Consider the following 143,572-nt stretch of genomic DNA (forward strand, 5'->3'; position numbering starts at 1 on the left):
TGCCAGAAATGTTTCATATTGACCCCAAATGAGTAACAGCCTCAAATGAAGTGGTTAAGGCTTGTTGCATATGGTAAAAATACAGGCTAAGCCAAGCAAATGGTCTCAGGCTAATAGCACAGAAGAAATTATCTCCCTAGAGCAAAAAAGGCATCTGTTTGTTTATTTCAGTTATGAAAATGTCCTTGTCAGATGTTAGCAGCGCTGAGCTCTCTCTGGGCAGGTCACTTACCTCCTCCCCGCTCCAGAGGAGACCTGTAAACCACTGCACCCCAATACACGATGCATCTACCCATCTTGAGCGGCCATCCCTGCTCTGCCCAGGAGTGCTGAGCTCCCCGAGCGGGCTTAGTAGGCACAACCCTCCCTATGCCTGGAAAATCCTGCTACAGAAAAACATGGCTGCTAGTAGTAGCGACACTGGAAGAGATCCCTGTGCTCCCCTGAAGCCTCACCTGCACAGAATCACTCTGCAGGGACAGGGTTACATAAAAAGTGCCTTTAATGGCAATACCAGCTAAAATAATTCCTTCCTGCTGACCCCATTGCTCACTCACCCCAGAGCACGGCTCCTGCAGACGCAGCCCTTCCTGGCACCAGGAGGGGAGTGCTGAGGACCTGGGCCCAGAACTGACTAGTCTTAAATAAAAACCAGCAAAAACTTGTTGCTGCTTAGAAAAACCACCAAACAAAGAAAAAAACCTAACTCGTGGAGTTCCCTGCTCTGCACACTGATGAAGAGGTGATGCACTGCAACTCAGAGGTAGGAGTGAGCACCTACAGCAAGGACGGGCATTGCTGGCAAAGGTTAGCCTCAAACTATGGCCAGTCTTTCCACGTTTCCAAAAGGAGGGAGAGAAGGGTGACAGTGTCTCAGACGGACAATAGCTGGAGCGAGGTGGGAGAGCTGAGCCCTGCACCAAGGCTTAAGCGAACCACTGACTGACAGCACTGGCATCTCCAGGAAGGCCTGAGGACCCACACCTGAACTGCACGTTTCGGAGACCAACAAAAGCAGTGATTCATCAGATCAGTCATAGAAATATGGAATTCTCTCTTGCTAACGTTGACAATTAACTCTTGTATTTGCCTGGGAAAACGGGTCCTGGTGCCTTTCCTCCAGGAGGCTTGCATACACAGCAGTGGGAGCCCACTGCTGCCTTCTGTAGGACCAGGATGATGCTGTGCTGGCCAGGCAAGAAAATGAAGTTGCTCCCCTGGTCCGAAGTGAGCGCCGAACAGACTACAGGATTCAAGAACACTGGAAATGACCACAGCTATATAAACCTGGCATTTCAGTGTGCCCCTGAAGCAGCCCAGCCTCCTAATGCTGCTGGTCTGAATGGACTGCTTTAGCTAGTTTGGGTTTCTCAGTGTCCTGGAGGAGATACTAGACAGTTTTGAGATTCAGTCTCTAATTATGTCCCTGTAGTGGTAAGATTGTTTCCTTTATAATCACCCAGTGGGAGCTGGTACTTTATCCTCTGTAGTCAAATTTTTATTTCTTTCACTCTCGTCTTCTCTCCAAAGCCTGGAGTCTCCCAGTCCACTGGATGACAGCTGCAAAAGCCTTTGACATTCACTTTAAGGACATTTCTTTTCAGCTGCTTCACATTTCCTTTTGACAAGCTCTTCTAGCGATATTTACCGCAGCTAACAAATTAACTCACGGCTGGACCACTTGCTAGTCTTTTCAATCCAGCGCTGGTTTAAATCTTGATTAGCTGGTTTGATTTTTAAATCTCGTAGAACTGCTAAGTCCAAGCTGTCCTGTCGCACACCGTGATTAGGAGATGGTTCCTGGTTACACAGAGCAGCAGCCATGGGCAGTACACAGGCATTAGGCATCCAGGGGGACTCCACCTCTCCCGCAGCTAGCAAAACAGCGTAGTATCCAGAGGAAATAGTTCATTTCACAGGGAAAGTTATTTGGACAGCTGGAAAACAAGGAGTCTTACTAATTTAAGCGTATATGAAAAATGATGCAATGCAACATGCACCACAATTCACAAGCATCTTGCACAAGTGACATTACACAAATGTACCTTTCTCCACATTATTCCAGATTCTCTTTTCTGTTTCTAGCTACTGAGCTCATCCTTAGCAATGAACAGAAGTCCAGAATTTCAAATTAGGATCCTTATTTGAGTTCCTACATAAAATTAGTCTGATTTGTATAGATTCTGCCCTCTCAAGTCCCATGATACATAAGGGTATGCAGCTGTTCAACCATTGCGACAGTCAGGTCATTTTTATTTTGGCAGCTAACTGTGGTTTTAGGCACCTGATTTTTAGCGATTTGACTTCCAATTCTAAAATTTTGGCCTGAAGGTAAGGAAAAAACTGGAATTTGTAGCTCAGAGCCCAGGAACACGCTAGTCGTGTAGCTGCCCAAGTTCAGGCTGAAATGCCAACGCACATGGAGGCTCTTCACTTGTCAGAAGACTTGCAACAAAACAGGAAGTTATTAATATCGGGGCCTGAACTGACTTGAGAGTCGAACAATATCAAACAGAAGGTGTCTCCCCTTTTTCCTGTTTATCTCTTGCTATTTTAGAAGCCAGGGGAGACGAAGAGTCAAAGTGTTTCTCAGTTTGGTGAGATTGAACTGGCAGGCTGTACATCATCACGGCAAAGATACGGCATCTCTCTCCTCAAGGCTTTAAAGCTTTTGCTGTACTTTTAAATAAATAGACAACCTATTTGGAAAGGACGGGGTGGAACATGACAAAATAATGCAGTGCAACGGCATGCAGGAGTTTAGACATAGTGAACAATAAATGAAACTACAGGGGAGGGTAATAGGCTACCTTGGTATAATTATCTTAGGAAAACACTGGAACTAAAGAACTTTCTCCTGAGAAAGTGTCATTTGATTTTTAATTAACACAGGTCATTAGGACTACAGTTCCATGTCATGTCTGCGTGATGGTTTATCAAAGCAGGATCAAATTACTGTCAGGGTCCTGGGAGGAAGCTCTAGGGTAAAGGAAAAATACTGTGCATGCCAGCTTACCACTACATGGTATAGAAATGAGCAAAACTTGCTGGACTCATGGCCCAGCCTCATCACATCGGTGCAGCACACGCCAGAGAGCACTTAGCCCTCTGTTTTCACTGCTGTTGAACACAGTATTTCCTTTCAAACAAGGACAATTTGAAAAATTGCCTTTTCTAAAAGGGAACTGGACATAGTCCCTCCTCGAAAGGCGAGACTGAGCAGGAAACCCTGCGCTGAGAGCAGCTGGCGAGGGCAGAAAAGGAGAGCCAACCTGTCGGGATGTGAGCTCGTTGGCTGCTGGAGCTCTTCTGTGTTTCATCAGCTGTCGTGGAGGCGATGAGGCCAGGGAGCTGCCTTCCCAGCCCCGAAATTCCCAGAGTATTTCACAAAAGACTCATGTTACGCCCAGAAAAACTGGCACCAAACAGGAAATTAGAGGCAAAACCCAAGACTAGTTATTTGTTTTGACTTAAAATTCGGCAGGTGATACTTCCTAGTGTAACTTGGCTTTTCTTTAAAAAACAAAACACAAAACGCTTAACACTGGTAGTAGATATATCAGCTCCCTTGGAAAGGTTTCCATTCTCTTGGGGAAGCAGGAGATGTGAGGACTCATTCGCTGGGCTCTTTCAGTCTTTCAGAGTTATTCGAAGGTTTGGGCCTTTCTTTTTTCCCATCCTATCTTGCTGAGCCACTCACAGCCATGTGAAATAAATTCCTAGAAGTGGATCACTCCCACAGAGCCTCTCAATTTACACCAGAAAAACACTGTTCGTACCTGCAGAAGAAAAAAAAAAATAGAGGTGTATCTTCTTTTCTGTCCTTGATAAGGCTTCAGCTGCAAACGCAAGGCAAGAGTGACACTGTTTTCTTTCCACTGGGGTTGCAGATGTCAAACAAAAACACCACAGATTTCATCGCTACCTCAAGGAAATCTGCTGTAAATGACTTGCAAGCTCTAGCACCTCTGCCAAGATTTGCTACCTAAAGCATTGATGTAAGCGGCGTGTTCCCCACGGGAAGGCACAGCAGTCAGCTGTCCCCCAAAATGGGATCTTTTCTCCCACTCAGGCCACTTGGGGGGGGGGGGGCAGTAAAGGGGAGTACAGAAAGCAGCTGCAAGGCTCCTAGCCACTTTTGTAATCATTGCTACAGCCCTTACTAGACTCCTTCATCGTCCCAAATTTCATCCCTACAAGGGAAGAAAATACTGTTCTCTTAAAAAGAAGGAACAGGAGCACAGGATGACAAAACGGCTGGCCCCACTGCCTGGAAGATGCAGTTTCGTGTTACAGCTGAGTCAGTCTAACAGCTTCATGCTGTAGACAAAGATGGGCTCCTCTCCGGCTCTGGTCCAGTGCTCCCATTCCTGCCTTTGCACTTTGCTGACTCGTACCCTGAGGACACCGTTTCAAGGATCTAAACCAAAGAAAACTAACTCTGTAAACCAAGTAAGTCTCCTGAGTCCCATGCTAATATCTTAGCTGCTACACCTCCTTTCTTGCAAGTAGGGAAAAGAAAAAAGGTAAGGAGAGGGCAGAGACAGCATCTTTAAAGGCTTGAATCCACAGCGACCCCATACTCTTTTTTTTTCCCCCCTTTCTCTCTCCAGCTATCACTCCAGCAAGCTCCTGTTTTGCACCGCAGCACTTCTCGGAGGCCTAGCCTGTCGAGGAGCCAAGCTGCTCCACGGCTCCTTGCTCAGCGCACACCAGTCTCTCCTGCACACGGCGAGTGTGGTGCAGAAGGAAGGAATAACCACTCACCTCAGCCTCACCTGGGCACCAAGCGGGATGCAGGAGCCGGGAACCACTCCCCGCTCTTGCAATATACCCTGCAACCAGCCCCAGCCAGCCACTCCTCGCTGCAAAGGGTCTGTAAATCCTGGGATTTACCTGCCTGCACAGACCTAACAGGTATCCCAGCGATGGGTGGCTCCTGCTGGAGCTCATGGATGAGAAGGAGTAGGAAGGGAGCAAGAACAGTTTCAGATGAAGTGGAATTAGGCAACACAAAAGAGTGGTTACTAGGAAAAGAAAATTAATGATATAAAAATAGATATGTTTTAAGCAAGAAATGCGAGAGAAAGGTGAAATGAGACAGAGTGGAGAGAAAGCATTCTGCAGAGTGTGCTAGAGATTTACAGCAGAACATCAGCTCCCTGTGTAGCTCAGGTCAAACATTGCTTTGCATTTGAAAGTCAGCTACACTGAGTGCTCTGAAGGATTCCCTTTGCTGTCCAAGGTGTACAGTCAAAGGGTGAATCTCTTCAGGGCCTAATACGGCTCTCTCTCATACCATACCTGAATGCCTCACAGACTTTGAAGTATTAATCTCATACGCCTCAGGGGTATGGAAGTGCTGTTCTTCCTTGGAGAATGAGGGGCAAAAGGCAGAGGGAATGGGAGCAGCTTACCCAAGGGAGTCACTGGCAAGGCAGAAACCTGGACATAGATCATCTAAGTCCCAAGCTAGCACCTGAGCTTCCAGACACACCCTCTTCTGCCCCAAAACGTGAGAAAGAAGAAACAAAACCAAAGCCATACCACAGTGGTTTAAGTCATTTGAGAGTCCTGGCTGCAACCTCCCACACAGCAATCACCGCACAATCCTGGCTGGTTTCACCACTACCATCTTACCTTTCCCCTCTCAGGTTTTCTGTTGCATCTTGACATAAATTGGGAGCTGCCTGAGGCAGAGGCTGTTTAACCTTCCCCATTACTTTGCATGTGGCACACAGTATAGTGGGGTGTCTCACAGTTTTTGACTCTGAATTGAGTTTTTGACTCTGAGAGTCAAATTATTTAATGCCACTTCTGTCTGCCTTGTGAAGCCTTTCCATCCCTGTGAGCAGCTGATAGAAGCAGTACGTGTGAGCAAGAGCCATCCGTGCACATCACTCAGATTTTACCATCTCTGCTCATTCTGAGATTTTTTTATATTAGGGAGATTATTTAGATTGCAGGCAATAGCTCTTGAAGGTGACAAGAATCTGGCTAGTGAGTCAAAACAAGCCTAAAAGACCTGCACGCAACAGAGATTACTTTATAGGAATGAGGCCCTGCAAATGAATTGTTTATGAAAACTCTGATACCCAAACTGCTGCTGTGAAGGATTTATGCAACAGAGATGTGAGTATGTGTTCCTGCTGCACTACTGACTATTCCCTTGTAACTCCTCTCTCCCTGCCCTTCAAGGCTTTGCTCTGAATATAGTGATGTATACTGTTCCTGAGGAGTCTTGGGAGAGAATCTAAAGGGTAAAGATTTGCTTCAAAGCAGATCTTCAAACATCTGTTTGTACTTATGGCACAAATATTTAGCACACTACAGCACATAGCTGCCCATAGCTTCAAGGCAAACGCAAATGCTGAGAGATATTAAACACTCATAAACATAAACAAGATAGCCTGGAGTAGCTTATCGGTTAGGTGGTAATGGATGGGGAAAGGCTCATTATCTATTTAAGGCCCAGTCTTTTTCCCACTGATTTTTTCCGTGTTAGTAACGAGCCAGGGAGAGGAAAACTCTCGTGCATTTTAGCCTGGCAATATTGCTCAGATCAGAGTCAGTCCTGACTCACTCCTGCAGTGGCTCCTGCTTGCTGCGGCATCACGGTGCAAGGGCAGTCTCTGGCTAGCCACCCTCCTAGTCGAGAGAGGAAGGAGACAACCACTAACGGCAGCTCCATTTCTGACAGCAGTGCCACCTACTACAGCAGGTTACTCCTACAGCAGGACGGGGATTACAGTTGAAGGGTAAGGGATAACTTCCCCAGCAGCAGAGGCCTTGCTAGCTGGCCATACAGGAGCATCGGGGGAGCCTCTGGCCTCAGACTACCGTTGGGTTGGAAAACAGATGAGCAGATGAAGACATTATCACCTGCTGTTGCTTGATACCACTGTACCACCAAAGGCTAGAGTCAAGCTGAGACACCAGAAGGACACGTGTACCATTGCCCGAGAGACAGGTATCATGATTAAGCTGATAGAAGTTGGTGGTGTTTTAGTCCCCCACACTCATTCTAGGTGAATGAGGAGTTCATTTGGCTGGTTGAAGTCCCTGAATCATCTCCTATTAGGATCAGACGACTGCCAGTTCTGGTGCAAAGAGGGGACAGAAACAAGGGGCAGAAGCCATAAGGACATGAGGCATGGCAGCAGTGCTGGTCTTGATGTGCATAAACCATTATGGACAACATCTCCGTATCTCTAGTTCAGTCTTCTGTCTAGTCTAATCCCACCTCCTTGGAGATTTCAACTAAAATGCCATTCGGAGCAGCTCTGCCCTGGACATATGTTGTCTTCTGCCAGCTCTGCTGCAGGGACAGTAATCTTTGCCAGTGGAGCAGTAATAAACAGCTGGGTGGGACACCTCTTCAGTCACCTCCCCACCATTTGCTAGAGCTCATTTGTCAGAGCCCTAAATCACAACACAAACACTAAAAATCAGCCCGAAATGGATATGCCTAGACCACAAAACCTGCAAATTCTCTGAAAACATGCAGTCTAGCCCAATGAATAGTGCCTTCCCCAGGAGAGCTAATTTTGGTTCTCCAAGCAAAACAGTGTCAACAAGAAAAGCACTTTTACGCCGATATTTTTGGCGGTATGGAAACATCCCTGTATATTACAAGGTACTTACAACACGGGCAGAAGTTTCTAATGTAGATCCACATTCAGTTCTGCGTTTCTGGAGGTGAAGAGGGCTTTCACTCATGTTGAGCTAATGTGACTGAGCCAACAGGAATTAAAGCTATGCCCTTTTCTGCCTGTTGAGACATGGTGAAAGAAAGCAGCCACCTTAAATCAAAGGGTCCAGATTCAGGGAGGTGCTCCAGCTAGAAATCAGAAGGCAGTTTACAGATACTTTGATAACTTGAGCTTTTATCATTCCACAGGCCCCTGAGATCAGTTGGTGAGGGCTGAGTGAGTTTCCTCATATGGTATTTGAAGGCAAAGTCAATCTACATTTGCTTCCCAACAGGCAAGCCCAGGCAGCTACAGCGTGTTATAAAAAGAGATTAAATGCAAGTTTTGCAGTGCTACCGTCTGAAAAGATACAATCAGTTCTATCGTTAGGAGCTTAGGAGTTAGGATTTTAAATCTGATGTAGGCAGCTTTGAAGCACCAGTTTTGTCAAGAATATCCCATGCTTTGTCCTATCTTGAAAACTGAATTGTTTAGCTATTAAAAGAGATTAATGTAATCTCTGTGTCTATGAAATTGGATTTTGAAACTGCTTGCTCACTGTACTATCTCCAGTGCAGTGAATGAAACCTCCACTCCTATTCACGTTGCTACAAATCACGGGTCACACCTTGTTTGAGCCTAGGGTGTGCTGGCATCGCCAACGGGACAAAGTGCCTGGTGGGCTGCAAGAGGAGGTGCGTAACCGGCAGGGCGAGGGAAGCTGATCTTCCCTGAAGGCCGCCGGTGACATACCGGGTCGCTTTGGACCCCTCAGTGCGAGCGGGCCCAGCAAGAGGGATACCGAGATGGTCGGGGCAGAGCACACAAGCTGTAAGCAGAGGTTGAGGGAGCTGGGTGAGTTTAGTCCAGAGATGGGGAGGTGGAGGGGTGATCTAACAGGAGCCTATTGCAAATCACACCTCCCTTGATTGGAGTTACAGGACTGACAGAGCCCAACGCCTCCTGCGAGCAGCAGATGGAAAAATGAGGGGCAACAAGGCCAGGCTGGAGCTTGGGAGATGAGAATGGACATTAGGGAAAACATCTCCCAGAGAGGGGGACTCTCCATCCTTGGAGGCTTTCAAGACTTGGCTAGACAATGCCAAAGCTGACTTGAGCTAGTGCGATAGTCCTGTGTTAAGCAGGAGCCTGGGATGAGCTTGGGCCTTCAGAGGACCCTTCCAACCAACTTTTCTGTGTTTCTATGCTTTTCTGAGTGAAGGAGATGAATGCTTTCAGCTCTGTGGATCCATGTCCTTTTATGCTAGCTAAGGATCTGGTCCTGCAGTCTGAAAATCCTGAACAGCGTTTAGAAAACATTTCAGAAAATTAGTTTGGAAACCTTCTTTCTTTAGCTTGCACATTCAGCCGTGGTCTGCTACAGAAAGCTCTGGAAACAAATTGTCTCAAACATCTAGCTTCACAAAAAATTAAAAGCAAGTGCAGGATTTTTCTCAGCTGTGAACCACCATCTCCTTGGCAGATGCAAGCTCTCAGTCACCCGGGGTCAGAAAGTAAGACTGGACAGTGACTCCCATTTGGGGCAGTACCAGTTTTCAGGGCAATCCCACATCTTGTGTGGGGCCACAGTGGCCACAATTTTGAACTCCACCAGGTCAGTTTGGGCTCCAGAAAGACAAACATAGTTACACAGGAGATGTGCACATGCACAAGCTGAAGTCCCATGCTTCTACCTAGAGCAAGAGGATCGCTTAACCTCAAGGGGAGAATTGACTGCAAGGACCAGATTGTAACAAAGGCTGAAGTGGATAAGCTGGGCAAAAAGCAATAGAGAGTCAAGCAAAGGACCTCTGACAGTTGTATCACTACATTGTCCCATGGCACAAATATTCTCCATCATCTTCTGTTCCTCTTGTAGGACGGAATGTGCTATCAGAGATGGGGACAACCACCCACCCCATCCTAATTATGGACTCCTTGCAAGGTATGTCATGGGATCCCCAAAACAGTGCCTCTGAGCTCCACGCTGAGGAGGACGCTGGGACACAAGTGAGAAGTACGAAGACTCTGCTGGCCCTACACCTGCCTTGGGAAACCAGGGAGCTCAAAAAAGCTCCCTTTGCAATCTGGGAAACCAAAGCTGAGGCTGGTTCTAGTGAGGCTGGTTCTAGGAGGGTAATTTAAAATGGGTGTCATTATCCATGCATAGAGGAGAAAAAAAAGCAAGCAAGGTTTCTTCTGGTTTAATAAGCTGGCAGCTTCCAAGAAACTAACAGTAAAGGTTAAGAAATCTGAGCCCCTCCTCCATGTTGCCTCCTGCTCCCACAGCCAGCAGCAGCATGTTGTGCTCTTCTTCAACCCCTGCTTCACCTCGGAAACATGGCTTGTGGTCCAGTGAACATGGTCTAGCCATGAGTGTTGACAGTCCAGTTGCTTCACTCAGAAGTAAATGGTAGAAGAAGAGATATCCCAGGGCAGGATGCAATTGCTGCAGTGATTTATGCTTGTTGTCAACTAACCCAGACCATGCCTCCTTGCAGGAGCTTCTGTTCACTTGAGGTTCCTGGCTATAGTGACTTTATTACTGCTTCCACCCATGCACACCACTCCGCAGGCACTTCAGCAGGCTCCTTTTCTGCTAACAGAAGGACCATGAAGCATCCTCTGGCTGTCTGAAGCAATTGCTCTCTCTAGCCAGAGATTAGCAACTCCACGCCCCAAACTTTGTAATGTTTGCTAGCCCCTTGCATCCTCTGGATGTCCCCCATCAGGTTCCCCTCTCTTGGGAAAAGGGGACCTATTTGCAGAGTAAACTCATCATGACAGCAGTGGCCAGAGCTTATGACAAGCCATCCCTCTGCCATGTTGCGGCCCTATAGTGCTGCCCTGTGTAGGTAGTGGGTAAAAATAAAAACATAGGGTTTTTAAATGGTTATTCATCCCTTTTTGCAGCAGCTGAAAACTGAATTTGTTTTCTGTCTCTCCCATAAGTATCCTTGACTGCAATGGCTTGAGAAGCACCCTGGCAGTAGCAAGGTTGTTGTTAATGACTGATTGCTCCAGGGCAGTGGAGGATTTAGTGCTCCTGATACAGGGAAAAGAACAGAAGAGAAAGAAGTCAAATGAGTGGGTGCCTGTGTTTGGTTATGCTTCTCCTGATGCATCTGGCAGAGACTGCAGAAATGGCTAGATGACTAATGGAAGTGTTTGTAGAATATGGGGAACCCCACACCCGAAAACACCACAGGCACAGACCATGTCACCACCAGCCGCAAACTGCCCAACACTGGGCAGACTAGCGTCTGTATCCTCTGCTTTCAGGCAGAAAAAAAAAAAATCTTTTGTATTTTCTCTTTCTTTTGGACTTCGTAAACAGTTTTAGAGACTGTTTATACACAACTTGTTTTGTCCGGTTGGATGCATCTGGGTTACTTGTTCTATCTGTCTGTTCTCTCCAGTTTTAATCACTTCCCCACTAATTGCTGTTTCCTTGACCAAAAGCTTTACTTTTGCCTTCTGAATTCCATATTGCATTGACAGCACATGCATACGCAGCCCCAATACCGCCCTCAATGCCTCCCAGGGCTCTGAGATGCCCTCAAGGCCAGATCCAAACCTCAAAGTGAAGACATGGCACAAAAGTGCTGCCTCAGGGCTTCTCTCCACCCAAAAACATGCCAGCAGTGCGGGTGCCTATGCTAGCTTTCTCACCCCAAACTATATTCAGCCCACAATGACTTGCTCCGTTTGTTCTCCTCACCTGGCAGACAGCAGCTCCACAACCTCCCTTGCTCACTGTCCCAGGTACACCGACAGGGCCAGTTGTTCTGAGGAGCTCTTTGCAGCAGTGGCATTGTGGTAGCTATGATGGTCCTAATTAAAACAGACTGAATGAAGACAAAAGGGATGGCAAAGATGGCATTACGTAAGGATGACACGGAGCAGCAACAGTTCCGTCAGGGCTGCACTAGCACCAAGTACCGCACCTCGCTGGAATGTGCTGCAATTAGAAAGCCCACCTGCATGTACCACATTTTCAGCTGGTAGGGAGACTGGCATGAGGGCTGGGGAGAGCTGCTATGTGTACTGGGTTGTATGAATGTTTTGGAGCCGGAGGAGTACCCAGTCAGTGCTGGGAACTGACAACATTTTATGTGTACACACAGCTTTACGTGGTCTTACTGGTATCTGAACATCTGCTACTGCTTAAAAGACAACTCAGTCCTGACCTACCTACAGAGAAGATCTTGGGTATTGTTTTTTAAAGCAGTGGATAGGTCAGAATGCAGTGCTACTAGGAAAAAGCCCAAGTGAGCACCATATATTACATTGGGTTCTACCTGCTCCTGGTGCCACTATCCTGCCCATACGTATCCATTATTTCTTGCCATTGACTCCTCTGGAGCATGTGTGTTTTGTTCTTTGTTCAGAGTCCAATGCAGCATGATCCTGGTTATGAGTATTGGCTCCTGGGGACTGCAGGAGTGACATTAACAAAGTTAGTAGAATCCCTCTGACAAAATATCTGCTTATATTATTAACAAAAGCCATCCACATATCTCTAGAATTATTAGTTAATGCTGCTCTCTTTTTTGCTAGTGTAGCATAACTAGGATGTAATGATAAATTTGTATTGATAAGGCTTCTAGAGTGAAGAGTTAAATCATATTCGCTGTCAGCAATGTGATGTTAAACGTATGAACTGAAAACTCACTAGCCACCAACCAACAACATTGTCTAACCACCAGAAAACATGGAAAAGAAAAGTTCTTGACTCTGGCCCAGTAGGGCTGCCATTTAGATATTTTTGAAATTTAATTAAGCAAATGTCATCATTCCTAACACAAACCATCTTGCGGTGAGCATGTTTTTGAATGCTTAGAGCAAAGCAAAAAGGACAATTTATTGCATATTATGAACTAGGGATGTGTGTTTAGATTAAAACCTCATTTTTATAGGTGCTACATGAACAAGACATGAGACAGTCCCTGCTCTGGCAGACTCCAATGTAGTGTCACAGTGACCTGGAAGCAGAGGATAAAGGATATGTACAATGGGGAGAAGGTGCAAATTGATGTGTCCACATTCTTTACAGTAGGCAAAATTTTGCTTTTCAGGAGAAAAATTGTACAGCATGAAAGTGCACATGGGCTATGCAGACATCTCATACTTAAAGGTGGATGTAGTGCTTATGAAATAAGACAGATAAATAGCCTAAGAAATTTCAGTCCTCTCCATCTAGAGAACAAATGTGTCAGGTGGCCATGTTCCTCCATAGTGACCTGCGAAGCCTAAATTTAAAAGGATCTGGGAAGGAGAGGACAGTTCAGGTTCTGCACCCATTGCAGCTTGAGCTTTCTGTTCCCACTGACATCAACAGCAGCGTCTTCACCACTGCGATCTCCCCATCCTCTGAAAAAGGGGCTAAAAGAACTAACACTTGCAGACCTCAGGTGTGACAATAAACCCCCCACTGCCTCCGGCAATTTATAACAGTAACTTGCATTTTCCAAAGAGATTTTGGCATGGAGGAGCCTGAATGTCACTGTAAGTGTATAGAAGTCTCAAGTAAACGAGTCTGTTTTGAAAACGGGGCCCAACCATGTAGCTAGAAAGCCATGAAGGACTTCAGGATGTACCTACACTGCACCAAGTGAAGGTGGTCTGCAGAGCCCCAGCTGCCCCTGGGGCTAGGATCAGTGTAGCCAGGTTGGTCAAAGCCTGGCTGAACAAGCTGTGCTCTTTTGCTGCCATGTAACCCAGTGTTAATGCAAATATACTCCCTTTCCTACCCTCATTAGCACCTCTGCATAGCACTGCACAGCAGCACGTGGCGATACCAGCTGGAAACAGCTGCTGCGGGGTGCAGTGTGGACACATCTGCAAGCGCTAACACCAATGCATCTATGCTGGGGCCTTGGTCGCTCCTTACTTCACAGAGATGGCCTGAGGATCCATTTTAAAGGAGCTGGTAGGGCCCAGGGGAGCAGGTGGGAAAACTAAAACAGCTCTAAATCCAGTGAGGAGGGGAAGGCAGCTGAGATAGCAAGCAGAGGTGAGACCAGACACTGGAATCTGAAGGTGTAAGGCAACAAATTATTAATGAAGGGACTTGTTTAAGTGTCTTGGTAATGTGGCAATGAGAAACCTCATATTACTGCTTCAGCAAACAGTGCATATATAACATGGCATTGTGAAATCTTGAAATCTTTGTACACAAATACGGTTAGGAGAAGAAAGTGATAAAAGGAAAACTTGGCCATATTTCTGAATATACTCTCTTCTTTGGGAAATAATGTTGACACATCCAGAACAGGCCTGCTATATCCAACTCTCATGCACATGTCCTCATTCCTATGGCTTAATAATCATAATGAACTATGAGGGGAAGGTAAATAGTCTTCATTCCACATCTCTGAGGATAAGAAGAAGAAGAAAGAGATTTCAAACATTGGTAATGACTTGTAGAGCTGCACATCACTTAAAACATTGACCACAAGCCAAGAAATACCCCTCAAGGCTGCAACCAAAAACTGTTTTTGGCTCTGCACTGTGAACAGAAATTTTATTTGATCAACAAAGTTATTGCAACAGACTTGCTGTTTAGAGTCTGGAAGCTTGTCTCTAAAGCGGCACCCCTCACTGCAGCTAAAGCCTCCTGTAGGGCAAAGCTTTGGGCTCATGAAATGCAGCTCTGGCTAACAGCTTCAGGTTAATCGCGACGACTGAGGAGCATCTTTGATGCTTCTCCCTTCGCTAGCTTAAAGTCTGTGCAATCCCTGGCCCACAGGCCTTGCAGGTTAAAAAGAAAACAGACGTCTTTGTGTCCCCCACCAGAAAAAAACCCCACCTGCCAGAGAATACTGGCATGGAGAAAAGGGAGGAACTCAAAATTATTTTTTAACAGAGTTCCCAAGAAAATGACAGACCTTCTCACAATATTTTAGATATCTTTTTGTTGAAATGTAAAAAGTAGACAACATTTAAGTTGAAATTTGGAAAACTGAAGGTCTATTATTCATATTCATATCTGCCATCATAAATGTGTTTCCTGCTGGTAAGGAAACTACGGAAAAAGAACAGTTTTGAGAAGAGAGATGGTTGTTAAGAGCAGAAAATCATTTTCAACAAGCAGCAACAAGCTACACCGATCTTACAAAACCAAGGAATTATACTGACTACTCTTGAATACCACACACTGAACCCTATCCAGCTAATTACTTAGGGACATATGGATAATTGTCATCTCCATGCTGAGGGTTTGGTGATCTGGCAAAACAGAACCTTCTCCAACCATGGGAATAAAATTTTAAAAAAATCGCAGGCTCCTGCTCAGCAAAAAGAAACCAATGGGGCATGGAGAGCCTTACCTATATCAGAGACACAAGAGCTCAGATGCAAACCAGACATGAACTGCCTGAGATCCTCAGGAGAGAAGAAGGAACTTCAGACAAATGTGCCATAGGAGAGAGCTTGAGAACCCAGAGAAGCAACTGGGTCCTCACACAAGCCATGAGCAAAACGGCCAGAATACAGCAAAACTAAACAAGCTAGAAATAGACATATTTTGGATATGTGATATATGCTGACTGGCACCCCAACACTGGAACAGGTTGCCCAGAGAAGTTGTGGATGCCCCATCATTGGAAATGTTCAAAGTCGGGTTGGATGATCCAGTGAAAGATGTCCCTGCCCACAGCACGGGGGTGGACTAGATAATCTTCGAAGGTCTCTTCCAAAACAATTCTATGATTCTCTGATTTCCTACTTAAGCACTGAAATAAAAAGCCTGCAATTTGCTGCTTCTGGCAGTTTGAACTATCATTAAAAGCAATGTGGCTTTTCCAAATATCATCTCTGATTTTATAAATTTTTTTTTTAAACAGAAAAGCACTCACACCACTTTTTTTTTTTTTTTTACAAAGAATGGTGCAACTCAAGGAGTTTGCAATGAGTTTTAGAGTCTGTGACTTTCTTATTAAAATCCAGGCAGTATGAAAAGAGGCAATGATAAATTGTTATGATCAAATATATATCTTTCTAAGAAGAGAGAAGACAGAGTGGCAGAGTACAGAAGAAGGGAAACACAGGGGAAGAGGAAAAGCAAGCATTTTGTCCACTGTTGCCTCCAGGCTTTATGTCTGACAGAAACAAAACAAACCACCTTTAGGAAAATAGTACGTTTATTTCCAGTGAGAAGTACACAGCTTAACATCCTAGCTAAAGCCACACGGCAGTGGGAGAGTGCAACACCAGTTTGTATCCTTGTCATATGGCCAAGGTGAGCATTTGCTTTCTGCAGAGTGGCCTTGGATGGCCAGAGATACATTTTCTGTACAGGGGAGATAGAGATCACAATTATTGTACGACTGTTACACCCGATCCCTCCTTCAGAAACACTGTAGTGTCTCCATAGTGTGGTGGTGTCTACAGGTACAAGCACCATCAGCAAGCTAACAGCAGTGAGCCCTGGAGAAAGAGTGGAGGAGCCACCCCAGGCTGCTAGGAACAACTGCATGAGCAGTTAAAGCCCGTAAGAAAGGTTGGCACCTACTACTGTGAACAAAAAGTTCCTTTGTAATTAGAGTCAAATCCCAGGAAGGGTGTGTGTTGCATCACTTGGAAGCACATGTAGATTTGGGGCAAACTAGGGAGATCAGTAGTGCTGACACTGTATCTTTTGTCTTCTGCCTCAATAAGCCACAGAGGTAATCGATAATTACCACCGAGGTAAACACGGGCATTTCACACCTCCTGTGCTTCCTTGCTGGGGTGCTGAGGACAAACAGCGCAGCACTGGTTCCCATTCATGCCTCTGTGTAACCATCAACCTGTGGCTGGGCTCCAGGATTGTAAATACTTTATCTGAGATCAGGTGCTGGCCTGGGACCAGGCCAGCTCTAGCAGCAGAGGATTGTGAAGGTATCTTAAAGGCTTGCCCCTTCTATGCTAGCAAAGGCAGTCACTGAAGCAGTTCCATTATTCACAGGAACTACTGAGACCTGAGAAGCAGACTGGGACTTGGCCCTTGGCGCACTGCAGTGCACACTGGTCACACAAAGCCACCACAAGTAAGGCCATGGTTATTTCTACTCCTTCAGTAAAAGGGTGTCCTCTTGGTAAGACCTGCTTTCCTACAAAGGCTCTGCATGGCCCCCTTCATCCCCTGGAGCTCCTGTCTGCCAAGGAGGGAAGGGGCCCGATTACAACGTGGTGGCTCCCCAGCACAGCTAACATTTGATCATTCAGGAGAGCTGGGAACAAACACCAGTCCTGAAGCAAACAGCCCCATCCAGTCCAGCCATGCAACTTGACTAAACAGATCTGCACAGGCAGAGCTGTGCAGGCTGCGAGTGGAAATTGAACACAGAGCACGCTGCAGGTTGGCAAGCCCAGTCTTTTTTTTTTTTTTTTTTTTTTTGAGTGGAGGCTCATCCTTCCCTTTTATTTAAGCAACATTTCCAATGGGAAGAAAGGTTGGAAGAAACTAGTGCCTCATCACGGGGGCCTCTCACCAAGCTCCACAGTGCAGCTAAGAGGAATTCTGCCTATTTTCCTAAAAATGAGTACAGCTGATGCCTTTGCAAAAGGACGGAGAGGAGGAGCCATGTGTGAAGGGAGAAGGCAGAGATAGGTAGGATACCCTGGGGCAGGGAGAAGCTCCCCAGCTTGTGTAACTTGCCAGGCTAGAGAATTGCTCTGACAAGTTGCGCAGGCTTCTACAACAGCTATGAATTTGATCCTATAAAAAACAAGTATCAACAACTTAATCACATGCCTGGGTTAGATGGCAGCAAGGGCAACACACAGTAGCAAATGTTGATTTTTTTTTTTTGTTTTGTTTGTTTTTTAATATAAAGTGGGAGTGAGGAGTGAAACTTGGGTGGGGCTTTCTAAAAGTACTCACTGGGAGGAAAAATAATGTCTTTGCAACAGCTCCTGCCTTGTTTTTGCTCTCCCTCAAGAGCACGGGCTCTCCGGGCTCTGCCAGGGCTGGTAATTTTGCAGTTTTTCCAGGACTGACAGACCCCGGGTTGTTCTGCAGCCCAGACTAGCTTTGATACTGTCTTACCGGGTCGCACTGACTGAGCTGAGTTGGAGTGGGCTGAGGGCAGGAGGTTTGGCTCAGTGCCTGATACAACCGTGAACGCAAGGCAGCGGTACCTGGCTGGGCTGTCTTTGGGAAAAAGATGAAGGTATCAGGAGTGGGAGGTGTCAAGATCGTAGCCCGGGGAGGGATGCTGGGAGGAAGGCTATGCAGGGCGGCTGCGTGACCAGGAACCTGAGTCATGCCAACGCACCGCGCCTGTGCAATGGCGCAGCCCCTTTAACCTTACTGTAGCTGGGAGCACCGACTTGCTGAAGTGGCACGCAGCTGAGAGGGCTCCCGTCAACACCTACCTCTTCCCAGCAGTGGTACGAAAGAAATCCTGGCTGGTGCGTGCATCCTGCAGCCAGTGGTGAAGCAGGCCTCCCTGGGGAGGGAGGTCTCACCGGCAGGTCTGCGTCAAAACCAGATCACTCACTGCCTGGTCAGATTTTGCTGGTCACGGTTATTTTTTTCCAAAGACACATGTCAAAATCATCTTGTCTGAAAGTGTCTCATAATGAAACAGTTTGTTTCAACTCATGGAAACCTCTGGGTTTTGTACTGTTCTGTCTCCACCTCTCTTCATTTTCTGTGGTGGCAGAGACCCCAAAGACTCAAATCAACAAACAAACCACTTTGTTGTTTTGACAATTTTCAAATGAAAACCCTATCTTTTCTTTACCCACTTCTCTTGTGCAATATCTAATTATAGATCTGCAGGTCTTACACTTGGGGTCCATTTTCAATAATCCTGTTCACATTAGATTATCGCAGTGGGCAAAAATAACAGTAGGTCAGCCAACCTGCCTCTTTCATCGCAGGGAGAACAACCTTCTCAGACAGAAAGCAATCAAAGCTTTGCTGTCTGACACCATGAGGTCCTCATGGAGATGCAGCTTTTCCTGGCAAAGCTAAGCTTTACTGATGAATCTTGTGTGCACACATGTAAAACAGTGTGAGTGCACGTACCCGAAGTTGGAAGAGCTGCATGGGGCCGGGCTCCTGCCTCCTCACATCCTGACCTACACGGCTCGGCCAGCAGCTGGCTGTGGAACACGCTTGCCTCAGCTCTTTCCCTTTAACTTCTCTGGTACAATTAAAGCAGCACAGCCTCAAATGTGGCTGCAGTGATGCTGTTATAAAAATACAGGAAGGGAAAATAGTTTTAACAGAGTATGGCATATAACTGTTCACACTGGTAGTCATACCAGCATCGATCTCCTTGTGAAAATACAAATCATCTCCCCAACTGAAAGTCTTGTACAGGCATGGGCATTGTGGAGAGATAAGACCCCTGCATTACTCGGCAGAAACAGTTTGTGTCTTGCAAAGTATCCTTCTGGTTTAGAGGAACCGGAAATGTAAAGGAGAATATTTGTTTTCCTTTTAAAAATAGTTTCTTATAAGGAATGCCTTTTTCAACCACAAGAAGATAGAAAATGGAAGGGATACAGGACCTAATAACCCACCTGGAAATACTTTGTATGGAAAAGCAGTTCAGCAAGTTTGGGGATTGTGCCAAAGAATTATCAGACAGGCCTTGCTTGATATGATTTGGGTTTGTGGGCAGCTTTTACAGCCCAGCAGGATTTCCCAAAGCTGAGGTGCTTTTGAGCTGCCCGTGTATGTGCTTGGCCCTTATTGCAGGCCTGGCTGCTGGCCAAAGCCTATTCTGTTTGTGAGAGAGTGAACAAGTGAGGATCATTACGACTTGGAAGAAGCTCTGTTCTTGCTCACTGAGGACTCTGGAGACACAGAATGGGACAAAAAAAGTAGAGAAATGTATCAGAACGTGGAAGCCGTTAAGGAGGTGGCATGCTCCTGCAAATTTCAGCTATTTAGGACATGCTCTGCAGGCTGTGGGACAACTCGTATGCAGAAGTAGGTGAACCTGGATGCAGGAGAATAAGAGGCTTCCTGCAAGATCTGCGTGTACCTCCTGCTCTGAGGTGATTGCACATCAGCAGATCTTTATTCTGACCATGGAGTGGTGGATTCCAGTGGCTTCTCCACAGCTGTGACTCTGCTCCTCATCCTTCATGGTCACGAGTAACTATATGGCCTCAGGAGCAGCAGCATAGTGTTAAAAAATGTGAGAGTTTTCAGAAGTCTACGGCCGAGCCTCCGCTGCACTCTCTTCAAGATGAAGGAAAAACAGTTCAATGAAAACGTAAAGATGGGGACACCCCCCTCAGTATATTTTCAAGGTACAAAAGGACTACTAAAGAAACCATCCAACCTCCTGCAGAACAAGACAATTGAACTCTAACATCCATGGGGCCCCTGGGTAGCATTTCCAAATGAAAATTTATGGATTTTTTAGCAATTATCTTATTTTGCGGAGGGGGGGCTGGGAAAGAAAGGAGGAAAGAAGGAAAGAAAAGTAAGTTCCATGGAAAGCTGCCATTCTTCATTGAATCAAAAATAGAACTTCTTGGAAGTTTACCAACCAGGCATTTTTGTGTGGAAAACACTAACTCTGCAGATTGGGCACTGTCCAAGGAAAAATACACACCAGTTTTGGACACGAATAAAGTTAGGGGTCTAGATGTGTTCACTCTAAAATACCTGCCAAACAGTCCCTGCTATGGCAGCACGTGAGACACTCACAATGCCTGTTATTTTTCTGTAGCACGTTACAGGTCTGGCTTTTGGTCTCTGACTGTGCATCCATAGGGTTTTTGGTGTCGGTGAGTCCTGGAGTACAGCTTGCCCATTACAGTCAGTGGAGATCCAGTCAGTACACTTACTGGAGTCCCGGGAGCTTTTTATCCGAGTTTGACACCGGCACTTGGTCAGATGACTTATGCCCTGCACTGCACTGCAGTGAGGGGACTGAAGGGAAGGGATGTCGGAGTGTGGTTTTTCAGGGGTGGTAACAGGACTGTTTTGTTTAGTCCAAGTGTCTTTTTCTGAAGAATAAATCCATGTTTAGCATGAGGCAAGGCACAGGAGCAGGAAACAAGCTGGGAAACTGGCCATCCCCTGGTCTGTGATGGGATTTGGCGTTTGCTTGAATTTGGGGATTGCTAAATTGATATCCACTAAGGTTGGTGTTTCACACTTGATATTGCTGCTTGCCATGAGTCTTTGGGTAGTGGACGAGGATGGGAAATGAGAGCACAGTTTTTAGCTTGAGGGGCTTCCTCCTCCCACTGAAAAGTCCTGGACCTACCCTTGCTCTATATCTGATCTCATGCATGGTAAGGAGAATTTTGAGTTTTTTTCTAGCCCTCTTCAAACTCTCCCTCTTTCTTCAATGCTTGCTGTTAACAGTATTGGAGCACCCACCTTTTCCATCTGCTTGTCTGCATACACCTGCCCGTGCAGTTCCTCTCCCGTGTTTCACTTTGTGCTGAATGCGATGCTGTTCTCCGTGAGTCAAATCCAATGAGGCATCGAGACGACCTAACTTTCACCTAGGGAGGGCACAGTGCTGAAACTCTTTGGTTCTGCACCATGAGCAAACCCTTTATCTGGATGGGTTTATGTTCCCTTGCTCCACCTGTCCCCAGTCTCACATAATCGCCCTTGGAGCCACACACTGTATGTACCCCCAGCAAGCAGGGCCTTCCACCTGGGGCTGCACTGAGAATACCCGATTGTTTCACTTTTGTTTAGAGGGAGAAGCCTGTGTTCGTATTCTCGCCTGGGGCGCAGCACAGCTCTTGAGCAGGACTAGTATTTCTGGTTTCTTCACAATACCGACTTTATCAGCCAGAAAGCTGAACTCTTGAGTTTTTCCAAAGAGGGTCACAACAGGCTTGGCTAGAGCCTTGCACCAGTTGGCTGTGTCCTCTGAGTGCCCGGGGCTGGGACTGCACGGAAGAACACGAACACGACCACTGGTGCAAGCCGTCTCTCACTCATAAACACATAGAGCAGCTCAGTATCTTCTTCCTTCTGTACTTTCATGCTCCCGTTGCTCAGAAGGATGCCAGAAATTGGACAGGATTCAGTAAAGCCAATTTATGTATGTCTGTGTATGTATGTATGTGTATGTATGTGTATGTATGTAGGTATGTGTATGTATGTATGTATGTATGTAGGTACACAGATACGTATGTATCTGTGTATGAAAGGTGGGCTAAACGCAGTTGTTGCTTTTGGATAGTATAAAGCTAGCATTTTGCTGGTGGTAACTACCACAGTGTAAAGAGAAGGCATAGCAGAGCTGACCCCACATGGTGTCATCACTGACGGGGCAGGAGAACTGGCCTCAGTTATACCCTTATCAGCTCAAAAGCTGCATTCCCTGGTAGAAGTCAAGCAAAAGGTTATGTGCCTGTTTGGCAGCCTGTCACGTAGATAGGGGTAAGCTCAAGGAAGACTAACCCAGAAGCTAATGAGAAGGAGGAGACTGGGAATGTACTGAAAAATGCCCTGAGAAGGGAGGAAGAGGACATAGAGGAGCCAAGCCTGTACCTCTGTCCAAGCATTGAAGTATTCAAGCTTGCAGGGATGGGGAGTGAAGTGATCTGTGCAGGAGCGCAGGCACCTCTCCTGCAGAGAGGGCAGATGCTGCACTAGGTCAGGATGTCGCATGGCGAGAGGCTGAGTGCAGGGAGAAGGATGGGAGGTTTCCAAGGAGCAGTACAACCCGTAGCTGAGAGGCTGGGTCTGGCATGAAGGTGTGAGCAGACTGAGATTTTAGTTGCTCTGGAATAGGTAGAACATAAATGACTGAGCAGAGAAGTTAAACTAAGTGTTTTTTATCAACTGAGAAAGCACTGGAAGGTGGTGGCTGACCCTTAGGAATAGGGTAAGTGAGCCAGAAAGCAGCTGTGATAAGGGGGTGGAGGTGCTATTAATGTGTTCTGTCAAGGCCTGGCACGTGCTCCCTCATGTCTGGGTGTCTAAAGCTTAGGGAGCTGATTCTCTGTTCTTTTTTTAGGCTGGCAACTTACGCTGGTGTAGGCAAGCCTGTCTCAATGTTGTGGTAATGGCAGAGGAGTTTTGGGAGAAATGGGGGGTAGGAAGAAGGTTTGTGAAGTGGCCCATGCATTTCTGAGGTGTGAGGGTAAGCGAGGGTCAGCTGGGAACAGGCGATACGGTTTTGGGGACCCTGGGTGGGTAAAGGGTCTGGAGGACATCAGTGGGGTTTTGAATGATTCTAGGCAGGTAAAAGCATACCCAGATGTACAGTGATTTTGATAACCTTGGCATTTGGCTTGAAATAGAGACTCTCTGTCTGTTTCTCTCCTTCCCTGCCTCTCCCACTCCTTGGTTGATGCCAATTCCCTTAACACAAGATTTCCGTTCCAACCTATACATCCTTCCCATCCCTCTTCCCCAGCAAGATCACTCCTTTTCCCTTTCCTCCTCCCCATGTAGTGGCTCTTTCTGCCCTCCATGGGCTGTTGGGAATAAGCAAGGGGCCGGGCGTCTTCCCTTCAGCTGAGGGCAGTAGGCACAGATGAACTGTTTACATCAGAAACATCCGTTTTTGTCTCTCCTGGCATAAGCAAAATAGGAAGTCTGCCATCTCAGGAGGTGACTTTGTCTATGCCTTCAGCCAGCTCTGGGCAAAGGAAAGGGAGACCTGCTTTTGGGAATTCCTGCTGGGGCTCCTCCTGTGGCCACAAAGGCACAGTCATGCTTGTGGAAGCCACTGTAGCTACTGAATGCTCATGACAGCCATGTGCAGAGGACCTTGAGGGTCAGGAGGCCGTGACAGGAGCTGTACAAAAGCTCTAGATAAGACCAGCTTTCCTCCAAAATGCCTGACATCCAGGAACACAGTAACCGAGTTTGTTCATTTGAAGTGCAACAGTATGGGACAGTACGGGATTGCTCCAAGGAGAGATGTCAAGCCTGGGACCTTGGCTGGGATCCACCGGACACGAGGGGGGCATGCCTGCAGCAGGGCTAGAAGTGCCTGTGCTGTTAATCTGCTGGTGGAAAGGGGTCTTGCTGCCTGCCTGCCAGCCTCTCACCAGCATGGGGATGTCTATGCAAGGTGATTTTGCAAAACTGCAGGGGCAGAGATGACCAAGCAACCTGAGCTAGGTGTGAAGTAAGGCATCACAGGATAGTGGTGAGATGGTCTGGCACATGCCTACACAACCCCCCCAAAACCAGCAAACTCTATATCCAATGGATTTACTGTAGCTCAAAGGAGAAGTATTTACTAAGACCACCTTTTTTTTTCCTTTTTAAAGGAAAAAGTGGTACCTCATCAAAAGATAGTGTAAGGGAAACAAACCCAATACAGTAAAGCCGCGGTGTCAGGAAGTACACAACAAACCCACATCCCATCAGAACTAACCCGCTTTTAGCTTTGCATCCAAAAATATTAGTCCATTTATTGCCCATTAAAAATTCCCTTTGTTTCTTCTCAGTTGTGGTGCATGCTTGAGATGTTAAAGCTGGCATTGTCAGTCTTTAAAGTAATGTTTGAGATCTATTTACTCATTAACTTTCAAATGCAGGACACTTTCAAAACCTTTTCCTAAGGGCATCCCTGTGTTCTGTTTGAGAGTTACTGTTGTTTTCCCACCTACCTTGAAGGGCTGTTTACAATACCATCTCTCCCTTTTAAGCCCCTTTTCCTTTCATGTCTAACAAACGGTGTTAAACAGAACACAGGGGGAAAAGGCAGATCTCACATATTATAATCATCTACAGTTAACTGAAGAAATGCTTTGCAATTAGAGGTCTCATTTTGTAAATTAATGCTCAAGAAGCTTTTTCCTATGTATTTTTCCAGATAAAACCTCTGTCCTTCCAAGCCCCAGGTTTGTATGGATAGTAACTCAGATAAAGGGTTTCTAGAATTGATCCTGTGAGTCAATGTGCACTATGTACAGTGACTGGGCTGCCACAAAAATGATTTTTCTTAAGAGACCCTACACAGAGGGATGTCTGTAGATGTACCCACAGGAATGTGGGCAGTATTGAGATGTTGAACTATGACAGAAAACGTTACATTTCAAAACTGGCCACTGTTCGGTGTTTTTTTTACAGGATGCCTTGATGCTCTTTGTGCCCTATACCTGAGCACTTTAAGACTGTGAATATATTTATCTTCACAACTTTTCTGTGGGGTGGGGTGGGACTCCACGTTATACAGATCTGAGAGGCTATCGTTTGATGAGCACTTCTTTCAGCAGCAGCGCCAACATAAGCATCGCCTGATTTCCCCTTCCCCTCTCCCACCACTCACTCACCTCTCAGCTGTGCCAGTTTCAATGCTGTGTGGGAAACAAATCACAGAACACATCCAGGTTAAAAATAGCTGAAAAAAAGAGAGAGAGAGAAATGAATTCCAGAACCTGGACTGACGTCCTACATGTACATCCAAAGCCAATACAACAGAACCTTTTTAGCTCAGGTTCAATCTGTCTGTCCGGCTCCATCAATAATTTTTACCTGATTTCACATAGGACAGAAAGGTAGAAGTTTCAAAAGCTATCGATTTCCTTTCTAAATTTTGTGCAAATTGATGGCCGGGTGAGAGAGAGACCTTAATTAGAGAAATGCAGCCAGCAGCCAACTGGCTAGTGAGTGTGTGCACGCTGGCTGACCATGTATGCATTAGCTGGTCAGCCAATATATACATACCTCACTGCTACCCAGTGAGGAGTCTTAGAGCATATAGGGAGGGGAGAGTTGGACTTGTTGCAGCTATTTTATTTTAGGAGGAGGAGGGAGAAAGACCGTGACTATGAAGCAAGGGTCACAGACCCACAGGAAACCAAGAGCCATTAGTTCCACTGCTCACAAAGCAATTTGTTTCAAAAAAACACAAAATTCTATAAAATAAGACCTCTTCTGCCAGTGAGCCTGTAAATCAAGTGAATAGTTTCTCACCCAATTTGGGAGGAAGCTGAGAGCTCAGCCTCAGATTCCTGTTCAGACTCCAGCAACCACTTCTGCTTTTAGCACTCCGAACACCAATGGAAACCACGGATACTGATTCCTTTCCCATACTCAAATGTCACTTAAAGCCCTTGTTTCTCCTGAATAACTCTTTTAAGCACTTGCTTCATCTCTGTTCCTAACTGCCTCCTTTCTAATCTACAACAGTTTGACAAGAGCTCTGCTCCATTCTCTTCTTTCGTATCCTTTGTGCCTCCCCTCTGGCTGATGAACGGCCTCAAACTTTGCTACAGGGCGATACACAAAATATCCAGCACATTGTATCTGAAACAGATGAGCATTTTAGTGCGAACAAAAGTTGGCTCTTCCTGTCCACCTCTTCTCAGGGGAAAGGGACCTTGGGTCTCCTTGCCACTTTTGCTGACCTGCAGAGGGGACCGGGTGGGATGGGAGCCACAGGGTGGAACAGGAGCCATGGGACACCCTATGAGCCATGGCTGTAGCCCATGGACAGAAGTGGAAGGGTCTTTATGTTCCTGTGCTCATGTCTTCTTTTCAGCAGCCCTCCCAAATGAGAATCTTGCCATCAGCTCTCCAGCATTTCAGGGTGTGCCCTCTGCTGTGCCCAGGGGACCAAGTGCCAAGCACGCAGCGTCTGGTTGTACATAAGGGATGCAAGCTGAGCTGTGTGGCTGCTTGCCTCTCTTCTTGGGAAGTCTCCGTGTCAGAAACAGACACTGTCTTTGGTAGGGAAAGCTTTAATCAGAACAAGTGTCTGATAGAAACTGGGTCTATTCCTACCATTTGTGGGTTTCTGTAGCCTTTGCTTTCCCCAGTAGCAGAAATTATCGTCACCATAGGCTTTGGGTTTCTACAGGTGGGAAACCAGAGGTTTTGGGCAGCTGGGGATTTCCCTGGTGCGGGAAATCCCTGGGTAGCAATAATCCAGTATAATGGGCTCTGTGCCATTCCCCCTGCTGACACCCAGGAACATTACTGGGAGTTGCACCCAGTGTGATCTGTTTGCAGATACTCCAGTCTCACCACAGGTATGGAGCAAGGTGTGATGGGAAAGACCTGAGACAGCTCCCAGGGGATCTGCCTGCATTAATTCCCTTGTCATTGCATACCTCTGGGTCTGCTCCAGTCCGCGCACGGGGGTAGCTGCTAGAGGTCAGCTCAGCTCCTGCAAGAGAAGCGTCTTCATAGACCCTCCTAGCACTGATTTCACTTCCAGAACTAGTTTCTGTAGGGATTTTTTTTTTTTTTTCCCAAATGGAAGAATATAGCCATTATGCAAAGGTGCCACTGGGGACCTGTAAAGGAGATCTAAAGCAGAAGCTAGAGCTGCCTTGCTGGAAAGGAGTGCTAGAAGGTCCCATCCCCTCTCCTCACCAGACACAGGAGCATAGGAGGTACTGGTGAATCCTTACCAATGTGGAGCAGCCTCATGCAGAGCGGACCAGCCCTTACACTGCTGTAAGTGATGTTAGGATCTGGCTTTATCTTTGGGCAACTACAGAACTTCGGGAAGTGGTGGCAGGGGGGAATGATCAGAAAGCTGGCAGAAATTGTGTAATTGGTGTATCAAAGGCCCTTCTCCTCTCCTCCAGTCACATTTTAACAGTACCCTATTTTATTCTACGTGTCAGTAAACAACAAAATCATTACTGATAAAACTTGCCTTAAGCAACAAGACACATGTGAACAATAAAGCTCTAAGAGCCACATTTTCAAAAGTGTGTGTGCAGAAATGTCTATTGTACAATGTATAAGCAGCATGTGGTCTGGATGTGGCAAGCAGCAACGGGAGAGGAAAAGGGGAACAGATGGAACCTGTACATGAGTGACAAGAGCGGACGTAGTCTCAGATCGACTTTTGTAGTGTGCAGAGGCTGAGCTTTTGAAAAGCCTTAAATAATAACCACATTTTAAGGAGGACTGCACTAATGGGGCATGCAGATAAGCGCACCGAATGGTGAAACTGCAGAGGACACAGCAGTGGAGACAGTGATATATACAGAGCATATGAAAAGTTCAGTCTGACACGCCAGCCATGCATACAATCAAAGGTGTGCACATTTTAGAAACATCAGCCTCCCTGAAACCTCCATGACTTAGCAATAAAACATCAGGAAATGATAAGTCGGGGTCAGAAAGGTCTGAGAATTCCACACAGCTGAAATAAAGATTGAGCAAGAGGAATTAGCATCAAGAAATGAGATTCAGATGTTTAAAGCTGATTGTCTGAACCAAGTTAATATAATGCACCATGTTTCACTTCAGAACATTTGGATCATGCAGCTGGGAAGCCCTTCCCATGATTGTGAAATGCAGCAGCTTGCTGTATCTGAGGAGGCTGGGATAGATGTGTCTGCCTGGACACGAGCAGGCTATAAATGATGAATTGGGATTACCGCCTTTACTGTCCCACTCCAGTTTTACCAGTTCCCTGGGCTAGTAGCACAGAAAACAAGCCCGGCAGCAAGGCTATATGAAGCTCCTACCTTCACATATGCTGGACTTGCCCTCTTTCTCCATCCATCTCCCCATGGACTGAAAATGCTCACTCTCTTTTTTCTGACTGGGAAGCACTCTGATAATCAGCATCCCTTGCTCTCTTACTTTCAGCATATTCAAGAGAACACCTATTCAGCTATCCAACTTTTCCATGGGAAATTGTCCTCTCTCCATCCCTTCCGCCAAGTCTAGTGTTGGAGTTCATGGTTCTAGAAGACTATATTTACAAACCTGCAACGGTATGAGACAATCACATTTTCACTCCTCTTCTCACATACACAAAAGGAAGCCTTTACCCATATTAATGCAGTCCAGCACAATGACCACTGTGTGGGATACTGCAAGTCTGCAAAACTTGCATACTTTCAGTGCTAAACTTTTTATTCAGGTGAATCTCAGACAGGTTTATATCAACTTACAGATACACATGTATTGCATAAGCTCCTTCAGCCTAGCAAAGTAATCCAAGAGTCTGAAAGTGCCCACCTGAAAACCACACCTTGTGGGGAATGAGAATCCCATTGGTAAGAGGGTTTTGCAGGCTGGCAACTCATTTGGTTCGTAGCTTTGTTAAATTATACTGCTGGTGGGAGTGGCTCTTTCCTGGGATGAGATAACACACTCAGCAGTCCTTGGGTGAGAAACTAATTAACTGGAGACGAGCGTAGATTCTGTAACAAGACTCCTTCGTGCATTATCTGCTCATGGTGACCATTTCTCGATTGGGGTGATGGGTGTACAGAAAACTTAGACAATAAAGATATTAAGCTCTCATATTGCAGATCTTTTCCCCTGCTCTATTCACAGGTGTTTTCATGGCAACTGGACATGCGTACAGCCATTACGGGCCAAAACTCACTCTGGTACATCTCTAGTGAAGCTAAAGACAAATTTGACACTGTGATTTCTGTTGTGAACAAAACAGACCAGAGCGTGTTGTCTCCCCGTCAGCAAGTGGCACAGCAGAGCTCTTATATATGGCAAGCTCCCCTCCCACAGCCACCCCCCAGACAAAAAAGGGTGGCCGGCCCAGAGGAACAGCATCTCAGAGAGGGCTCAAAGCCAAAGGGCAGAGCTGTGCCAGGGGATGCTCGAACCTGGGCCTGAGCCTGTGCCCTCTCCTGGGGCAGATACAACCAGGACAAAGTCACTTGTTTCACAGTATCTCCAGCACTTGCTGATTTCAGAAGACTATGTGTAACGTTCAGCGTCTCCTATCACTTGAAGCTGAAGCGCACTGCCCGAGTTTTCCACCCATGCTATGGGAAGTTGGTTGGGGTTTGCTCTGTTGCTGATGGCTTGAAATTTCCATTTGCAGCTCCTTCCCATTTCCTTTTCAGACATGCATCATACAGACCCAGAGAGGCTGCACAAATTTACCAAAATGGTGAGAAGAGAGGACATTCCTTACCACAATGAAGCTTTTAATGTGCCTAGTCAACAATGAAGCAGCAGAGGCAGACCTGGGCCAAGCACTCCCTGATGTCCTGTCAGGTGCCTGCACCCACACCATGCAGATATGAAACCTGGCGCCGATGGCTACGTGAACTTCGCGTCCCATCCCTCCTGAGATGCCACCCGGCATACTCAGACATCAGCACTTAGGGGCTGGGAAGCATGCTGGGGCATTTTTTGGTTTAAAATTTGCAGCACTGCTGCTGCCTCATAGAGAGTTGGGTCATTTGGCTTGGGGAAGAGTGGCTGGAAAGCTGCCTGGCAGAAAAGGACCTGGGGGTGTTGGTCGACAGCCGGCTGAACATGAGCCGGCAGTGTGCCCAGGCGGCCAAGAAGGCCAATGGCATCCTGGCCTGTATCAGAAATAGTGTGGCCAGCAGGAGTAGGGAAGTGATCGTGCCCCTGTACTCGGCACTGGTGAGGCCGCACCTCGAATACTGTGTTCAGTTTTGGGTCCCTCACTACAAGAAGGACGTTCAGGTGCTGGAGCGTGTCCAGAGAAGGGCAACGAGGCTGGTGAGGGGTCTGGAGAACAAGTCTTATGAGGAGCGGCTGAGGGAACTGGGGTTGTTTAGCCTGCAGAAAAGGAGGCTGAGGGGAGACCTCATCGCTCTCTACAACTACCTGAAAGGAGGTTGTAGCGAGGTGGGTGTTGGTCTCTTCTCCCAAGTAACAAGCGATAGGACGAGAGGAAACAGCCTTAAGTTGCGTCAGGGGAGGTTTAGATTGGACATGAGGAAAAATTTCTTTACTGCAAGAGTGGTGAAACATTGGAACAGGCTGCCCAGGGAAGTGGTTGAGTCCCCATCCCTGGAGGTATTTAAAAGACGTGTAGATGAGGTGCTTAGGGACATGGTTTAGTGGGTGGTGGTGTTGGGTCGACAGTTGGACTCGATGATCTTAGAGGTCTTTTCCAACCTTAATGATTCTATGATTCTATGATTTACTGCTAATGGCGAAAGAGACTGCATGCGTGCTGGGGTGGCATATATCCCTGTGTGTCCCCGGCACAGGATGAGACCTCTAGGAGAGATCATGTGGATATATATGAAACACATCCCTGATATAAGCAGGTGTACTCCCACTTCATATGTGGACCACTTGGGAAGGCAGGACTTGCTGCCTGGAGCCCATACCTGCCCACAAGCCTCACGGTCCTGAGACCTCCTAGCCATATGGCATCTACCTGTGTCTGGGGACCTCCTAGCCATATGTCACCCAACTGTACCTGGCAGAGAGCTGGTGGAGCCCACGGCACCATCCTACCTTGCTGCAGCTGTGCACAAGAGCTTTAGTTGTCTCCAGCAGCTCCTTTCACCCCACCCCATCAGCACAGAGAGTGAGTGGTGCCAGCCACATCGCAGAGGAGCAGGACATGAGGTATCTAAAACAAGAGAGGGATTTTACCCCCCCTTTGCTTTCCCCTTGCGCCCCCATATTGCACCTGCCATTAGAATGACCAAAATTATTCAGTGATGTCATTCATCAGCCATAGAAAAGCTCAAACCAGGCAAGTTCCCTGTGGAAATCACCTGAAGAAACAGGCTTGCCTCAATGCTTAGAAGAACATCCCTGACCTGTTACTTCTCTCCCAGGCCTGTGATTCACTGCCCACTCAGCACTGGCTGACGGCATTTCGGGTGCCTTGGGATAAGAATCATGTTATTCTTTGCTTGGGTCCAGGAAGGCTCTGATGTGCATTGGAATGTCTCCGGCTTGTTACAACTGAAGTTATTGCTAATTTTGGGGGGGGGGTCGTGGGGCATTTTCATGCATTGCTTTTTTATAGAGGGCCACAAAGAAATCAGTGAACACCTTGGCATGGTGCTTTCCTTGCCTAAATTTGCATCAAGCTTGTTTACAGCCAGCAGGCCAGGAGAAAAGGGTCATTTATAATATGCACTGTAGCATTGCTCGCCTGAATTTTAGGAGTCAGCAACTTTGATAAATTCTTGACGCAGCTTGCAGACACAGTTAAGAATGTCTCTTCCGCCTACTGCAGGAAGCTGGTCACTGTATCAAAGATCAAAGTTGCTCACACCAACGCAGGAAGGTTATATACAAGCAAAAAGGAACTACAAATGCTTGTATTTGGATGCAGGGTTTTGCCACTGTGCACGTATTGGTCTCTAAATTTGACCATAAACCGCTTGAATCAATTTAGAAAAAACCCCCACTTGCTGCAGCACCACCCAGATTACTCACAGACTAATCCTCCTGTTGCAGAGACAAGATACTCCGTTATCAAGATGTTTGATATGACTTCGGAAAGATGGGTTTATCAAAAATCGTATTAGCGACTTATTTAGAGAGTGCAATGACTTTAAGTGGCTGTGCTTTAAAAAGGCTAACAAAAGAGTACGAAATCTGAAATGGGCATATATCGCAGGGAAGTGATTTCCCTCTGTTATACATACAGTATCTGCAGAACAGGCAAATGTTTATCAGAAACTGAAGCTCATCGAATCAGTTAATTATTTCACAGAAATAAACTAAGAGAAGGCTTTTTATACATCTACAAAAATCACAAAGGTAGACAGGACGTTTTCAGAAGTTGTTCCTGAAACCAAGCGTCCCTGGGATAAACCATAGCTAGGAATTACTGTTAAGAAACTTTTGGTCGGCTCTGGCAGTTTTGATGCAAACCTAACTGCTGCCGGAGTCACATGCGCAACTGCTGGACTGCCACGGGAGAAAAGACCGGCAGGGGAAGGCAACCGAGTGTGTCTCCCCTCTCTTCTCCTCTCTCCTCCCCTCTACTACAGGATAGGAAATCTGAGAAAAGACAAATAAACCAGATTTTTAAATTGTTTCAGTGGCTCTAGCGGGCTCTTGCACACAAACAGGATTCACGAGCATTTTGGGTTGATTTCCTTTCATTTCTGGGCTTTCTGCATCCCTGCTCTGTTCTGCTTTACTATTCTCCAGCTCCCTGTACAAACAGGATCTTTCCTCAACAATGTTCTGCCACATCATCTTCCTTCCTTTGTATACAGGCTGATACTGCGTGTTACACACCACGCAGCTTCCTAAGGCACCTCGTTTCTCAACGCTAGCAAAAACAGGAACCAAAAGCAAAGCAGCAATAAAACACTAAATTCTCGCCGTAGTTTAAAATTGAACCCTTGAGAGTTTCCGATTCAAGATGACTTTTCAGTTAACGGATTTTTTCTAGTTTAATGCTTGGGGGGCCACACTGCAGTATACGTGCAAATGAGGCACTCGTACTTTTTATCAGATTCAAATGCCTCTCCGGCGAGGTCTGCAACACTGACCCACGCTTTTCCTCCTTTTTTTTTGGTGTTGAAAAGTGAAGCCAGCTGAGCAAAGTGCACATTGCTTCACTGTTCACCTCTTTTCTCCCATCGTGTAAGGCTTGCTGTCTGATTTTTTGCTCCAGGGAGATTAGATAGCATGTCTTCAGGGAGAAGAGAAAACCACAGGGTGCACTGCACATTGCACAAATGCTCTTGTTATTCTGAGGCCTGAAGAAATGAGGAAGGAAGCTTGAGGCTGGTGGTTTGGCAGGTGTGGGGCCTTTTTACACAGACATCTGTTTTAAGTGGTAGCTCTGGGCTCGGGGATGAGCAGGGAATGCCTGTCACCCCCACCCCTTCTCTGTGTCATGACACAAGGGGGTTTGGGCTCCCAAAGAAGCAATGTCACCCACTTGCTTAAGCTGTGCTTTGGGACTCTACTGTCTCCTGTTTGTGGCGCAGGGCTGCAAAGTGAGACAATTCCTCCCTGCAAACTGGCAACTGGGTAATGCGGCTGCTCCTCTGCTGCCTGAGACCAAGGTGCTGCTGCTGCCGCACCAGCATGCACAAAATGGATGGGGTTAGAGTACAAAATGGGTGAACGACAACATGTACGCTAAGCTCGACGCAAAGACCTGATGGAAATGGTTTGGATGCTACCACGTACACCACATCAAAATAAACTTTTCTAATCCCACTAGATTATTTCTAGCAGTTTAGGTAACACGGCTAGTGATCCCATTACAGTTTTGAATGAACTGCTTCGTTTGGCAGGATGTTACGGCACACTCTCCGCTAAGCCTTGCACCATGTTTGAAGGAATTCATTAGTGCTTGGTGGTTAATTATCTATGGAATAACATATCTAGGATCCCCACCTTTCTAGAAACAATCTAGAAAGAAACTGCAGTTTTTAGGGCTGGATCCTACTTTGCTAAAACACACGTGGGGAGGAAAAAAGGGTTTGCATAATATCCTCCCCGGTGAGGATTCTCCAGGGCAACTAAGTGTTGAGCCACATTGTTATTTTAAATGACAGTAAGTTCTTTCTCCTGTAGTTCACTGCCGACTTTAATGACCATTTAGCAACTTAATTGTCTTTAGGACTGCTATTCCTCTGTAACAGATTGCTAAAATTGGTCAGTGAATTCAGAAGTTACTAGGAGAAGGGCAGATATGCAGAAAAGCACAGACCGAGACATACGTATATAGCTGCCCACGCGATCACAGGCCCTCATTTCCATAAGAAATCAAGCTGAAGCCATTTTAAGGTGAGGGACTGTGGTTAATCCCTCCCAACACACTCATTAATACATCCCAAAACACGTCTCCTTGTCCACCAACAAGGAGAGTCAGTCAAGTACCTCTTTAGTCTGGGTAGGAGAGGAGCTACAGTTTCTGAGATGGGCTTCATGGGGACGGACTGCTGGGCTTTATGGCTTCTTCGGAGGTTTTAAGCTGTGCTGTGCTGATGTGCCTTCATTCAGAGCTGAGCAAGGGGTAGGCGACATGGTGGGAGAACTCAGCTCCTGTCTTTGCTTCATGTTGCAAAGGACAGAATAAAATCTGCTGATGTCCACACCAGAATGGGCAAAATCCTGGCAAAATGAAGGGCTACACAGCATTTTGACATTCTTGGAAAGGAAGACAGAATTTCTGACATGAAGCATCCTGCTCCTATGCTTAACGTGGTCTCTGGAGCCACCACACCATTTGTGTTGGTCACCTGTGAGGAGCACCACTGCAGCGCTCACAGAAATCTAATAAACTTCAGAGTTGGACTCCAAAATAAAATTGTTTTGTTCTGAGGATTAAAAGAAAAAATAAGAAAAGCAAGTCACACAAGGAAGCCTGCTGTTCCAGCTTTGGTATCTTAATTTTCTTTTTTTTTCTTTTTCCTATCTGACAAATATCAGCATGACAGCAAACAGAACCTTCCCAATTCACATGGCAGCACAGCTTAACTGTGCCGGTTAAGTGGTGAATCGACACTTTGCTCTAGCATGGCCCTAAATTGTACCATTAACATGTGGTTATAGTCAGAGAACACATTCGGTAGGAAATGGCACCTTGTTACTTCCCAGATTATCTGCTCCCTATGGGGTAAATATTTTAAACATCATGCAGGCTTTTAGCAGCAACATCCCTATTAAAGTAAATGGGATTTGAGTGAGGGTAAATCCAAGCGCGCAGTGCTGGGACGTTATACCTATAAATCTTCTGTGTCTTACCCTCTCTGCTTTATTCGCTGACAAAAGACAAGTGTTTGCTGCCTTTGTAAGGTTCATAAAGCACAAAGGGAGGGTGTGTGCTCAGCATTGCTTCCTGTAGCGCTGGCTGCAGCTACAGTGCAACAGCCCGAAGCAGGAAGGACTCGGAGGGATTCCTCAGCTCCTCGGCACAGGCTGCAGCCTTACCAGTGGGATGAATCTGGCTTTTGGGTGCAAGGAGTCCAGTTCACTTCTGTGCCGCAGTTACACAGTGACAAGGTTACTTTTATAACAGCAACTGCCTTTAGCCAGGAAGTATTTTAGGCAACAACTACCTTACAGGCCCCTTCAAGGTTATTGAACATGTGTTAAGCAATTTTTGTGTAAATTTTGTCTTTTGCTTGTATCTATCCCATCACAGTAGTGGTCGGTAAGTGCCCCAGTTTACATAACAACAAAGGCTGGGAAAGGCCCTTTCCTTAGGACAGCTACCTTAAAACAAGTAACTTGAGTTTGAAAAAAATAGCCTGCTCTCTGGTAGGCATCGTTTCACGGCTTAATACGATAAATGTAACCTACGTGTGCACGGTATGTCAGGCAGTGTTCTTTGTTACTGCACTAGATGGCGCGTGGCCGTGCCTGGTAGGGGGGAGAGAAGGGAAAAGATTTAATTCAGTGTGTAACTGGCAGCGCTGCACTCCTGCCTCTGATGTGCCTTTAACAATCAGAGTGGATCTACGAGTTAATGTTTCAAGGGCGAGAACCGAATTTCCAGAATCAGGAATGCCCAGCTGAAAACAGCTTCATTTTCAAAAAGCTGAAACTTTTGCCTGAAGAGTACCCTTAAATCAGCAGTGGGGCAAGATTGGTAGAAAAGAGCTTTATTAGACCAACCTATTTCCTAGGCAAAACAATGCTGTCAGAGACACAAGTTCTTCAAATCTGAAACAGGCCTGAAGAAGGGCTTATGTCTCTGCAAGGGTGTCTGCTTTCTACAACGTGGTCAGCTGGTCTAGTAAAAGACCTTATCTCTTCCTATAAATTCTGCCTTGCTTATAGCCTGACACTATCACTGCTGCAACACTACTGAAACAATGTCCAAAACTTTGTGTCGCTCTTCAAAAGGCAAGCCATAAGGTTAATTTGTGTTCTCACTTTCCCTGGTGTAAACCGTGGCATAGCTGTCCTCTTTTGTTCTTCTGTTAACTATTTATGCTTTGGACGAGAACAAGACCCAGCTCTGCCCCGAGGCACTTACTCTCATGGGATAACATTAAATCACCCTCGCGGGGTGTTCGCAGTGCACGTGCAGTAAGAATCTGCTCCTTTCTTGCTTGGGAGAATGGGCATTAACTCTGCAAGGTCTCAGACATGAATTGCAGAAGTACCTGGATCCATTAAAGATGTTACCGGTTTCCTACCACACACACCAACAGCAAAGCTTGCCAGGGCAAGGTTTGGAGGAGTTGGGTGGCCAGCTGGTGGTAAGCACGCGGCTCCCTCAGCAGCTCGGGGGCTGAGCGAATGTGCAGTTTCACAACTGGCCTAAGCTGACCTACAGCTGGGCTCCTGCCAAAAGGCAGCTCTCTCCCCTCTGCTGACACTTGTGCTCCTTTGGCTGTAGGGTCTGCAGCGCCGGGGGCTGATTGGTCTCGCGACAATCCTCCCCTCCTTTTTTTTTCTTCCCTTTTGGTAGGGTTAATTTTCAGTCGGCTCAGTTTGCTGAATTGGCTGGCCGAGTGGCTGGGTGGATGCTGGGGCTGGCACAAGGAGATGGTGGTGGGTGCCGAGATGGAAAGTGCAAGACTGGCCTTTCTGACAGCAGTGTGGACTCCAGCTGGCAGGAGTCAATGAGGGCTGTGCACCTGCAGTGGGCTTCTGCAGTACCCTGCAAACCTCCCCAAATGCTGCGGGGGGTCGGGGCAGGCAGCTGCCTTGGGATGGGATGCAAACATTCCTCTGCTCCTTTGAACACAGAGAAAAGGGATTTAACAACCATCTGTTAAAGAATGGTGCCACGAGAAAAAAGCATCTGATATACATGTAAGTGAGGGGTTTTCCTGTGGTATTTAGGCCTAAGGTGTTTGCTATTTTACCATCCAGCTAAGCACCCAACCTTCAAATACGTTCAGTGCAACACATGCACTAGATTTAACACCTGCTGCACTATGGTTATAGCTACAATAGCAGCTTATACCCCGGCTGTATCAGCCACCAGTGCCACAACACAGGCAACACTCTCTCCAAGGAACAAAATGATGCCCAAAATCAAGTGGCTTTCCTTGTTGTTTAAAGCTGATGGCTGTTCCTGATGGGAGAGTGTATTTGTGGTAGGTGCCTGGCTTGGGGGAGGGAGCCTGGTGAAGTGCCAGTGCTGCAGCTGCATGGGGAGCTGTGGAGAAAAGGACCTAGTGCTCACACTGATAAAGGAAAACGAGGGCAAACACTGGCAACCGGCTGAACAAGAGGCCCCCCAGCATTCCCTGAAGCGAGAGCTCATTCCTCCCTTATGTGTCAGGTTTGTGTGGCCACTGTAAGATGAAGCTACATGGTAAGACAAGTTCTGCCAGGGTTAAGCCACAGCAGCCTCTCCAGTAACCTTCCCCTGAAGCAAAGGAGGATTAGAGACAAGATGTTAATGGGAGAGGAAAATCAGGGTCATAGGGTGGATTATAATCAGTTCTGTAGGAGAGGCAGGTCGCTACTTAACTTTCTTATTATGTATTTCCATGAAATGCACCTCCATGCCTTTGATCAGCTCACTCAGCTACCTCGGCTTCCAAGTGCAGTTGTCTCAGCTAACTCATTTGGTTCCCATTTCCCCATGCTATCACTCAAATTTAGTAAGTTGAAACATCTGGATGAACCCAGAAAAAGCTGCAAGTGATATCCTTACTGTATCTATTCCAAATAGCCTATGCTTTGAAAATCACCGTACATACAACACTTCTCTGCACCTAGCCACCAGTATCTCCTCAGCTCAGGCTCCTGATTCTGGGTCCCGCTCTGCTGTTCTTTCACTCGGTCGCTGTTGGGCTCCCAGGGTTTAAACCTATCTTACTGTCAGCATATATTGTTTGAATTCCAAAATTGTTCCTATACTTCTCCCCCTCTAATAAACTTACGTCCCATTAAGAAAGAACTGTTTGGGCTATAGAGAAATGCTGCCAACTACTGTAACAGGAAAACATTACAGCTCCCTTTTGCCCAAAAATATAGTTTTCTTGCTGTGGGTAAATAGCTATTCCAGTTCTTCTGGGAGCAATAATCATGGCCCTCTCTTTCTCCAAAGGGAGCGTGCAGTCCTCCGTCCCAGAGAGAAGCTCATTTCCACAATGCATGTCCAGACGGCATCAGCCTCTGCCCAGGAGCGGGGGGAGCAGAGGACGAGGAGACTGGCAGAGAGGAAGCCAAGAGGGACGCTCCAAGGAAGTCGCTCCTGCAACAGCATCACATGACAGAAGCTAAAAAAGCAGTTCTCCACCAGAATGGCACTCAAAGGACTTCGTCTGGGTTCCTCTCCTCCCAGGAAGGGATCTTACTTGGTTTCTTCTCCCTCTACTCTGTGCCCTGGAACCTGTAATTCTGAAAGCGAGTCTGTCCATGTAGATGTCTGCAGAGGCAGATGGTGTCTGGGGATCCAGAGACCTGAGCTGTGTTTCATGCGGTGCCATCTCATTTCTGCGTCTTGAGGCAAGTCCCCTTGCCTCTGCCATCTCCTTGCCTAGGTTTATTGCATCTGCTGCTCAGGAATGTCACGGGGCCCTGAGACATTCACTGTTCACCTAGTGAACAACAGGTTCGTTTTAGCTGGGGTTTCCAGGTACAAAATAAAATAACTGTAAAACAAGGAAAGTAATGCCATTTATCAAACTCAGTTATACCATGAAGAGCAGATAAATATATACCATAACCAGAAGTTAGTCCTCCAGCTACAGTCTGGTTTTTGTTTATGTGAGTTTTGCCCATAGGACCTCCTTCCTCCCCAAAATACACAGGTCTTGATCTTCCTGACTTTATTAAGGTGTCAACCTGTAGTAATTTCAAGGCAGCTACTCGAGTTCCATTAGTATCAATCTACTTTGAGAGCAACATTGGCCTCATTAGGCTTTACTTCGCTTCCTGCCCCACTGCTCATCAGCTAAGGGTTGGCTGAGATAACACCTAAGAAACAACGCTGGTGCTTAGAGCAAAAAATCAGGACAAGTGAATCCAATCCCAGCTCTGCCACTGACAAGAGACAAATCCCTGCCCCTTTTGTTTTTCATTTTCCTATCTGTAATGAGAGTAATACTGATATCTCTTACGGCAGAGGCACAACTGCTACTTCAGTTTGTAGAACACTTTGAGATGGTCAAAGCACATCTCAACAAAAGTACAAAGTGCTACTGGTGTTTCTAAAGTGTGTGATGCGTGCCCTAAACCAACCCTTTCTGACCTAACACTTTGCACGTCCAGTCCCCTATCACGTCTCTACTATAAAATAAGCTGTGTTTTGGGTGAACTATTTATTAAATATACAACTTTAAAATAAAAAAAAAGACTTTTGAAAGAGTCTGCTTGTTTTTAAATTGCTGCATATCGCAGATTTGGGCTAATCTGAGAACACCAAATGTATGGCCACAAGCACAGTTCATGGAAGACTCTCCAACCTTTCTATAGGTACGCATCATGTTTAGTGCAATACAGCCCAGATCCTTAGTGCTTCCACAGGCCAAGGAGCTCTGTAAGGTCTGTTGTCATAAAAACTACTTGCAGATCATGACAAAGCATGAACGAGCGGGTTATATAACTGACGAGCTAGTCACATCTTGGTAGGCATAAAAACATTTATTTTCTAGTCACCTAGCAATGTGACAACGGATTATACCTGCTTCTTTCAAGCCTTGCTGCAAAATGTGCTTTGTCTGTGGATGCTCTTCCAGCAACAAAGGGTGTACTGGAGAGGGGCACGTGGCTCTGGATTCCTACTGTGAGGCCCTGACTCTGAGGCTGCAGATTGCTGCTATCAGCAACACAATTTGTTTAAGGTATACCCACCTCCCTTCACAGCCCAGGCTGTGCATTCCCACATACTGCTGAACCCGACCTCCACCATGCTTTCTCTTTCACATCATTTTAGCAAAGCAACAGGATCTCCGGCACAAAGCAGGTTAACTGGTCAAGTCTGGGATGGGTGTATTTGAGCAGGTCCCTCAGCACTGTCCCCTCTTCAGCACCACGGGGTGCATGCAGTGTGCAGTGCTCCTCATCACTGACACGCCAGTGGCTGGGGAGCGTTTCCATGCTGGTCCTGGGCATAGGGTCTGATTCCCCCTCTCCCGCAGATGTGACTGCATTTACACGAGGTCTTTTGGACGTATAGAAAATGTGTATCATATTCCTACCAGACACTGCTGAAGCAGGAAATGCCTTAAATATATATCTGGCCTTGCACCACGCAATACCAGAGCTATGGTTGTCTGCAGCACGCCGAGATACGCATGTCCTGTGCTTATCCAGAACTGCTCCACATTGTCTGTGCACATTACAGCTCAGCCTCTCTGGGGAACGTTGTGTTTGCTGTTACATTTGCACACCAGCCAGCGCTTTGCTTTCTGGTCTATGAATGGTGTATCCAGAAATTGGCTGCTATGCTGGTATGATTCAGAGAGGATAATGCCGTCCTTTTCCCTGCTGTTTATTGTTTAGCAGGGGTGCCTAATTTCTGACTGTGCTGGCTTTGGCTGGGATAGAGTTAATTTTCTTCATAGTAGCTAGTAGGGGGCTATGTTTTGGATTTGTGCTGGAAACAGTGCTGGTAACACAGGGATGTTTTCGTTACTGCTGAGCAGTGCTTACACAGAGTCAAGGCCTTCTCTGCTTCTCACACCACACCACCAGCGAGTAGGCTGGGGGTGCACAAGAAGCTGGGAGGAGGGGACACAGCTGGGACAGCTGGCCCCAACTGACCAAAGGGATATCCCACACCATATGATGTCATGTTCAGCATATAAAGCTGGGGGAAGAAGAAGGAAGGGGGAGACGTTCGGAGTGATGGCGTTTGTCTTCCCAAGTATCCATTACACGTGACGAAGCCCTGCTTTCCTGGAGATGGCTGAACACCTGCCTGCCGATGGGAAGTAGTGAATTAATTCCTTTTTTGCTTTGCTTGCGTGTGCAGCTTTTGCTTTACCTACTGAACTGTCTTTATCTCAACCCACGAGTTTTCTCACTTTTACCCTTCTGATTCTCTCCCCCATCCCACCGAGGGGGGGGAGTGAGCGAGTGGCTGTGTGGTGCTTAGTTGCCAGCTGGGGTTAAACCACGACACTGACAAACAAAAGAGATGAATTCTGGGCAATTTAGCAATAATCAAGAGCAGGATGAGCAGGAAGGCTTTACAATATGTACAGTGCCGTGTGTAGGGCTCAACAAAGGCCTGCAATACTGGGCAGCTTTCTGACGCTGGGCCTTTACACTGCCACATTAAAGACAACAGCAACAAACCTCGTCTGCCCTGCAAATCGCACTCAGAGAGCGTAGAAACCTCCAAACTAGCAACAGAAAAACTGAATGGGAAGCCTATGACATTAAATACATGAAAGGGAAGCCTTGGGACTATGAGAAGGAATTGAGTACATTTAGCACAGAATGGGTACTCCTCAGGGGACTATTTAAAAATCATTGATTAATTTTGCCTACTAGCGTAGCTCTGTCAAAGTCAACAGAGACATCAGAAGTTTGTGTAGATGACGTTTATTCAGGTACAGAAGAGCAGAGCAAGACTCCACTTTGATCAGTCATCTGGCTCTGCCCCTTGGTGCAGAAATCCTTCAGAGATCTTTTGGGGTTTCTTTTGTCATTTGATGGACTTGACTCTGACATATGATATCATGCGAGTGGAGCTGTATAACTGAGGCAGGGCGGTAATACTAGGCGCAGTTAGGATGTGTGTGGCAGGGTTTATTTCATGCCAGAGCCATAACACATGGCATGCTCCCTACCTGCAGCGCAGCCCCAGGTAATCGTGCTCCAGGACCCAGGTGGAGAACCCGGGTCTGCATTACACACACAGAGCTCAGGACTGCGAACTGCACTGCCCTGCAGACGCCTGAGATGCAGACTGGGCTGCTATTACTTACCACAGCACATAAAGCATCCTGGCCCTCCCTCCCTCTGCATGCTTCCTTCCCTCCACCAGCCTCCCTCCTTACAGAGAGACGCCCCTCAGCCCCCAAACCTGGCTGGAGCAGTGATGTGGACAGGGCTGTCAGCATAATGCAGAGGAACGGTGGCAAGAAAGGGATGAGGCTACAATAAGGTAAATACTCTGCACCCTCTAGCCCTCTTGTTACTGTTGGGCCATAAGCTAAACTGTTTCAGCTAATTCATCTTAGTCCTAGATACAGGGTACGTGAAGGCATAGCCTGAACACAGCAGAGAAACCTCTAATATATAGTCTGCACTGGTGTAATGCTAGTTGTGTGCATAGAGTTCACTGAGCAAATGTAGATGTTTAAACTGTAGGTGTCCATTTGTGAGTTACTCACATTAGGACACCATTTTAAGTCAGAGAGAAATAGGCACTTTTGGCATACGATAGAAATTTACACTCAGTTGGGCTAAATTGTGCCTTGTAAACTCCTGCTGCTCCCCACTGACACTACAGGGAGTCAGGCATGGCTAGCTCACAGGTAAACGTCTGTACAACACACATCAAATGACGGGGCAAGATAAACCACATTTCGTACGGCTTTGTTTTGACACAGGGATGCTACACACTACAGGGCTGCTAGGAGCAGGGCTTCGCAGGGTGCCTCGTGGGGCACGCTCTGGCATGTAACCACAGAGGCCAGGGAGCCAGATTCAGAGGAGGAACAGGGAGACACGGTGACAGACACAGCAAAACCCTTTGGGAACATGGCCACTGAAGCAACCGTGACTTCATTAGACTTGCTCAAGATGCCCTCTAGCCTGCACCTTTCACCTCATTTAATGGTTTCTTAGCCTCAATCCCTTATAATTCTGAAATGAAAAAAAAAAAATCTCTTTTGACTCCTGTTTTCAAGCCAGGGCTGTTTGATTTGGAACACTGCATTGAAGTCTGTGCTACTGATTGATTTCAGGTTTATTATATTTTCCCCTTTGAAACATGCTACAGTAAAAAAAAAAAAATCTGTACATTTTGTCGTTTTTCATGTAACCCCCTCCCCCCCTTTTTTTTTTCAATCTTAGCAAATGCTCAGTCTTTTCCACTTCAATAGCTTGAAATTCTCCCTTGGGAGCCCTAAGCTCTTTAAATATTTTTAGGTTGCCAGATTTCTTATGTTCTCTCTCCAGGAAGCCAATTTTGTTTCTAAGCTCTTGAGAGTAGTCCAGCTTCATCTTTTGCGCACTCACTGCATCACAATAAAATGCTGCCTAATTGCTGCCTCAGCTGAGTCCCAAAGGTGCTGAAGTTTGTCTCTAGGCTACAGTTGTGGACAATAAACTCTTCTCAGACTGGAGTTAAGCCTTTTTATTATTTAAATCTGAGTCATGTAAAATTAGTTTACTAGCAAGTAACCCACAAAGATCTAGTATGGAGAGAAACTCCCACATATTGTTTTCCAACACGATGAGAGAATGATCAGATATAAAGATTTGCAAGCAGCTCGTAATACAAGATGTAATAGAAAGACCAACATTTAATTCAGCCAAAAAGACATGAGAATGTTTCTGTGAGCCTAGGAGTTACTCTCAGACCTTGGCTGTTTGGTGTTCTTTAGCTTCAAATTGAAACTGGCTGTATGAAAAACTCTCTTTTTTCCTGTAGCTTATCCATAACCTGAAATACCTATGAAAGAGGAAAGGCAGCTGTAGATAACAAATGCCAGATGAGCAAGAGCTTTCTGTTCTCAGTCTAGCACAACAGTCAGAGGATTCAGTGAGCATTTTGCTAGAAACCCATCAAGAATATACTAAGACTGGGTGGCCGCACCCCCGTCAAGCTTGAGAAGACCCCTGCAGCGAGGGACAAATGGACAAGACAGGGACTGAGAATGAACAAATCCTCTTTTTCTCACCAGGACCATATTCAGCCATCCTTAATAGCAGAAGACATCCGTACACTGCATACACAGGCATTTTCTCCCTTCATGTTCCTTTTTTCAATCTGTATTTTAAAGTGCTTATATTTCTGTTGTAAAATATGGCTTCTGATGATAGTGCGTACTCCATGGACATTAAGGTAGAAAGACTTATCAATCATTTTTTGAGACTCTAATTCCTTAAGACAACACTTGCTTTGGTGCTGTGTGCCCAAATCCACAGTCCTAATTAGGCAAAAATGAAGCTGGAAGAGATCTCTAGATTTTCTCAAAACGGTTAGACTGTCCTTTAATTAGAAAAGGTCAGGCATGATAGCAGAGACCTGACACAGTCTTTGCGGTGGTGTTGGCAGCACACCTGCAACCTGGGACACTCGCGAGTGAGGACAGCATACGTCCATGTCAGGGCAAGCCGATTCAAACAGCTCGTCGTACGGCTCCTTTTGTCAGCACAGAGTGCGTGCGTAACAGGCAGATGGATCCATCTGCAGTAACTGCAAGGAGACTGTTAAGCACACACCATACACTCACTGTGCAGAGACCCTCCTGTTGCTGAGGTCTCTCATTCCTCATTTACATTTGCCTTGATCACTTCTTGAGAACGTAATGGCAGACACGGCGTGGACCGCGGAACCTTCATTACTAATGGTGACGCATAAGACAGGAAGGATGCGCAGGTCTGAAGTCGATTTTGGCAGGCAGCAGTTAGAAAAGCTAGGACGCAATTTCAGCTTTATTCAGATCAATGGGAATTTTGCCACTGATGTCACTGGGATGAAGACTTCGCGCCACATGTCTGCCTGTAATCTGAGAACATGTATTCTGCAAGTCCTGGAGACTCAGTGAAAACGGGACCCCACAGAGTTCATCTTAGATTCATTGTTTGAAATAAAACTACGTGGATTCTTTGTGCCCTTTTTAGTTATCTGTAAAACAAGTATGATAATGCTTTGAGTGCTAAACAATACAAGGTGTGTAGGAAGACATAATATCTTTTATTAGGCCAACTGAAATAGTTGGGGAAAAACAGACAAGCTTTCAGGCTTGTCTGAAATGCTTTGAGATGCTCTGATGAAAGGTGTTCGAGCTGTGCAAGGGATCATTAAATTACATTCTTCCTCTCTCTGGAAATCATTTAGTGATATTTCAAAGGAAAGACGCTGTACAGAAATAACTGATTTCTATTGCAAGTGCTGTCTGGAGCTAAATATCTTCCTTCCTCTCTCTTTATGAACTAATCTAAAGAAAAATATGTTTTAAGTTAACATGTTAAGAGTAATTTTGTGGTATAATGTATAGTCCTGTGAAATGTTCTCTGTTAAGGGTAACTCACAAGATCCTTAAGCATATTTCAGTACACACAAACAAAATGGCTGGATTTCTGTTTAATGTTTTGCGGAAATTATGAAGGTATCACTGCAAAGAAATTAGAAAGCATGGAAGCTCTGTGAAAATGGCAAGTGGAAAAAAAAAAGGCAGATGTGAGTCAAAAACAACATTACGCTTGTAAACACTGCCTAACAAGCCCCCAGATTTACACTATTGAGTGTGGGCATCATGCCTTTGAAACCTGTGAACCAGTTAGTGTCCATAAAAGAGTGACAGAAACAACCAAACACTTAACTCCCTCCTCTCCCTGATTTACCAGGAAGGACAGAATGGACTGGGAGTGCTCACTTGAAGTTAGCCAGGGGTGACAGACTTAACAGCATTATGGTATTGCTACTGTGAGTGCAGCAAGAAATATCAGTGCCATCATGGAGTCAGTGGACCACTGAGGTTACTGGGGGCCACGAAGGGGTAGGTGAGGGAATGTTTAACTGTACATAAATCCTACCAGTATCACTTTACTAGTACTTTAGTTCAGTGTCAAGACACAAATGATGTCAAGAACAGAGAAAACTGGGGGGAATCTTTAAATATGTAAAAAGTAGTTGCAAAGAAGGATGAAATAAACTGTTGTTTGTGTCTATTAGAACAACAAGCAATGGGGATAAATTGCAGCAAAGGCAATTTACATTAAACCACTAGACAACTGTCCAGGATTAAGGAAAATTAAGCATTGCTGTAGACCGCCTAGAGAAAGGGTGAAACTTTCATCACTGGAATGTGTCAAAAAAGGCTTAAATAAACATCATCAAAAGTTTCACTACTGATGATCGTCCACTGAAGCGGAGAACAGACTTGGAGATTCATCTGAGAAAGGTTACAATGTGTGACCAGATTTTCCTGGATGTATTCTCTTTTTTATCCCTGGAAAATGTTGTTGAAGATTTTCTGTTTGTGTGAGATTTTGAGATGCGTTCCTCTGAAAATATTTGTCTAAGACCAGAGGGGCCATTTATCTTATGAAGTGCCTGTTCCTCTCCGCTGATCACAGATGACTGGCTTGGTGTGGACACCTACTTATTGAATCCGTAAAGTGAGATGAGACAATTCCCACCCTTAATGACAAATTGTGTCCTTTCTAATATATTCCTAGATATAACACTCAAATCTCCATTATTCATGCCGACTATAATTACTTGTGCATGTATGAGGTGGCACCCATAACGCATAATCATAATGTTATTTATTGTCCTGTATTAGTAATTTTATCACATTATACTTAGATGCCATATGGTGCAATGAAGAATGTAATGAAGGTTTCCTATGCAATGGATGGAAAGCTTCTACGCAATTAATATAATCTATTCCACTTTTGCATGCCATTCCTATTGAGAGTATCACTGAAGTGTATGGTATCTCAGGAAGGAGAATTTTATTTTTAGATCTAAGAGCCAGCCAAAGCTCTGCTGAGTTGCAGGTAGAGCTACTAACTAGGAATGTAAGTGGCTTTATTTCAGCAGTACGTATGAAACACTGAGGTGCTTCTGATATATGGTATTAACCTCTTCTGTTTTCAAAGTCTGTATACAATTAACGTAAGTACGCAAATAATCTGTACGAACTTATATGTTTATATTGTACTCATTCCACCACAAGACTAAAACTGGGCACTTAAGACATGTCTACACTGTGTCCTACACTGAGGTCAAGGGAACAAACCTGAGCACCCAGTTGTCCCCTTTGCTTGTTAGCTCTCTCTTGGGGACCTGTTTAGGTACATCCCATGCATTCAAGATAAGGCACGGATCTTGGGTAGTTCACTGTCAGGATTCCCCCCAAACAGCAGTAAGGCCAAGAACATTATATTTGGCTCCCTCAGACCCATGTTAGTCTTTCAACACTATTCCCACAGTCTCTGCACTCTTGCAAGTGCAGAGGGGGGACACCACAAGGTGCACATATGAGAGCCAGGGTATGGGGCTACATGGCGTGGACAGAGCAGTCTGTAGTAGCCCTAAGCAGCTTGGGTGTGCACCAGCATGCACCACGGAGCCTTGGGATGGAAAATTGCTCCCTCTCTCGTGTGGATACACTCTTTGGAGCCACTTGCAAATAATGGCACAGGGAGTCCACCCATATCAGGCAGGACTGCACTGAACAGTAGTGCTGGAGGCTGCTTTTGTAATGTAGAAAGGTCCCAAGGACTGCCTTAGTAGGAGGGGGATTTTTTTAGTATCTCAGCAAAACAGAAACCCAGAATATAAACGGCAAAGGTGACCAGGAGAAACAGCACAGGATCACCTTCCCCATCTTGAGAAAACTGTAGACTATTATTCTACTGTGCTTTTGGAACGATTTTTTTTTTAATGACCTTTGTTCTTCTTTTGTAACCTGTAATTATGGAAACCCCAATCTTATATCTTCTTATGCACAAGTACCCTCATCATACATGTATTTCTCCACTGTAGAAGGATGTGAAGAGTTAAGGCTCTGTACTGATTCTGGCTGGGATAGACTTAAACTTCTTCATAGGATCTAGTATGGGGCCATGTTTTGGATTTGTGCTGGAAACAGTGTTGATAACACAGGGATGTTTTCGTTACCGCTGAGCAGTGCTTACACAGTCAAGGCCTTCTCTGCTTCTCACACCACCCCACCAGCGAGTAGGCTGAGGGTGCACAAGAAGTTGAGAGGGGACACAGCTGGGACAGCTGGCCCCAACTGACCAAAGGGATATCCCACACCATATGACGTCATGTTCAGCATATAAAGCTGGGGGAAGAAGAAGGAAGGGGGGGACGTTCGGAGTGATGGCGTTTGTCTTCCCAAGTATCCATTACACGTGACGGAGCCCTGCTTTCCTGGAGATGGCTGAACACCTGCCTGCCGATGGGAAGTAGTGAATTAATTCCTTGTTTTGCTTCACTTGCATGCGTGGCTTTTGCTTTACTTATTAAACTGCGTTTATCTCAACCCACGAGTTTTCGCACTTTTACCCTTCTGATTCTCTCCCCCATCCATCTCGGGGGGAGTGAGCGAGCGGCTGTGGGGGGCTGAGCTGCCTACTGGGGTTAAATCACGACAGGCTCATTTTGTAACTTCATTACATTTAAAAATGCACCAAACATGAAAATTAAACACACTTCCCCTCTCCCCTTTTTTTTCTTTTAAGGTGATAAGAAAAATGATTTGAATGAGGAAATGCACACAAGAAGACAACAGCATATATAGGTTTAGCTCCAGCTTAGCATCTAGAAGTTTAGCTTCAGTTATGCTTCCTTGTGGATTTTAGCTTCTTCCCTACTTGATTCTTTAGGAATGTTTTCATTCTTACTTTCATGGAGAAGGACCAGAAAGAGGTGAGCACTTCATCTAAAAGAAGCAATTAGCCAGGTCAAGCTATGGAAGGTCACAGATAAATGCAATTAAACAAGCTCTTCACAGGTTATTAAGAAGCCTACCTGATGACTACTGAACTTTAAAAAGCAGCACAAGATGCCGTGTAAAAATTAATAACTATTAAAAACTATTAACAGTTCTCTCACCTCACTGGGTTTGTGGCTAGCATTCCTAATACATGCTTGTTTTAAAAGAATACTGTTTTAAAACAGGATAGTTAATTCTGTAACAACATGAAGTATCTTAACTGCCAGAGACTGGAAAAGCGTCCTAGTGGTGGTCACTAGTGGCACCAAATCTCTCTGAACTAGAATGGCTTTTAAGGATCAGAAAATGAAGCTGTAGTCCATCACGTGTGCAGCTAAGCGTGAGTGGTTTTAGAGGTTAGTACCCAAGGCAACTGAACCTAGCTTGTTGTAGTCCGCATTTCTCCATGTACAAGGAGCAGCCACATAGCCTGTGGGTGGGATTCAGCTGGCCAAATGCAGATACTTCATATCTAATATGAATATCTCATATAGTTCATATGAAGCACCATCTAAAAGGCCAGATTTTCCAATGATTTTGAAAAGAATCTAAGGCAACTAGCTCACGTGCAGATGTCTGCACTGTAAACCATTCAAGTTAGGTAAATTGCATCCAGTGTGTCTGTTGAAACATTAGCTCTTGGTGGGGAACTTCTTAAGCTACTCAAAGTTGATTGCAATTGCTCTATGTTAGTGGCAACACCATGCTTTTAGGCTTATTTATAAAGTTTAGCATACCTTTTCATGGTACATTTCTAAATCCTGTAAGTTATTTTGTTTAAATTATGACCATTTTTACATGGATAACAGAGATATAAGGCTAGATTATCTCTTTCTTACAGTGATGCAAACCATAATAAACTTCCATGATATCTGTGAAACTGTAATGGTATAAATACCATGTACTTGAACAGAATGATGCTTAGATATAAGACTCAATCTCTTTAACTTACATCCTGAAGTTGAATGTATTTTTTTCTTGGTGGCACACTTGGCGAACAGGTCCCTGAGTTCAACAACTCACTTCTGTCTCTTGCTAAAGCTCATCACTTCCCCAGGTATGCAGGTTTAACTGTTTACAAGGTCATGCGATAAACCAGATCAGAGACGTGATCTAGGTTAAAAGTAACACCTTCTTTCTCAGGGTTCCTTTTAACCCAGATTATTTCACCAACCTAGTTGACAGTGCCACCACATCAACAGCTGTACTAGCACAGAATGATTCTCAAAAGCAGAGGGCAAGAACAAGTGTTGAGGGGTGGAGACCAGTTAAGTCAGTTTTGTTGCCAAGGAAAAGATGCAAAGAATAGCACAGAACAGCACTCAAAGTTGAAGAGGCTCCTCCAGATGATAATTCAGAGCAGAAGCCTAACTAAGATAGTCTGAATTGCTCTCTGGAGGAGCCTCTCTCACTCCTTCAACTATGCAAGGCATCTAGGGAGACAAGCCTCCTAATTTAGGCATCTAAGTTAGATGTTCAAACGTAGGCAGTGAATATTCCCCCCAAGAATGTGAATGGGATGTTATAATAATTTAAAATATGTTTAACCAAAGCTGTGATACCAATGTTTGTTCTTTTATGAGATACTGTTCTTTGTGCCACTGACCCTCTACTGACACAATCATGTTTCTCATTTATTAGATAAATTAACAAGATTAACAAAACGCACATTGTCCAAATACAGTCCAAATTTTGAAGCTAAAAAAAGATTCCCAATTTTACTCTCAAAATATGAACCAGATTAAGTTGTTCACATGGAAACCACTGCATGTTCCCTACAGTAATTGCATTAGGGGACCAGAAAGGGAAAAGAGATTCTTCACAATGTTCACCAGCTTATCTTATTTAACTTTCTTGCTCTCCTTAAACATTTTTTTAAAGTTTTCAATTAGGAACTTTGGCTAAACTTTTATCTGTAATTACATCTTGCCATTTACTACATTGCTCCTACCCACTCAGAACTTTTTACACATTCAGTGATGGGGGTTTAAGAAGTTATCGATAAACGGCAGTTGTTCTTCCAGTGCAGATGTATGGCCTCTGGTGGGCTTACCTCCTGCCCTGCAGAATCTCGATACTTAGGCACACACCAGAACACAAATTTTCAGTGCATCTTTCTCCAACATAACCACCTTCATTGCCATTGATCACATCACTATTCAAAGGACTGTTCGAGACAGTCCTGGAAAGGATTACCGATATGTTAAAGAATGCTCTTTAAATGTAGCTATCTTCTGTTCTGGATGAATGTGTTTACAGGAGTGGACTGTTAAAGCCAATTCATCTTCTAATATCTCATACTACAGAACTGGAACTAACATGCCTAAGAAATCAAAAATGCTGGGCGAGCCATTAATATGTATCAGACTGTGCTTTGTTTATTCTAGTGGTTTGGGCATCTAAACAGCATGTGCAAAAAGCTGCCCAACAGCTCCCTTATTTCAAACTGCCACTTTTAAGTCAGAGAAATAGCTACAGGGGAAGGAGAATAATGTATACCAGCATGACTTAAAATTAATGGCTGTGCCTGAGTTAACAGGCTCAACTGATGTAACTGTTTGGTTCAAACTATCAAAGCCTAGTATCCTATGGTTTTGTATCTATTTCCACTTAGCCCTCATCACTTCAATAAAACAGCTGCCTATGGGTCATACATGGTATTGCAACTCTGCACCGAAATAGGTGCTGCAAGCAGCACTAAGTGTGGAGCTGTCGGTCATTTTATGCATGCAGACTGGGCAGCTTGTCGCCAGATGAAATCTTTAACAGCTAAGTTCTGCCCACCTTGTGCTCGGCAGGGCCACCAGCTGAGCCCATCTTTCCTACCATGCTACTTCCTACGAAACTAAAGGAACTCAGTTACCATTAAGACCTCCACCCTTTTGCAAATGTAGTTGAAGCTGGCCAATAAGGTTCAAAATTACTGCAGTGGGGTAGACAGTGTGCAACTCCAGAAGTGTCACATCTTTAGCAAACCAGCCTAAAATTCACACCCTACCATGGAAGAGTTATACCACCAATTTTTTTTTTTTTGCTTAATTGTGCATCACAGGAGATTTCCTCTCAGTTGTCAACCCTAGCAGACAGATTAAGGGAACTTTGCCACTTGATACTATCTAGTGGTCTGCCACAGGACTGAGATGATGTGAATAAACTTTTCTTTCCCCGTCCCGTTTTTCACTTAATAGTTGCTGACACACATCTCCCTGGGCCTCACTCTACTTTCTCTGAGGTTTCTGTCCAAGTCTTCCTCTCTCTTTGTTTTGACTACTCTAAGCTACTTTCTTATTCCTTCTCCAAAGAGTAATGCTCCAACATATGCAAAATGCTTCTGCATGTTAAGTATACACAGAAAAGAAACACAATATCCTAGTTCCTGTTAATTCTTCTAATTTCTGTGCACAGACTCAAAGCAGAACAACTGTTTTTTTCAACCTACTGTGGGCTTGCTTCAGCCCATCTCAAAGATCTGTCTTCTCTTCTACTTTTATTTCTATTAATCTGACATTGGCTTGTTCTTCATAATTTTAATCAACCTAGTCATAACTGCCATGACAGCTTTCTCTCTCTATGGCTCTAACAATGCAACAAACACATTAGGTAGGACTCCTCTCACCTATCTTTAGGCATCTGCAATGCAAACACTTATATTTATGCTTATCAGCTAAGTCTGCTATAAGCCCTGGAAAAAATTAAACACATTCAGGGAACAGTCTACCTTGGTCAAAGCGGGAGTTGTATCCCCAAAGTACTTATCTCTCTCTCTACCATGAAAAAACTTAGAGGAAAGCTAACTCGGAGGCAAAGGTCTACAAGACAGATGTCTACATTTGACCAGATAAATACAAACACCCGTGTCCATTCCTACTCTCACTTTCTGGCTTAACTGAAATCTCATTTGAAAACCAACTGCTTTCCCTTGAACTGTTCTCTATTAGCAATTCACAGCATTTTGAGATGTACCTTGTGTGAAAGATGTTGACTAAATCCTTCTGTGTTGCCATTCCATCACAGTTTCTCGAGGTTCAGACTCTGAGGTTCTTTCCTAGGAGAGAAATTGGTGGATGTGTCATACTGATAAATATCATACCATAAAAATATCTATGCAGAAGAACAATTACTATGTGTGTATGAAAATTAACAGTGTGTGTCTACCGATGCCTTTACTGGGTTGTGCATAACTTCCCTTGGAAGGTTAATGCCCACGAATATGTAACAGGTACTTTCTTTTCCCTATTGCTTTTCAACTTCATTACTACAGCATTTCTGAACGTAGCCTGTAAGACCTTTGGTAAAGAGTTATGTTTGCATGTGAGCATTAATGATTATTATGAAGGCACAGTAAGTCCTGTAGTCTAGTTAAATAAATTGCAAGGGGAAGGGAAGACAAAAGCAAAGGGCAGTTCATAATTCATAGACATCTTGTATGTTTTCAACCTCCTCCTGCAGAACTTTGTGTGTGGGAGGAGGTTACAAACGAAGCTCTCTGCTACTTTGTGCTAAAAGCCTGTGCCAGCCATCTGAGTTAGACACAGTCTGTGAAATTTATATAATGATAACCAAATCAATTCAGAAGCCAGTTTTGTTAATCTGACACAGACCCTAAGAGTGGATAGCTTTAAACTTATCTGACAGTGTCTGCAATTACTCTAGCTGAAGAGACACTTTTGAACCAAATCAAATGTTCACGGCAAAAGAGTTACATTAATTTATATCAGCTTCTGATTGAACTGACTAGAATAAATTAGAGAGAGAGGGCACACAATCAGCTCTGTTGGCAGATTTGCAGATCGCTGGAAAGGGGCATGATAAGTCTCTGGGGTTTGGCTGTGAGTAATGCTCTCCTCCACCAGCACAGCTGGAGCCCGCCAAATCACAGCTGCCGACACCCACCAACATCATGTCTTATCCAGAACTGCTAGGTTTATAGCTTCTGTCAAAAAATAAAAAGATGTAAGCCGTGAGAATATACTCATAGTACAACAAGTTTCAGTGGCTTAGTGTCACACCCCCTCCCAGCAATTTCTTACCTTCTCTTTGCCTGAGATTACTGCCTCACAGCAGAGTCAGTGGAATGAGACACATGCACTAGTCCCAGCTGCTTCAATACAAGGTCCAGCAAATTAGCTTAAACTGCTGATAAAGATGACTTTAATGTCATATTTTGTATTAAAATGGATTAGAAACATTAGTGTTTTCCAATCCAGGGACTGTTGTGGAGGCAGGAACCTTCAGTAAGGAGGCAGAATAGAGGGTCAGGGAAGCAGTACTTTTTGCATCACTCCAGCCAGATTTGCTGGAGTTTGACTGCGGCAATAGGAAAGGCTATGAAATTTCACACTCACAGCTGCTATTCTTTTGCCTTATTAACAAGTTTATGAACTTCTGATTGTCTGGCTGGACTAGATGACCTCCTGAGGTCCCTTCCAACCTGAATTATCCTATGATCCTTAAATATACCTAGCGTGCAGGGCTAGGAACCTGGAGATGTGGTTCTCTTCCTGCCGACTCAGTCACTTAGCAGATCCTGGCAAACTGTGTAGACCAATGCTTACCAAACTTTTCCTCTGAGGGGTACAACTAGGGTGACACTGCTATTGCTCTGGTGTTGAGCAACTACTTTTCAAAGGGAGGTCAGCAGTAGTATGGGTACCCTCTGCCACTAGGAAGCAGCCCCACTTGACTCAAGCATTACTAAAAAATGGGATGAGGAAAAAAATAATCCCAAACCAAACAGAGATTGACTAAATAACCAACCTTCTCTGTGTCACAATTTCCTGGCTGGGGGATACGATCCTCAGACAAAGCAGTTAATGTGTTGCCTAATGTGATAAGTATATAGTCTTGTGGGAAGGGATATTATGGTGGTGCTGGGAGCAGGCTGCTTATGATCTGCTCTCCCCAACAAGTCTTGGGCTCTGTAAGATCTGCACAGCATCTATGCTTCTGGGTATGTGAAAAACCAGCAGGAATTGAAGTCACAGGCAGGCAAGTTCGAAGAAATCTGGAAAAAGGGGAAGCCAGAGTTGCAGCTGGTATGAATTCATCACGATTTTGGCTCCAGTTCTAAAATACTCACAAAGGCCTAAGAATCTCCACATGATTTTGAGGGAAGCAAGATCTGTAGATATACGAGTGACACATTCACACATGCTGTATTGTTTAAGAGGCATACTGAGCTTTTAGTTTCAATCCCTGCTCTTTCACTTGTGCCAGTTAACATTTCTGAGAACCTTATTGCGAGATACAACCTCATGCTGCTACCTTAAGGTAACTACAATTGACATTTTCTGGAGAAATCACGTGTCATTATCGGGAGCGATCACAAGATCATCATCAGTGGGACACTCTCAGAGCTGTCACAAGGCAGTTCCAGCAGTAAGGACTCACTGCAGTGGTGCAGCTGCACGCAGAAACACAGCTCAGATCCACTGGGATCTCAATGGGCTGCTCCTGTCTCCGCATTTCCTCTGCCTTCTTGCGCCTGCAGCAGCTCTGCAGGGTCAGCTAGTTCAGGAACTTGGTCCAGCTGAATACTGGCAATTTTTTGGAAGGGCATAATTGGCTTTCCACCAGATCAGATCCCAGGCTTGCCTTGCCAGATGGCAAAATAAGCATTATTGCCATGTAAATAACAAACAGGAAAGCATAGCCATGATCAGAGAGGAAGGCAGGACCGTCCCTTTTGGTGGCAATACAGACATTGGCTGGCTTGCATTAACTGTGAAACGACATCCTTAGAAAGGTTTATAACCGCACTGCTCCCCTTGCAGGGACCAGGCTGTTCATATTAACTGTGAGATGCACGGTTCAGAAATGGTAAGTAACATTCACCCTCAGCAGACAATACAAACTGGGTGGTGCCGTCCTGTGAGGCTGCCCTTGACCACCAGGTATCACTTCGGTCCAAGGAACAGGCAAATCCCCAAATCTGTTCCTTTACTATTATATAAAAGCAATGAAACTCGCCATTAAATTAACTCTATCCCAACCATAACCAGGACACAAAGATGGTGTCAAGTTCCCTTCTGCATGCCCATACAGGACAACTGCACATTTTCCCTTTCCTAGCCACTCCTTTAGCTGAAGTGGAAAGAGATGAGGTTTGTATTCTGAGTGTGTTCATCCACTAAACCCTAAATACAGGTGAAACGCAGCACACAGAGGACCAGAGGAAGCTGCACAGCCGGCACTCGGCAGCCAGCCGGGACGTCGTGGCGTTTTGCTCTTGCACTTACACCCTCCTTCCTCGCCAGGGACTGCGCCACTTCAGCTCCTGCTCCTGCCGTAGCGGGCTGAAAGGGAGAGGCTCTCTGCCTGCCTCCAGCCGGGATGTTTGAGACAGACATCTTCCAAAGACTGCCCAAACGCAGGCTTGGCGGGGGCAGGCGGCACCCGCAGCCATCCCCGGCGATGCAGCGGGATTTTCCTTTGTTTTAAGCTCGCCGGGAAAACCCCACCCTTTCCCCCTGCCAGGGCGAGGCCGAGGACGCTCCAGAGAGGCCGCAGCCTGACCGCCCGCCCGTTCCGCAGCGGGCCCGGCACCGCCCGGCGCCCCGGCGGCCTCTCGGCGGGGGCGGGGTAGCGGGATGCCGCGCCGTCCCCTCCCCGCGCCCCGCCGCCGCCATGGCAACCACCCGTCGCCGCGCGCGCGCACCCCCTCCCCCGCCCGTTCCCCCCCCTCAGTGCCTCTCCCCCCCTCCCGGTCTGACAGAGCAGAAGCACTGCGCCCCCCTCCCCGCGCCGCTCCCGTCCGCGGACACGCACCCCGGCTCTCCCAGGTAACGGCAGGGCCCGGCTACAGGGCGGCCCCTCACGGCGCTGCCCGGGGCGCGCAGCGGCTCCGACCTCGGCCCAACGGCCGCCCTCCCGCCGCGGCGCCGGTGCCCGTCCCGCTGCGCTGAGGGAGGCGGCGGCGGAGGGGGGGGGGGGTGTGTGTGTGTAAGCGGCGGGAGAGGCTGGCGGAGGGCAGCGGCCCCCCCCCCCCGCGGAGCCTGCTGGGAAGTGTAGTCCCGCGCCCCCCGCCGGGCGCTGGGCGCTGAGGGGAGAGGCGGCGGGTGGGAACTACAAACCCCAGCGCGCTCGGCTGGGGGGGGGGGGGGGCAGATGGGTGCTACGGGTTTGCCCCCGCAGAGGAGACCGTTGTGAGGACGGGGAGGCTCGTCTCTCCGGAGCCGCCTCTGAGGGGATGATGGGGCCGGAGCGCTGTGGACGGGGGTCAAGGGTGCCCCTTTACCGCAGGAGGGGGCTGGAGGGAGCGGCAGCGTGGAAGGGGAGCGCGGTGTCTGAGGGGGGGTGGGCGCAGGGGCGGGTGCGGGGCGCACTAAAGGGTGGGTGGGTGGGTGCAAGAGGAGGAGTATGCTGGAGGAGGGGCGGGATGCGATGCGATGCGATGCGATGCGATGCGATGCGATGCGATGCGATGCGATGCGATGCGATGCGATGCGATGCGAGGGGAGGGCTGTGCCACCAAGGGAGGGGTATGCGGCAGGCCGGGCTCGGGGACGGGTGTACAGGAGGGGTGTGCAGGTGGATAGGTGGCTGCAGAAGGGGAGGCGTGTTGCAGGATGAGTGAATGCAGGGGTGGGGGTGTATGGGAGAAACCCGGGTGGGTGGATGTAGTTGGGAGGTGCGTTGGGGGGAGGATGTATTGGATGGCGTGTGGATGCGAGCGGAGGACTCTACTGGAGGCTGAGGAAAGAATGACTGCAAGGAAAGGGGCACATGGGAACGTAGGTAGATGGATGAAAGGCGAGAGATCTGCTGGAGGAGGAACGGCTGAACAGATGCAAGGGGAGGGCTATGCAGAAGGCAGAGTAGATTGGAGGGTGGGTAAATGGATACGGAGGAGGCAACGGTCAAAGAGAGCCAGGAGCTAGGGGCCCTGGAAAGTCCCTCCAGCCAGTTTACTTCATGGTTTGCAGTTTCATGTGTCCTACCACGCTTAGGCTCTGTTGAGCTTGTCGCACTAGGTGATCTTTATATGAGCAGACACAGTGTTACTTTTTAAAATAATTTTGCTTCATTTCTGTGGTGCCCACATTTCTGTCATGACATCAGTATTGGCATTTGTCTCTTTTCCCTCTCCATTTCCTGTGATGGCAATTCTAGTGTTACCCTTTATCTTGTATTCTCCAACAGGAATGGGGGGGAATAAAATTACAGTTCCTCTTCCATATCATATTTAAAATATACATATTTATGATTGGTATATTAGAGTGAGTTATTTTTTCTTATTGAAAATCTGTATCTTAAAAGCATTAGTGCATTAGTACTCCCTTGTATATGAATATTGAACATCTATTCCTAATACAGTTTCAAATGTCACAGAGATGGGTTTCTTTCCAATGGATGTTTGATTTCTATTGCAGTTGAAGGTTTTTGGGCGGTTTCTTTGTTTTTCTTTCCCCCCACCCCCATGTCAAATACATCCTAGGCAGGCTTAGGCTTCTTGCAGCTCCTGGTACTTACCAGACTGCAGAAGTGAACATTGCTGCTGCAGCGTGCTTCCAGGGTGCTTTGCTCTCGGAGACTTGGGCTTTTGAGCAGGTAGTGGAGAGGAATGGATCCTGCCCTGAGCTAATCACAATCTCAAGATAGTTAGAAAAGTAAATGGAAGACAAGGAAACAACAGTAGGCCTTTATCTGGTTTGCTGTGTAAATAATTGGGAAAAAAAAAGCTGATTCTTCTGGGGATGAATTGAGAAATCTGAAGACTTGATGTCTGTAGCACTAACAGCAATATGGATACAAATGTATATTTTAAAGAATATATACTATTCTTTAGAACAATTTAAAAAAGCAAAATTCTAATAAAAAATACACATTCATAGTCCTAAAGAGCCAATTCTTTGAAATTCAGAGGGGAATTCAAAAGGTGGAAAAGTATCCAGGCCTAAATTCTGACCTTATGAGTCAGGGTTATAAACACGTGTGAGTCCATTAAACCTGCAATTATTCATGGAAAGTTTATCTGGGTTGCAGATTGGCTGCGCTAGGAATGTAGCAGCACCAGAACTGAATCTCTGTGGAGCTGAGTATGGTCTGGCAGGGCTGGTGAGCTGCAGCGCTGTGGGAATATGGATATGCTGTATCCAGGGCCAGGTGCAGAAGCAGTTTAACTGCCTTTCTTGGCACAGAGCCCGACCTAATAAACACTTTGAACCCAAGCTGGCTCTGCACAGACCCATCTTGGGAGTCTTTGGTGGCACATTTGCTCTACCAGAAGTGCCTACACACATGATGTGCAGAGAAGGAAGTGGCTCCACAAAGGGCCAGAGGGATTATTGATTTGGGCCGAGTTCCACTTTGTTGAGCTCCAGACAGGCCCTGCAGAATCCTTCAGGTATCCGAGCCCTGCATCCTGTCAGAGGAGGGACTGGTCACCTCAGGGCTGGTGCCACCTGAACACTGTCTTGGGTTTGGTGTGGTACTTAATGCCAGAAGCCCTGGAGCCCATGCTGGAGAGAAGACACATGTGTGGAGCCGCCCTGGGACCAGCAGGGCTAAGATGGGGAAGCAGCTAGCAAGCCTCTCGCTGCCTAAACTGCATCTGTATGGAGCTACACTCCCTAGAGTGCCCCATAGTGTTTGTGTTAGCTGTTTTCATTTCTTACCCAGCCTAGCTGATGAACACCTTGTTACCCTAAATAATAAAGATGTGATTGTATGGACATCCCTGAAGCTGGTACATGAGGTGCTCTGGAGAAGAATGCGTTTTTGTAGTCAGTCTTAGGAATAGCACAGCAATCTCTGATTCTCCTCTTTCTAGTTCTTCAGAAAATTGTAGTTCAAAGGCTTTGCAAATGGCCATTTCATTCTCCAGAGTGCTTTCTGTTTGGTGCAATAGTATATTATCTCTACTTAAAACACTAACCAACTGTTTAGCGGTTTCTTATGTATTTGTATTTACTGTTAACTGGTGGTGAATGTCTTTACTTCATTTGAAGATTTTTTTTTCACTTGCATTTAAAGTAACATTCAACTCTCTGTTTCAAGTTAGCTCTCAGAAGATTCCACACAAAAATAGTTTGAGGCCTGTGTGCATGCTTCTTCTCCTTCCCACTTCCATACACATTTCCCCATTAACTCCACGTCTGCTATATCAAAAGAGAGTTTCACTGCAAAGAAGCCAAAAACCAGTTAACAGAAAGCAGTTAACTGAATTGAAAGATCCCTCGGTGCTGGGTTTCCTGGACCATGGGGTGTGTGTATGTTTTATCTGGTGTGTGTGCTGCTTTGAAGTGACATGTCGAGCGGGGAGTGAACGCTGCAATGACATTACCTGCTGCAACCCCCAGTGCCGCTGCTGCGGTTGTAGCCATTCTTGTCATTGCTGATGCACACAGCAAAAGGAAAAAAAGAGAAGAGCACTGGCGTAGCACACTTCTCGTCTTTGATTCAAGAAGCCATTTAAATGTAGTTTAAATCCAAATCTGCTGGAACTGAGCCACATTCTTATTTATATATATTTTTTTAACAGGAGTTGTGATCCTGTGAGGTAATGATTGTTAGCTTCCACTCCAGTCCATGGGACCACAGCTGCAAGTTTAAACAAAGCCAAGTTAACAGGGAAAGAGAGATTTGGCTGTGGAACTTGGCAAGCCTTTTGTTTGTTTGTATTTTATCTGACAATGATCAGTTAAAATGTTGTTTTTGTCATGCAAACGTAATGCCTGATGATTGTATGCAACATCAGTGATTGCTTCTGAACAAGGACAGTTAATTATTAGAAATGAAGACCAGTTGTTCTGCACCCAAGTCCAAAATAAAAGGGATAATCTTTCTAATAAAGCAGGCAAGACTTAATTTTTTTTAATTGCATTTTTGAATAACTTCTTCTTAAAAATCAAATAAAATACATCAACCACATGAAAAAGAAATACAGTGTGTATTTCAGTCAGAAATAGACTTCTGTAGGCTTCTAGTAGGAATCACATGTCACACAGGGAAAAAATGCTTTTTTCTTCCTCTGATAATGTTCCAGTTAGTGTTGCAGTTTATGCTTTTCCAGGTAAGGTATTGTCATATTGTCATATGTCTCCATTTGACAAGTTTTAACTTTGAAGAGAAAATGGAAAATAGGATCGTTGTACTATTTTAAGTGAAAACATGATTGAAGGAGAGGAAGCTGTTCAAAACTGGTCAAAGCTGTCTTACAAAAACAATATGGCCTTAAACTAAGAAGGGCAGCTTTAGATTAATTGTCAGGAAAGGCTTCCAAGCAGTAAGAAGAATTATGAGAAAGGAACAAATTCAGCTCATTGCTTAGACTCTGTTACTAGAAATGGGTGCACACGAAAAGTGGATAAATCCAAAAATCAAAACCTCTTAACACTGGAATTCGCTTCCTTGCTTTGCCCTGTGTGGCAATTGACCTGTTCTGGCGTTGTGCAGTGGCAGAGGGCCATCCTGGCTCTATTTTGTAGAAGTGGAAAATGTATAGTCATACCTCAGAACTGGATTTCAGAAGGTGGTGCCTAACAGCGTGGCGCTCTGTCTTGTGACATTAGTTGGGTCTCTTACATTGCATTTCAGGATGCCCGACATGCTGCACGGCTGATTTACAGAAAATGAGAAACAGAATTAGTAACCAGTCTTCATCTGTGTATGTCCAGGCCTTTCCAGATGTTCAGCGGTCCAGTCAGCAATACTACACAGCTCTATGACGTGAGACCGTAAGTCCAGCAATCTCAGGGAGCTGTGGAAAATTTTTGGTCTGCCTGGGTAAAATTTTGGTCAGAGAAAGACACATGTCCGGAAAAAAACAGGTATGTTATAGCCCTATCAGTGAGGAATTAACAACTGATTTGGAGAAAAGTCTGATTAGTAGGCAGTAAATAAGGCTTGATGTGACTATTGAAACAAAGAGTAAAGCAAAAATGAGTAACTGCTCATTTAATGAGTGTCATCCATCCTGTGCAAGCATTGAGTGCCTGTGGAGAAAATGGGACGCAGTTGTGTGACTGATTGTGTCAAAACACATAGGCATAAAAGAGACATGTAAAGATAGCAGAGATGCCTTTCGTTTTGGTACTTGCAGAGTTTAATGTTCAATATCAAGCAATAGGAAAACCCCTGCTACAGACCCCATCTATAGGGGAGGGCATTTATTGCCTCTGGTAGCACTGTAGTGAGGTTAAGTGGGAGATGGGCTGAAGGGGGGCAGTTGTCCTGCATTCCCACTGGCGTTGCACACAAGTTTGGAATAGTGCTAAACAAGCTGTCCCCCTTTGCCCACCATTCATGCAATCACTGTATCTGCCTGGGGATATGTTTGTGTGTGTATAATGCTCTAATATTAAAATAGAGACTGTCTTTTGGATCTTGCTCAATTGTGCGTTGCTTTAGTTCTGGGAGAAAAGTTCTTTTCTGACCCCAGATAGGGATCAGCTCAGCTTATGCTCCAAAGAATAGAGATTAATATCCCCTGTGACCTTTTAGCCTAGCTGCTGCAGGGTTTTTAACAAGTGGGCTTAAGACCCCATGTGTGGCAGCTATGCCGACATGAATGTCTGTAACGTCTCTTCTTGTCAATGATCCGTGAACTAAGGAATCTCCAAGGATATCTTGACGTGCCGTGGAGCTGTTATGGTCTAGTGCAGGAAAGAACCACGCAATGATAGAATGAAAAGCTGGTGTCACAAGTAATGTGCAAGTTGTTCTAAATGTACCTGACAACAGTTGTCCCTGGCTGTGTATTTACTTATAGGATGTGGCTGTGGTAGGAAAAAACAATATTTAAACAAAACCCCAAACAACAAAAGCACTATTTATGACTTCTGTACTTCTGGTTCCTTGGATGTTTGCGATGTTGTATGAACTCTATAATATAATGTAGAACAGATAATAAAAAATAAGTACATAACATGAAAAAGCTCCCACCTAGTTCTAGCTACCTCTTCCTCCCCACCCCTGGCATTGAAGAGTGGGGTTGTCCAGAAAACAATCCAGGAAGGAATTCCTTCCTAAAAATATTTTTTCCTTAATTTTGGACATACTTGTTTTGACTTGCTTTGGCTATTCTCAACTAACGTTGCCATTGCTGGTGCGTGTAAAAGGTTTGTAGTTTGTTGAAACCATTTTTAGCCATTAGTTTAAAATAGCCAGTCTTTTTGCACTAGGACCTCAAAGAACTGCCTGGGGGTCAGGGGGAGCACTGATTTAGGACTGAGGTCTACAGTTGCTGTCTCAAACATGTCTCAGGCATATGGGTGATGTTATATTCACCTTCTCAAGCTATATTACCTGCTTTGGTGTCTAGGGTAGGTGATAAGTAAAAATTGAAGTGTCTGAATCCAAGAGAAAGATCCAGAGGCTTTTGTCAGCCTAGTTCTGGAGGCATCAACCACTCGGTAGGCACATATGTGTACATCCACCAACCTCCCTGTATGCTCCAAGTTTCAGTGCTCATCGATGTTTAGAAGCTCTCCAGCATGACGCACTGGGCATCAAGCTCTTGCTTAAGCTTCAGTGTCACCAGCATGAGGCCAGAAGCCCCCAAACTCTTGGCTGCTGGAGGAAATGGGAGACTCATTTGGTTTCCCCCTGCAGTTTTAAGCCCATGTAAATTTTTCTGCCTTCCGCTTCCCAGCTCCCTGCACTAACCACTCTTCTGAAGTGAGCATGTGTTTGTGTGGCTGCTGTGCCTTGCCTCCTGCCCATGGGTTGGCCCAGTTTCCACTGGAGATGAGGAGGTTGTCTCCTCCGTTGAGCGGGGTACTCTTCTGGGATTAAGGGGAGCTGGATGTGAGTGTCAGCCCTCTTAAGGCAAAAGGGAGTTAAACACGCCTGCAGGGTGGGAACTAGCTGTAATAAACAGATACAAGTGGTTGCTAAAGTAAGTACGTGTTCTGTTTAATGGATTTCTAGGAATTGAATGCAGTAGTTCCTTAGAAATGTTTTATTTACTCTTTTTTGCTGCATGTGGGGAAAACCTCCAGAGATTTGAGGACCGTTTTCCTTATGGGGACAAGCTGGTTGTGTAGCAGATCCTAACCTGGAAGCGTTTGGGTACAGGGCAATGGATTCTGCCCCAGGTGGTGTTTTGTTCATTTATAAGTTGACTCGTCAGATCTGAATGGGTTGTAACCTATATTCAGTTCCTATCTTTTTATCCATTTCCAGTGCAATGCAAGTGACGTCACTTTTTCCTATCAGTGATCATCTTCTGTATTTTAATGTTAAATGATCTTAATTGCCACAGAGCTAGAGCTCTCCAGTGATGTATCCTGCCCTTCCTCACCACCGAGAGAAAACAAAATTAGGGTTGTCGCCCTTTCCACCTTAGTTCTGCTCCTGCCCAGAAGTTTATAACAACCCATGGGAATGATCTGCAAGCTGAAATGTGCGGCACAGCACAAGGACAAGTAACCCTCAATGCGTCTTGCTGCACTCGGTGGAGTGTCAGCCATGGGGTAGCAGTGTGTTCTTGCCATCAAAGTCTTCAGCCATGTGGAAGCTGTCTGGCCTGTGGGTTTAAGTGAGGGTAGCAGGTTTCCGTGGCTTAGTTGCAGGGAGCAGGAGTGAAAAGGTGGTAGAGCAGACCTGGTATGCAGCTGCAGGCAGCAGTAAGGACCATCAGTTTGGCACCATTGAGAGGCAGAGCGTGTGTTTGCTATAGGCAGCGTTCAGGGAGGGCAAAACGAAGGTCATGTGGGTATATGTTTAACTTATTGTCAGAGGTTTGAATTTTGCTAAGCAGGAGGGAATACAAAGGCATAAGATACATCCTCCTTAATACCATCTTGATCTTGTCTTGTCTGTTCTATAAAAACTGCTAACATTTTTATAACCCACTAGGATGTAAAAGGTTGTTTCTCCCTGTTCTGGCTTCCCTCTACTACCACCTGCTTCTACTGCATGCACCCCCGTATCACGGGCTGTCTTCAGCTGTGCAGCCTGAACTGTGTGCTGCGCCAGTGCTCTCTGCCCATCTGGCTGTATCCCTCCTGCCCTGTTTCTTCTCCACCACCTTGGTCTTGCCAAACCCTCGATGCAGCTAGTGGACGACCGTCCCAAGCCGGCTTCCTCCCCCTTGGTCAATGCAACTCTCTGCATTGCGTAGCTATAAATCGTAATTTTTTATTTTTGATTTCCAGAAGTTTATATCTGGGTGACTGTCAGGGACCCCACCTGTCCTGAGTCCCCTAATTGAGGACAAGGGAAAGGAACTGATGCTCTTTTTGTGTGGTAAGGACCTAGTCATGTGGGATTCAGATAAAGGGGTAGGCACTGCTTCGATCTTGAACCTTAAATACAAACCTAGCTGTATAACTTGGCGTACTTTTGAATGTGTGGTTTGATATTGCTTTCTTGAATGGTTACTGGGAAAAGTTGGACTATGGGTTTGCCTTAAAGTCATGCTGTGATTTACTACTTTTATAAAAAAGTTAGTATAATCTGTAAATCTTAAATTGTTTTGGGGACTAGGGGAAGGTTGTGCTTTGGGAATCACTGTTTTAAGAAATCTTAAATTTGGATTGCTAACTCTGCCATAAATCCCAAAGTGACATGTTAAATTTAATGAAAAAATCCAAGTCAGCATGTGGATGTTGGAGTACTTTGAAAGAATATTTAAATAGAATGAGGTTCTCAGCTTCATCTATAGTAGAGCTGTCATTCAACCATATCGTAATCTCATTAGGGTGAGGGCTCTTGAAAGTACTAAGTGCAGACTTCCCTGATGCTGGTTAGCATGTTTAGGTACGTGTGTAATACAACAGTATAAAAAGCAATTTATATTGTGTGTTTTGTGATTCACGGGCTGATGGCTGCTAATATATTGTGGTGATCTACAAATTAAAGTTTGGCTTGTTAGGTTCAGTGTGGGCAGGGCATTTAATTTTCTTGCATTAATTTAACAGGATTGAGGCCAAAGGCAGCAAAGAAGTTGTGTTTTTTATCACTATAAAAGAGTTACGATTCATGATCTCAAACCTTAGGCTAGTAAAGAGATACTCCAGAGCTAAATGGTTGAAAAAGACAGGGACTGGATGGGAACGGGGGGCGGAAAGACACAATTCAGCTATGAGAGAAAAAATAAAACTAAAGTGTCACAGTCTGAATTATTCTACAACATGTAAAATTCATTTTTCTGATTATTATGTTCTCTTTTAGATTTCTGAGTGAAGATGAATTTAGCAGAGATTTGCGATAATGCCAAAAAGGGAAGAGAATATGCACTCCTTGGGAATTATGACTCTTCTATGGTATATTACCAGGGTGTCATCCAGCAAATCCAGAGACATTGCCAGTCGGTCAGAGATCCAGCAATTAAGGGCAAATGGCAACAGGTAGGGTGAAATAAGGTTGCCTTTATACTATTACTTGATATTTGAAAAACACACTATACTTCCCAAACCTTTTAAGATGTAGAGGACGTATATTTCAGTTAAGTTTACAACATTTCTTTTACAATATTTTGTTGATATTTATGGGGAAATAATTTTTGTGGCATGTTCAGAAGGAATTCTTCTGTTCTAATTGAATAAATTTTTTTGTTGTTTTCACTTAGGATGTCTGGCTAATCACTGGTCTATTTGTGTGTGATTGCATACTTTGGAAAAACTGTTTTGCTGAGGACTTCCTTCTGCTGTTTTATCTTTTGACCATCTAATGTCCAGTAAACTAAGATGTGAATGGATGGGTTAGCATCACTAGAATGGTTGTCTGAGTAGCAGTTAACTATAACTCTACAATGTGCAAATTTGGATCAGGTTTCTAAAACTCCAAGTAATGCTTTTAGCCTGAGTCTTGCACACATGCATCTCCCTGCTAAGCACAGTACTGCTGAAGCCAAGGAAGTAATCCGCAGGTGGAATGTAAGTACCCTCATTTAGCACTTTCAGTATTTAAGTTTTCCTTACATTTTAGAATCATAGAATAGTTTGGGTTGGAAGGGACCTCTAAAGGTCATCTAGTCCAACCCCCCTGCCGTGGGCAGGGACATCTTCAACTAGATCAGGTTGCTCAGAGCCCCGTCCAACCTGACCTTGAATGTTTCCAGGGATGGGGCATCCACCACCTCTCTGGGCAACCTGTGCCAGTGTTTTACCACCCTCAGCGTAAAAAATGTCTTCCTTGTATCTAGTCTAAATCTACCCCCCTTTAGTTTAAAGCCATTCCCCCTTGTCCTGTCACAACAGGCCCTGCTAAAAAGTTTGCCGCCATCTTTTTTATAAGCCCCCTTTAAGTACTGATAGGCTGCAAGAAGGTCTCCCCGAAGCCTTCTCTTCTCCAGGCTGAACAACCCCAACTCTCTCAGCCTTTCTTCATAGGAGATGTGTTCCATTCCCCTGATCATTTTCATGGCCCTCTTCTGGACCCGCTCCAACAGGTCCGTGTCTTTCTTATGCTGAGGGCTCCAGAGCTGGATGCAGTACTCCAGGTGGGGTCTCACCAGAGCAGAGGAGAGGGGCGGAATCACCTCCCTCGACCTGCTGGCCACGCTGCTTTTGATGCAGCCCAGGATACGATTGGCCTTCTGGGCTGCGAGCGCACATTGCTGGCTCATGTCCAGCTTTTCATCCACCAGTACCCCCAAGTCCTTCTCGGCAGGGCTGCTCTCAATCCCTTCATCCCCCAGCCTGTATTGATACTGGGGATTGACCTGACCCAGGTGCAGGACCTTGCCCTTGGCCTTGTTGAACCTCATGAGGTTCACACAGGCCCACTTCTCAAGCTTGTCCAGGTCCCTCTGGATAGCATCCTGTCCCTCTGGCGTGTTGACCGCACCACTCAGCTTGGTGTCATCTGCAAACTTGCTGAGGGTGCACTCGATCCCACTGTCTATGTCATTGATGAAGATATTAAACAGTATTGGTCCCAATACGGACCCCTGCGGGACGCCAGTCGTCACCAGTCTGCATCTGGACATTGAGCCATTGACCACTACCCTCTGGATGCGACCATCTAACCAATTCCTCACCCACCGGACAGTCCACCCGTCAAATCCATACCTCTCCAGTTCAGAGAGAAGGATGTTGTGGGGGACCGTGTCAAAGGCCTTACAGAGGTCCAGATAGATGACATCTGTAGCTCTTCCCTTGTCCACTGATGTAGTCACTCCATCATAGAAGGCCACTAGGTTAGTCAGGTCCCATTCTTCATTGTACAAAATGTGTTCCGTCAAAAAAAAAAAAGGGAGGATAAACATATAAAGGTGTATTCCAGAATAAAGAATTCATGTTGCATAAATATTATGTTTTGAAAGAAGAACATAGCTCCTAGAAAAGATATAATTTTGCAGTAAGTAGCTGAAGAGATGATTTCAAGAAGAGTTTTTCTAAATATCCTATGTTTAAATGATGTCACTTAAAAACAAGCAAATTTTTCCTTTTTATTGCAGCAGGTGCTTTGGTTATGGTTTTGTGCTTGAAACATCTGACACTAACATAGAGTATTTTGTGTACTGATAGCTACAACACTGTTAGCAATCATTTTGTAATGACAGTACTATTCATAGGTGTTTATCATAGAACTGTAGAAGTCTGTCTGCTTATTAAGAGCTTGTCTGCAAAGCATGTGCATGTACAAGCAGCAGTGATAGTGCGTAGCTTTCCTGGTGATGTAATAAGCTGAATGTTGTATAGGAGATATTTACATTCAAGTATTTGAATTCAAGCTCTTCCTCACCCCAGGGCATGCTGATACAAGGTGTTCATGCCCCATGTGCGTCCTTAGTTCCTGCTGAACTTGTAGCTCATGTGAAGGTAGAGCATGAGGCTTTCCTTGTTCTGCAGCTGCATCACTGCATTGCCTTCACTTCTAGTATTTAGTGTTTCCTCTGATGACATTGATTCTTCCATTAAACTTTTAACAGCTCTTATCTTGTGAAGATTACTTCAAGTCTCGTGATGTTGTGTGTTGTTTGAACTGCTTCAGAGAAGCCTGTGCACCATGGAATGCATGCTGTACATTGGACACAAGCCTCAAGTAAAAAAGGACCATTACCATGGTTTCCAGGATTATTCCCTGGGGAAGGCAGCTGGCTCCTTAGCAGAGGATCTGAAGTTGGCACCTTCTCAGAAATTATCCCTCTTAGGTAAAAACAGAATAGCCCCTGACAGTGTCCCATAAATGCTTTAGAGAACTGTCCCCAGAAAGATCAGCAGCAGGTGGGGTAGCATCTGTCACACTGTGTGATTATGTTAATTCTGAGACTTCCCAACACAGCGGTAGCAGGTAAGCTTTGTCAGAATATTGCTTTGCCATTACTGGTGCCAGGCTCAGCTCAGGGACAAACACCAAAATACAAGAAGCATAATTAAAAAAAAAGTGCTTCATCCCCAGGCTGTTTGCCCTCTCATTCATTTATGGGACTACCCATAGCACTGGGAACAAAATTATATAGCCCTGAGAGAAAAAAGATGCAGCCCTGGAACCACTAGCTTTTCCATACCTACACCTGAATGGTTTTGTGAGACCTATAGAGGTAGACCTGCTTTCTTACCCACTCTTGATAAATAATTGTTGTGCTTTCTCACTCCTTGAGACAGGCTAAGAGGGAGTCTGATGATCTGGATGTTAGCACGGCTTTCCAGCTCCAACAGCAGCTACATCCAAACTGTCAGTCGCATTCAGTAGCTGTCTGACAGACAGCCTGTTCCGAAAAAAGTTAAACCAAAAGTTGGATCACAAGAAACACTCATTCACAATATTAAAATAATATTTAGATATTCTTTTTAGATCATTCTCATGAAGGAGTTATGCCATACACATTATGTAAGTTTAGCAAAATTCAGATCTAACCCACTTGGTACCAGTAATGTGCAGAAGCAAAAGATGCCCATACCTGTATGCTTTTTGCAAGTGGTATGAGAAGCAAAGCAACCCTTAGGTCATGGTTAAGGGATGAATGCAGTTGATTTTTACCTGAAATTCTCTCCTCTGGTGTGTGGAACTAGCCTGTTGTTTAGGTTCTTCAGTTTCTCCATCCTCTGAGGAGTCTGAGGAGGATAATACCACTGGTATCTTTTGGAGGTGGAGTTCAGCAATCTCTAGCAGACACTGGGTAGGTAGAGCTTTTACTGTTGGGAGTGGTCTACAGCGTGAATGTCCATGTGGGTAAGTGCTTGAAGGAGAAGATTGTTACTTAAACCAGTTCTTCTTTGACATGTACTGTCTGCATGCACATTCACAGTCTTGAACCTCCTGAAGGATTCCTGGGACACTGATGCTGAGGGGATCTGGCAGTATGAAGCATGCCCTTCCTTTCTGTACCTTTGTGCGCAGTGCACGAACAGGGTGTTTGTCCTACTGGTACTTCTGAGGCAATAAACTCTGTTTCAGGTGTTTGTGTACATGTTCCCTCATAAAATAGGAATGTTCATATGAGTAACATCTCAAAGAATAGTTACAGCCATGGCTCTGCAGCTGACCAACTCATACCTGTTACAAGAACCATTGTTCTCCCAATCTGGTCACTTCTCTACAGTGGGTGTTCTGTCCTGAATAGGTACCTCATGCTGGATGGATCTGTTTTGTTGCCTTGTGTACCAAATGGGATTTTTCCAGCAGTTTATTGAGCAGTGTAGAGCAGAGGTGAACCAGAAGTCGTCGTGATTTTGGGTCAGACTCCCAAACACTCTTGATCCTACCTCCCTTTGCTTAGGTGTCATTGTTTTCAAATTTCTACAGGTTGGTCTGGACAGAATGATATTCTGTGAAAGTATCTGGTGGCTTGTGTTTCACGTCGCACAGTCAGACAGCTTCAGCTTTGCAACTGGGCACCCTGATTTCAAGGGTTCCTTGTGCTTGGTGCTGATAGTTAGGAGGAGGAGGAATGTGAACATGTATCATCTGCTCCCCTGGGAACAACTGACTGGCTCAGTTCCACTTGATGCAATACTGCTTCTGGGACTTCAAAATCAGCGCTGACTGGAGGAGACGGATTGTGTTATTAGTGTGGTACAACCTGCAGAACTTCAAAAGGGCAAAAGATGCATCCTGGAGGGTCCACCCAAGCAGCGGTGTGGCAACATAAGAATTCGCTGATCCTTTGGAAAATTCATTGTCATTGATCATCTGATAAGTAGCTTGGCTTGGGGATATCAAGGGTGATCTGCTCTTGAGACCCTTACTTGTTTTGCATCCAGGGAGTTCCCAGCTTGCTCTTGGGTGGCTGAGTGTAGCTCCATTCTTATCCTCACTCGTAGGCCTCCGAGCTCATTTGAAAAAGAAAGTTACTTCTTTGTTGTGCTTTGAGGTTTGGCTGACGTGTAGGCATATTCATCCATGTAAATGCAGGCTGGGACTGGAAATACTCAAAATTGGAAGCAACTCATCTCTTTTTTCACTTAACAACAATAAAAGGTAGGTTTACTCTCATGACTGCTACTGTGAACTTTACTTGTGTTGACATTCCCCCTGTTTATTCTGAGAGAGTTTCTTGGCTGTTGCAGTCTTTTTACTAGACAGCTGGCTTGTAGGAAAGAGCTGCCTCAGTGACAGTTCAGCAGCTGCAGAATGACAGCAGAGCGTGCCCCCGGGAGATAGTACTGGCTTACAACAAGGCCAGCGGCTGTCGAGCAAAACCTGCTGCATGTTATAACCGTGTGCCCTGTGTTGCACAGTATCTGAGAGCACAGGAGCCTCAGCCGGAGCTGAGGGAGGAGTTCAACGATTCTCAGAGCATTTGGAGCAGCCAGCAAGGCACCCTTACTGACCATGGTCACTGGAGCAGGTGATTAGGTGCACTGTATTCTTGCTTAAAGAATAAAGGATGATTTTTACTTTTTTTTTAGATTTTAAACACATTTCAGTCAATCTGTGCTTATGTTGGTTTTGCTTCATGCCTGTTTTGTTAATACTTCGTAGGTTACTTCATGAGTAATTAAGGAATATTCTGCAGGTAACTCATGAAGAACTGTGATTACAGGAGCTATACTTTGACTCCATGAGATCAGACTGGGTTACAGGGCATCCGTTTTGGGTATGGTTTAGGGAATTATTATTTTCACTTTTTTAAAATGGAGCTTGTTGAATAACTAACACTAATTGCAGGCAGTAATTTCAGGTTTGGAAAACACTTTTATAGAAACTTGATTGGTTTTGTTCCAGCATGATATAATTAAAAAAAAAAAACCACCACACGTTTCTTTGCATTTACCAAGGTACGAATACCCGTGCTTATTGCTATGGGAAGTTGTCTAGAATTACAAGCTCTAGCATAGCAAATAAAAGCTGGTGATGCCAAAGGTACAACAGTTGCCAGATTGTGAAATACAGAGGAACTCCCTGAAATGGTTTGTGGAACTACCACTAAGAAAGAGTGAACTCAACTCTTGGTCACTGTGTTTTATACCCATGTTAGGATGTGTTTTCTGCTTGGTTACTGTAAATCCTTAGGGCTGGAACATCAAAACAAAGCTGTGAGGCCACCCCCTGAGCTGAAAGGCTTTTTATCAGGCTTTCCAACATCACCCAATGCCCACGATGCTGCTTCTGTGGAGGAGGTGATGTGGCTGGCAGGGGCGGCTGGTGTACCAGAGCATGGCTCTGGGGAGCAGGCAGTTTCACACAGTAGCTGAACCCAGTTAACATCCTGCCGTGCCCAGAGAGGCCAGGGTCTTCCCCACCTAGTCTTCCCTCCAGCTGTACCAGCTTCTCTCCCTCCTCTGCACCCTGCCATTCTTTGTCCTGGGATTCACCTGATCACAGGATAGCAAGCCAGTGGAGCTTGCTAACCCAGCAAAAGTGTCCTTTATTTTCTTTTTACCCTCCTAGGCTAATTTTCTGCCATTTTACCAAGCTGGGTTACTGTATTGAGATGCCAGAATTGAATCCAGAAGAGCAGCAGCAGAGTGTGGTTGGGGAGAAAAAGTGAGGAGAAGCAAGATCCTCCTGTTTGTTTGGGAGTGGTGAGCTGTTAACTCGGCCCACACTATCTCCTGAAACTGCTTAAACATGAATAACCTAAAAGCTTTCTTCAGGTCCTCTAGAACCTGAGCTGGAGCCCTCTGAGTGCTCTGGCACCCCAGGGAGGGGTGTGATTTGGCAGCAGAGACTGGGTGAGTCCAGATCAGTGATTTTCCTGTTTGCAGCTTTCCGAGGTTGCTTCAGAGTAGCACTGATCACTCAAAGGTGGTGCTCAGTCACCTCTGTAATTACGACACAGCCCTTCTTGGCTCATGTCTGGGTTATTTGTTTCTCAGCTGCAAGAAACTCTTTCTGCACCTGTTTCATCTGACTTGGTTTCTTTAAGGCCTCTAGGAATTTATCAGGTGGTTTTCCTTTGTGGTCCTGTTGTTTGAGTACATTGAGGGTTTTTTGTTGGTTGGTTTGCCAGTTACTGAGTAAGCGGTAAGGGTGTCTATTTCAGGGGTTGGTCTGCTCAGGTCTGGGTAAGAGATGGCCAGCAGTTGTTAGTCTGTTTTCAGCTTCCAAGGCATCAAAGGTTCGCTTTCTCTCAATTTTCAGATACCATCCTCCTTGCTGGTCCAAGAGAGCTGAATGACAGCACTACAGCCCTCAGTGCTGGCAAGTTGTTTTCCACCAACTTTTCCACATGTGTTGGAAGGGTGATAGGAGGAATCCTGTCTGTATTCCTGGAGCACTGGAGTAGGAAGCGGCTGTCTTTCATGGAGCCGTGCCCTGGAGGATTTATGCTGTATCATTCCTTTGTACCTCACAGCAGCTGTTTGGCTGGATTTATTTTTGGACAGGAGGGATGCGTGTTAGACAGTTTGGAGGAACCAAGTTAGTAATCAATCACATTTGTAACTCAGCTGGAAGTTCTTGCACTGGGGGATATGTCTGCTGATTGTGTGATGAGAAAGCAAAGAGAGCAAAGCAGGGCGGGGGGGCCATGTCAAGCATTGACTGTCTTTACTAGAGCAATCCTGCCTGAGCTGGATGTCCTGTGTCTTTGGAAAGATACAGCTACCCCATCTGGAACAAGCAAGAAGGCTGCTTTGCCCTGTGAAATGATCAAGCTCTTCCCATACCTAAGGCTCCTTTTGTATAGATGCATGTAGAGCTCCTGGTGAAGTAAATGCAGTGTAGCAAGAACTGTGCAGGGCCTTGCGGATTTACCCTTCACTTTGCTTCTGTCCTTACTGATATCTTGCTGACAGCAGTCACATATATTCTTCTTAAACAGGGTTTTAAACCAGAGAAGAATTTCTTTGTGCTGCTGAAATCTCCTAATTTGTCCTTGTAGTGGGAAAATTCCTGGAAAATATTACAGAGCAGAATGATACGTTGCTGTGGGATGTACCTGGTAGTATTTTAGGAGAACTGTAGCTTCCAGAAAGAGGTGATGTGTGTTTGTTACTGAGTGCTGTTGTTAATCATTTGTTCTTTTCTACACCTTACCCACCAAACAGTTATGTCAGCGCTTTCTGTCTTGAAGTTGCCCCCCACACACCTAAAGTGGAGGGCTGCTGCTGCTGTTTTGAATATGTAGAGTGGGGCAGGTGAAGAAAGGCACCATTCTGAGAGGGGAAGTGAGAGTGTGAGAGAGAAGTGGGACGAGCAGGTGAAAATCAGGCTGGAAGAGGCGTGCTTCTAAAAGTGTGTTGACAAGACACGGCACCCTGCATGTGCCCAACGTGGTTCCTTTCCAAGCACACAGGGAGACGGTAAGATCTCAGGCTATGGGCCACATCTTTTCACCAGTAAGCACCATTAGGAAGAACAGTCCTAAGATGTGATGCTGTTTAGTACTAGTTCCCTGATTTGCTGCTGTTGTAATCTCGGCAGACAGGCTGGATTTGCAGACCTCTATTCTCCTAATCCTCTCGATTACCCAGAATCTGCACAGCAAAAAGAGTCTGGATTTCAGGCAACATCATTGACATCTTTTGATACTGTCCTCAGTTGCCTTCCTCTGTTTGCCACAAAGTGAAGCCTTGTTGCAGCATTCCCAGGCAATATTTTTCCCAGCTCTTCTTCATGTGGATACATGACGTGAGCACAGCTGGGTGCCTGGTGTCTTTCCTTGGCTTTCTTGTAAGCTGACTTCAGATCCTGGGTTTTGATTCAGCCTTGTGGTGTACGCTAGTTGTAGCCTCACTCAGTAGCGTGCCTGGCGGCAGCCTGCAAATATCCTCACCATAGTGTTTCTTCATGAGAGCTTTTAGAGCCTATGTGCCTTTCCAGTGGATGGAAAGGTTCAGGATGTCTCTGTAGCTCCAGCTGCGAGCCTGTAACAAGCAAGATTCAGATTGGCCTAAGGTAATCCTAGCTGCAGAGTGCCAATACTGATTTCCAGGCATGCACAGCAATGCATGAATTAGTTTTAGCTGGGCACCAACACTTCAGTGAAGAGGTGACATCTGGGTGTTATGACCATCAAGCAGGTGAAAACCAAAGTAAGCGTGGAGGTTGATCCCACAGGGTGGAAAGCATCATTGAGTGATAGGTGGAAGACTGGTAAGGTGCAGTACAAGTGCAGTCAGGTGAGTCCTAGCACATCTTAAGCTAATGCACTGAAAGCTTATGCTTGTGAGCAAGAACGTACAATGCAGTTTTTTGCTGCTGGTGTGTACTAAGAACCGGTGACGTTAGCATACAAAACTTGAGCTTGTAACAAGCCATATCACTGAAACTTAGCAAATTTCTACACAGATTTTATTTTTCCTAGGCTTCATGGAAGAAAATTGAAATGAACAAATATCAAGTATTTGTTGATTGAATAATAATCTTGAAATTATTGCAGTAGTTCTAATTCCCTGACTAGTGGCAATAGAAACTTCAAGTACAAAAATCAGCTGCATAATTCTGCAACCTAATTTCTTTCTGAGACATAATTTCCTCTCATTTTTATTTCACTTACTTTACTTATCATTTGAACTTATGCTATAGGGTGTTAAAGTTCCCATTTTCTGTTCTAATCTTTGCAATCTGCCAAAGAATTGGCTTGTGCTTTGACTGTATGGTGATGTTGTGCCCCTCACAAAGTTTATTTTGTAATATTATATTTTAATGATTTAGCCAGTTTTATAACTAGGACCTTGGAGACTGTAATCAGAGAAGTTCTTCTATGCCCGAATAGTAGCAAATATGTTAAAGATCTGCCAACAGCACCCTTACTGGTATAAAAGTGTGTGTTTGTGTGCATACATGTCAACATGCACACGTAAATCTAAGCATCAGCACATTATGGAAGAGTGATTCCTGTGTTAGCAATCGTGTCTGGTCATGACATTGGCAAGCAGAAAGATGAACTCAACAGAGATTCAATTGTTTATGCTGTTGTTTAAGATCTATTGTCAGCCTGATAGGTGTGGGGTTTGTGAATGGAAGGGCTTGGGAGTCCCTGCTTTTGAGGGTAGCATATGTTTTGAGGTACGGTTTAAAAAAAAAGTTTGAATTGTAACAATTTTTAAATAATGTATGTATTTCTCAAGGTCCGACAAGAATTAGTTGAAGAATATGAACAAGTTAAGAGCATTGTCAACACTTTAGAGAGTTTTAAAATGGACAGGCCTGCAGATATCCCTGTATCCTGTCAAGATGAGCCTTTTAGAGACCCCGCTGTTTGGCCCCCTCCTGTTCCAGCTGAACACAGGTAATGAGAGGCTCAAGCAGAGTGGGTGGAATAAAGTTGGGTCGCCATAATGTTATGTTCTTTTTTGAATGCATTTGTAACATGAAAATCACATTTCATTTACCCCTTAGTCATTTGTAATAAAGAATAAATATAATTCATTGAGGAAAAAAGTAATTAAACTACAGTCGGATTTATTGCTGAAGTTCTAAAGCAAGTCACTCCTTTATTCTGGTAAGAGTGACTAGCTAAGTGCCTGGAACTAGAGCCTGCTGCAGAGGTAAGTGGGCTTTTGGTGACAGTTGCCTTTCTCATGTGCAGGGAGAAAACTTCCATTTCAGTTTATTTAAGCAGTTGAATTCATTGATGGCTGAGGAGTCAGTAAGGAGCTGGAACTGAAGGATCTTGAAGGACATGGTGGTTAGAAATCACTCCGTAGCTACAGATAATATGACCTGTGTTTAATCCATTGGTTAGTTTTATTGCTAAACATGTTCTGTTATACATGGTGTTTCTCTTCTGTAGCCATTTTTAAGGTAACTTTAGTTAGCTAATAGTTTTCTCAAAATAGATGCTTGTGCATTTTCTGAAATCCCTATTTTCACCGTCATAGAGCTTGACACAGGTTGCTGGAAACAACAAATCCAATTTAAAAACAAGAATAAGATTTATCATGCCAATGTTTTTCTAAGTTTATAATAGCAAAGGATTTTAATGTGTGTATACTCACATAAGCAAAGGAACAAAGTAAAATGAGAGATCTTGGTTAACAGAAAGAAATGCCAAGTTTATTTGTAAATTTATATGCTTTATGATTATCAAACAAACGGATCTTCGCTTTTCAAAAAACCCTAAGAATGTAAGTGTAAAATAACATTAACGCTGATTACTTTTGTGAGTGGTAGAAATGATTATCAGAATTTTTGTGGTAATGTTACATGAAGTGCAAGATATATTTATTCTTGTATCTTTCTTAGAGGTAAAGGCCCAATAGTTCATCCGCTTTTTTAAGCTGGAATTTAAATCTTGTGCAAATGAGTAAGGAAAATTAGCCATTCTTCTATGCTGTTAAGTTTGATGAAAATGTGTACAAAGCAAAATGTAGCAGTTGTATCTAGCAGTGTATTTAAGTAGGTACTCTTTTTAAGCCATATTCCAGGAAACTGTTTTTAGAGTTAGCAAATTTTGAGTTACTGAAAACAAGAATCAGTAGAAGATTTAATAGGGGACACTAATTAAAGTTGGGTGATATTCCTGGTCATTTATTTTAGTTCTATATTTCAAGTCCAATCCCTAGAGCAAAATGACTGACACCTTGTCTTTCTCCTCGTGCCACTGCTGAGTTCTCTTTGACATTGTGGGTGACGCACACAAGTATAGGTGGTTGCAGTTCGGCTCTGTTTGCTTTTGCTTTCTAGGCAATTTTTACATTTTGACATTTTCACACAGGGGAATGAAGTCAGAGGTAGGAGGATTGTTTTAAAATTCTCCCTCCTTTGTTTTGGGCCCTGTCAAAGCTATTAGCCAGCGGGGTTTTTTTTTGTTTGGTTGGGTTTTTTTTACCAGGAATGTCATCTGGTTGTGTAGAACGTGGGCATATGAATGTAGCCTAATACAATCTCCTGGTTTGGAGTCAGAGGAAACTACAGTTTGAAGACTTTTACTAAATTGTTTCCTCTTTTGTTACATGTGTATTGGTTTGTTGTAAGATTGGTTAGGAGTACTGACCTAATAGTATTGTTAATTTTCTTTTTTTCCACTGTTGAAACTTTTTTTCCTTTTGTATTTTTTTATTACTTTGGGTGTCAGACAGAAGCAGAAATATGTTGCTGGATTTGCAGATATAGGGAGATAAGACTTAGGGGCTTGTCAGCTTTAGTAATAATGCACTAAGGGAATTAATGAAATATTAGAATCCTTCCTTCTTAATGTTGCTCTTTTTTCACTGTTTTAGCATGTTTTTGTTGTGGTTGCTTGTTGTTAGGGCTCCACCTCAGATAAAACGTCCCAACCGAGAAGTAAAACCTTTGAGGAAAGAATCACCAGGATTGCAGCCCCGTGGGCCTGCGGGCAGAGCACACGCGGTATCCAAGGGTGAGAAGTCTGCAGGCAGCCGCGAAAGGGAATCTAGAGCTAGAGGAAGAGATGACAAGGTAAGAAGTGGGAAAGAATGTGCGGGGGGAGGAGTTATGGTGCAGCATGTGGCAAAGGGAAGCATTCTTAGTTTTAGTTATTTAATACAGATAATAATAAAAAGCCACAATAATCCCGTGCAAGAAAACTTGGTGCTTTCCTCTTGCCTCATGGACAAAGCATGTATCATGGGGATATTTAGTAATAATGACACCAAATTAAGGAAAGTTCTGTCATGTTTGCTCTGTCTTGATTTGAGATTTTTTGATATGGAGGAAGCATGGTGGCCTGTTGCTGGGGGTTTCTTACAATCTCAGTTAGACCATGGGCTTGACTCTAATCTGTTAGTGTCAATCAGGCATAAAGTCCCTTCTCCTCCTTCTCCCCCACCCTTTTTTTTTTTTTTAAAAGGAATCCAATTCAGGTCTTTCGTAAAGATTTCCATGTAAAAAGTGCAAAAGTGAGACCAGTGCCCTTCTCTAGAATTTAAGCATTATGAATGGAGTTGCACAGTACCATTGCCTCTGCCATACCATAGTAAAATTTAGGTGTGCCTAGAAGTCCAGGCTAGTTCTGTAAATGCATTGATGCTAGGTAAATCTGTGCCAAATTACTTGAAGGTATGTATTTGAAAATGATGTGAGGAAGACGTAGTAAAAGCAAACTCTTAGCAGCTTTCATTTTCTTTAGTTTATGAAAAGGGGTTTGTATTTATTATAGCATTTAGGAAGATGCTTCTTGGAAAGGATTTGTTTTGAAAATAAAAACAATGACATGAATTAGAATAAGTTGGAGATTCTTTCCTCTGAAGACCTATGAAAAAGAAGCAGTAGTGAAGTGAAAGAAAAGGAGAAACAGTGATTCTCTATCAAGTAGTGATGTCAAAGGCAGGACTGTTTTGTGGCTGAAAAAAATGTCTGTGTGCAAATTGCTGTTTCTGAGACACTTGCATTTTTAAATTTAACTGTGGAGTCAGTGCCAGGAACCCAAGGAATCTGTGGTATAAATGATACAAGTCGAGAGTGTACTGAAGCGGCTTTACATTCCTGACAGATATAAGAAATCCCTTCCTATGGGGGGCACACAGTATTGTACAGATCTTGACAGATGAATAAGAAAGTATTTAGGCCAGTTTTCTTCCAGATGAATTTGGTTAGTCCCTTCATGGCCTTTCTACTACAGGTTGCTTCTTCACAGCGCAGAAGGAACTCAAAGATACGCTTTTTCCATCATGAATTGCTTTTCTGATACACATGAAAAATATTAAGTAATCCCAGCCCTTATTACCATCAGTAGGTAGGGCCAGGCACATTTTCAGCAGTGCCACTGAGTGACTGCACAGATCAAGCATTTTAGAAATCTCTCTACCCTGGATCCATAAGATTTAAAATAACAACTGTGCATTCTGCAAGCTATAAAAAGCTTGTGAAGATCTGTGAAATTATTTACAGTTCTGCCAGCTATACGGGGAATTGGAGTCATGGTGTGTGACAGGTTCACCAGATGTGCTTGTGTAAGGCAGCCTTCAAAGTCTTAGCTCTAATGAGGGTGAACTCTGCTCTCGAAGCTTTCCAGTGATGAGCATTATAGGGCTTTACTGTAAGAAGCCCACAACAACATGACTTGTACAATACTTGTCTCTGGGAATAATGTGATTAGCAACACTACTGCTGTGAGGTGGAGGAAGGGTCATGAAGGTGTTCCATTTAATATGGTACATTTTAAACGCTGCTTTTATCTGAATAAATTGGTCACTAGGTGGCAGAAGGAAAATATGTCTACTCTTCAAACAATACCAATACATGTTCTCTTATTTTCCCCTTTGTCTAGCTACTCGGTGGTTATTTTACTTTCTTTGTCTGGGGTATGTACCCAAAAATCACCCCAGGTTACAAATTCTCACGTGTTACATGATGATTTTTGTAAGGGATCCATGATTTTCCTTTGAAGAAAATTCTGAATGAAAGAGGAAGTAGCCAGGCATGGGAAGTGAAAGAAGTTAGTGCAACTTTCCATATTTTACACACAGGCATGAAAATAGGTTTAACTTCCCTTTCAGTTTTATCCTTCCTTAGTTTGCAAGTGTTTAAGTTCTTCAGTTTGTGAACTTAAAGCTACAAGAAGCGTACCTCTCTAGCCTAGTATGTTGAATCAAAGAGGTTCGGTAACTCTTCATGTTCAGTTAAAAATAATAGGGCAAAACTGAAGCTTCAAACTAAGTAACCAGCTATTTCTTTTCTCATAGTAAATGTTTCAGCTCTGTAGTTCTTGAGTTTGAGTGCTTGGCTGGGACTACTTAGAACATGTAATGAACTTAGATGCCATATCCATTTCCTAAGATGTTGGTTGCAGTGTAATAGCTTGTATGCTGTCCTGGCTGTAATATCACAACGTAATATGCATATTTATTTGTGATATTTTTCAAGATAAATACAGGCATAGTATGTATGTTTAAGAAGTGTTTTGCCTCACTTGAGGCAAATGCCTTCTTTCACCGTTTCTCCTCCCCAGACTGTATCATCTTTTCATTCTGGGATATGAATTATTTTCATATTGGGATAAGGAGTTTTAACCTGACTATGCCTGTAAAATGACCTTTTGTAGTGCTATATAAAATAATTTTGAACTGCAACCCACCGGATGGTGTTTATCCACTAAACCCTTATATTTATGTGTTCCTTTTTCTAAAATACTGCTTTCAAGTGCTTCTTCCTTCTTAGTTCCACTGGAAATTATTAGGCTTGTTCTCAGGGTACCTTCTGCTGAATCATTGCCATGAATTTTAGCTTCGGTTCAATAGTTCAGCTTAAAGAGGCAGCATGAATGCTACCTGTATGTCTTTTAGAAATTGCATAATACCATATCTAAGCACTAGAACACTTTTTTAGGAGTGCTCTTTAGATTATTTTAGATTGTCAGTGGATGAGGATGGTAGATATTGCGAAGGATATGAAATAAGCCAAGGGCTGTGCTGCCATATCAGTGAAGTGAATATTAAAATCGATGAAGATATGACTTAAAAAATTTAATTTTTTTTTTTGCTTGATTATTCTGATGTGCGTCATCAGATGTGAGATGAGGTAGTTGCATTTAAGTGGAAGCATAGGCCTCCATGCACTGGGACTGGAAGGCTGCATAATCTCCATCCGAGAATGCTGAAAGAACTGGTAGGTGAAATTGCAGGGTTGGGAGCAGAGATTTCCAGTAAAATTTATTGGGTCTGCTGTTGTCTCATGTGAATGGCGAGTTGTGTTGACCGTGCCTGTATTTAGAAGGGGAAAGGCAACTGGAGTTGTTAATTTTATCTAAACAGTGTGCAAAGTTTTACAACAAATTTAGAATGGACGAAAAGTTAAAGACTTGGGACTAACTGGAAAGTGGAATAAAGTGAAATATGGTTTCTTAAGCAAAGGTGTTGCCTTTGCCAGCACTTTCTTTATAGAGTTCTAGTTAATGTCTTAGAGAAAGAAATTCATCTACCTGGATGCCACATTGGAAGCAATTAGTTTATCTAATTGCTAGTTATCTGAGTTATATAACTAGTTTATCTGAGTGCACCCTCAGTAAGTTTGCAGACGACACCAAGTTGGGCGGGAGCGTTGATCTGCTCGAGGGTAGGAAGGCTCTGCAGAGGGACCTGGACAGGCTGGATCGATGGGCCCAGACCAATTGTATGAGGTTCAACGAGGCCAAGTGCCGGGTCCTGCACTTTGGCCACAACAACCCCATGCAGCGCTACAGGCTTGGGGAAGAGTGGCTGGAAAGCTGCCTGTTGGAAAAGGACCTGGGGGTGTTGGTCGACAGCCGGCTGAACATGAGCCGGCAGTGTGCCCAGGTGGCCAAGAAGGCCAATGGCATCCTGGCCTGTATCAGCAATAGTGTGGCCAGCAGGAGTAGGGAAGTGATCGTGCCCCTGTACTCGGCACTGGTGAGGCCGCACCTCGAATACTGTGTTCAGTTTTGGGCCCCTCACTACAAGAAGGACGTTGAGGTGCTGGAGCGTGTCCAGAGAAGGGCAACGAGGCTGGTGAGGGGTCTGGAGAACAAGTCTGATGAGGAGCGGCTGAGGGAACTGGGGTTAGCCTGGAGAAAAGGAGGCTGAGGGGAGACCTCATCGCTCACTACAACTACCTGAAAGGAGGTTGTAGCGAGGTGGGTGTTGGTCTCTTCTCCCAAGTAACAAGCGATAGGACGAGAAGAAATGGCCTCAAGTTGCGCCAGGGGAGGTTTCGATTGGATGTGAGGAAAAATTTCTTTACTGAAAGAGTGGTGAAACATTGGAACAGACTGCCCAGGGAAGTGGTGGAGTCCCCATCCCTGGAGGTATTTAAAAGAGTAGATGAGGCACTTAGGGACATGGTTTAGTGGGTGGTGGTGTTGGGTCGACAGTTGGACTCGATGATCTTAGAGGTCTTTTCCAACCTCAATGATTCTATGATTCTATGATCTAGTGAGTGTGTGGTGTAGAAGAATTGTGAGGTGGGGAGGAATTAGGCAGCAAGGGGAATGTAAACAAGTGGTACTGAAAGAAGAAGTATCAGTCAACTGGCAAATCATTTATGGATTCCCTCAAGACTAGAGATTGACTCTTGTTTTATATTTAAATAGAATCATAGAATCATGGAATTGTTTAGGTTGGAAAAGACCCTTAAGGTGATCAAGTCCAACCGTTAACCTAGCACTGCCAAGTCCACCACTAAACCATGTCCCTAAGCACCTCATCTACACGTCTTTTAAATACCTCCAGGGATGGGGACTCAACCACTTCCCTGGGCAGCCTGTTCCAATGCTTGACAACACTTTCAGTGAAGAAATGTTTCCTAATATCCAATCTAAACCTCCCCTGGCACAACTTGAGGCCATTTCCTCTCGTCCTATTGCTTGTTACTTGGGAGAAGAGACCGACATCCCCCTTGCTACAGCCTCCTTTCAGGTAGTTGTAGTGAGCGATGAGGTCTCCCCTCAGCCTCCTTTTCTCCAGGCTAACCCCAGTTCCCTCAGCCACTCCTCATCAGACTTGTGCTCTAGACCCTTCACCAGCTTCGTTGCCCTTCTCTGGACACGCTCCAGCACCTCAACGTCCTTCTTGTAGTGAGGGGCCCAAAACTGAACACAGGATTCGAGGTGCGGCCTCACCAGTGCCGAGTACAGGGGCACGATCACTTCACTACTCCTGCTGGCCCCACTATTTCTGATACAGGCCAGGATGCCATTGGCCTTCTTGGCTGCCTGGGCACACTGCCGGCTCATGTTCAGCTGGCTGTTGACCAACACCCCCAGGTCCTTTTCCAACAGGCAGCTTTCCAGCCACTCTTCCCCAAGCCTGTAGCGCTGCATGGGGTTGTTGTGACCCAAGTGCAGGACCCAGAACTTAGCCTCGTTGAACCTCATACAATTGGCCTCGGCCCATCGATCCAGCCTGTTCAGATCCCTCTGTAGAGCCTTCCTACCCTCAAGCAGATCACTCCCGCCCATTATAAATTAATGGCCTTGGCACAAAAAAGAGGCATGTGCTAATTAAATTTGCTGATGACACCGAGTTGGGAAGCACCATCACCGGAAGATCTGAATGAGGCTGTTGTGCAGGAAGAATTGGATGAGTCTGTGGTGGAGTCATGGAAATGGGATAATGTTCAGCGGTGCAGAGCACCAGGCTGTGTACTTGGAGACTACAACAAGAATTTCTGCTAGAAGCTTGGAGCTCAGCAGTGGAGGAGAAGAAAGATTTGGACATGTCAGCAGAAATCAGATCAGGCTGAACTTTCATTTGGCACATCACCTTTTCCTGGTGGTGATGGGAAGGGCTGGCTGCTGGAGTGAGGCACAGCCAGGTGCCACCTTTGGCTTTGGCAGCAAGGGGCGAAGAGCGCATCTGGCAGTTGTTTGTTTTTTGTGTGTAGTGGGAAGAGCCTGAAGGAAGCAAGATGTCTTCAGGACCCAGTTCTGGTCATTGCAGCCACCAAGGTTATCCTATGTGATTGATCTGTCTGTGTGATATAGCCATGGAAACGAATGTAAATGAAATCCTAAGGCCAGGTTGTAGAGGTGTTACCAGCAGAGAGGAGGCCCTGGTGAGAAAGCAGCTGGAGTATTTTGCGTGCATTTCTACAACCGTGCTCAAGAAAGATGTTTTAATATTAGAAGAAGGGAGAAAAAAAAAGGGTTGCCAAAGTGAACAGGTAATTGTGTTCAGCTTGTGTTTCAAGAGGAGACTTACTTGGTTTGGTAAATGAAGGCAGAGCACATGCATGCTGCAAGTACATCAGAGTGGTAGACACATCAACGAGACATCTGCTGAAACTAATGCACGAACTTCGTACAAGAGTAGAAATGCATTCATTTTGGAAATAAGGTTTTTGTTCCAGTGGGTTAGCACAGATCTGATAGCTCTTCCTGATGGAAAGCCCAGAAAATTTCTAAACATGTGTAAGTCAGAACTTGGTTGGCCAAGGAGATGGTTACATGATGGGATTGCCAAGGGGACTGGGTGGGAGCAGTCTTTTGCAGTCCTGTATACCTCTGTCTGTTGGCATACCTTCTTAGAGAGAAGCCATCACAGCACCTTTATTTAAAGCTGTTTTGAGAGAGTAATACCACAAGAAGAGGTGAGGCTATGACTGGAAAAATTATGCTTACTCCAGCTGCCTGGATTCAGGTGACTTTTTTTTTTTTTAATTATTTTTTCTAGTCTCTGCTCACTTACCTGCTGACTGAGGATTGCATGTTGGACCAATTTGGGACCAACATTAATAATCTTATTACATGTGAAAACTGCAAATACTTTAAATCTTGGTTTAATTCCGGAACTGAAAAAAAATCAAAACATTCAGTGTCACTGAAATGATAGCCAAGGTGATGCTGAAAGCACATCTCCCAGTTGGCCGCCCTTCTCCCTCTGTCGGCGAGCCACGCATGCCACAGCGAGCAGGAAAAATAACCGTCCCAGGAAAAGCAAGTGCGGCAGGACCAGATAGCTGGGGTTCCGGGGCGCGGGCCCGGAGGAGGCGGCCGGGCGCAGGGACGCGCCGCCACCCCGCGGCGGAGGAGCCGCTGCCGGCCCGGGCCGTGCTGCCGCCCCGTGGCTGCGCCGGAGCTGCCGGCGCCCTCCTTGCCGCGGGGCCTTTCTTTCCCCTTTTATTGCTGTTTGATTCCGCTTCTTTGAGCTGCGTCACACCCGGGCCCGGCGTCGCCTGCATTGCTCGATTTGCGTGTTCGCCGCCTTCCTGGCACAGCAAACAGGCTGCGTGCAGATCTGCCAGCCGGGCTCGGGTACGGGGGCTTTAGCTGCTGCTTCAGCCTCCTCCACAGTGCGCTGTGGCTAGCTGCCCTGCCTTCTCCTGCTTTTTAAAGCCTGACTTAACTGTTTCACGCAGAGAAAACAAAACATCCGATTTGTTTTGAGATGTGCAGAAAAATTCTCCCACTAGGAAAACCAGTTCATTGCAGAGGGATAGGAGAGAAATGTGTAACAAAGACAGCAAATACCTTTCATGTCATTGTCTTTTTTTTTCCTTCTTTCTTTTTTTATGGTTACATTTGGATTGCATTTTCTCTCTCCTGAAATCTTCCAAACTCTGCAGGGCTTTTTTTCTCTGTTTCCTTTTTACACCAGACCATAACATTTTTGACACCAGCTTTTTGTCTAAACACAACTTTCAGCTTCATTTCCATAAAAAAAACTGATCTGGGAGTACTAAACAACACAGAGTTCACTTGGAAGCAAGAAATAAAAATAGTGGGAAGATAAACTGCTCCCTCATAGGCAAATGGCAACTGGGAGGGGTGTAATCGCTACCTTTTTCTTTTTCCACTGCGGGGTTATTTGTGTGTCTCCAGCTGCCTCTCAGCCCGCCTTTGCCTAAGCTGCTTTGTTCCAGCCAGCTGGGATTCTTTAACTTGCTGCTGATAGTGTTTAGAAGCTGAGTTAAGAGTCCTAAAGTAGCTCCCTACTCAGCCTCCTTCGTTAAAACAGCACAGCTGCTTTTCAGGCACCATCGAAAGCTGCTGTTGAACTGGGAGGGGAAGCGGTTTTCTTCTGAAGTGGGAGAGGAGGACCGTGAGCCCTGATGCTTCAAAGGGAAAATGTTACTTCACCCCCATAAGCTTAACAGCACTGTGGAAGTATTAACCAGAAACTCTGGGCCGTTTGGGGCAGAGGCAGTGTGTGGCTTGGTTGCTGAATGAGCATTGGCATGTTGCAGAAATTATTGTAGTTCAAAGAAACCTGGGTGACTTGGGAGCTTCTTTAGGGCTTTTGGTGCAGCCCTTAAATAAATATGACCTTTTAAAAGCATTTTAACTGTTTATGGAGCTGGCCTGTGAATGAGAGGAGGGAAATAGTTTGCAGTTGAGGAAAGAAGAAATTGCTGGGCAGGAAGGCTTTGATTAAACAAGGGGAAAGGATCTACTTGGTTTTCCTCCATCAAAGACAATGGATGTAACAGCTCTTGTGTTCCTTTTCAGTGATGATGGAGTGCCAGTCGTTTAGCTCTGGCAGGTAGTGTGGCAGGTGTAGCACCTTCAAAATATGTTTTGGATGCTCTGGTCTTCAGCCAGGAGTTAATGTAGCATTAAGTCATGACACAGCCTGCTTTGTGAGGCTGTTTCTGCATTCGTGCCTTCGGCTGGCCAGGAAGTGTGTCAGTTGTCTAAAGAGTGGTTTAGCATTGTTAAGAGAGTCTGTTTTGCTGCTTTAAGACCAACCAACCAACCCACCCACCGTGATACATAATGAGCTCTGATGGGGTTTTATCACTGTGAGCTGCATCTATGAAGGAACCATGGTGCTGTTGTGGTGGAAGCAATCACAGGTGTTTGGGCACTCTTTGTGGAGTGTAGGGTGTGAACACATTGGTTTTGCTAGCCATTGTATAGCTGTGTTAAAGCTTGGTACCTTCTTGTGGCTTCTACAGAGGTGAACCAGACAATATTGCTATATATTGCTAGTAAAGGATATGTTCAAAGAATAATGTCCTTATGAACGTGTATGGCTTTCACTTCTAGGGAAAGAAAATACCCCAGGAAGTTGGTGATGGTGAAATTCCCAAATTTGATGGAGCAGGTTACGACAAAGACTTGGTCGAAGCTCTTGAAAGGGACATTGTATCAAGGAATCCAAGCATTCATTGGTATGAGGATTTTCTCAATTCAAGTGTTTTTGCTAGTGTGGAGAAGGAGAGAAATTATCCTTCTTCTAACTCTTAAAACAGGGAGCCATCATAATCTTCTACAGATAAGCAAAACAAGGTCTTTTGGTTTTAACAGTTTATTAATTTGATTACAGTTAAGCTTTTGTTGCTGACTGATATTATGTGCAGTACATCCATTACAGGTACTGCTGAAATGAAAGTACACTCCAGAGAACTTTAAAGATACTGCTTTGGTGGTCACATTGTCCAAAACAATTTTTAATTAAGCAGCTCTGGGTAACTTGAGTTGAAAATAATTTTTTCTCTACCTTCCAAAAGTGGATTCAATTTTAGGTCACAGGATTGTAGGAGTGCTCTCATGAGGCATATACTGGCATGCTAAAAGAGATGGTACTAAGTGAAAAGCTTTTCTATTTTTCTTGTATAAAAATAGAAGGAATATTGTTGTACGGGAATCTTATACAAGTTTCTTCATCTTGCACAGGGATGACATAGCAGATTTGGAAGAAGCCAAGAAATTACTAAGAGAAGCCGTTGTTCTTCCAATGTGGATGCCTGATTTTTTCAAAGGGATCAGAAGACCTTGGAAGGTGGGAGGTTTTTTGGTGTTTTAGTAAATGGAAAGCTGTAGTTATGTATGTCTGCTGCTGTAATGTGTGTGGATGCCTGTAGCAGAAGGCTAAAAAGGCAAATAGGAAAGATCAGGAATTTGTTCATGAAATTCTCTCATAATGATTCACGTAGAATGCACTGAAAGAAAGAGCTGGATGTGTATGCGGGCTTTACAGTAAATAATAATTCTTTTGTATTTACTCAGTCATAGCTTGTTGACATTATAATACTTTCTATATGTCAGCCTGTACATGTGAGCAAGCATATAGGGTATATTGACAGAAGCAGAAATGCTTAATAGACAGCTCTGCTTAGGATTACGGTGGCCACCCTTCAAGACTTCACGGAGGAAAGCAGGCCTTGGACTGTTGGACCCGATCTTTCACTCAGACTGCGAACTGGATGGTGCAAGGAAGCAAGGAGAGAGGGGCTAATCAGAGTGATGATTTAGCTTTGCAGTTACACTTGCAGCTGGGCATAGTTACTGCTGGAGTGGGAGAAATTCCAAGTGGGAGAATGAGGTGCAAGTGGGGCAACAGGAGAGATACGGGACTGAGCTGGTCTGGCTGATGGACCAGAGGTGACCCCAATCTGGGCCTTGCTTAGAGCTAAAGAGGAGGGAGGAAGTTGCTGAGCATTTCTGTAAACAGAAAATAAAATTATATTGCTTTTGTTGTGGGATGGATTGACACTTGTTTTGGGAATAACTAGTCACAACACAAGGGCTTTCTGGTTACTGAGAAGGATTACTGGGGAAAAGAGACTGCTGCAAATTGTCTGTTATTCTGAGTCTGCAAGGCAATGGCATGTGTAGGGAATGCTGTGTACGTGAGTGGTTTCTATGGTTTAGTACGCTGGTTCAGCAGCACGTCTCAGATCTTGTGTTACTAACACTTGCCCTGTGTTTTCCTGCTTGGTCCTTGTACTTCTCTGGCTTATACTTAGGTCTGACTCTCAAAGCTGTCCTCTTCCAGCCTGAGCCAGTCCTAGATCCCTGTTATTCTGCTTATTTACAAAACAAAAGCCTGCGGGAAGTGATGAGTGGAAGACTTGTCATTCTTGGGGCTTATGTCTACAGACATAAGGGAAAGTCAGAAAGAGTGGGAGCTGATGGCAGGAGCTCAAAGATTGCTGCTTGAGGGCTGCTCATGGAGATTTTAGTGAGTTGCAGGGGGACAGCCCAAACTTAGCCCCAGGCTGTATGGCCTTTGGGGTTTAGAGTGCTTGTGGTCAGTACCAGTGGGCTTGAGGTTAACCTTAAGGTTAACCGAGCTATCAGCTTGGACAGAGCCTCGATACTGCGGGTTACAAGTGTAGGGTGAGATTTTAGTGTCTTGAACAGCTGAATCTCTCTGTTTTCCTCTTGGCATAGAGGAAGCTGATCCATACCCTTATTATAGACTATAGGGGCCCCGTCTGTCCAGTCTCAAAAACTTTTAAGGGAGAGAAGAGCTGCTATACTTTTTTTTCACCTATTAACATGCCTAGAGGATGTAGTGGCCATCTATCTTTAAGGCAGGTATCTCAGCAGACCGCAGGGAATGTGAAGAGCGCCACTGGCCCTGCCTCCAAGTATTGTGGCAGTGGATAAAGGAACAACAGCCTGGTCTTTTAAAGAAAGAGTTGCACTCTCCATCTCTTTGTGTGAGATTATCTTTTCCTACTGAGCAGTGTCGCCTCTGAAAACTAGGTGGTTGTAGACGTGGAAAAAAATTCTAAGATTATTTCCTCTCCTCAGTCTGAAATGCAAATTGATTTCTGACGAGTCCATGAAGAGTCTTCATTGTTAGCCTTTTCCCTGGTGACTTGTGAAGCTGTAACTCTTCTGAATTTATTTTTCACACAGAACAGCATGTATTTTCCCTACTGTTGACCTTTGTGCTACAAGGATGAGAAGTTTTGAAGGAAAGCCTGTTTCTTGCAGTAATCAGTGTAGCAGCAGGCATTTGTTGAGCCTAGGCATTCAGGACAATAATTCAGGGAAAAGGCAGCCAAATCTGTTTTTGGATGTTCAGACTCTCCTGAAAACAATTCCCAAGATAGCCCTCAGAGTTTGTGCCTGCAGAGGATGGTGCCTTGTGTGAAGGAGCCAGCTGTCTTCCCTGATTCAACACAGGTGCTGTGTATTTGCAGCCACGGGTTTCTGAGTGTCCACAGGCTTGCTCTTTCTTTTTCTCCAAACTGTTTTGTGCCAAGAAGGCCCAGTTGCTCGCTGTGCTTCCCACTGCTCTGCTAGTGATTGTTACAACAACAAGAAGTAACCCTGCAGTGATTTCATCAAAACACTTACTCCCTGTGGTGCATTTCAGCTTCTTATTGGAATACTTTGGATTTACAGAGCCTTAGAGGAAGAATAAAGAAGTCTTTGTGTTTGTCAAGGATTTTAACTAGTGAGTAAGTGGCAGCCTCCTAGTTTGCAGAGAGAAAGAGCAATTTGATCCTATGTGTTTCTGTTTGAAACCATGCACATCTTGTTTTGCTGAGAACTCAAGTTCTTTTTTATTGTCTTTTTTTTAACTGATATTTCTATTGTCTTTATCCCCGGAGAGCTTGGTTTTCCCCTGGCTTTATACCTGGTGTGGCTGCTTTGCACCTATGTTATACACATACAGAATGCCACCAGTATCATGTGCTAAGTAATGCTCACTGTAATAGTTACACAGGAGGTGCAAAGTGATGGGCTTCAGTTCGGCAGCGAGCAGCATGTGTAGCTGAAGCCAGAATTTGACCTTCCATAATAATGGAGGACCAAAGCAATATCCAAAAAATGACGTTGGTCCCTTGTATCACCAGGTCCTGCAGTAAACAGAGTTTGTCAAACACAGGAGTCAAGTGTGATTTGAATTGAGGTGAAGGTTGTTTTAAAATATTAAATAAACACATTTGAAACTCGGAGAGAACAGTAAGTCATCTCTGACTTGCGTATCACAGGCTGAGTAATTTTCACCCAGTTACTCCAGGGTTGTACGTGCAATATTATTATAATATCAGTATGACTATGCAGCAACTCAAATCACAGTATATGTCTGAATGTTCATGGGGAGAAAAAGAGTCCATTTACTTTTTATGCTTGCTGCTCTGGAGCTTAGGAAACCTTGGGCAGCCTGAGGAGTGACATTGGACTGTTAGCTGTATGGATGGAGTGTGAACATTTCTAACTGAATTTACCAATGAATGTATGTTGAGCTTGCGTTAGCTGGGTGTTAAATGGCAATAAAGGTATTAAGAGTTAATGGAAAATGGAGTACAGAGAGGCTACTGCTTTTGAATAGTACATTTTTGAATAATTGCCTTCCCAGTTGATATGTTATTGTAGATCTCTTCCGTGTCATTCTTTGTGCTTTTTGAAGTAAATTTTTGTGAGGAACAGATGAAATCTAATTTGCTATGTGGCTTGCGTTTAACAGATATTTTTATTGCTGTGGCATTTTATGTAAGTTATTAATTGCAAAGCACATTATGATGTGCAATTCTAATTCTAGCTAATTTGATTATCCTTGCAACACAGTACAACTTTACTTTAGGAAACTCTTGTTAGCATGTAATAAGATCTTGCAGTTGAGAGGGGAAAAAAACCCCAAGCTCCTTGAGCAGTACATTTTTATAGTGTTGTGCTCAAAATCACAGTGCCTTATTCTAGTGCTGTACAGGGATGGAACAGTGTGTTGTCCCTCTCCAGCACTGCTGCTGAAAGGGTTGGAAAGACTATCCATAAAGATAAGTGTATTTAGAAATATTATCAAGAGCAATTAACCAGTCTCAGTGCTACAATCTTAACATGGGTCCTGAGAGCACTGTGTGTCTAGCTAAAAACCTGCTTGCATAATGATGGGTAAATGTGCTGAGCTGCAGAGATGTGTGCTCCTTACTCTCTCTTTCAGACAGACCACAGATAGAAAGACAGTCTGATGTTGTGGATGCCAACCTGGGACTCAACAATTTTAGTTCAGTTTTCTAGTTTAAAGCTTTTTGAATAATCGCTGAGGTTCATATTGGGCTTTTTGTGGGACTGAGCGGTAGTCCACATGAGCCACAGTTGCTTATCTGTGAAATAGAAATAGCAGCGCTCTTCTGCCATCCAACAGTGTGGTGAGGATGGTGCTTCATCCAGGAATTGCTAAGATGCAGTAGTATGGCTATAGAAGTACTGAGATGGAGAGATTAAACAGTGTGACAAACCCTTGTTTTCAGCGAATGCTCTCGTTCATACCTATATGTAAAAGTCAACCAGATTCGTATATACACATCATCAGGATTTTTTTGCAAAATGTTTTTCTACAGAAGAATGCTCTACTGAGGGAACACAACTTTCTGCAAAAGTATTTTGGTTTCTGTGAAGCTTTCTTCATGAAGGGGCTTTTGTTCCAAAATGAAGAATTCACTCTCTTCATCTGCATGTGCAGCCCCTCGTGAGTTGGGAAGGGCCTAAGTTCAAGTCCAGGCTCTGTCTGATTCAAAGCAAGGCTGTATCTGTTGTCTGCTTCCCAGGTGATAGGTGCAGCAACAGTTACTGGCTTTTGTGATTCATACTCCAATGGAGTGGTAATAAGAATAAATCCCAGAGCACTTCCCACTGTTCTCAAAAGCAGGATTCTTGTCTTTTGTTTTCCACTGATGGCAATTATGTTATTAAACAATTACAATACAGATCTTGGATCATATTGAGATGTAGTGTAGAGTACCAATTGCAAAGTTTCTTTATTTGTTCATTACCTTTGTTTTCACCTTTCAGGGCGTGCTGATGGTTGGTCCTCCTGGCACTGGCAAAACAATGCTAGCGAAAGCTGTTGCTACAGAATGTGGAACAACATTCTTCAATGTGTCTTCCTCTACCCTGACGTCTAAATACAGGGGCGAGTCTGAGAAGCTGGTCCGCCTCTTGTTTGAAATGGTATGTCCTCAATGATGTGATCTGGGGATCACTAAGGTGAGAAGGGACATCTCCTTTGGTTTCCTGCCCCTCTAGTAGCATGTTGGAAGCATGGAGTTCATTGCATTGGCACCCCCTCAACCAGATAGAAAAGCACAGTCTCTGTGTTTCCGTCCTTTTCTGATATGTCGTTGAGGATTAAGAAGGAAATGGTTCATCGCCCATGTTTAGGATAGCGTTTTCCAGACTAGATGTAGAGTCGTGACCTTGACAGAAATTCAGTTCTTACTTGATTATGGGATAAGCCCATAGGAAGTAGATTTGAAATTGGAAGGAATTTGGAACTGTTATTCTAGAAGCAATACATGTTTTAGTTCTGTTTCTGTTCTGAATGCTGGACACAAGCCTCTCAGTGAAGTTTTGGGTGTGGTCCATCATGCGGGGTATGTGAAGGACATGCCCATGTGGACCTATGCTGAAGGGTCATTCACCTCTTTGGGATCCTTGCTGCACTTCTACTATACTCTCAGTTAAAACCTGTCTCTGTTGAGACAGGCTGAGCTCCCTTCTGTCCCCTGGGCTTTCCCCTCACTGCAGAAAAACCTGGGCATGAAAAACTGCCTGTATTTTGATTGTATTCCTTTTTGCCCTTTGCAAGACTAGTTGCTGAGGAAAACCAACCAACACTGAACGACCCCTGACTTGAGGAGTACGATTTAAACTTAACCATATGCCAGACAGTTTGTAAATCAAGATCTTGAATTATTTTCTTGTGACAGGCAGGGAAGATATGTATGTAGTATGTCTAGTGGGACTGGTTCGTGGTCTGATGAGGGCCTGTGCTTGCTGCTGCAGCCTTAATAGTGGTGTTTTCATTTGAATAAAGGCGAGGTTTTATGCTCCAACAACAATCTTCATTGATGAGATAGATTCCATCTGCAGCCGCAGAGGCACGTCCGACGAACATGAGGCGAGTCGCAGAGTCAAGTCAGAGCTGCTTGTGCAAATGGACGGTAACAAGTGTTTAGATCCGAGTTTGGGGCTGGGGTGCTGTTTCTTTACAGGTGGGAATGTCAGAACTTGAGCAATCTGGAAAACCTGGCTTTATGGATGGGGGAAAAATAAGGCAGAATTTGAGAGTAGTGTATTTTTGGAGTGTTCAAAGGCAGATGACTGAAAAGGCTTTATTTTTTCTAAAATGGCCATTTTGATGGTAAATTGAAAACTCGTATTTAAGTGACACAGACACTAGGAGAAGCAGATAATGGAGATTTGTGCAGTTTAATACAGGTCTTTAATTTTGGTGCAATTTAAACAAATTTCTCCCCTTTGCTAGAGTCTCCAGCGCAGGAACCCCATTGTGAGATCTGATTTTGCTGTATTCTGTGGCGGCAGCTAATATTACCCTTTTAGTCAGATTTAGTACCTGTTCTGTGCAGGTGCACATAACGAGGATGACTATCTGAGGAATATTGTATGACGTAGTGGTTTGATAACCACCGCTGTATTGCAGTTGTTGTTACTATTTATAATGTCCTCAAATGCGCAGGTCCATTGTCGTAAACTCAGGGTAGGCAACTTTTTGCCCCAAAGTGATAATTTCTTTGCAGTCTTCATTTGGGAGGCCAAGGAGTGATTCCTGTTTCTTCTATGCCCAGATCTGACAGAGATAGCACTTTCGGTGGGACTAGTAGGGCTACACTCACATATGACTGTGTTATTATTAGCACTGTCAAAAAAAGCCCTCCCCTGACTCAGCAAAAGAATGAACTGTCCCCTTCTCTGCGACAATGATGGTCTTGTCACACCTAAGCTATGCGAAGTTTGGAAAGCAGCACTAGGACTACATAGAGCTGTTGCTTAGCTTTGTCCAGGCTTTTGCAATGTGTGTGTGTGCAGTGTTTCTTAGCAAGCATCTCAATCAATAAGAGCTGTGGATTGAAACTGCTCTAAACTGTTGTGCTTGAAGGGGTAGGTGGTGCTCTGGAAAATGATGACCCTTCCAAGATGGTTATGGTATTAGCAGCTACAAATTTTCCCTGGGATATCGATGAAGCTCTCCGACGGAGACTGGAGAAGAGGATTTATATACCTTTGCCCACAGGTATGTTTGCTACGAGCATTTTCCTTGAAAATGGCCTTTGCAAGACGAGCTTAGGACTACTGCAGGACTGTTGGGTTTGGGACGAATCTTGATGTTTTTGTGATGAGCAGTGAAATTCAGGGGTTAATCATTTGGCTGGGTCGCTTTATTTTTAAAGAGAGTGAGGGGGAAAAAAAATACTACTTGCTTGGGGGCTTAAAAACAGAGCTGCAGCATTTCATTGCAAGCCCATTGATGGGTTCGTACATTTTGAAAGAGAGTTTTAATGAGCCTGGAATTATTTTAAATGTTTGTCAATCCTTGAGTGATCATCAAAGGCAGCCTTCGGACATGTTCAGAAATATTGCAAATGCACTCTGTGCCCTTGCAGATAAATGCAAAGAAGTGGATCCACAAATTTTCACTTACAGGCTTAGTTCATTGTATATCACTGCTTGCTCACCTTTATGACTGTGCTTTGAGTCACTCAGAATGCAGCAGGCTGATTGCTTTCCTGCCCTAAGACATCTCGGCTTGTATTGTCTTTCCTAGCTGTCATTCACCTGTCCTATTAATTTTGAGATTCCTATCACTTGAAGTTTGCATAGCTTCGTTTCTTCTTGGTACGGTGGATGCCTCATCTCCCTGCATGAGCACTCAAGATAACAAGATGCGTGTTCATGGTGACAGCAGTTGTGATTGAGTTTAGCAGGTATAAGGACACTTAATAGTTCTACAGCTTGTCTTTGCAGCTCACAGGCAGTAACAGCTCCTAACAGGATGCCTGTCTTTATGACCAATTAGTTTAAAATCCTATCAGCTCTTGTTCTTGTTTCTAATTAAACCAGATTGTTTTTTGACACAGTGTATTAGACCCTGGACAACATACGAGATGTGCTCCGGTTTTATTTCCAATCTTATGTTCTGTTGCATCTATTCTGTAAATAAGAACGTTGAGCTGTTCTGGGCAAGTCTGCTTGATGCATTTATAACTGTGCTGTGTGATTTGATGTGGTCAGGCATTTTAATTGAAAAAGTGATACGATATGTCATATATACACCTGTATATTGTGGAATTTGATGCAAGTATATATTCTACCGTGTTTCATTTTCAAAATACTGCAAGGACTTGCTTAGCCCCATAGCAAAGATTAGAAGAATGTTCTCTGATACAGGACGCTCTCTGCAGGTATGCTGTATGTACATTGTGCTCTGTAAATAATAAATCCCCATTTTATAGCTAGTGCCAGTTGTGTGTGATTGATAACTCTATATTCTTGACAGTTCTGCAAAGCACACAAAAATAGCAGCTTTAGACAAGCTTTCTAATTTCTTTTATATTCCCCTCCCCCCTTTTTTAATTAGGGACATCAATGAATAAAACATAAGTGTGGACATTTCCTTAAGACTTTTAGCCTTTCCTACTGCTATTTCTTCTGTTGTGGTTGTCCTCTTTTCTAGGTCATAAAAATTGGTCACTGTGGAAATAATGATGCTGAGCTGGTATATTTTTCTGTACAGTAAAAGCCAGTAAAGCATTCGTCCACTTCTTTACCACCCTTGTGCAGAGTAACACTGAGGCCTAAGCTGTCAAATGTGAATTGCCTCTTATAAGCCTAGGCTGCTTAACATACGTACCCAAATGCACATATGCACATGCCCTCTACAAGAAAAATGGTTAATTGGCTGCATAAGTGCTCATTTATGCAGCTGGTTATCACTGTGTGCACACTGCATCTAGGTCTGAAAGTGGGATACCAGGACATTTGTATTGTAAATATATTAATATGTTTACTGTATTAATGTATTAATGTATCTGTTTTCTATCAGGCTTCAGCAGCTTTCTTGGGTCCCAACTGAGTAAAGTGCTTAAACATATGCTTAAAGTTCAGCCTGTTGTTAAGGGGTTTGTGCTGTCTGAAGCTCTGTTAATAGAATCCTCATTGTGGTTCTAATGAAACTTTGTGAATAATATGCAATCAAACACTTGAACAGCGAGTGAATCCAAAGGGGTGTGAGAAGAAGCAGACATTTGTAGGATTGTGCTTTTGTGCCCTTGGGTAGTATGTGACCAAATGCTTTGTCACCTGAGACATAACAGACATTTTTTTAATGACGTTTGACTTTGGAAAATGTCTCAAGAGTATGCTGGTTTAATATAATACTTTTAACCGTATACTTTACTGTATTTGATTGCACGCTTTACAAAGTTTTGTTCTGTCTCTTTTCTTATGTTAAACCCTTTTGTTTGTACTTTTCACTGAAAAATCTAAGTTGTGTTTATTTCTTCTTTTAATGTTACTCTTGCAAGTCTTCAAACAAGTATTTTTATGTTGTAGCAAAAGGCAGAGCGGAACTACTTAAGATTAATCTTCGGGAAGTAGAACTGGATCCTGATATCAGCCTTGAAGAAATTGCTGAGAAGATTGAAGGCTATTCTGGTGCTGACATCACTAATGTTTGCAGGTACCTCACCCCCCTTAATTTGCAAATAAAACTGCATGGAAAGTCATCATTTACATTATGGGATAAAAGGCAATACCGACTACAGCTGAAGCCGTGCTAACAGTGACTATGTTTGAGGCCCAAATCTCTTTACTGGAACCATGTGTTACTGTCATGTGGAGCAGTCTAAAGACCACGAAGGCTTTGTATGTATATGGTTAAGTTTTCTTGGCTCTGAAGAGAAAAAAAAATGTCTGAGCAAATCTCATGTTGCCATTGTCTGCATTTACTGAATATTTGTTAACATAGTGGAAAACAGGTTTGGATTTTTTTTTTTTTTTTTTTAAATCCCATGGGTTTAAGAGCTAGAATTTTGCGATGCAAAGGAACTTTTCACAGAATATGTCTTTGGGGCTTCTATATGCTGTATGTTTGGACAGCCCCCAGTGCAGCACGGTCTTGGTTTCTGCCTGAATCTTTTAGGTGCAAGCGTGATACAGATAGTTTATAGCATTAGTATTTAATTTATTTCCATCCTGTTCCCACAATTTGTTTCATTTTTTGACAAATGAAGCTTTTCTGGTGGAGGATAGGTATTTGGAAAAACTTCTTGGTAGGAAGTCTACATCCCTTACAACGTTAGGATCCCTGCCAAGAGAAACTGATTCTTTAAGAACATGGCTTGGGATTTTTTTTTTTCTTCCCCTGCTGCTTTGCTGAAATTGTGAAATGACTCCATGGTTTTGAAAACTTGGTGTGTGTCACGCAGTGCAATAGTTAAATTACCTGTTCTCCCTGAGGCCTGTGTTATTCCTTGTTGGGAAAAACCTGGGGAAAGATAAAATGTAATTTCAGACTGCATGTGGGCTGTGGTGTGAGAAATGAGCAGTGTTCTCTGTGCCAGTGGACCACACTGGCAGCATCCGAGCTGGGGAGGAGTTGTGGAGCAGGTAGAGCGTGAGGAGCCATGGGCACTGATGGCCTCAGCCCTGCAGGGCCACGTGAAGCTAGTGTCTGATGCCTCCTGCTGTGCCCTTTACAGGTTCATGTGCTATGTGCGAGCAGGCAATAGAGCTGGGCTGCACTCCGAACACTTGCTGACTGCCCTTTTGGGCTACACGGTGTAGAGCACGTTGAAATCTAAGGGGATGGGGGTGCAAAATCCAGACTACTTTAAAAAAAAAAAAAAAGTCCGTGAGTGCAATTCCTCTCCCACCCTGCCCTTTCCTGCACTGAAGTTGTAAAATTTCATCTCTATGAATCATTGTAAAAGGTTTTCAGTTTTATAGTTTTAATTATCTCTGCACATTTACCATATGCTTAAATGAGTTTTGGTGCCAGTGCATTCTTTATGTTGAATTAATGTAGTGATCTGGGTACATGGAAGCTAAGAAAGATGTGAACCGCATCTTCTATGGTAAATAAATGCTCTCTTAAGTGTTCCTGCCAGTGGTTTCTAGCAAGAGAATACAATCAAAATTCATAGGCTTACAGCACATGCTCCTAGCAATTAGCTCCCATACATTGTCCTGTATTTCCAGGGATGCCTCTTTAATGGCAATGAGACGACGTATTAACGGCTTAACTCCGGAAGAGATTCGTGCACTTTCTAAAGAGGAGCTTCAGATGCCGGTTACCAAGGGAGACTTTGAGCTGGCTCTGAAGAAAATCTCCAAATCTGTTTCTGCTGCAGACCTGGAGAAGTATGAAAAATGGATGGTGGAGTTTGGATCTGCTTAATCTCAGTGACAGCTCTCCTTTGCTAGAGTTTTATGGCTTTTGTTGTTTTCACTTGCAAAATGAGTTAGAAATCTTTTAAAAGGTTTACTAAAAGGTCTGCCTCTGCCCCCATCCCACCCCCTTCTGGTGACAAGATCTTTTAAACTCCATTTGCCTTTAAAGGGAATGAACACAATAATGAGCTGATACTGTAAAAGATATTTTATCTCTGAAATAGTAAAATAAGACAAACAGGAAGGGAAAAATTATACTTGTGAGGATAATCTTTTTATTTTTCCAATGAAAGAGCAGTGTTACTTAACCTCCTCATAGTCATCTTTCATGGGTCAAGTCAATAAATCAGCTGGGGGATGTGACTCTAGAGGAGCTAACGAGAGCTCGCTGTACCCCCTGCACTTAAGTGCTACATTTCTGTTGAGCTGCTGACTCTGCCTCCCTTGAATGTGGCATCGAAGTTACTGTTCTCTCTCTCTCTGCTCGGATATTCAGAGCAAAGCCTGTGGATTAATTGGCATTACACAGAGGAAATGAGGATCAGTTTTCCATCAAGGCATGGACTTGGCTCTCCTCCAATGTACACCCATTTGGAATCGATGTCACTTCGGACTGGATTGATGTTACCTGTGATGACTTCTGATGGAGATGGGAGGAAAAGAAAAGGGCCTTGATTGCTCTCAGTCCGGTTTATGCTTGATCACTGAACACAGTTTGTACCAATTTGACCAGTAGACACTTTGACTGAAGTTACATCTTGCACTTTTATGCTTATGTATCATCCTATACTTTGTCTGTGCTGTCTAGATATTATTATTATTATTACTATTATTATTTAAGTACCAAGAGTTTAATACAGTAAAGACACTAATATCAAGGCTGTCTTTAAAATGGAAGGCTGTCCTTAAAACACGTGGCTGTGGACTTCCACTACTTCTGATTAGAGATGAACTCTTTCCTAGGCAATGGAATTTGCACCTGTTTATGTTGTAGAACTGTTCATGCTTAATTTTCTTTTTAATGAAGATTTCTTAAAAATGTATAAATGTTACTGATTTAGGGGAAAATAATTTGTACTATCTCATTTATGTTCTTCTCTGTTTCTTCCCTTCCCACGTACAAGTGCAGGGATGAGAAGGGTTGGGTTATAAACTCTAGCATGAGAAATCCTCTCTCTAGAGTATAACTGTCATGCTGACTATATGAGCTTTTCACAGACTCGGGCTGCGAGCCTGACATATGAAGGTTTCCTGCGCTAGGAATGAGAAGGAGAGGTTAAATTTACAGAGGAATATGCAAGCTCTCAAATTTTTGGTGATTTTGTGAGCTAGGCGGATGCAAGTTGCTGTGCGGTTCGGTAGGTATTCTGCCCTTCAGCTCTCTGCTGAGACTCCTAGTGGCACAGCCAGATGTGGCAAACTGGAGTAAGAAACAGATAACATCTCCTCTTGAATGGGAATATATCCTTATTTGCTCCTTTTTGCTAGTTCTTGGAAGTTCCCAATAATGTCAGTAATTCAGCACACTGGTCTCTTGGGCCATGACATGTGAACCACTAAGGCAAATGCTGCTCAAGCATGTCTACTGTTCAATAGCAAGGGCTGTCAGGATACGTGCATGACAGCTCTGCAGCTTCTATCTGATTATGTGGGTGACTTTTAAAGCTGTTTTACCATTGCTGTTTTGTCCGTCTGTATTCCTTTTTCTTTCTTTGTATGTGAAGACCACGTCTTGGATTGATCCTGTCATTTTAAAGGGCTGTCCCAATTTGCATGGAGGAACACCATGGAGGTTCTGTCAGTCTTGCATTTGACACGAAATTCAGTCAGGGCTTTAGAAGTGTGTTTCCATGTGGCACTCCAGAAGAATACCTTCTAGGGCTCCCAGACTGGTTGAGATACAGCTGCTGTTGATATCTTTTGAAGGACAGAGTATCTCCACTGGCTAGCTTTAGGCCTTGTTATACTCCTGGACAGGGAGGTTAGTGCAGGAAAAACATCAGCTTTTACCCTCTTCACCTACAGGGAGAATAAAAGCTCCAGTTGCTTCTTTCCTGGCTGGTTTGCACTAAGTGCACAGTAGAGCTCTTGGGATTCACCATACCTGCAGCTGTCAGACTAAAAGGAACAGTTCTGTCTGCATTGGAAGATGAGCAAGTGGAAGCCGTGTTGACTCTTTATAACTTTTGGATAAATTCCTACCAAGGCTAGTCTGTTCCTCCCAGGGAATAACTGGACTTCATAGAGAGAAAGCTTTGAAAACATTGCTACAGTCTGTCATTTCTTCCTTATGAAAGCTGTAGGCTGCTGCCTTTACTCTTTTTTTTTGTTTATTTGTTTTACTGTAGTAGAAATTAGTAAAGCCATGCAAATCTTTTGTGGCCAATGCCAGATTAGCACTTCAGGGTCTCTCACTAGAGAGGCCATTGCTGCCCGAGGAGCTTGGGCAAGATCTAGAAGGGAATAGACATGAATGCCAGTAACTTACCCTGTTCAGCTGCCCAAGAGCAGTGCTGGGATTCAGCAGTTGCTGCTTAGAAAAGTCTAAGTACCAGTTTTCTCAGTTTCGTATTGCAAGCAGCAGTGCCATTCCTGCTGATGAAAGCACAGCATTTAGCAAAAATGTTGTTCTTTAGCTCTTTGATGAACCTTCTACCTTAAGGCGTTAAACTTCCCTCTTCGATGTTAATCAAAATTCACTGTATTGGGCATTCTCTCTAGTAGGAATTATTCAGGTGCTGTGGTCTTTTTCTCCAAAGGTCGTGATTTCTACCCCAAATATGTTTTTCCTGTACAGGTCCATTAATCCTTTGCTGCTGCAGAACAGAAAAGTGAAAGTTTCCAGGCTGTAGATGTTTATATGTACGATGGTTGTACCCAAGCATTACACCCGTGACTTGGGCCCCGCTAGATCAGGCACTTTGCAAGACAGAGACCATCCCTTCCCTGCTGAGACTTTTCAGGATAGGGATCTGACCCTGTATGCTGACCCTTACATCTTTACCAAGTCACTCTGGTGCACTTACCTAGGTGGGCTTGGAGATTGGGTTATTGACTCAAGAGGGGAGCCAGGAGCGGGGTGCAGCAAGGAGCAACCAGGGAAGGAAGGCCGGGCCAACGGCAGCAGCAACTCGAGGCCCTAAGGATGAGCTTACAGTTCAGCGTAAGTCCAGCTCGTGTCCCACTGGGCGAAAACCCTTGTATAGGGATGTGGATTCCTCAGAGAGCAATGTATGAGCATATCGCAGCCTGCTGTGACAATTTGTTCTGTCTGTATGGAGCTACACGCACACACGTGTGTATGTGTATATATACGCACACAATGTGTGGTGTTTCAATAGTTTGTACCTAAATTACATAAAAAACATGTTTTAAAGCTGTGTTTACGTGTCTCTTTCTAAACATCTGTGAAGGCCCTCTTGGATGGCACTGTTAATTTTTGTACAATAAGCAATCTGGTTGTATGAAGTAATGAATGTACGTGTAGAGTCTGTTTGTCTCACTCGGGTTGGGCTGTGAGTGCTTTGCTGGTAACTGTTTCCAAAGGCTGCCACACAATGCAGATTTTTTTCAGCATTTCACGGTGGTGTTGGATTCACCAAAGTCCTGGATGAAGAGCAGTTAAAGCCGAGTCTGGTTTTTTTGGATAATGCTGTCAGCAATGCTTTCCCTCTTAAATTGGCCTTTCATTGCCACAAGCTATAAAGTGGGGAATGCTCCAATGCCCAGCACATGGAAGGAGGGTGGGGGAGAGGAAAGCAGAGGCCCCAGCAGATGTTCAGTGTTAGCACCTGATTCAGACCTCACAGAGCTGGGCAGGCTTTTTTATTGCCTGCCCCTGGGCTGGAAGTATAATCAGGCTCCAGAGAAGCTATATCATCAGCTGCCTGCTAACCAGAAGACTTTCAAGAGCAAAACTTATGTTAGGAAAGAGCTTTCAAACTTGGAAAAAGACCCCAAGTCTCTTGGGACTGAGTTGATTATTTGAATTTTCTCACTAACTTCCTTATGAAAGTATGTGTAGTTTCCAGTGTTTCATAATGCCTCAAGCATGAAAGAGCGAGCAAGGGAAATTGCTGATCAAGGGATTTCAGGAGAGGTCAAATCTTTGCATAGAAAGTTCAGCTCACCCCAGTTTAAAAGAGACTGTGAAGTAGCAAAGGTGCACTGACTTGTTCTGATCATGGTAAAGATGAAAGATTGTGTGCTGTAAAGAAGTCCTCCATCAAGCGGGCAAAGACATAGCTGTACAGTCCAGGCACAAGGAGGTGGAAGCAGCAGAGGAAATAATTAAATTTTTTTTGTCTGTTTTTGGAATAAACTACCCTGAATCAGTTCGTGGACTGAGAATTTGTTCTGATCTGTAGTGACAGATAAGAACATGATGAACATGCAGGTGAAAGTACTACCGGGGAGCGAGCAGGGAGCCTGGGAGTGCAGAGCAACACACTGGTGTAAAGTGGGTGTCAGCACCGTGGCTGCAGTTGGGGTCCACTCTGTGAGCCGCCCACTGAAGAACACTCTTGATGCAGGCTGCAGCCAAGCTGGGCAGGCATAGTCTCGGTAGCCCTCTAATGGAATAACGCAGACTGCATAAAACCACCCATGTTGGTGATAGCAAAGGCAGAGAGATGCTTCAGTTCAGAGAATGTGGCACACGGTCTTTTTCCCTGCTCACGTTAAGTGTTTCATGAGAGCGCTGTGCAAAAGCTTGGCTGTGGCTGCGGATGCCTCAATCACCTGTGTTTCAGAGCCTGACTTCCACACGAACCTTAGCTAACAGAGCTGCAGCAGCAAGTGATGTTCCCACCTCCCACAGCATGGGGGCATTTGACCCTCTCTGCTTTCTAAGCCAGCCTGTTTTTGTACGCTGGTTGTGACCTGTTCTTCTGACCCACTTACCGCATATACGGTTGTTCAGTACTTATAATAGAGGAGCTCCTTTTGTGCAATACAGAGCTGTCTTTTGATCAGCTAATGTCTAGCATAACTAGCATTAAAAGTGTATGGGATGAGATGTCTTGGCTAGCCTGGTTGCCCAGTGCAAGAACACTTAACCTCAACAGCTAAGGAAGTGCCACAAGGAAAGTTCTGGCTTTGTTATGAAGAGGCAAAGTGTGGGGATGTTCCCATTCCCACTGCACGGGCAGAGTTAGGGTCGTATCATGTCCAAGCTCGATTTTCTGGCTTTTGTGTATTTGTGACTTCTTTGTTGTAGTAGGAACGTTTTTCTCCGAGTTAAGCGGCAGCCATGGGTTTTTTGTTCAGTGTCTGGGTTAGGGTTTTGGGGATCCCGTGATCTGGTTGGTACATGAAGCTACTGAGCCCATTCCCAGCATGCTTACTTTTGGAGGAAGGTATCATGCATCCTGTTTGGCTGTCTGGCTGTACAGTAAGTCTTGTAGCTTTGTGCAAAGTTGCTTAAATATAATATTTAGAATATTAGTTTGGCAAAGAGAGAAATTCTTAGTACCAGATTACAACTGTGTTGCTGCCATTCGTGAGCAGTCCCTTGCATAAGTTGTTTAACTGATGTAAAAGAAACTGTCTTGAAAGTAAGAGTTTTTTTAACTTGACTTTGGAGAGCCAGAAAGGTAGAAAAATACTTGCCTAGAGGAAGATGCCAGGGTACCCAAGACGTTGGGAGCTGAAATGTCTTCTTTTTGTGGCTTTCCTTTTTGTCTAGCAGTTACACTGCTGGGTTGTGCTTTCTGGTTCCAATTTGTTTTGAAATAATTACCATTGTTTATCTGTCTCTCAGGCAGCCTTTGCAGATGAATTGGTTCCACAGAGCCCTCTTTTGCTTAGTGGTTGGTGTTCTTGCACAGCGTGTTGTGTGACATCTAATTGAACAGGCTGATGGCATGAGATCTTCCTTGTGAAGTAAAGGTCACCCGAATGGTGAAGGTGAGAGGAACTGTACTGAATACCAATTGGACTGGTGGTAACAGAAACCATAGCAACCCTGCACAGGATTTATAAATATGACGGAGAAGAAAAAGGGAATAACCTTAAGGAGCTGCTGGCAACACTGCAATATGCATGTTGATAAAAACGGTGCTCTTCGCATCTTTGCCAGTGAGGAGAACGTATGTAAGAGGGTGGAAGTGGATCGGTGAACAAAGGAAGGCAGCTGCAGGCACTGCCGACAGGTTTTGCCGCCCAGCCTTGCAGCTTAAAAACATGCCAATCTCCAGGGCCGCTTTGTTACGGTCACTACAAAACCTGCCTTTTATGTAATCAAATTTGTCTTCCTAATAGCTTGCTTCCCATCTTGAAATGTCTTCAAACGTTGGGATATGCTGGGGCCAGACTGTTTTTGGAGGGCTAGAAGAATAAGGGGATGTTAATAGTGATGTGTTTCTGTAGGGTCCTGGGGCTCTGTAGTGCTGGGTACCGTTCAGGTGCACAAGAGATGCTGCAAATGCTTATGGGGAGTTGAGGTGGTAGAAGGATGAGGAGAGAGGTGGAGGTGGAGTCACTCACCCAAGGTCCTGGGGTCAGTGGAGGAGAGAAAACTGTCTCTCTGACTCTCAGTTCCTGATCCTAAAGCATACAGTAGTGTTTTTCAGTTGCTTTTGATTTGCAGCCCCCTAGCATTTTTTCTACTGAGGCCAAAGATGCCTGTATTGTGAATTAAACACAGCAAGTTTGTTTTTCTTAAATACCTTCTGCAGGCCCTTAACAAATAGCCTGTGGTGCTCCGTGGGGCTGCAGATGGTAGTTAGAAAAGCACTGGCCCATGTCATCCTAAGCTTGCCTGAATTTCTTATGGAAGGGAGTCTATAATGGTTGCTGTTGATTTTATTTTCTTCTTGTTAGTTTGCTCAGAAAGATGAAGCTTAGTGAATGTGAGGTGCTTCTGGGGAGTTTATTTACAGTGTGTTTTTTTCTGTGCAGATTAGCATTTCATCAGCATATGGCACAGCCATTTAAAATAAATATTTGGCTTTCCTTAATTTATGCTTATGTAGAAAGGTTCCTGAGTATGCATATCTGTCCCTCTGTTGTGTCTAATTAGACATTTCTACCATGGTGCTGGGGGACCGGGCTCCTTCCCCCTCGCGGAGGAGCTGAGAGCTGTGATTCATGCGCTCCTCCCCTGCGTGATGGATCTGCATATCTCAGCTTGAGGGGAGTGGGGCAGGCAGCCGGCCGGCCCCTCCGCTGGCAGCACTGCCGGGTCAGCCTCCCTCTCTAGATCCTGGGAATTTAGATTTATTTAAACTGGGAACCTGCCCAGTTTAAGCAAATGCTTGGCGCCCCATCCGCGCTCACCTCCTTCACCCGCCAAGGCAGCTGTGCTTTTGCAAGGCACAACCCCAAGCAAAGCGTGTGAGAGCAAACAGCTTCGGCTGGGGAGGTGCTTGAGGAGGAGGTCAAGCAGTGGCAGGGTAGGATGGCATGCTGGGCTACATCGCTGTGTGCCCACCCGGCCTGGGCAAGGGAAATCAATGGCGAGGAGAGGGAAAAGCACTCCCCCAGGTATGCAATACGGACGTGGATGTGAGAAGAGCAGGAAACTTATTTTAAAACAAAGGAACAAGTGAAAAACTAATGAGTTTTAAGATGGAGTGGAGCCTGCTGCAGACAGTGACCCAGGAGGCCTTTTCCAGCTCTGTGGCATATCCAGATGTTTTGTGTTCTCACAGATGATTTGGAAACTTTCTACTAGTTTCCAATCTAAGTAAGTTCACGCTTGATTTGTATCCATCTGATCTTGTGCTAATGTCATCTTCTAACAAATAGTTCTTATTCCCTGATATTTATCCTACATCCCTGAATGTATTTATAGAATCATCTTGTGCTATAGCAGCACCTTGTGCTTTGTTAGACTATACAAGCTCCTTTGGTCTCTTTTATAAGACAGATCCTCTTCAGCAACATTTCTTTCCACCTGAGCCCGTTTGTTTTTTTAACACAGATCACCAGAAGTGTACACGATGGGTCCCTAAGCCGCACACAGCAAGTTACCCACTAAGGCAAGGAAAAAAAGAAATTGCCATCATGGTATGTTGCTGTAATCAAGCAAATAAACCGAGTATTTGGTTGTATAACCTACAGGAGGGCAGAAGGCTTAGGTATATTGTTGTTGCACAGCAACTAGGGCTCATTAGATAACTGAGACGATGGTAGGCAGTGGGATACACAGGGAAAGGGGGGAAGACACAGGAGCTCTCCAGGCAGTGGCAAGAGAAAAGATGTGGGTATTCTGTACACAGGGGATGCAGCTAGGTGTACCCACACGGTTTGAGACCACAGCATTTCTGGGGATGTTTGGATGCTGCCCAGACAAAGGGGAAGGAGAGATTTGGGACCAGCTAACAAGCTCCAGGGGTAGCACGGCCACCAGTAACCAGGGATGAGTGTTAGTGTGGAGTGGCAGGATGGGTCACATCTGCCTTGTGCCAGTCTCCCTGTCTCTGCCTTTCTCCTGTGTATGCACAGAGCCCAGCCAGGCCTGGGTTATCCTGGTGCTCACACTCAGGTCCCCACTGCCACAAGTACCCAGTTGCTCTGTGCAGGACCCTGCTGGTACATGGTTCTCCAGGGCATGCTCCTTCCTCTCAAGCTGTCCAGAAGCAAAACCAAACTGCAGCCTCCCAAAGGGAGTTGTTAAGGGTTTGGTACCAGAAACCCTATTATGCGAAAAATGAACCCACTTAAATTGAGTCTGTTCAGCAGATTCCCTTCATATCTGGTGGTGGTTCTTACAGCCAAGGTGGGAATAAAGCTATTGCTCTTCTGCTCCTCGGTGATGGGGACTGTTTTGTGGCTTTTTGGTTGTGTTGCTCTGTGGGGACTGTGTGTGGGTGTGCCGGCAGCCCGCAGCGGCTGCGTGTACATATCCATAGCTTTGCTACAGAGGGTTTAGGGACCCCGGGGATGTGAAGGCTTTGTCTCCCATTAAAGACGCAGCAACTCTGCTTCTCTAAGACTTCTTCCAGAAAGCATTTTATACCTTGTTCCAGCTCTCAGACCTTCTGCTAGGAGTTACCTGCAGGCTGCCTGGCCAGTATTTTCCTCTAATGGTGCAGAGCAGTTTTAAGAAGACAAAAACACTTTGTCACACTTAAGAAAAAAATGCCTGGCCAGATTTGGTAAAGGACAGGAGCAAGCTTGTGTCTGAATGCACCTGACAGAGCCCACCGCACAGCTTCCCAAAAGGGAGTCACACATGCTTGAGATGGTGTTAAATACGATCAGGGAAGGACTGTAGGACATGGTAGGAGTTCCTGCTGCTGGAGCTAGTCCTGGAAGGATGATGCAGCTGCCCAAGTTGGGACCCATGGCTGCTTTAGGGGGCCGAGTTTGGAGCTCCTCTCTCCCAACTGCAGATATTTGTGTTTGAGCTGGTCACCCAGACTCCCTGTAGAGTGGGTGGAGAGAAATGGGCAAGCTTAGGATGAGAGTTCTCTGACACATCTGAGATGCCTTCTCCAGGCATCCAGATGATCAGCAGATCCAGAGTGCCATTTATTATACAGGGAGTCAGGGAGAAGCAGTTTAGATGATGAATTTTGGGTGGGGAGAACCTCTCTGTGTTGGTCTGTATCTCCTCAGTGCCCCTTGCTCTCACTGTCCCACCAGCATTGCAGCCTGGTGGTTACCTGCCTTCAGATGTCCCATGGTCCCTCAGTGTCTTGGGTGCAGACACAGAGCACACGCACCCTTGATCACCCTGGTACCTAAGTCAATTCCAAGCTCTGTCTCAATGCAGTTCACCTTTGCAGACAGTTAAACCCCCTCCTCGCTCTCTGGAAGGCTACTGGTTTTAGTTTTTCCCAGACCAAGGTCAGCCCAGCCTGGCCAAGCGGGACCAGCGCACTTGAAGTAGTGAGACTGAGTTGGTAGCATGGAAACGTCAAGGCTGTGCACCTTCATCCTGGCCCCTCCTAGCAAACACCACGAGCAGGGGGAGGTGGGACAGGACAGAGATATTTTTCCAGGGGAGCTGTAGATACTGGTACTAATTAGGCAGGATCTGCCAGGAGACAGCAGAGGGGATTCTTCCTTTAGCAGGAGAGAGGAAGGCATGAGAAATTTGGGAGTTATCAGGGGCCTAAAGAAGGCTGACTATCCAGAGCTCAGACTGTTGTACAGATGCTTCCTCTCACAATTTCTGCAGCGTCTTTCCCTCAGACTACAGCATCCCTCGGATGCCGAAACAGAGTCATCTTTCCCTCAGACCACTCCTGCCCAACAGTTGCCAGTGGATCTGCTGTGCAGATACTCTGGGCAGTGGGAAGGGTGGGGGACAGCCTGTCTTCCACTGTGCTTCTGAGTGATTCCTAAACATGCAGCATGGTCCGGCCAGGGTCAGCAAGCGGCTTTCTGACAATACCCTGCAGTGCAACGAGCAGGTTAGGAGAGGTGGTAAGAGATGGACACTGCCCATGTCTGCTGCCTCCTTAACAAAACTTAGTAACAAATCTGAGCCTCAGGAGGGGAGGACAAGGGAGAAGGCAGTGTTGGAAAGAGGTGATTCTTTGCACCGTGCTCTATTTTGTAAAAGTACCTTGCATGGGTTCTTTTTGTTGCCTGTAGGGCTGGGAAACCTTTTTTCCCTCTTTGATATATAACTTTTGGCTTCTTCCTCTCAAGCCGTGGAGTTTTGGCAGGTTATAGGCAGGCTGCACTTGTGCTCCAACCAGCATAAAAATCACTTGGGTTCTCATGTCTTCTCATTCACCCTGGCAAAGGGGATGAAGATTCAGGAGAGGTGGTGCTGAGTGGTGCGCTTGAGGTGATGCATGAAAACGGCCAGGTGTCCCCATCCTTCAGGGTGGGGTCAAGCTCATTTCCAGCTAGATCTACCCTGCACAGGGCTGAGGGTGCTCCTGGAGAAGGTGATTGGAAATACTGTTACTTACACCAAATGCACTATAAGGGAGATGATGAGTGTGCTCTGACTGTGGTCTGTGCTCTGAGACAACGGTTTATGTGGCTTTGGTGGTTAAATCAAGGTTTCTCATAGCTGGTGAGTTTTGGTAACACGTAGTAAAATCGATCTCTAGATTTGGGTTGCAAAAGGACTCGGATGCCCTCACCTTCTGCTCGGATAGATGGTTGTGCTTTGTAGCTGGGGTAAGGTAATTCACCCCAGAAATACCTCTGCTGCTGCAGAGAATTGGTTGCCCCCTTGTCTCTCCTTGCAGCACACTAGATTTTGGTCTCTTACAAGAGGTTTGAAGCTGATTCAGAAGAGTGCTCAAAACATGTTTATTGCCAGGCTGCCTACTCCCACCCATCTTCTCCTGGCAATGCAAACCCATCTCCGAAGGAGATGTGGTATCTTCCCTTCCCTTTCCCATGCCAGTGATCCTCTGGTCCTGCCCAGTGAATACCTGTAAAGCATGTGTACAGCCCCCGCCAAAGTCCACTGGCTCAGCCGGCTGCGCGAGTGCCCTTGTACTGTGCTAGAGCAAGGTGTCTGTGGGGTAAGAAGCTGTGATCTCTTCTGAGCTAACACTGAAGAAGTGTCCTGCAGCAAACCCACTGGGATCCTCCCATGCACGAAGACTTTCAGGCTTTTGGCTTTCCCCCAACCCTGTTCAGCAAGTCCAAGGTGGAAATTAAAGCCAGCCACCAGCAGGGACATCAGAGCCGCCAAGTGAGCTGCTGGGAATGAAATAATGCCGCATGGTCTACGGACTGATTCTTTTCTTAAGGCTCATTATTTGTATTTTCCCAGGCCCTCTCTTCTAGCTCACCATGAAACCTTGAACACCAGGACTGTCGCCCACAAGATCAAACCCTGCACTAAATGCACAGCGTAAAAGGAAAGGCTGAAGCCAGGGGAGGAATTAGCTGCACATGGTGGGAGCCCACGGCGAGGAGTGCCTTTGCTGTGTTGCTCAAGCCCCTGCCATGGATGAGGAGGCCAAGGGTCCATCAGCTGCTCTGTGGCATGGGGGCTTTGCCTGCTCCTTGTGAGGAGAAAGGGGAACACAAAGGAAACACTGCCACTGCCAGGTAACGGGCAGTTGGAGGCATGATGTGGATGAAAAAATGTCACTTGGTGGGGATCAGAAATCTTTCAGACTCTCCTCCTGAACTACACACTTCTTGCCAGGCTGCCTGCTCCCACCCGTCTGCCCTGCAGTGGGAGAAGGCACAAACCCACCAACCTCACTCTTCTCAAGGGAGGGGGACAGAGACTCCCATTACAGGGGTGTTGCTAAGAAAATTGATCTCCCTGTGGGCACAGCATCTCCTCAGAGACCTGTGGCAGATGAGTGGCCTGGTTGCGTGAGGTGCTGGACAGGCACGCAGGGAATGACCACCCCAGCCTGAATGAGAAACCTGGGACACCAGTGAGATAAGCCAAGATGGGCAAAGGAAGAGGCGAGGGCAGCGATGGGAGATCTGTCATTGACGTGGCCATGGTGTACTGATGGTTTGTTGCTGTCCCTGATGCTTGTTAGCAGACCTATGGATGGTGTCCTCCAAGAGGCTGAGATCAAACACAGCCTTTGCTGAAGGAAGCTGTCCAGACCACTGCCATGGGACGGCTTGCTGCTTGGCCAGGCAGCTCCCAGAGCCATCTGGGGCACTGTGGGACGCGGGCAGCTGGGCAGGGCTTTGCCTGCTCTTTGTGAAGACGAGGCTGGGACCATTTCCATTTGCTCCCAAAGAGAGACGGCAACATACCTCCTGGCTCGGCTTCCTGAAGGGTTTCTGCTCCCACCAGTATTTTCCAGCTGCTGTTGCTACATGCCACAAAGCTGGACCGCTTGCGTCTCCAGGAAGCTCCGCTCTTCATGTTCAGTTTTACCTTCAGACAAATTCATTGTTTCCGTGAGAATGAGTTTAGCATGCTATGAAACAAATGTTTCAATATCTCCTCCAGTCTCTCAGGACTCATTATGAATTTACATTTAAGCCTTGTTTTTTATTTAAGCCTCAGAGTTTTCTGTGTAATTTTCCTGTACGGAGAGGAATATGCAGCTATTGAGTGTGCAGAACCCGCTTGCTCAGCCAGCCCAAATCCCTCGAAGGGGGTTTTCTACACCGTGTACATGGAGCTTATAACCTCTTTGATTTAGGGCTCCTTGGGATGTGGTGCTTGCACCAGATTGGTAAATATTGAAATTTCTTAAGCCGCACAGAGGCTGCAGAGCGCAAGAGCTCAGCTGGAAGGGATTGAAAGTCCTGCTGAGCTCTGAATTCTTGAAGACCACTTGACTCCTAGAGTCAACAGAAACCTCCCGAATGCAGCCATCTGCAGAAATATGTCCTTAAGAGAGCAAGAAATCATCGGGGAAAGAAAGGGTTTGACCTGCTTTCGATATTCATAAGCACTTGAGGAAGTTTTAAGAGCTAGAAGTAGCTTAATAGTTGCTTTACATGCCCAGCAGCCTTTCAGTTTGTGCATCTAGCAGCTATAGCTGGGGGCTGGATGCAGTTCCTGGCCTCGGGGCTGGGTTCAGGGCATGCGGATCCCGCTCTGAGCAGCTTAAGCTTTAAAGCAGCTGCAGAAGTTTGTGCGCAAAGTGCTGACTGCAAACATCCACCAGGAGAAAAACCAAGAGGAATGTGTATACGCCAGGCTTGTTTAGAAACCGCAGATGATTTACAAAGTGAGCTTAATTGGAAGTTTCTCTTTGCGGCTTTCTGACGTGTTATTTTTCTGATGCAGACGTGTAGGAGCCGTTTAAAAGGTCCATGTTTACTAATGAGGAGTTGCGTAATTGGGGATATATTTATTAACTGTACATGTGCAAGATGGGGAAATGACTTGAGCAGCAGCAGCAGTGCAGGAAAGGGTCTGGATGTCTCAGGGCATCACCAGCCGGGCGTGAGGGATCGGCGTCCTGCTCTCCTGATGAAAGAAAGGGCCTCTTGTCCTCATCCCCTGGGCGTTTGTCCCCAGCCCTGGCCCTGCAGTTAAGAGAACGGGGGGGGGGGATCTGAGGGCCTCCGCAGAAAGGCAGTAAGAAGCTGAAGAGGTGCAGAGAAACATGGTCTGTGGAGAAAGGTGCTCAGGATGAGGGACGCTGCATTTTAAAGAAGAAAACTTTAAGGGGGTTTAACTTGATCGTTTTTAAAAAAAACTTTAAAAAATATTTTTAAAAATCTTTAAAAATCTAAAAAGGAAAATATACTAAAAATTTGTAAAGAGGGAGGGGGTATACCATTCTTGGTGTCCACTGTGGGTAAGGCAAAGGGAAACAGGCTTAAGTTAACAGATGGAGTATTTGTGTTAAACATCAAGGGAAAGAATACAAACATCCCCACAGGAAAAATTGGAAGTGTTGTGGAGACCCCGTCCCAGTGAGGTGTGTCTGAACTACAAACTGTCCCCCAAGAACAGCACAGGAGGAACCATTCTGCCTATGAGCAGGGGAGTGGACTAAGTGATCCTCCAGACCTACTCCTGATGAGTTCTGCCATGATTTGGGCTTTACAACCTTTATCCCCTTCTCCTGTACACTGAAGACATGAGTTTATAAGCTGCTTCATGGAGCTACTGCTGGCACCCACCGACAGAGGCAGTGGGAAATGTTCAGTTTCAGGAGCCTGACAACACTTTTCTCACCAGGCAGGATGAGCATCTCTGGGTACGACCATGCCAGCCAGAGCATTGCTGTGTGGAGATACTGGGGCCAGCTGGGGTGCTGGCATTCGCCCCACAGCTCCATGGTCCTGAAGGTGTTCACATGGGAGCAGCCTCACAGCATCCATCCTCACACCCCTGTGTGTCTGAGAGCCCCAGTTTTCCCTCCCCATATCCCTCCCCAACCTTAAAAGTGAGCACTTAGCTTACTAACAGTTTATTAATACATTAGGGGACTGAGTTGCTTCCCCAAGGATTTTGTCCAAGAACGTGATGGGCAACCGGAAAAAAGTGCATATGAAATGAAATGTGGAATTTTGTTTCTGTGAAGCTGGATTCTGTCACCTCTCAGGTTGTATTCAGGCAAACTCCCCTTGATTTCCATCCCCCAGGAATCCTGCCTCTATCCTGACATTCAGAATTAGCACACAAACATGTCTCAAACACTTCAAGGAATGCCGTACCCATCACTCACTCAGCAATTTTCTTCTGAGGGTTAAAATCCTTATGGTTAAAAAGTACGCCTGATTTCTAATTCAGCTCAGCATGTTATCTGGTGCCCATCGCTGCCTATCTGTGTGCCTTTCTCGAACTAAATTTTTAGTACCCCCTTAGCATCCCATATTTTCTCTCCACACATGTACTTATACACATCATCAAATCACTTCTCGGTTTTCTTTCTGACAAGTTACAGAGGCTGACCTCTAGAAGTCTCTCCCTGTAAGTGGTTTTCTTCAGCTCTCAAACCATTTTTTATGGCTCTTTTCTTCACCCGCTCCAATTTTTTGATGTCCTCTTTAAAATATGGCACCTCAGCAGGATGCAGTATTCTAGTGTCGATCTGACCAAGGATGTACACAAAGATAAAATCGCCTTCTATTCCACTTCACAGTCCTGTTGCTTATACACAGAAGGACCAAATTAGCTCTTTCTGCTACAGCAGGCAGAAAAATAGGTCCCACATTTAAGAACCAGAAGGCTAGATAGTGGTATTAAAAAGAGAAAAATGGAGCCAATGTAAAGGCAGAACTACAAACCAGGGCAGCATTAATAGCACAGTGTGATACTATCCTGAACACATTAGTTGAAATAAAATGCTGAGAAAACAGTTTCTTCCACTTCAGAGGCTATTGCAAGCCTACGCTGCTGTGATGGCTCCTCTGTGGTGGGCAGGCTGTGCACTGGGGTGCCTGTCGATGTGCTGGGGTGGCCAGGGGGAGCACGGTGGGGAGGGTGAGTAACTCCTGTATTGCACGGCTGAGCTTGGGAGACCCTTGCTAAATCATGCCACCAGGCTCTGTGGAGGCGTGAGGAAACCTCTGATCTTTCCCAGGGTCATCCCACAGCTGGGTGCTGTTAGATCAGCCCTGTGAACTGCATGGTGCCATCAGAGCTCCACGTGCATGAAGGCACACCCAGCCCTTTATGCTCTCTGTCTTCTGCATGCAAAATCTTTCACAGGCAGAAGGGTTTTTCCTAAATTCCCTAATTCCCATGCCTGGTGACACTTGCTGAACGCAGAGTCACTGTATCATTTGCAGATACATTTTCAGTACACATCCTCAGCATAAGCCTCATCTTCCTATATTAGAGACAGTGACCTGACCCCAATTGCTCTAAAATCTCCCAAGGGATTCCCCAAGGCAGCTCAAGGGTAGCGTGCCCTGTGCTCAATGGTCAAGTCTCCCGGTCTTTGAAGGCTTTCTGTGAGATAGTTCCTTAGTCTCCTTCTTCCTCATTTCTATATCTGTAAAATAGGCTTAACAGTTTTGGGGGCTGCTAAGATGCTCAGATCCCATCCTAAGTTTTCTTGTCTAGGTGGCAGTTTGTGCTGTTGCAAACCCTGTTGCGCTGCTTCTGCTCTCACAACAAGGGTGACAAGGTGTCTCCTTTCTTCCTGCTAACCTGCTGGTGCAACGCTGGGTTTTGACCCCTGGTGCTTGGGTGCTCCAGGAACCTGGACACCAACGGCACTCTCAGTCCTGTGCTTGCTACGTGTGCTTCTCATTGGACCCATGGGGAAGGGCGTCCTTCCCTCAGGGGAGAAATGAAAGCCAGGGAGAGGAGCACTGGTATAGAGAGAGAAGTGTTGGGGGACTGATGGACTGGAGAGAGCCTGGTGGAGGGTCACCAAGATGGCCAGAGCATATGAAGTACCAGGAGATGGTGAGAGAGCTGAGCTTATTCAATCGTAGGAGGAGAAGGCAAAGGAGAGATCTAATTTTTGCCTACAACTACCCTATGGGAGGTAATAGGGAATGTGAAGCCAGACCATTCCGGGAGGTGCACGGTGAAAGGATGAGAGGCAGAGCAGGAAACTGTTTAGGTATAAGGCATCAGGTTGGCACCATGAGCATGGTCAAACACTGGCACAAGTTGCCCAGAGAGGTGGTAGTGTCTCTGTCCTTGGAGGTGTTCAAACTCATCATGGCCCTGCTCAGCTTGCTGTAACTGGACCTACTTAGAGCTGGGCTGGGACCTGATGACCTTCAGAGGTCCCTTCCAACCTCAGTTATTCTGTCATTCTCTGACACATTTGAAGTAACCTGTAGGGCAATGGCAGCAAGGTGACAACAGCCACGATCTCTTGAAATCCAGGCTATGAAGGTGGCTTATTGGCATAGGAATAGGATAAAATCCCATTCTCCTGCAGCACCACTTTTATTAAAGAAAGTAGTGTGATCTCAGCCCATCAAGCAGTGTTTCACCTTGGACAAGGTCAGTGCACAAAGGAGCTGGAGGGGGGACTGTGCTGTTGATGGCTCTTTGTCCAGAGATGCCCCAGATGCCCTACAAGCACTGCTGGGAGCTCTTGTAGAGGCAGCAGCTGCACCAAGGCCCTGTAGTCTGACCTGGACACTGACGCTCCATCTTTGTGACCTCCTGGCCTGTGATCCTAATTAATGCTCAGGTCACTGGCAGTGATGAAGAGAAGACTAGTGAGCATCATTAGGCAAGATTGCGGTGATGTGAGAGGGTGTATGAGGTGGGAGTCATCTCACTTAACTTCAGCTCTTGGAGGCAAGGGCATCCAGCCCAGCTGGCTGACTGAGCTCTCCCTGTTGTCAGTGGAAGAAGGTGTACTCCTCTGGGATGATTCAGCTCATCATAAGGTCTGTGTCTAAGGTTGGTGGGTTGATAGTGTTGATGATGGTATTTGGAGTTTACTGTCTTTCTTTATTGTCTACGGAGTGGGACTCTAATCAGGAGATGAAAGGGGCAACCAGCTTAGACTTGGCCAGTGGAAACAACGCATTCTGGTGTTTGATTACAGGTATATCTTAAGAAGCCACATCGTTCCACATCGCTGGGAAGGGACCAAGTCCCTGTGAGTGCCAGGCTCAGCACTGAGCCAATGTCTTGCTTTCATGGGATCAGGAATCAGAGTTTTAGATGGCTAAAGCTAGGGAGGAAAGTCCCATTCCTGATGCAATGTGCCACTATCCTGAACTTCTGCTCTTTCAGAATCCTTTTTTTCATACTGGGGAGCTGAAGAGTTGGGCTCCATGCTGAAAAAAATGGTCGCCTTTGGTGGAAAAGCCACACCTCAGCTTGATTTGCACTGGCCAGGCTATGGAAGGCATCGATGTTCCTCATTCTCTCCCCATTCCTTCTTCCATTCCCCGATTCCAGACACCTCCCCAATGCCCTCACATCTCTCCAAAATGTTATTCATCATTTCGTTTGCTGACCTGACCTCCCATGCTAGAAGCTCCTTCTCCCTCTCTAAGCACAGCTACCATGCTACATACCCCAGGGACACCCTCGTGAGACTTCAGAAAGGCTTACCCTGCTATTCAAAGAGAGAAGAGCATATCGCCATTTGATTCTCAAAGGCAACCTGTGTTTTGGTCAAGAAAACAACTGGCCTGGCCTATCAGTGCAATAAGACTGAGAATAAAACCAAGAATATTGGGCTACATCTAAAAAAGATGTGCTCTGTCGGCACAAACCTGACAGATACATTTTGTACCTGTGGAAATCTCAAAACAACATTTTGGACGATACCTACAAGTGTACAGACAAACCACCATGCAGGAGTAGGCTGTTTCCAGGGAAGGCTCTGTCTCCCTCAGTAGTCCTAACAAAGCAGCAATGCTGGTGACCCTGACACCCAACGTGCTTTAATTCGTTGTAAAATGGCACTGATGGAAAAGCAGACTTGAGCTTGTCCACAGGGTACATGGAATGAAATATTACATACAGAAATGGTTCCACCATTGCAAAGCTCTTCCTGGTTTATAAATTTGTGATTATGCACTTTCAGCCCTGCATAATGTCATGAAGAATGACAGCATTTCATCTCTTGTTCAGTTTCTCACATCTTTGTAAAAAGGCAGTCTTTTGTTCTTAGGTCATAGGGATGGAGCCAGCGTTCTCCACCCATGAGACTGCTTGAAGCAGGAAAGATGTTCATCTAGTTCAGCTACTAGGCTGTCTTCACCAAGATTTTCTATTCCCCACCATGCTCCCTCTGAATTGCTACTCAATAGCACTTCAGCCCTAGGGCTTCTGCTCCATACCGATCTCCTAAGTGAGATGCAAGACTGGAGAACTGCATATATCATGCTCCAGACAGTGAACTGCCAGCCGGCTCCATCAGCGGCATGTCTGTGGGTCTGGCAGGTTGTGAAGCCACAGGTCAGATGGGGACCGTTCATTGCCAGAGCCCGGGGACTGCTCTGGAGGTGGTGTCTCAAAAGTGGAGCCTAATGAAAAACCTCTCTTCTTGCTACCATAGAAACTGAACAGACTTAACAACAACTTGTTACTTCTCTCATCTCCAACAGCTCAGCATCTGAAGTGACTTGACCTATGAAGATATTTGCATGAAGTATCACCCAATAGCTGGAGAAATGGGATTGAAGGAAAAAAAGAAGAGGAAACTCCCGAAAGCCGCTGGGCAAAGGGGAGGCTGCTGAGAAGTGGAGGCATTTCTCTGGGAAAAGAAGCAAGGGAACACAGAGGCCAAGAAGAGATTGTTGGCCAAGAGGAGTTCGCTACAAACGTGGAAGAAACCCAGGATGGTGGCTCTGAGCTTTGCTGTGACCCAGCAAGCTGCAGGACCGGCAGAGCTGCAGGCTGCACGAGCATGTTGCTCCTGGACAGCGTTTTCCATCCAGCACTCCCTTTCTTTCTGATAGCCACACCAATGTGAAGCTGCATTCCCCGGGGAGCAGCGGTTGTTGCTGGAGTCCCATCTCATGAAGAGCCTGTGGGAACCAAGGGCCCTTGGTCCCCTTCGCTCCGGCCAGACCCACCATTCCCAACACCTGCAAGATGGCCACAGTGAGGGAGGGCTTTAGCAGTGAGTCGGCAGCTTTGTGAGCTGAAATCTCCTCTGACATTCTGCTCAACCCCCTGCTGCTTATGCTTTCAGGAAAAAATAAATATATACTTATTAATTTTGTTTTTTAATTATTTTTGCCTATTAGCGAAGTGCCTAATACAGTGAAAGCCTGTCTGCTGTTGCTTTTAAAGCTCTGAGACCTACAAAGGATCTGCAGAGCTCTCAGACTGGCCGGAGACTAGAGCAAGTTATATAAATTCACAGAGAGGCAGGCAGCAGGAACAGGCTCTGGCAGGCTCCTCACTCCGCAGGCAGGGAGAGCAGCCATGCTGCAATTTAATTCTTGAAGATACAACCATTTTGCAGAACAACCCAATGTGACATTAAGACACAGCCCTATCGATGCCATTCAGATGCTTTTTACTGCTCCTGGTGTCTCCCCGAGAGCATCCACCACTCTAGGTATCACAGGTAATAGTTTTAGAGCATTTTTACAAATGTGTCCCCCATTTTAACTAGCTTCGATCAACCTATGTAAAGAGTTAAGACAAGCAGATTGTGAAAAACTAACAGTACGGAGTAAAAACACCCCTTGAAACCTAGAAAACCATGGCAACGCTGGAGTTTTACCATGCAGCACAAGCCAATCACAAGCAAGTGTCAGATGAGGCTTGTGTCCGAAGCATTTTCTTCTCCCATCAAACAGCTGCACAGGGCACCCCAGCTAATACCCCAGGGTGACTGTCATTTAGGGGTTGGCATCTCGGGGGTTGCTGAGCGTGTCCTGAAAACCTGTGAACTTGTGCGTCCTTTGTGCCCCACTCTCACGGCTGTGGTGGAAAGCTGCTTCCGTGGTGATTCAGGAGTTTGTTTCTGTGATCCAGCTGCCCAGTGAAAAGCTGAAGGAGTCGGGGAGTCAGGGGAGGGGAAGTGACATCTCCAAGGCCAGAAGGAATGACGACACTTCTATGCCCTTCTTGTCAACCATCCTGGCAAACACCACGTTTCCTTCACTTTAGAGAAAATTCTAGCATCAAAACTTTTCCAGCCAAACTCTGCTGACGTTGGCCTTGCTAGCTTCAAAGGCGTGAAGCACGAGCATCCCTCCTGGATATCGACCCCTCCCCATATGGCAAGTCACAGGCATTTGGGATTTCTCAGTGAGGAGATCCTGTGCACGGACACGGAGCCATCAACAACTTCCCGAACAAGCCTTGCTGGGCACGGTGACCATTCCTTGCTGTGGTGGTGGTATCTGCAGCTTCCTGGCAGGAGCTCCTGCCATCTGGCAGCTTAGGCTGCTGAGGTTGGCGGCTACAGAGCAGAGAGCAGAGCCGCAGGTGTCTGCCAGCGACGGTCACACACCTGCGACAGAGGAGGGACCTTGCCTGCAGACCCCATCCAAAGTCTTGCACTTGCTGCTGGCCGTGCCAGGCTGCAATCCTCACCTCATCTGCTTCTTCAACCTAAAATCGGGGCCACACAGAAGAAAATGGCATAAAAAAATACCGTCTGGGCAAGCAGCTGTTCCAGCACGTTATCTCTTCTCATCTTCTTGTCTGCTTGCTTCTTCCTATCTCAGTGCAGCTACAGGGTGCAAAGGGAAGACATAGATAGCTGTGGTCACTGCTACCAAAACCAAAGGTAAGGTGCTCCCACGGGCAGCGCTTGGGTTTGCAGAGCCACGTCACCTCCCTTGGCACTGGTGGGTTGGTGGGGAGCACCAAGAAGGGCCAATTTGCTGCTGATTGATGAGCTCAGTAGTGGCACATCCTGGTGACATGCCACACACCTGCAAGCTGGTACCTATTTCTGACTATGGGTCCAGCGTGACCTCTAAGTAGTCTGAAAATGCTACTGGCTAGCAAAAAAAAAAAAAAAAGAGTTCGTAGGAAAATGGTTCAGACCCAGGAAATCTGTCAGCCACAGACTTCCTTAGAAAGTGGTGCCACCATTCCCTATCTGTGAGGTAGGGGTGATTACACCCCCTTCTTCCAGCCTTCCAAGCTGGATGCTTGAGGAGCAGGGATCAGCAGGGGTGGCTCAGGGCCACAGGGACCCCCAAGCCTGGTCTGTGTCTGACCATCCCTGTGTTACGGGATGTGCGACCTGGTCTTTGTGTCGCCATGCCAGGAATACTGCAGTGGCACTGGCAGGGAGCGGCGTGCCCACAGCCTGTGGGCTGGGAAGGAGGTGGTGGTGGTGGCAGCGGCAGGAGAAGATGGAAGAAAGTCTCAAGGTGCTTAGGGTCAATGCTGCGTGGTACCGGCGGTTGCCTTAGCGTGCTGCCGTGGGTCCCAGGGCTTGGCAGGGGCCATGCGCTGTGGGGAGGCTGCCTGCCGGCACAGTCTGAGCGGGTGCCTGTCACACTGAGGACAGCTCAGAGAAGGACAGAGATGTGGCTGCCATGGTGCTGGCATGAGCCTAATGTTTGTGGGTTGTGGGTGCCACTGTATTTTTGGCTGGAAGAGTTCTTGCAGTGAGATGGCAGGCAGTGATGGAGGTTACTCCAGCATTCACTGCAGCTCTTTGCAGGATGCTGCAACAGCTTAACTTCCCCTGGAAGAGATTATAAAACAATAAATTGTTGTTTTATATGTTTAATGTGGTAGTAAATTAGATGAGGAGCTCAGCATTTAATTGTGAAGCTCAAAAACCCAGATATTGTCAACGAGCCCTGACATCTTCCCAATGATATTTTGCAACCCCGTGGCACAGGCTGGTCAGAGCTGATCTCTTTCCTCCCAACACATCTTTCTCATAACCAGGGACGATGCTCCGGTGCCTGTGGCAAAGCTTCCAGGAGCAAACCTTCCCACCATGCCCCGCTGACACCAGTGGGATGCACGACCCCTCCATTGGGCGGTATCCCTGAGCACTGCTGCAGCTCAGTGCACTGATGACAGCCTGCAGAGCAGTCTGAAGGCTGTGGCTGTGCTCGGTACTGGCAGGGCTCTGGGCACCCCCGTTTGCCCTTCTAGTTTTCCCATTTGCCGCAGCTGGGTTCACCCACCCGTGCCCTGAGTAAGCCTGGCCAGGCGCGAATGGGCTGGACCTAGAGGCTGTTGCCTGATGAAGCAACGCCATTTATTTGGCTGAAGAAGTTGCCCCGCTTTCTTGGCTGGGCGTCTCCTGCCAACGCAGTGGCATCACCATGTGCGAGTCCTTTGCAGAGGGACCTGGACAGGCTGGATCGATGGGCCCAGACCAATTGTATGAGGTTCAACAAGGCCAAGTGCCGGGTCCTGCACTTTGGCCACAACAACCCCATGCAGCGCTACAGGCTTGGGGAAGAGTGGCTGGAAAGCTGCCTGTTGGAAAAGGACCTGGGGGTGTTGGTCGACAGCCGGCTGAACATGAGCCGGCAGTGTGCCCAGGCGGCCAAGAAGGCCAATGGCATCCTGGCCTGTATCAGCAATAGTGTGGCCAGCAGGAGTAGGGAAGTGATCGTGCCCCTGTACTCGGCCCTGGTGAGGCCGCACCTCGAATACTGTGTTCAGTTTTGGGCCCCTCACTACAAGAAGGACATTGAGGTGCTGGAGCGTGTCCAGAGAAGGGCAACGAGGCTGGTGAGGGGTCTGGAGAACAAGTCTTCTGAGGAGCGGCTGAGGGAACTGGGGTTGTTTAGCCTGGAGAAAAGGAGGCTGAGGGGAGACCTCATCGCTCTCTACAACTACCTGAAAGGAGGTTGTAGCGAGGTGGGTGTCGGTCTCTTCTCCCAAGTAACTAGCGATAGGACGAGAAGAAATGGCCTCAAGTTGCGTCAGGGGAGGTTTAGATTGGATGTAAGGAAAAATTTCTTTACTGAAAGAGTGGTGAAACATTGGAAGAGGCTGCCCAGGGAAGTGGTGGAGTCCCCATCCCTGGAGGTATTTAAAAGACGAGTAGATGCGGCACTTAGGGACGTGGTTTAGTGGACATGGTGGTGTTGGGTTGACGGTTGGACTCGATGATCTTAGAGGTCTTTTCCAACCTCAATGATTCTATGATTCTATGATTCCTGTCTTTTTGCCAAAGGCCAAAGACTGTAAACCAGAGTGTGGCTGTTTTGGGTGGCACAGCCCAGGCAGGTGAGAATTATTCAGGTACACGGGGCGCCTTCGACAGAGTCACTGTTTACTGTGCGTGTCACCCTTCCCCCTTGCAGGTCCCACCTTGCCTCCTTGCAAGCACGTGGTCAGAAGCAGCAAACCCCACGAGCGCCTCAGCATGTAGCCATCGTCCTCGCCCCCTTCCCTCCCTGGGTTGTCACACCAATTTGGGCAGCATCCCTGCTGCAGCAGGTGCTGGGGGGCTCATCTGTGATACCGTGGTTCAGTATCACAGCTCCTGGACCTGCTCGGGGAGTTTTTGGGGTTTTTATTTATTTATTTATTTATTTATTTATTTATGCTTTATTTTTTATGGTGGTTTTGGTTTATTTTTCCTTCCTCCATCTTAATGTGCATTTTAATCTCATGTTGAAGTTGTTGGCACCCGTCCACAGAGGGCTGGGCATACCTGTAACAGAATAACCTGCTCCTGAGCAACTCCCATGTGGACTGTCTATTCTGACGCAAAAGGATTTAATTCTGAATAAATAAGTTTTGGACTAAAATTGTTTTTACTCTACCTATTCATCCAGCTGCTCTGGAACAGTTTCTCCGGCGGTGGTTATTTTGGTCTGGTTTTCCGTGAAGATACTGGATGCATGTGCATTTTACTGAATAATGGTGCTGGTACCACAAAATGGTCCCCTCAGGAAAGTTCGTTTTGGCACAACAAATTATTCACATACATGGGGTCTCCTAAGACAGTGTCTCCCAAAAAGTGTCTCCCAAGACAGTGTCTCCCAAGGGGGTGTCTCCCAGGCATTAGATGCAGATGCCCTGTCTTCTGGCTGGACTAGGCTGGGAGCATAACCATAAGCGGTTTTATTGTTGCTGGACGGTGTCTTTGTCTTGGATCAAACGTTAAGGGTTTAGGGCGTGTTTTTGGCATAGCAATAGCACTTCATAAAGAGGAAACAGATGACAGTTCTTTTCCTGTGTTAGCTTTGGCATGCGTCGGTCTTCCTCGCAAAATAACCTCTTAAATTAAGCTAACAAGGTTTCAAACTAGACAGACTATCACGGCACAGAGCGGAGGGGAGGAAGAAGAAGGTGTGACCTGTTGGCTATACTCAGCGGTGGAGAGGGGCACATACCAAACAGCTACATGAACACACCACAATTACATGCAAAATAATCAAGGCCAAGTTGTCCCTGCCAAGACACCCTGGTGGCATCCACCCTGAAGGTCCCACGCTGGGTTGATAGTGTGGGAAAGGTTGTGGACTCCCCACTGTCTCGGGTCAGAGACCCTACAGGGATGCAAAACCAAGTGGGGAACTCCCCAGGAGGGGACGGGATATGACCTGTGGGCAAAGGCCACCCAAACGTGTCTCTGCTTCTCTGGGCAGGGAGCTGACATCAACCCACTGAGGGGAAGCACTGGGATGCGTGACCGAAACCCACAGCTGGCTGCTCATTGGACGCTCACCGTATTGTGGCTGCTGCCTGAGAAATGGTCCAGATGAAGAACCACAGCCCTGACACAGACAAGGGTGCAATATGACATGCTGGACCTCACACATGTTTGTTTTGGGGGTCTTCAGGATATAGGACATGGTGGTTGTATCTGCATCAGTGACTGGAAGGTGCCCTGGGCCATTCTCCAGCTCTGCGGCAGCTGGATTGCGGTGGCCCACGCCTGTGTGATTGAGCTCTCTGTCCCCCAAAATAGGGTGGCTGCACTCAGACTACCTAGTGGAAAGGTCCTTGTCCCATGCTAACTCCCAGAGTGTCCCCAGGAAGGGTTTCAAAGAATCATGGTTGGCATGGATGAGCCATGGTGGGCCACTGAGGTCTAGCCCCAGGGAATGCTGCCTACCACGCTCATGATGCTAACAGGGATGTAGCTAATGTGTATCCAGCTGACAGGATATTTGAAGGAATATTCCAAATTTCTGTCCAGCATAGGTGCATTTTTACTTGGTTTTGTGAAAACTGTGATGAGTACTAACAGGTATTTGCAGAAGTGGTGCAAAGGAGAGAGCTGGTTGCTGGATTTACCCCAGCACCACAGATGCCGAGAGCGGCTGCTGGAAGGAGCAGAGCTCTGGCCTTACGCTAGATAAGAAGCTCTGCTTTGCCTTAAACTGGGCAGAATCAGACCCCAGCAGACCGTCATCATTATGTGACGGGGAACCAGCCATCTGAGCAGACCACCCATTGTCCCATGAAGCACATCAGCCTGCCAGTAGCCTTGAAGGCAGCTAAGTCAGCCCATGCCATCAAGCAAATGGTGCCTGAATCCAAAGACATCGCACATACCGGCCTGGGACTTTCATTCCACATGCAATTTTTTTCTTGGAAAGCACTACTGACTGCCGCCTCCCCAGCAGCATGCTGGTTGGGAGGGTGGCAGGGGACGCGCATTGGTGGGGGCTGAGGTTTCAAGCGCGTTAATTAATTTGTGGCAAATTAATTAGGGAAAAGAGGGAGACTGCAAGGGGCAAGCGACAGTGCCAACAAACTTTACCCATCACTCTGCCCTACCTCCCCGGCAGATCTTCTTCTCTGAGTGCCTGGGAAGGTCTGAGCTCAGGCTGCCCCGTTCGAGGCGTCCCCACAGCATCAGGCTGTGCCTCATGCTTATTTAAAAGCAAAGGGGACAGGCAGCAGAAGTGATCAAGCAAAAACCCGCAGTGTGCATAACAAAGCTCCGGAGCTGCTGTTTTCAACACGCTGCCAGTTGCGTAGCCAAGTAAATAGCCCCGGGGCGCTGGTGACTCGAACAGTGCTTTTTCGTGGCTGAAAAATGATTCTATTTATTGAACAGTCATTTTACACGTGAGAGCTAAAAAATTCCTTTTCCCACCTTCTGTTGGAGACACACACCGCCAGTATGTAACCGAGAGCGAGCTGCTTCTCGGGGGAGAGGAGTTTAATGACTCATGGAGATTCGCTCTTTGCTCAGCTTGTGTGCTGTGACATCCATGCGAAAGCAGCTTGCTTCTTCAGGAGTAGAACCACTCTAAAACCACAAAGGTCTCTGACTTGGGGCCTTATGGCAATTGCATGAACAGCAAAGCTCAAGGACAGTGAAATAAAAGCGTGTGTCAGGTGGCAGCAGCGGGCAGGCACTCAGGCGAGACAGGCAGTGGGCGCGTGGTGGCCAGGGGAGCATCAGTGGGGACTTTGATTTGGGTTTGAGGATGTGTAAGGAGCCTCCGAGAGGCTCCAGAGCTCCCCCAACCTCAAGGCTGGGATTTGTAACATTTCAGCCAAATTCTGCATCCCCCCTGGGGCTTGTTTGGTGATGACTTTTGGTCCTTCTCCAAAAACATGCTTATGTTTGGGATATCTGGTTGCACCGTTTGCTCCACATTGGTCACCCCAGCCAGGCAGCGCCCACCTCGCAGCACCCATGAGCACACCCCCGGGCTCAGGTGCACCAACAGGGGGGTGACCTAGGTTGAGCGCGTCCCCTAGGGTAAACCCGAGCTGCACAAAACTGTTAATGGACTTGGGGCCGTGACTGTGGGAAATGGACACAGGCACAGCAGCCCCTTAGGGATGGGGCATGTCTTCTCACCAGCCGAGGGAAAAGGGCATCTTCAATGGGCCCATCTGCCAAGGAGGGCTCCCACTTCGGTTTCTGTTTCACTTTCTGAGTAACTACAATGTGTGCAATACCACTGTGAGACATCCTGACAGCACTGCTGGGCAGAAGCCAGGCCATGTTACCATCCCCAGAGATCCTTGTCCCAGAACAGGAGGTGTTGGGCACAAGTGGAAACAGAAGGCTCCATCTGAACATCAGGAAACACACTTGCACTGTGAGGGTGACTGAGCACTGGCATAGATTGTCCTGAGAGGTTGTAAAGTCTCCATCCTTGGAGATACTCACAAGCTGTCTGGACATGGTCCTGGGCAACCGGCTGCAGGTGGCCCTGCTTGAGCAAGGGGGTTGGACCAGATGACCTCCAGAGGTCCCTTCCCACCTCAACCGCTCTGTGACTCTGAGGTATGCCGCCCTGAGTTTACCAGAGACTGGGATGTCCCAGGGGAACACTGGGCTGGCATTGCCCATCCCCAGCTGCACTGCCACCACAGAAGTCTGCTTGACCACAGTCATGCTGCCACAGCACCCTTGCCCAGCCTTGCTGTGAACCAGGTAGGAGCCCGTCATTACCTTGTGCTAACAGATGCAACCTGATGCTTGCTCCCCCTGAAGCAGAAGCCTCCATGTTTTTATGTGAGCTGTCAGCACTGGGCAGACAGCAGCAGGGTGCAGAAGGCCAGCGATCCCCACCAGCAGGCTGGGCAACACCGTGCACTGGAGATCTGCAGAAATCTCCTCCAACAGCGAAATGAAGGTCCTCAGTTTTCAGCATTTCACAAATATTGTCAGACATGTATTGCTGCAGAAATACATGTCCTGGATTTTAAACATTGTGCTGGTCTCTGTTAGGAAAAGCCATGCTGCATCTCCCAAGTGCCTGTGTCACCGGAGGAGACCCAGCGGTGTTGCAGCTGAGCAAGCTCCTCGTGCTGTGCTGCACCTGGGCTTGCTCGTGCTCTGCCACAGCCCTGACCAGGAGGATGTGTGTGACGTGCCTCTGGTCCCACTGGTGTGCACGACACCTCTGGGATGAGCAGCACCTCCTTCCCCCATGGTTTCTTATGAACACAGTGGAGAACCAGTGCAACGAGCTGCAGGCGTTTTTCTATCCTGGAGGTGCAAAATAGCAATGGAGGTTGCCAAATTAATTGTCATAGTTAATTATTTTTCTCAGTTTATTCATGCTTCAAGGGACCTCTTTCCTGCTGACTTTTTCAGAGTGGAAATGTGGGCTGTCTCCGCCAGCCTTCGCCAGCGCTGGGGGAGTCAGGCTGTATGTTGCAAATGGAAACATGATGGTTGTGGTCGGTGTTTGCCGTCTGATTACTTCTAGAGTCAAACCCTCCTGAGAAGTATCGTACACGCAGATAAAGCGTGGCAGAAGCCAGGATTTAAATTCTGAAACAGACCTCAGGAGAGAGGAGAAAGAAAACACCTGTGGCAGAAGATGGACCCTGGCGGTATGTGCCTTTGGGAAGATAACGAAATTACTGCTGAAGCCAGCAGGAACTTCCAGTCCAAGTTTGTTTGCCACACACGGGTGCTGATCACCTAACAAATTGTCCAGGTCCTAGGTATTGGGAAAGAAAGCCTATAAATCATTTCTGGGATAAAATTTCTGCTGCTGACCCTCTTCACTACTGTTTCTGCAAAAGCCAGGGTTCCTCTGATCTATTTACTGGAGGATGATTTGCAGAAAATACATCTCTAACAAGGTCGTGCCCTTTCTTGGGGCTCTGTGATGCATGAGGTGATCCTGTGTCAGCTCACCACTTCACTTCAACATGACAGTGGGTGTTTGGGGGTGGAGGGACGGATGGATGGGGCAGCGTCCCCTGCCCGGAGGGTTGAACCCACCACACGAGGGAAGGTGAGAGGTGTTCACCTGATTTTTAGCATGGGCTGCATGGACTTCTTCCAGGAAGAGTTCAAACGATCCCCATCAGGGCCAGGATGAGGCCGGCATCCCTGCTGCCCTGTCACCCACCCTTGGGTCTGGGACCCCACATGGGCACAGGGGGCGAGATCTGCCTACCCCATCCTTCCCTGCAGATAGGCAGTAGCTTCAGCAGGGGCATCCCAAGGGCCAAATCGAGCCCTCACTGGGCAGCTGGACCATGCTGAGTCTCCAGCAGCCCCAGAAGACATGATGGACTCCAGCATTTTTGTCACTCAGATCACAAGTTACCCTGCAGAGAGGGCAGGCGGGCTCCGCACTGCACAGAGGCACTGAGGTTGGGGAGCAAGGGCAGAAGACGGTGTCTGCCACCATCTTCCCTGTTCCTTTCATGATCCCCGTGTGCAAAACTATCTGCCTCACCTTTGCATGCAGCCTGTAAACAGCCGCTACTTGCATACAGTATTTCCTGCGTTAAGCAGGGTGGAGCTGCCCTCTACCGTCTCCCTTCCATACAGCTGCCCGCTTGGTTATTAGAAAATAAAGGGCCAGCATGGATACGCTGCTCTGCAGCGAACAGGGCTCTTTGGGAAGGAGCCAGGCTTCCCTGCGATGCCGCATCTGCCCGTGGAAGTGTTCAGAAATGGTATTTCTGCCGGCTGGCAACTTCCCCAGGCTCAGTCATCCATTGTACGATGAACAAGAAAGCGAAATCGGAGCCATAAGCGCTGGGGCACCTGTGTTGCATGGAGAGGGTGGGAGGACGGAGGTGCTTGGTGCTGATTCTCAGATGCTTCAGTGTCCCTGGCTGCTACTTATGCTTCTGGGTTTTCTGATGTTACTATGTCATCCCCAGCCGTTTCTGCTCCCAGCAGAGGAGATCTGATGGAGGGCTGGTTTAGTCAGATATAAATCCGAAGTCCCTTGAATAGAATTTAAAAAGCACATTTACATACTAGTTTTTAAAGCAAATCTCCTCTTTTGTCACAGAGGACAATTGGTGGTGTCATGCTGGTGCGTTCAGCAGTCAGCGTTGCCTTGCAGGTGAACACCAGAGAAATCAGAAGGGCTGAATTCCCTTACAATTACCCTGCATCGCTGTTAGCATTTTGGGGTCTGGAGGCTCAGTCCAGCAGAACAACATCAACTGCGGGCATGTGGTCAGCAGAGCACCCAGCCCCAGTGTCACCACACAGATGACAGTGCTGTTGACTCCTGTGGTCTGCATTCAAAACAGCTGGCTGAATTGGCAGAGCTGGTCCTGATAGCTCACACACATTGCTTGCATGGTGGCGGTGGGTCTCCAGAACCTGGGTTTATTTATTCCCTATGACCAAGAAGCAGTAGGACAAAGTCCCAGCTCCAACTGTTTCTTCCTGGCTTCCTGAAGACTGCTAGGTCTTCTCGAGGGATTTCTCAAAAGATGCTGTGAGAGGTGCTCTATCCATCCATGCCAAGGCGTGAACACAGATGGGGAACAGAGGGGACAGCTGTGACTATAAGCTGAGTTTTGAAGTTGCATCGCTATTTAGCTTCACCTGACACAAGGATGCAGTGTTGCCCCAAGTTTTCTGTAAAGCCTCTTTCCATACAAATGTCAGAGAGAGGCTGGAATGAGATGCCAAGTGAAGAAATGTCTGGCTTTTTAATGCCCAGGCAGGTATGATCTCCAGCTGTGCACAATGCCAGGCGATGGTCGCTTATCATAAAATGATGAGTCAAACCAGGAAGGCCAGGCACAGAAAAAGGCAGCCCCTGCCATCGCTGCCTGTGGGCTGTGGAGGAGCAGAGGGGCAGGAGCACTGCTGAGCCAGGGAGCGCCGGGATGCCTGGGTGAGGTGTTCAACCACAACATCCCACAGAGATCTCAGGTCCACTATGGCATGTGGTGGCATCTCTGTGCGGGCAACTTTCTTCTGCTAAGCTTTGGTTTCCTTCTGTTTTCTCTCCATTGCAGTCCCCAGCGGGCTCAGCTCCTGCTGAAGCTTCCCGGGTGCCCCAGCCTGCCCTGCTGGGTGCTGGGTGGGCAAAGCTATGGCTTCTCCTCCAAATTCTTGTCGTCCTCAAAGGGAAGTCCCCACACCTGGAGGCGCTTGCAGAGCATCAGCAGCAGGAATGGCGGGAACTGGGGTGCAGTCTGGGGGTGCTAATGGGGAAAAATAGAAACTTTATTTCTCTTGCTCAACTTGGAACAAAAATGATGATTTAAAACTGAACCATCCCCCTCATGCTTTCTAGTTTAATGTGAGTGATGATAATTTGGTTGGACAGCTGAAATTCTCACAAATACCTTGGTGTCATTTTGGGGAACGGAGAAAGCATTATGTCGATTTGAGCTGCAGAATTACCAGTGGCCACTGAAGTGCACAAACAAAAATAACACTTCCAGGACAGTTTGGGATTGGAATATTAAAGGCGGCAGTGGTTGCTGCTTTCAGGAAATTGTAGATGGAATGATTCAATGTTAAGTGTTTTAAACATAACTAGCAATACAGCAGTGTTTTAATTAAAAGTGCCCAGAAGTAATTATTTTAACAATTCAAGCAGGAGAAAAAAATGAGGTCCACACCCTTTTGTAAATCACAGCGCTACATTGTGTTAGCAGGATGCTGTTAAGGGATGGTCTTTTTACCGGAGAATTTAAGTATTATTCTGGGTCTACAATGTCAAAAAGACATAGATGGGATTATTGTTTTGCCCAAAATCAGACAGCAAGTAAGCACAGAGCCTGGAAGAGAATAACGTCCCTCCTCCAGCTCCTGGGCTTTGAGGCCAGAGAGTCCTAGCCTGGCAATTTTGTGAGATGCTGCAGAACCGGGATCTCCATGGCCCCAGCGCTTTGCAACCATTTTGCCCTTGTCGTGTGTTAGAGGGAGCAGCTATAGGAGATCCCTGGCAGGGGACACCTGGGCCCCGAGGCCCAGGTCCGGTCAGAAGAGGCATGTATCAACATCCTTCACTGCTGAAAACAGGTCTTCAGGACAAAATCCTTTTGAGAAGAAAGAATTACTGCCATCTCCTGCCCGGTGAACCTCCATCAGCTCCTGATAGCCTCTGGGGCTGGTGGCCGGTGGCAGCCTGCATGGGGTCTTGCTGTGATCGTGAACCACAGGTCCCATGTTTTTGCTGTTGCTGGAACCTGAGCCCGTGACTGAAGCTGAGCACCTGCTTAAAAGCTTGAACGCAGGGCTGTTCGCATGAGAGCTGGAGGTTTGCTCCCCTCTTCAAACCTCACAGAGACTCAGCCTTCTCTGGCCTGGAGTTATCCAGAAATTAACACTGCGTGGGACTGTATATCCACCTACATCTGGCAGCGGCTGCTGCTCTGTTAGCATGGATTTCGGAAAAGAGTCTTCCTCCTAGCTGCACTTCCCATGCCAGAGATAACCGTAACTCTCTGACATCATTTCTGCCTGGACGGCAGCACTGCAATAGCAGAAGTGATGGAAAACTGAACAAAAGATGTTATTATTTATGCATTTGTTATCCAACTCTTGTTTATAGAAGTGGATATTTGTAGGCATTTCCCACCAGCCCTCCATGGGGAGGCACCGATACACATTGGGTGAAGTTTTCTACGCGTGCCAAATTTCTCACTCACTCAGCTGCGCTCTTGCAAAGCCTCGCTCTTTTGGCTCTTTGCTCGTGCTAGCGGCTATGTGTAATGCTGTGGATCCCACTACCTGCATAATTACCAACACAGATGCCTGTGCCAACGTAGCAAATTACAGGACAGATAGCACATGACAGCTTCTAATTGCACCGCCAGCCTGGGCGCCAGCGCCGAGGGTTTCTTGCACTCGGTGCAGGTATCGCTGCTGGAGAGGACGGCAGTGGGGACAGTAGAGCGAGGAAGGCTTTGCTGTCCATTAGCAGGGCTTGGTCCCCACTGTTTTTTCATTTTCTAATTAGTTAGTTTGTTTTTGAAGAGGGCCAGAAGAAGAGTTGGGTGAGAGATGGTAAACTGCCAGCCGGGCAAGCACATGCTCAAGTTTCACTGCTACAGCGTGGCCACTCCTGCATGAGCCTGAGTGCTTTTGGGGGCTGTGGGAGCAGCTGAAGGGCTACAGCAGTAAATAAAAGTGCTCCAGGCTCACCCCTTTGCTCAGGGACTCGTGAGCCATTGTGCATCCTCTGCCAGGCAGTGGGATGCAGGGCAAAGACGTTTTCCCCCCTTCCCATCGAAACCCCACCCCGAGCCCTGAGATGTGCGGGGTGCTCTCCACCCCTAGCAAGGGTGAGCAGCAAGCGGTGAACTAGTTCAGCCTAGGGGGTAACCCAGCTGGCGGGAGCATCCCTGCCCAGAGGATGCTCTGGGGGGGTCCGTGCATCCCTGCTCCCCCCATCTGCTGGGTACCAGCAGCCCGGAGGTGCCCAGCAGGGAGGGAAGCATCCCCTGGGTGTTTCAGTTGGGGCTGGAAGAGCCGCTGCTGCAGGACTGCACCTGCTCCCACTCCATCTCAGCCAGCTGATGGTGCCAGCAGAGATCTCTGCAGACATGCTCAGCTCATCCTGCTGTGTCAGGGAGACTTTTTTTCAGACATTCAGCCTACATTTCTACTTTTTAAATTTCATTCTTAATGTTCTTTGCTTAAGCCCTTAGGACAGTAAATAGGAGGCAGGTTAGCAGGAATAGCTAAGTAGCTGTAATGAGATTTCTGCTCAGGGCAGTCTTGCCTCCCCGTTTGTCTGCATCATGCTGCTTCTGCCTGAGTCAGCATTCCCTGGAGACGTGCTGCTTGCTGAGGTCTTCCCCCAGGATTTATTTTTAGTTCTTTCGAATCAGGACCAACTAGCTCCGTATGCCTCTCCCCCTGTTCCTGTGTTTCACCTGTGGCTGGCCATAGGATCTTCAGCTCCTATGAAAAACTGGAGACCGTAAGTCCTTCCCAGCTTAAGTCTGTCCATCCTCAGTTACGGCTGTTCCTCACGGTGAAGCGGTTTTCTGCAGCGTTTCCGAGTGTAGGAGTAGGGGCACTGATGTATTCTCTTTGGCATTGACTTCTCACAGATATGGAAGAGTATTTGTAGGTCCCGGGCTACCTCCCTGCGGGCTAGGCACAAGCCACCCCGTGCCCACGGGGATGGGGATGCTTTCCCTGCCGCAGGGAGGAGATTGAAGTGGCTGCCATCAAATGGAGAGGTGCTTGGCGTGCATGTTTGCACGGCCACAAGAGCTCAGTCCTGATAAGCAACACCAGAAATATGGGCTTGAGCAGCAAGAGCGCAAGGTCTTCTGAGAGCATCCAGGTGCTAAGATGTGCTGCTCTAGTTGGCTGAGCTCACCTGGACGAGCTTCTCCTGCAGTTTGCTCTGCTCCCCCCAGATAGCCACCACTCCTGGGGGGCACGTGGAGGTGACAAGGGGTGCAGAGGGGCCAGTCTGGCGGTGTAGCAGCAGGGAGGTTTGCTCTGTAAGCGGCAATGAATAGTAACAGGTGTAGCGCCATCCACTTCTCCTCCGGCACTGCGTGGCCTCCTGCTGACCTGCTAACCAACTGAAGGGAGCCTGCCGTCACCTGAGCGCCGAGCACCCAGCCGAAGAGCAGGATGGATTTGTTGAAGAAGGCTGTCGAGGAGAGGGCTCCATGCATTCTTAAGCTATTTGTATTCAACATATTCCCTGCTATTGCAGGAGGTTTTGACACAGCAGCGTGCTTTAGCACAGTCTAGCTTTGAATTTGTTTTTTTACTAGAGGTCTGAAGTTTGTTAGAAGATGCTGGAAGCTTGTGGTGTGCAGGGAGATGTGAACAGGCCATCCTGGGGCCTCTGTTGCCCATGAGCGTACGGTCTCTGACGGATGTTGTCCCTTACAGATCCATGCCTTTGCCAGTGTTTTCAGCCTCAGCCCTGGCCTCCTCCCATAATGTTTATCACCTCTGAAAACACCCACAGCGTTTGAATCAGTCTGTTTGCGAGGTAATTGATGTTATCAGATGTGTGTGTCAGAAGGAATTTGTCCCTAGAGCAATTAGGTTGGTTGGTTGTCTTTCATGGGATCTCTCTTGATTTATATAAATTGCAGTAAATACAGGCTTGGCCTCCTGTTAGTCAGGCTGCGACTGGTCTGACCGGGATGATGAAAAGCTCCTGGGTTTAATGTCTCTGCATATTTTCTCGTAGGCGAGTTCCTATTTTTGCTGTCTGCACATGTGCGCGGCTGGTCACAAGTGGTCCTCCTTTGAGTCCTGCAAACGGCGGCCACACACTGCAACACGGAGCAGTGCAGCTTCACATCACCCCTGAGCCATCACATCCATCTCAAACAGGCAGGTTTGCTTCACATTCCTCCTCGGTGCTGCCAGCGTGAGATGTCCCTCTTTCGCTCTTCCTGCTGTGCTACAAATTGGTGCTCAAATAATAAGTGATCTAAAATGATGCCCTTCCTGTGACAGCCGTGGAAGAAGGCTGCGCTTGTCATATGCAAACAGGCCCTGATCCAGGCATTTCAGGGTTTGAGTAAGCCTATTGATGTGCTTCAGATTTAGCATGTGTGTTAAGTACTTGGCTGGGTCAAACCCTGAGGAAATGCCTGACGCTCCTGGGAGAAAAAACAGCCATAGGATGTGCTGGGGCAGCGACTGGGGGAGAAACCTGCCCCAGGACGAGAGCATACTGCGGCCCCCGTTTAACTGACCGAAGTAGCTCCTGAGGATCCTGGGTCTGGAGACCCTCCCCTTGCGAAGCCTCTGCTCTAGGGGAGCAGGGAAGTCACTTCTCCAGCCACGGAGCAGAGCAAGACATCTCTTCTCCAGGGAGTGGTTCTGGAAGAGCTGAAATTGTGCCAAGCCAGAGCCATCACCTGATAAAGCAAGTCTGCCCTCATCGGCCAGACCTCAGACCTACCCCATCCTTTCATGACCACCCAGGTCCCCCCAAACCCTCCTGCTCTTGCAGTGCCTCCTGATGGTGACAGCCACCCCCTGCCCAGGTCTGGGTTCCCTGTGTGGGAGACCGCACTCACGGGTGCTTAAAGAGGTGAGCTGAGGTATTGAGGTCTTGTTTGGCCATCTCAATGGTTTGGAGAAATGGGAACTGACAAAAAAATGAAGCAGTGCTAAGGGCCCTGGCTGCCAAGGCTGGGACAGCTCATGGGCGTTCACCGTCTCCCAGAATGACTTCCGCCCTCGCAGCAATCACGATGAGATGCCTCCTCCGTCTTTAATTACTTCCTTCCATCGTGGCCTCCCTCGTTACCCCTGCCCACCCTGGCCCACATGGCTCAGCTCGTGATGCCCGCTGGCACGGAGGCAACTGCAGCAGCGGGTGGGTGCACTCCCCGGGGCCAGGGGCTTTCGCATGGCCCATTTGCAGCATGGAGGGGGCTTCGGCATTTCCACCCTTGTGCCTTTCCTCCCGCTCTTCCCGCTGCCGCTTGACAACCCAGATGTGGGCACTCATGACCGAAAGCTTCAGCATCGCCACCAGCTTAAACCTGGTGGCACTAATCTACATGTATGCCCTTGGCTTGCCCGCTTGCACGGGAAAATATTTCCATTTAAACTGATCTGGCGACCGTGACCACAGTGAGTTGTTGCAGCACAGCCGACAGGTATAAATAACTTCCTGAACTGAGATGCCGCTGTCTGAAACATGCTGGATCCGTTAACTGGGATGAAGAATTATAGCTTGCCCAAAAAGAAAAATCTTGGCCATGGTCAAGGGGTGCTGTAGGTGCCTTACTGAACATTGCTGATGGTGGTGCTCACGTATCTTACTGCTTCTGAAGATAATTTTAGGCATCCTAAAATGCCTAAGAGGTTGCATAAATAAATATTCTAGGGAATATTCATGCCTGACATGTTAACACAACTGTTAAGCAACAGGTGTTAAACAGGTGAGTAAAGAGAGGAAGATGCCTGATCGCTGTAGGAACCTAAAGGACAACGAAGCCAAGGAGCGAACTGTACTTTCTGGCTTTGCCCACAGGCAGTTCTCTGATTTTCATTTCCAGATTTCATGCATTCCTCTGAGGTGAAGGTCCTGAGTCGTGTGCTGTTTGCTCCAGGGCCAGCTAGAGACAGGAAAGCAAATCCCTGGATTTCTTCTTGCTGTGACTACTGCATGTGGGTATTTACTGTTGTTGTGGTTTAAACTATTTGATGTTTAATCAAACAGAAATATGCATAAATGTAATTATAGTAATAATGATAAAAACCAAACCCAAATGACAGAACACAAGAAGACACCAAATTAGTCTGAAATTAGTCAGACTGTCAAAAACGAGAAAAATGCTAAATGTCAGTGGAGCCTTAATTCCTGCCCACCTCGGGTTGACATGGGTTGACAGTCTATAATTGCACCGTGACACATCAGTTTGCTCGCAAGGCTGGGGTGAGGGTTTTTGGGAGGAGGGAGGCGACGGGAGAGGAGAAGCACACTTCCAGTGTGGCATTGCCAAGCACAGCCAGCAGTGATGGTCACCCCAGGGCTCAACTCCAGCCACACCAGGTGTGTGTCGGGGACCTTCACCTCCTTCGCTTACCCCCTTTCTGCTTTTACCATCCACGTTCAGTGCGTGGCTTGGTTGTATGCACCCAGGTAATCCCTGCACAGGCTTTATAATGATTAATTTCCTCCCAGGTGCTTCTGCGATGCTGTCATTGTAGCAGCAATCTGCAGTCACTAATGATGCTGTCTCTGTCCCCTTGCAGGCATAGGCAAGCTTCCCCTCTTGGTTTTGCAGTGGGTGAGCTGGGGTCAGTCTTCCCATCTCATCTGGGACGCTCAGGACAGGATATTTTCAGTGTGCAGAGTGCATTTTGGTGCAGCTGTGTGTGCCTAGCTGCCTCAAAATCACACGTCCCTCTCGCTGCTCACTGGGTGTCCGGGAGATGGGGAGGTCAGGTCACCTTCGGGTTGATGGGCTGGTGGCATTGCTTAGAAACATCACAAGTTCAGCAAGGGCAGAGCCCTGTTCTTTGGCAGGGCCACCAGCTCCTTTAACTGTCACTTTAGCAAGTCACTGTCCCTCTTCCCCTTTCAGTCCCCTTCTTTCCTTTCCAACTGCATCACGCAGGCAGGGATCCTGCAGGCAGGAGCCTTTCCCGTGCACAGCTCGGACACGTTCCCGGAGCGTCGTCTCTCCTGTCACGGATGGGAGCAAGGGTCCCAGCTGATCTCCAGTATGTGACCATGTAATTAATTTTCCTAACACACAGGTTAAGTAAAAGCTGCACAAGCAACTTTACTTGGGTGCCACTGAAGTACAGCTAAGCAAGAGCGATAATATATTGCATTTGTGTACCTTAGAACAACTATTTGTTGTATCATATACCATGCTGGTAGAAAGATGTTCTGAAGGGTGAAACTAGTGGTTTAAAATGATGACTTACCAGTTTTTCCGAGTACTTCGATTACTTTTTATTTTCTGTTTGCACAGCACCATCTAAATCCAGCTTTCCCTCAGGTCTTAAACTGCAAAAACCGCAAACAAGCCCCACTTATAGGGAGACCCAACCCCTCAAAATGTTCTTCAAAAGCATGGCTGCTATGAGGGAAAGACTACAGGTGACTCTCGCCATCCGAGCAACAATGCTGACCTTCATCAGTCCTCACAAAGCAAGGAGAAACACTGCGGCATCTTTCCCATCTTCAGCTCTTCCATGGTGGCGATTTCATGGTACACCTCAGCAAACCATCAGTTTAACAGGAGAATTATCTGCTGTGTAATGACACCTTCCAGCCTGGTGACAGGAGTCCTTCTGCACTTTCTTGTAGTGGTATAAAAGCCACAGACAGGTCATTGGGATGTAGCTTTTTGAAAGCTAATGGGTAAACTCCTGCTGAAAGACAGCAGACCTTGTCTACCAGAGCCTTAGGCCACCCTGTTAGTGGATGCCTGGATGGGGACCCTGGTATGAGCCTGGGTGGAGACAGGCACTGTGTGGGTATAAATATATATAGGATAAATATGAAATTACTTTGTAGTGGGGACAGGTGAGTAGAATTTAAAGAAAATCATGTTGATATCTGCCTACCCTTGGATCAGACCCAAGGAGCCCCTGTCACTCAGGGTGCTCCAGCTGACCATCTCCTGCGGACCAGGCTCTGCAGTCATGGATGAAAGGCTGCCTGGAGCTTCACGCTGCCCCTAGAAAGAAACCCACCCCTTTTTCTTAGGAGAAAATCCACTCTCCTTCTCTTCTCCAAGTGTTATTGATTCTCGGCTTATGCAGGGAGCCGTTTTTGATATTCCTGCAACACCCTTTTGCCAACATTGATGTGCCTCAGGGAGGGAGGCTGGGTGCAGTCATCCCCTGACCTGACGGTAAGCAGTACCCTTAGCAACTTCTTCAGTGCTTAACTAAGGGATAAACACCTCCTGAGAGATGCACTCTCCTCTTAACATATCAATGTTCAAAGCTTCAGTGCAACAATACCTTAATCCAGTGTGAGGGATCCTCATGATGAGTCAAATGCTGTGGCCACCCTGATGCAAAATATTCAGGATAAACTCACTGATGGGGCTCTGCACGGTGCAGGCAGTGACAGATGGGTGTCCTCGCCTGTTCCGCTGCCAGTGTGTCCCTCCAAGTGACCCTGCACTGCGCTGACCTGGCATTAACAGCGGTGGACTGTGGAGCCTCTCCATAAATTCAACTTTTGGATGAATGAGTAAACTGTTCTTTATCTGCAAACATTGAGACATCGCTGGGGCTGGACTGAGGCCAGCCATGATGGTAATTGCCCACGTTAGGATGACAGAGGTATTGGGGTGACTGACCTCCAACCCCGGGGTTCAAGGGATGCCAACGCACCTAACTGGGGAGCGGGAGCTGTGGGAATCCACCTCACCTAGCCCGAGATGTACAAGAGATGCATTCAGGTGTTATGAGCAGCTTGTGGGTGCTCTGAATGTCCTGTGCCGGACACACCAGCAGCTGTAATGTTTTATAAATTTATCTCCCATGATCTTTGCTTTGGCTAGTCCATGAGGCCGCATGGCAGAGAGACACCGGAGCGGTAACGGTGGGAGGCGATCCGAGGTGTCTGCCAGCCCTGCCTTGGGCTCACAACTGTGCAATGAGTGTGCAAAGTGGCCCAGCTGGCTGCGCACCCACAGCCATGGGGGGGGTACCCTGTACCTGCACGTCCCCCAGCCACAGCCACAGCCTGGCTTTGGTTCGCCTGGCACACTGATTTTTTTTTGTTGTTGCTCTGAGCGGGCATGTCTTAAACATTTCAATATAAAGAAAATGAGGATCAAAATGAGAAATGAAATTTGGGGGGATTTTCCTGCCCCAGATCCGAGCAGTGGCTGAAAGGGGAAGCAGCTGAGGCTCGCTGCTGCTGCTGCTGCCACCACTCTCCGGCGAGCAGCCGTCAGCGATCCCCACACCAAGCACCCCTGAAACCTGCTCCCAAAAGCAGGAGCAGCCTGACCCTCCTCCTGGCTGCAGGAAACCCTTCCTCAGAGAGGCAGGTGAAGGCAGAGGTGTGAGGAAGAGCGAGGCAGCAGTTCCCTGCTGCAGCAGCCTTTTGCTGTGCAGCAAAAGCCATGGTGAGGGTGTAACAGGGAGACTTGGTATCCCTCCCACACACACTTTCTTTCTTGAAATGAAAAGCTTAAAAATAGCTTTTGCTGCTGCGGTGGAAAGCCTTTGTTGCCCTGCAGGTGTGCTGCCATGCCTGGAGTGTGGTGACTCGGTGGTCCACCACTTGTGGTGGACACGGCTCCTCTTCCTCAGTGGTGAAGCACACCAATGGGAGCCCTCTTCGTCCTGCCAGGGCTTCGGTTTAAGGAGATGGACGTAATCCATTAAAAACGGTGCGGTGGTGAGCCCAGAGGCAGAGTGACACAGAGCCCCCAAAGCAAAGAGAGTGGCTGTCACTGCCGCTGCTGGCCTTGCTGCTGCCGTCCCACCACGTGAGGTTGGCCAGGACCAGTGCCAGGGCCCAGCTCCAGAGACACCCGAGCATTGCCTCCACTAAGCAACTTTCCTTACAGCTCCCTACGGCAGGGATCAGTGCTGCAGATGAGCTGAGGCCGCCCGTGTGGTGCAGGGACCGGGGGCACCACGGCTGGTCCAGGTTCAGCAGAGCCCTCCTTAGCAGGAAGCTGTGGGGCAGCTCTGGGCTTGCAGAGAGCAGGGAGACCAGAGCCTGGTGCCCCATACAGCGCGGCCACCGGTGTCTTGTGGCTCTCTTCCCACTGCCACAGGCGTTTAGTCCCTTCCCAAGGGAGCCAGAAAGGCTCTTGCAGTGGGTGCTCGGCATATCACATTCTCCCCGGGCTCCACCTGGCCTGGAAACAGGGAGGGGGTGTGCTTAGCCTGCGGCTCCCCATGCAGCACCGAGCTGCCCAGGGACCCCACTGTTACCCCAAACGCCCCATTTCTGATAGCACAACCAAAGGGTAAATGGTAAAACACGGGCATCTTTTTTTTCTTCTTTTATTTTTATTTTTTTGCAGGGCGTGACTGCCTTGCACTGTGTGCTATGCAGTGCAAACAAAATGGGTGTTATTCAGGGAGGCAGGGCTGCTTGGCGGGGAGCACCTCGCGTTTAGCTCTGCAGCACAGCAGCCATCCGTCTGTCTGTCTGTGGAGCTGCCTGCAGCCACCTCCAGCATGGGAAGCCTCTGGCAGTGCTGCCACAGCTTAGCTGGACCGGCAGGGCCCCAGCCCAGCTCACAGGTGATGGGGAGGAGCGGAGGCCCTGCCCAAGCTGGAAGCTCGTGGTGGTTGAGGAATTGTCCTCCTGCCTCGGCTTTTGTGACTTGCCCTGCCCGGGCACATGCTGCGTGCCAGGGTGTGCAACCAGGCACAGGGCTCAGGGCTCAAGCCCCATCCCTGCATGCTGCCAAGGCAGCTGAGAAAGCACGTACCCCACGTGCTGTAGTAAATCTGGGATGTAACAGTGCCTTGCTCAGGGCTGGGGGTGGAGATTCCCTGCCTGCCTTGCCCCGACCACCCCAACGCTCATTAGGGTGTCCCCTGCACGTCCTGCCCTCCCACGATAGATAGCAGCTGCAGCCCCAGCGCTTGGGCTGGGGGTGGCTTTTGCTGGCGTAGCCTGAGGAGGGGACCCAGGGGCCAAGGACAGTCCCCAAGGGAGGGGCAACCCAAACCTGTCAGGGTTAGACACCTTCAACCCCAGCCAGGCCAGAGGCAGCGCTCAGCCCTGCGACGTGGCAGCGGTGCTGGCATCGTCATGGGCTGGTGCTGGGCCCAGTAAAACTTCCCACCTCCCAGGACCAGTTGCCTGCCCCAGCCACGTCCTGGCTCCATGCCAGGCAGGGGGGTCATCCCAGCACCCACAGAGGTGCACACCCGCCAGCACCATGGCTGTGAGCATTTTAAGGAGCAAGAGGCCGGATGCCCCCTTTTTCCAACCTGCCTTTGCAGCTTCGGGGGCGTGCATGACAGTCAGCCCCAAAATTTTAATTCCTGGAGATACTGAGCCCCGCCATCCCTTTAACACAGTCCACAGCTCTGTCACCTGGTGAAATGATGCCACCTCCAATGGGTAACAGTTGTGGCAATGGTGGGGCGATGTGCCCTGCCTTCTGCCCCTCTCACAGAGGCATTAGTTAAGCCATTTAGCGGGCACACAGTCTTACTTCAGATCAGATAAGTGGCAAATTTGGCTTCCAGGGAGGTGTGGCAGGTCGTGCGCAGAGACAGAGCTGGTGTGATCATCCCTCCCCTCAGCCGCACATGCAAATACTTAAAACCAGGCAATCATGAGTGCTCAGTGTAGCCCTGAGGCATTTCTTATTTGCTTTGTGGTAGTGAACACTCATGTCTAACAAGAAAATCTCTCTTTTGATAGTTTTCCGTTTCTTAGCAGCAAACCTTCAGCTTTTCCCAAAGGCCTTGGAAAAGCTAATCCTAACATCCCAGGTTTCAGCTACCACCCACTACGCATGTCAGTGGTGGGAGCGCTGGATAGTTGGGAGTGTCACATACCCTCGTCCTTCCACTTTTTGTCTGCCAGGAGAAAAGCCCAGGCCCGGGAAACACCTCTTGCCAGGGAAGGGAACAGTGTTAGATAGATGCTGAGGACTCAGAAATCATCAGTCTTCCTCTAAAGGAGGGGGCCTTAAAGCCGTGCCTGGGCGATGGACTGCCCCATGCATCCTGAGAGGGGGACACGGGAGTGTGGGTCACTTTGTGCAGAGACATCTCACTAGTCCAATGCAAAGGCCAGGCTAATTACCAGCCTGCCACAAAGCCAAGAAACCAAAATATTCACCCTGTTGTCTGTTTTGGCTTCCCTCACACTGCCTTGGAGCATCTGTGGCACTTGCATCCCCCACTGAAATGCTGATCTGTTTCTGTCAGGCACCCGGAGCTGGTTCCTTGGTGCCAAGCTGAATCATAAGCCACTGTTTAACTTGGTGTGGGACACGGCAGAGCGGTGCACAGTGGGGCCAGGGTGACCCGGCCCCGCTGAGGCTGCGCACATGGGGCAGAGCCTGCAGCACCTTCCTCTTGGGGAGAGGAGCATGCTGGAAAGGTAAAATGCATGAAAGGACAAAAAGCAGCTGAGGACAGCAACCTGAGACCCTTCAGTATCTGCCCATGCCCCTGGCATCGCTCTGTTAGGATAGCAAGAGTCAAAATTATTCTTAGCAAGCAGAGCAAGCTGATAGAGCTGACAGCAGAGCTGGAGCTCAGACGTGGTCTCACCCATCCTGCCTGGCTGATGCCTGGCTCCTGGGCACCCTGTGCCAAAACAAACCCTCCGTTAATGCGAGGTGGGCTCTTGCCTCCACCCAGGACATTTCTGGAAAGCAAATGGTGGGTTTATCGCGGGGAGAGGAGGCACGCTGGGGGCTGTCCCCATCCGGCATGGTGCAGCTGTTCCCACACGGTTCCTCCTC

General features: G+C 46.4%; 1 protein-coding gene and 1 long non-coding RNA gene across 6 annotated transcripts; one reads left to right on the plus strand and one right to left on the minus strand.

Annotated features, from left to right (window-relative positions):
- Positions 1–24,919: 24,919 nt before the first annotated feature.
- On the minus strand, positions 24,920–56,682 carry LOC143174128 (uncharacterized). Its single transcript, XR_012997913.1, has 3 exons — positions 56,598–56,682; positions 52,794–52,875; positions 24,920–24,979 (listed from the first exon to the last, which is right to left on the minus strand). It is a non-coding gene; the product is annotated as an uncharacterized LOC143174128 (long non-coding RNA).
- Positions 56,548–102,724, plus strand: KATNAL1 (katanin catalytic subunit A1 like 1). 5 transcript variants are annotated; one of them, XM_076364303.1, is made up of 12 exons: positions 56,554–56,611; positions 61,448–61,600; positions 65,949–66,124; positions 76,184–76,344; positions 78,308–78,476; positions 87,460–87,584; positions 88,090–88,195; positions 92,950–93,108; positions 93,974–94,100; positions 95,057–95,191; positions 97,510–97,636; positions 99,157–102,724. In XM_076364303.1, exons 3-12 carry the CDS (start codon positions 65,963–65,965, stop codon positions 99,353–99,355), a joined length of 1,470 nt encoding a protein of 489 aa, XP_076220418.1. In that variant the 5' UTR covers positions 56,554–56,611; positions 61,448–61,600; positions 65,949–65,962; the 3' UTR covers positions 99,356–102,724. The 5 variants fall into 5 exon arrangements, with proteins under 5 accessions (XP_076220419.1, XP_076220421.1, XP_076220418.1 ...); XM_076364304.1 differs by lacking the exon at positions 61,448–61,600 and having other exon boundaries at positions 56,548–56,611; XM_076364305.1 differs by lacking the exon at positions 76,184–76,344.
- The last annotated feature ends 40,848 nt before the right edge of the window (positions 102,725–143,572 follow it).

This window comes from Aptenodytes patagonicus, chromosome 1, assembly GCF_965638725.1.
Source record: "Aptenodytes patagonicus chromosome 1, bAptPat1.pri.cur, whole genome shotgun sequence".
NCBI lineage: Eukaryota > Metazoa > Chordata > Aves > Sphenisciformes > Spheniscidae > Aptenodytes > Aptenodytes patagonicus.

Excerpts from the sequence above, each read along its gene's own strand:
- KATNAL1 (XM_076364304.1), top strand. The coding sequence starts at position 65,963 with ATGAATTTAGCAGAGATTTGCGATAATGCCAAAAAGGGAAGAGAATAT. Across the intron at positions 87,585-88,089 it reads AGGAATCCAAGCATTCATTG|GGATGACATAGCAGATTTGG; the intron begins GTATGAGGATTT and ends CATCTTGCACAG. Across the intron at positions 94,101-95,056 it reads GCTGCTTGTGCAAATGGACG|GGGTAGGTGGTGCTCTGGAA; the intron begins GTAACAAGTGTT and ends TTGTGCTTGAAG.